The sequence below is a fragment of the Hetaerina americana genome, unplaced genomic scaffold (genome assembly GCF_022747635.1).
Source record: "Hetaerina americana unplaced genomic scaffold, ioHetAmer1.1.p SCAF_7, whole genome shotgun sequence".
NCBI classification, from domain to species: Eukaryota; Metazoa; Arthropoda; class Insecta; order Odonata; family Calopterygidae; genus Hetaerina; species Hetaerina americana.
Window position 1 is genome coordinate 23,653,540 of NW_027287316.1, and position 101,796 is coordinate 23,755,335.

Below are 101,796 nucleotides of genomic sequence, written 5' to 3' on the forward strand. Positions count from 1 at the left end.
CCACAGATTAGCCAACAACCAATAAGAAATTAACTCATATTTAACAAACACTTAGTTGACTCCAGTAGTTTACAAGGAAGTGCATTACCCTATTTCAAATATTTGGAAAGGAGTTTATTCCAAATTACATAATTATCTGACATTTCGAGTGAGCCATGGAATTTGAAAAACTAACAATTCTTTGATTTTGTAGTGTTACTCTGCTTTATTATTAATTATAGATTAATGAACATAAGGGGCAACAGTAATACTCAAAAATGTTAGACTATTTGTCTCAAAAAATTTTTTTAAACTTACAAAATGAACACCTACCTTATTATAAATTCATTCATTACAACTGCATGAGATACATTTTTTTCAATTAATATTTTATCAAAGTTTAAAAAGTGAGAAGTTATTGAAGAACAGAATATTAAGAATATTATAAATTTATAATAAAAAATAAGTGGCTATGCTAATGCTAAAAGAATTAAATATGCAATAAGAATTTTAGCATGAAAATATTTAGGAGATATATAGATACGTTTCAGGTAAAAATTGAGTTTCCATGTTTCCATATTTTCTGCATTTGCCATTCGAACATGAAAGCTCTGAATGCATTTCCTTTGGAATTAGTTTAGAATGAAAAAATACGCAGGTATACCAATGAGTACTGGACAGTTTAAATTTAAGTGGGGATCTGATGTTAAAGGGGTGCCCTTAGTTGAAAGCTAGGCATAAATATGTTTCAACTGACTTCAAACCTATCAAAAATATACATAGCCAATTTAAAAATTTGAGCAAACAAATTCACATGAGCCAAGGTTTAAGATTACTCCATAAATACGGGACGGTCAACTTCAAAGCAATCAAAATGTATATGCCTTTGTACTGGATTTTGTTGAAAATGGACTTATATACGCATTTGCATTTTAAGTGTAAATGTTGATAGTAGTTTGTCACACCTTATAAACCAAAAACTACAACAAAGCGTACATGCCAACACGCCCTTAATAAAAATTTCCAAACAAGGAACGTTTCATGCAGGGGAAAACAAAGGCACTATTTCAAAACAATAGCAATGTAATAATAAATAAATAACATATTTATAAGGGAACACTGTAGAACCATAATAGGTCGTGAGTGCATCATGCAACTGATTACAGTATATTTTAATACGCTGAATAGCCTATACAATATTTGAAAAATTGGTACTAACACGTGGAAAATTAGAAAAATGGATTCGGATTGTTTTTTTATTCTAAGGGGAGAGAGCGCCCATTCACAAATTTGTAATTTACAATTTTCATCATTATTATTTACCTTTAGTAATTACATTTACGTGAAATTGTAAGGATGTTAAAAGATTTATCACATAAGCATACATCAATAGACTGCAAAAAAGAAGGTGCAGCTACTTTTTAAATGTATTAAGGGGCAAAAACCGACCTTAGGGTTGATAACTGTGTTTCTGAACCCATTGTAAACTACAAAATCATGTGACGATATATCACTACAACAAAGGATCATGCTAAACTTCCTAAGAAGACATATGACTGAATTATGAAGATATATATGCCATTCTAAACTGAATGCAATGCGACTTTGAAGAAAAAAACAAATATCCTGGCATTCAATGCAACGGAAAATTACCGCTTTAAGATATACAATTATAAACACACTAAAAATACCACACCATATTGAAAGCACAAAAAAGAAAACAATCCTTAAAATGTTATAATACATTGATACGCAGTATAACTCAATATTTTGTGCAGATGGTGTTTGCTAAACAAAATTTCCCAATCAAAGATCTAAGAATGAACATTCATGGTTAGGGCTACAAGAAATAAAGTGATACACTTTAATAACATACCTCGATGGGTTATTGACCACTGGGTATTCAAAAACTGTGTGTATGCCGAGGGGACAACACCACTTATGGATCCAAGTCTATTCTTAAATTTGTAATTTCAAACTTCAGAAGATAGCACAAAAGTTGTTTATTCACGTGAATAGTTAAACTCAAGAAATTCAGCAGTAACTCAAAATGTAAACACTGGATTAATTAAACTGGCTGTCATAGCTGCGTCAAAAATAATCCAAATACGTTAGTTTGAGCGTACAATTTTCAAATAAATAATTAACCATGTCTTTGAAGTTTCACCAGAATTAGACACATCGTAAGTTCTTGCTCATTTGATTCAATATATTGTTAAACGTTTCTTCAACGCACCGCTTAAGGATGCTTCCACACATTTGTAGTGAACTACCACTTCACAAGAAAACCATTACCTAAATCATCACATATATGATTCTAGCACATAAAAATACTCTGACGAGAAAACATCAATACTTTAAGACTTCTAATATTTACTAATGCCCGCTGTTGGGAACATTGCTTCAACATACTCCCTTAACACGATACTGCACCAAGTGAGAAGTGCGCTCTTCGGCGATTAGAATTATCATAACATTATCGAAAATGCAAAACGGTCCTTTGCATTGAAACGCGTAGTCCCAAGTATTAAATAGAACTGGCACATTTAAATTCAATTATAAAAAAAGGAATACAATCACTGTATCGATATTTGAGATTAGTTCAACAAGAGTACTGTCACTGACATCTACAAACACAAATAGTAATATGCCGTTGACGGTCGGTGACAAGTGACTGTTGAATTTATTTTGTACACAAAGTATTATTGGTCGCAATATAATTATATTTGGCCTTTATTTATGAATAATAACTGATTATAAACTAACATATTTAACTGTAGTAAATTTACAGCATACAGTCATTTTCAATCACGTTATGACTCAGTTTCCTAATTAACCAAATCATACAAGAAAATTTGCGATTGATTCTAACAAGTGACTGCGGATGTATCGAAATTGCTATTTCTAAGCATTTAGGATGTTCCGTTAAGTGAGACTAAAATGATATGATCTGAACTAATGTATCATTTATTTCAACAGTACCTTCTTGTTTTTTTATTTGTGGATTTCATGCTATTTTAATTAAGGTACCTGTACCATTGTATGAAGATTTGAATGCTGGATGTTCATCAATTAACAATTGTACTTCAAATGAATTTACTTGAAGTGTAAGCTGTGGTTTGAACTGTTAGATATTTTGTTTAAAATGCTACGCACTATTAACGAATGTGATAACTAAATTGTTCCATGGTGCTACCTTTCATCCACGTTAAAGTTGTAAGTCAGATTTTATTCAACGACCTTAAGTTTTATCTTAATCGCAGTTAATCTATCCTGTAATAGGTAGTTTTTAAGTTTCCTTCTAACCATTATTGGTTGTGTAGGGCTCATGTTTGGCGAAAATCAATCCGGTTTTCACACTATCAACCTTCCTCACTGCAGGTCAAATAAGTCTAATTTTCATTCGAACAACTCGGTCACGTTCCACCCCAATTTACAAACTCACAATATCTCAATAGCGTATCCCCTTTTACTCTATCTTCCTTCGAAATGCACCCAGTTTTCCATCGTCACGGGTGATCCATAGTTTCAATTTGCTGTCGTCTTTTTTACCAGCTTTCACTGTTCACCATCCGATTCCTCGTCTGAGATTATCATTTTCTTCTTCATCTCTGTCCATCCCTTTACCTACCTGGATATCTCGGTTCGTGCCCGATAAATTTTCTTAATGGGGCCTGTTTGTTATACGGCAGTTGTTTTTCTTCGTTTGCTCTTCTGAAAACCACCCGGTTACTGAACGGACTAATTTATACTTACTACTCTTCTCCAAATCCACCCAAACCACTAAAGCATTTATATTCTTTTCTCTGGCGTTCATTTTGGCAAAAAACTCCTAGCGAACATAATCTGTCTTTGACTTAATGCGAACCTCGTATTATTAGAAAATATCCTGTTAAGATTTCTGAAAACCACATTTGTGAAGTCAGCATTGTTTTTATCTCATTTTCACACTAGAAGTCCTTTAAAGATCACACAATGGGAAAAGCTACAACACGCCGGCTGAAGAATAAAGTATTTATGGTAGAAAAGAGTCCAGTAAATAAATAGTTGCATTTCTGAAATGATTCCGTTATTATTTTATACAGAGGTCTTTATCTCTCCTTCCTGAAGAGCTCTCATCAACTTTCTTTTGTCTGACTTATAATCAAATTTCTTATTCCAGATGGTTACGTATTTTTTTAAAGATTTTCCGTACCTTATGCAAACTAGAACAACATCCAACAAGTCATCTGCTAACCTATTTCAACATTAGCTCACTCCCGTTTTTTTTAGCATTCCACCACTATTTACTTAAGATTTATTGTAAAATACGGTAGATATTTGAGACATCCTTGCATTTTTCTCCACCTTCCATATACATAGAATAGTATCCAACTAATGTGTTGAAATACCATAATGCAAAATAATGACATTGTAATTTACCCTAGCTATTTACTTCACACAATGCATTTCAACGTATATTCCTCACCCGCAAGGATAATACACATTTGTAAGTCCAAAGTGGGATATAAATGCTTCAGAAATGGGGTGATCACCGTAGTGTGACTCAATTATCCAATGAACTATCACATTAAGTAGACAGTCCCTAGCTGTGGTTTAGGCATGGGGAGTCAGTTGCTCCCCCAACCTTCCAAGTCTGACCCTATTCATAGCACCAAGAACAGCCGGCTGGCTTTCAACATTAATTTGGGGTTGGAGAGCAAGTCTTCACCTGATCTTTTTTCCACGGGTGACTACAATCTATCTGTAACCTCACCATTTTTTCAGAGATATTAAAGCTTTTGGTGAGAACATTAAGAAACTGGAAGCCATCATAGTGACATCTTCACGACCAAAAACTGTAATTCTTCCCCCCTCTCAGTAGCCATCTGATCCTCTTCGCAGGCCTCAAAAGCTACTTGATACATTCTTCCCATGACCATCCAATCACTCAAATGTTTGCTAATTTAAAATTATGTGACACAGTTTAATCATCATGCTTAACTAATGTCTTCATGAAGGGGCTGAGCATAAAATTTAGACATCGACTGTAAAGAACTAGCCTACATTTTTTGAGGTGCTATATACTACTATGCTATATGTCCCTTCCCTTGGACTATAGCCCTGACATAGTGGAAGGATTGGGCATTCCAATGGCCCCTAGAGCTGTGCCGGTGGAAGCAATGGTAATTGCTCCAGGCAGGGTCATCCATACCAGATGGGTTGAAGGGTAGGAGTCAGACAAAAGGTAGTCCATGCCACGTCTGTTCCTCAGTGAGGCAGCTGCAATGGCATCTGAGCCCAGTGGGGCAACCATTGAGTGATGAGTTCGCGTTAAAAACACTATTGAGGAAGGCAACAGGTCAACCTCAATTATTATTCCAAAGTCTTTTATGATGGACAGTATATAGAATATGAGTCCTGGCAAAAATGGGACTCAGCCCAATTGGCTGTGTCATGCCCGGTAACAGGAGAGGCAAGGCTCTATCTCACGAAAGCCTTGCAAAGCAAAACTGACAGCATCAGCACAGGATGAGACAGAATTAGTCAGAATTGGAACTGGGTATATTAGGACAAAGTTGAGGACAGTTAAATGAGAAAATATAAGGAGGGATGGGATGAGGAAATATAGATATTTTAGGTCTACTCAAGGTGAGATGGAAGGATAGTGGGGAATACTGGAGTTACAGCTCTTAGAGTAATACAAGGCGGAGGAGAAGAGAGCCAGCGTGGGGTTGAATTACTTTTTAATAAAAAGGTAGGTGGAAGAATACAAGCAACATGTATTCAACATTTACCAACCACAGATGGAATATTACTTGAAGCGGTAAAAGCAGAACCAACGAACATGGTCTTTGTCCAGGTATACATGCCACCACGCAATCATGAGGAGGAAGAAGTCGATAGGGTACACAATCAGTTAAGAGGACAGAATCGCATGTGTTCCTACAAGGAAACATTTGATATAGATGGATTAGAATGCGATGGTAGGCGAAAGAAGTATTGGTGGGAAGGTGGGGGACTACAGTTTAGGTATGATGAATGGCCAGGGGGAGAAAGCAATGAAGTTCTGCAGGAGACAGGCGTTATTCATCACCAACACTTGATTTAGACACCATAAAAGGCATAATAAATGGAAAATGCCATGTGGAAGGTCTTAGGTTATAATAAGGTTAAGCTTATCATGATCAATTTGCAAATTTTCCCAGGAGGACATGGACTCGGTCAATATCTAGCGTCCAATTCAAAAAGATAAAACAAGGGACACATAATGAAATGAGATGTATGAGTAGAAGCACTGATTGGATCGCAATAGGAGTAACAGAAGGTCGCAGAGAAAATCATGAGCGAGGGAAAAGAGCTGAGTGGAAAAATGGGAACATTTTAAAAAAAAAAGGGATATCCAAAGCTGCAAAATAAATTATAGGAACTCTAAAAAGAATTATAGGTCATTTCTTGCTTTATTGGCAGTTTATTCGGCGGTTAGGCAGTTTTCTCTTCGTTTCTTGCTTTATTGTGTCCACATCTTCCCAGTGATGTCCCCTCATCACTTTTTGCATTTTGGGAATAGGAAAAAGCCGCAGGGGGGTGGGATCTAGCGAATAAGGAGGATGATCAAGGTTGGTAATTGAATTTTTTGCCAGAAACTAGCGAACAATCAATGCTGAATGAGCAGGTGCATTGTCATGGTGAAGGATCCATCCATCATGTTCGGTTGAAATAGTGAGCACTGTTAATTTTTGTAGATTCAGTTCATCAGCTATCATTCGGACAGTTTTCCGACGATCGGTAAGGAGGAGGGACAGCACATGATCAATGTTGTCGTCAACACAGATGGTTGAAGGTCGTCCCGGCCTTGCACCATCCATGGCATCTTGTCAGGCATCTTTATAATGCTTAATCCACTGGAAAATGGATGTTTTCTTCAGAGCATTATCACCGTTAACAGCTGTCAACATTTCAGTTATTTCTTGGAAACTTTTACCGCAGTCACCAAAAACTTGATGCTGTTTCGTTGCACTGTTATTTCGTCAATTTCGACAAACAGAAAAAGCAAGGACAACAGAAACTAACATAACTGGCACCGCTTTACGATCCATCAAGCATAATACGCACAGCTTTACGATCCATCAAGCATAGATGGCTCAGTGGGTCTCAGGCAACTAGCGCCGCTGGTGGGCTATTGTCCACTTCATGGCCGGCAAATTGCACCAGTTTGTGCATTTATTGCACAGACCACGCATATGTACATATGTATATGTATGCATGAGTGTACATATAGATGTATATTTACATTCCTCTACAACCAGATGAATATTACCCCGAGATTACACCTATGGTACACGTGATGGTATCAAGCTGGACTACATGGAAATTCATCTTGAATGAAAGAAGAATATTAGGTATTTTCCTCCCTGAGTGGATAAGGAAATGAAGTACCTGAGGATGACACCTATGCATTGAAAGTAGTTGTACCCAATAAAAAGTGAGTGGGAAAGACTAGTATTCTTTTTCCATTCTCTATCCAATTGTATTGCTAGATTTTTAATAAACTGGTTGATTTGGAAATAACATTTGGATGCAAATTGTTTGCTTTCATCAGTTGGAGCATGAAAACCTTTCCTTGGTCACAGTTAGTAACATTTTTTTAGTAGGTAACATTATTAGATGTATCCTAACCAAGTTCATACAGTAAGTTGAGAATGGTTTTGACTGTCCATTCCGCTGTAATCATATATTATTCTTAAAATGAAGGGTCAAATTTATTCTCCTCTTTCACAGCTTTCGATTGATTTTTACAATACATTCTGATTCTTACCACCTCCATTATGAAAAAAACAATCCTAAATTGTTTCGGGCAGCTGCAATTTGATATTAGGCACTTAAAACTTGACAATTTTTGGTCATTGATAGTTCACAGGCACACAATGATGACTTACAGTTACATGATGGAGATATTTTCTTAAAATGTCTGTAATGTTTTGAGTGATTATTCATGAGTATTTGACGAAGCAGCTGTTGCTGTAGATTTCTCTGATGCAATACTGCCATTCATGAAATGTCAGTGTTTAGTTTCCTCTACTCCAAAATACCCTTTATAAATTTTAACATATACATATGTATTTTTTTCAGTAACTTCCTTCTTTTATTAATTTTGATGATATTTTTTATGACTTTTTGGAATTCTGACAACAATTCATGAACCACACTTTCAACAAGTCCTCAAAACAGGAGGCTCTCCTTATTGGAGCCTATTTTTATTCAGTTGCTTTACAAAAATGTTTATTTTGCATGCAGAGGCTTGAAGTGGCAGCAATGGTATATTAACAGATTTTTTAATATGCGATGCAATAAAATTATATGCTGATATTAGATGGCACCAACTTCATGACAATGACAAACATTTGTTCACAAAATAATACAGCACACTTAAAAGTCCATCAAAATGCCTCAGCTTTATTTACCAGCACTAAGAAGACTCTCAAGCTTCTTTTACTTTATGTATGTAGCTATGAAAAACTGATTAAATGACCTATTTGTTGAGCAAAAAGGCTGGTCAAAGTACAACTTAGGAGTTTAAGTCACCAGCACAATGGCTCACCGAGATGAAAAACAAAAGCCCTGCAAATGAACTGGCCATGAGGGAATGATGATGGGTAAAGCACGTTTCAACCTCACTCTTAAGTACAGGGGCTCAACTCATTTCAAAGTCCACTTGATGGCAAGTAATTGTGGTCCCATAGTACTCAATAATGGATGACTCATGATATTTCAATGCGTCCAAAACTTTTGCATAGTTCCTGCTTAAAGTGGTGTGTCTGCCGTCTCCATCACAGCTCCGCTGTAAGCCAAATCCCAGTAATGTTCCACTGAGTGCTTCTTAAAATGCTCTCTAGCCACTTTTTCTGTGGGACAAACTTTGAACTTGAGTTCTCCAAAGTTTCGCTGTTTGGTGGTTCCCTGTGAGAGAGCCATAAATTAATTATAAAAGGCAAAATTGCATGCATTGTCAATATTCTAACCAAACTTGTTACTGCCCACAATTTATCTTTTAAACAATTTGGTTAACAAGGACCATTATGTAAACAGTATGGTAATTATAAACAAATGAATACTTATAAGAGAGGTTACAACTTCATATGAATAAGTTTTTTGACTTTACCGGCCAATTATCCTGTCAAGTGGGACTAAAAAGGAAATTAAATGTGTCCTTATGTCTTGCACAAAACTTATCGAGGATCAGGATAAAAAATAAGCTACAAATGATGCATTAGATGGTTTTTGGCTCACCTTGATGAAACTTCATGATGAAAACTAACAACTTCGTAAGTTCCACTGATTTTTAATTAAAAAAATGACCAGGTTTGTCGAATAGTCAAAATCATCAGGTACAATATACAGGACTATTTGACATTTACACATGCATGGATTGGGTGGGAGGGGGGTTGGGTGGATGGGAAATGTAGTGAGGATGTGGGAGAAGGGGAGGGGGGTGGACAAAGACCAACTAAGGAAGGGGGGGGAGGGTATAGGTGAAGTAAAGAAAATAAAATTTGAACCATTCAATGCATTTCTAACTTCAAAGGAAACATGTAAGAGTTATCATGAACATATAAATTGTGAATAGTGTGCCTGATGCAGGCCAGTTAACGTCAAGCGACACAGCAGAAAAGAGGTGAGTAAGGGAATGCACCCTAAACGCTGGACTGATCAGGTTTGTGCATGAATTACAGTGAACCTGTGCAAAGGCGGACATGAGTCAAGAGTGCTAGTGAAAGACACCAACAATAGAAGACAACATAGCTGATCACATCCTCTGTTAGTATCACAATTCAAAACATAGTTATGGTACACTAAATCACTACCAGCCCTGAACAAAGCCCAGTGAATAGAGAGTAGAATGTCCAGCCATTGGCATCTTAAGATACTAGATACTACATATTCTCAGTGGAACATTTGAAAATTCTACCTGTAACTTCCAATAAATCAGGATAAATATGTTGTCATGACTTTTGAAGTAACCCACATTCATTATTTTAAAACTAGATACTCCTGTGAACAGCATTAATCAATATACCAATCGATAACAACGAAATTACTTACCTCCCATACTAAATGACACTTATTAGGTGCTTCTTTCCCTTCTAAGTCTTTGGTAATGTCTTCTTCCCACTTGATGCGATTCAACATTAGCCTGAAAATGGCATTAAAAAATTTTTAAAAAAGCCAAATGGCATGGAACAAAAATAATGCAATGATTTTATTAAGGAGTCCATTCTCGTAGCATTCAAGAATGGAACATCAAGGAAAAAACTATTACCTTTTATAATGTTTCTGTTGCTTTACACCACCTTCTACAGCTATAACATTGCAATCCCTAAACAGAACAACACATCCAGTCATAGTTAACTGCTTTGCATTGGCCTCCACCTTGAATTTCTTGGCTGGGTTAGTGAGGTCTTTTACCCTGAAAGTCAAAGAATTGATTGGTAAAAAAGAGAAGTAATGATTAAAAAATACAAAAGTAACACATGCATGCTCCCACACACAGTTGTTTCAGTGGATTCAATTTCAGCTTATAGTAGAGAGGTGGATGGGAATGGAAAAGAATAGAGTGGAAGGAATTCCATTCGCTAGAAACAATGGATAGTCAAACCCACATCACGGAAAAATACCTTATTGTATTGTGTACTGTTCTATTGAAGGAAAAGAGTTGAGCATTGCAAAATCTACATGATGACATAATTTAAATGAGTGTTTTTAATCCTTTTATTCAAGATTAAACACAACCTTAGGAAAGGATTTTTTTCTCACAAATACCTAAAAGTACATATTTTCGTTAAAGACCTAAATTTCACATGACTTAAAATCTAAAAAGGTTTTTTTGACTAAAATCTATATAACAATTCTTTACTAATCGGAAATAATGCCTATGTGAAGAGAACTTGGGATTACATTCAATACACACTATTAATAAGGAGGTCATAAAGACCTGCAGCACAGATTGATAGAATACCGATCACCATGGACGTAAAATAGAGAAAATTAAACAGGGAATAAATTATTAAATGATCAATCACAAATAATATCAATTTCAATAAATATATTCATCTATCAGGATTTTCAAAATCTTGATATAGAGAAGAACACTGATTATCCTCAGTAAATTAGGGGAAGGCACCAGCAGATAATTTAAACTGAAGGATAAAATGATACATATATACAAGTTTTGGGATTTTATGGCCACATTTTCAGGGACAGAGTTCATAATTAATGTCTCACATGTATCCTTCACAAAGTGAGTAGAAGGTTTTTTTCATTTTCATGATCTAATCTTTCATTCTATTCCTTGTTTGAAAATTGTTTTACACTTAAAATTACAACCAGTTGATGACTACCAGGTCCCGCACCAATAATTGTTACACAGAAAAGTAGTTTAAAGGCACATAATATGGTCAGTTGCAAAATTCATTCAAATTACAATTAAGTAGCATATGTTTTGAATCAACATATTGCACTCAAAGCAAACATTTTATAGATATATCAATCAGAGAAAAATACCCAGGGATTCAGACATATCCAAGGCTATACACCGTTATTGGTTTGGCACGTAACACTGTCCTTTGACAAAGCTGCTCACAGCACAGTTCATGCTCACGGTACCAGCTGAATTCTCCCAAAAGTATATAAAATAAGCAATCCAGTTTGGATGATTGGGGTCTTCAGACTTTCATGAACAGTTCAATTGAGATGACCTTCCAGAGTTCCCAGCAGCCAAATAATCCTCCCTCCCTCTCCACTCCCACAGACCTGACAAATTAATGTTGCTAACCTCCCTTACCCCTAACCATTTGGTGCATTTAGCTACTATAACTTTCATGCACTTAACTGTTCCTACACAATGAATTTCAAGCCTAAATTAGGCACTGGCTCCTGCTTTATTTTTTAGATCTTGCGGAAGGGAGAAAATAAGATCAACAGTTAAAGATGCATCCAGCTATGCCTTGGTATACCGAGCTAATGCAAAGCGATGTTTTAGAATATTGTCATAGTGTCATTTCACAATAATAAGTTATATTACTTATTGCTTGAGTGCAGAGGGAAATATTATTTCTCGATTGAATGACATTAGCTGCTAACATTGAGGCAAGTGGAAAAGGAACAAGAATGGGTACGAGGGTAGTGAATGCCTTTCTCTTGCTTGGAACAACAGATAATCGACCCAGAGGATTCCTGGATGTTGGATAATTGGCACTCAACAGTACACATTTTTTTAGAGTAAAATATTTTTCAAATATTAGGTACAATGAATACAATAAACTTACTACTTAATTAACCATCAAAGTTTCATTTACAAATCAGGACTCCAGATATTGTGCAAAAATGACCTATGCTGTTTTTCCCAGAATTTCTTCATAGGAAGGAATGTGCCTACTTCAAAAACTTTTCCAACTGCAAAACATTTAAGTAAGGAGATATGTGGTTCTACACAAACTGATGGTCTCACAAGGTACCTGTAAATGGCTACATTCACACCAAGAGATATATCTTCCTGTATCTTGCGTGCCCTTTTTTCTTTCTTCTGCTGAGCAGTGAGTGCTCTTGCTGCGTTTGCCTCTCTATGTGCCGCCAGACGTTTTGCCATTTGCTCCCGGACCTGACCCTCTATTTTTGTTGGATCAGCCACTGCTTCTGTACCAAGGACCCTCATCAAATTAGACATTCTGAGCTGAATGAATGAATGAAAGACTGAATTAGCAATTGGAGAAATGCATTACAATCAAAATTCTTAGGTTAGATGCTTAATGCAACAATATAACTGATTGTAAAGGAGAGAAGATACTAGATAATTTAAGGAATACATATCATTTACTTGGAATCACCTTAATTAAGCACATCATGATTTTTGCTTTTGAGAATTTGTAAATTTAATAATTTTTAAATAGAAAAATGCAAAAATTAAAATAGCTGAAATCTGAAATATTATCCAAACTAGTATTTTACACTCTAGGAGCAAAAAAAACTTACAACTAGTTGGGTTGTGACCTCAGATCATGTACATCTTAAATTAAATCACTGATGGTAAACTTAGTTTTCTTACTTGAGGTCTCCTTTTATCTGAAACATAACATCTAGCTTTTGCTTCCTTTCACAATATTTATGTTAGACATTTACAATATGCTGCCTCTTGTTCACAAATACCATATATTGTCCTCCTAGAGTTGATGACTAATTGAACAACATATAAAACACAAAGTAAAGCTTCTCAATTCATGAAAAGAACTCAAATGATTTAAAATGCTGGAACCAAAAACCAGTAAAAGTACAATATACAGGGTTCGTCCGGAAAATAAGTGTACTGACTACTGATTTTTTCCCGCCGCTCCAGGTGCGCCCAGCACCGCTCTGACGGGCTGCGATTGGAGGGGGGTATGTTGGCAAGCGACGCTGAAAAAGGCAGTCGGCTCTGAGCTGTGGTGTAGTGAGGAGCTCTGTTAACGCGAACCTCCACGCTCGACCCACGTCACGGAACGCGATGCCGAAGTTTTTGGAGCAGCGTTATTCCATCAAATTTGCGGTAAAGCTTGGGAAATCGTCTACCGAAACTGTCAGTATGATTAACCAGGCTTACGGGGAGTCAGCCATGTCCAGAAACATGATCTTTCGGTGGCACAAGATGTTCGTGGAGGGCAGAGAAGAGGTCGACGACGAGTCTTCGAGAGGTTCCCGATGATGCCTTCGCGGGAGCGTTCCAGGAATGGGAACGCCGCTGGAACAAGTGTATCGACTCACAAGGGTCCTATTTTGAGGAATATTAGCTTAAGATATGTAAAAGTGTAATAAATTTTTTTTCCTGAGCTCAGTACACTTATTTTCCGGACGAACCCTGTATACATGAAGAGTCACACACATATGAAAACATATGAAATGAATTATTCATCTTTGGTAACCTCAAAAGATTAACACATGTTGAAACTACAAAAGGCGCAGTATTTAGATTTAGAGCACTCATCCACAATTTAAAATTCACAACTGTAAAAACAATGGATAAGTATAATCATGTAATCATTTTTAACCATATTCCAAGAAACATGCAAGAAATATTTTCCAGCAAGTTCAGCTTCTATCTGCTATCTCACGACCCCTTAATGAGCAACCCACACTAGATCAGATGCTCTCCAATTTATGCAGCAGTCCAGATTAACAAGAGTATACACCATATTTAAATCTCCCCAATAGAAAGTTTTCATGTTTGGCGAACTAAAACTCTTAACCCACCCCTTCTACACATGGCCTAGCAGCGTGCATGCTGAAAACAAGTGCATCAAACCAACCTTAGGCTCCGGAGGTGGCTCAAGACCCAAACGTATTTTCTCCTGTTCTTCCTTCCAGGCTTCCCTACGATTTTGCCGTCTCAATTTTTTCCTCTCTTTCTTCGTTAAGAACACTGGCATATACACAGGTTTAAGTGGGTCAGCTGTTACAAAGAAACATAGCATGATTAAAGCAAAGGTGAATATAAAGACATACACTCCTCATGTGAGTTTTAGTAAGATTTTGAAACAACATAAAGAACCAATTATGACTTTTTAAAAATTTAACCTCACTATTGTGAAAATGAAGCTCATAATCACCAAGAGACACATTTATTTAGTTAGCATAGTGCCAGGGGATTTCCTAAAGTATATGCACACATTTTTAGCTGATGATTAGAATATACCTAAGGTTATACCTTCATTTTCATAAACTTGGCATTGGGCAGAGAAAATTCTTTTAAATCCTCACCAAAATTTGAAGATACTTCAAAATGCTACATTTTCTGCATAATTTTTTGAACATTAAAAGTTTACAGATTATAATTCAGTTGATTTTTAGATTGAAGGGTAACTTGGAAATATAAATTGTGGGTATATCCCTTTTATACTCAATTGGAGTTTGCAATATATTTTTTAAACCATTTTTATGATTGAAACACAAAATAAAAATAAAAAAATTTGAGAATTTAATTGGAAATCACTATATGGGCCAACTTATTAATTCATAGAATTCATCCATGCATAAAAAGGATTTTATACAAACTTTGACAGAGAAAAGGAATGTGATGCAAGTGGATTCAAAATTACAACAATCACTCATTACACCAGGGTTGCCAATTACCTTTGCATGCCCAGTGCAAGTTTATTTTCTACGATTACAATTATAACGAGAAGAGTAATTTTGCATATCTACTATAACAAAGAAATTGTTTTCACTCCATGAGATGGGCACTTTCTCCCATCGGCAATTTTTAATTATTGCCTCAGTACTAACGGCACTTCAAATACGAAAAATCAAAGACAAGCTGGTTGTTGTTATCTCCCTCAGTAATATTGTAAGAAAAATTCTGCAAATTCAGTATGCATTCCTAGGTTGACTTTTGTTACAAATTTATACAAACAATTCTATTTGCTGTACATCAAAAGAAAAAAATTGCTGTTGCAAAAGTGAATTCTCTAACTTAATGCACGAATGACTAGATTATTCTAAATTTAGATGGGCAGTAAAAAATAAAAACTCAATGCAGTAACTTCAACTTAATGTTTTTGAACTAATAATTTACCAAAAAGTATGCTGTGCTAAATTATTATTATTATTATAAGGTAATCTACCGGTTAAGGTAGGTTTTTGGATGGACACAATTACCAAATAAATATTTTGAGACTCCTAACAAAACACAATCCAGCATCCTACTCTACCTCAGGTCCCTCTTCATCTCAGAGTACTTCCTTCTTCTCTTCATCCCGTCCAACATGTTCCTGCCCTTTCCTCATTTGCCTAATATCCTCCCCTTTACTACAGTCTTCAACATCCCACTGCGGATCAATATGCCTTTCATCCAGTTTTCCTGCCTCCTTAGGATCTCTCCATATCCTCACCCACCATGCCCAGCACTTCCTCATTTGTTTTCCTTTCAGTCCATGTCACCTTCTGCATTCTTCTCCACACCTAAATTTCAAGCCTCCAATCTACTTCTTTCATCCTGCTACAGAGAACATGTTTCCGCACCATATATAACTACGCTCTACATGCATCAAAGTTTTGACGAGTCTTTTCTTAATATCCTTAATCAACATCCCTGTCATCAACTCCCTCCTCCTTGTGAAAGTCTCTTTGCCTAGTGCAATTCTTCTCCTTACGTCCTTACCACTTTGACCGTGTTGGTCCAAAACACTTCCGAGATACGTAAACTGTTCTACCTACTCTAGTTTTTGCCCTCCTATTTTAATGTTTAGCTTAGCCTTTTTCTTTCTAGAAAATCGCATAACCTTTATTAATATTGATTCTCAGCAGTGCAAAATATTTCATAAAATTTGAATGGCAAAATTCTCACCTCCCTTCAACTATGACAAGCTCAATACTTCATCAACAGGGAGACCACAGAGTCTTGCAAAAAACATCCCTGACTTTCCCAGTTATTCTCAAGATGAAAAAAACATTGCATAAAGGATCTGGTTAAGAAAATAAAGAAAATATTATCATGTTCTTTTTAGGTTCCCTCAGCCTGGCTCTTTTTATAACCTACTTGGATAGTTTAATGTCTGCAGTGACTAATCTTTACTTCTCTCATAACCTGCACTTTTCCTATGATTTACACAGTTTTCCAAAGGTCCCTCCCCAAAAGAGTGAACATGACATAAATAAAACTCCTGTATTAATCAATTTTTTCTCAAGGGTATCATCTGGAATAGGGCTCTGGGGATCAACTGCATACATGCTAAACAGTTTTCTTAGTTCAAAAAGTTATTAATGTGTACTTCATTGGTGCCTCTAATAGGACACCATGTACATACATATTAAAAAAATTAAATGTTCTTACCATTCCATACAAGTATAGGGTGCGGCGCTTAAATCAAGACAAGCACACGTTTCCTTGATTGAGATATCCTCCCCAAAGAGTTGATCTGGAGTACACGAAGAATCAAAGTATTTTGAACTATACGCCCAGTGTAAACACTTTCAATAAGAGCAGCTCTTAGATTGTACTCCGCACTTGCATGTGACATTTTGAGGTTATGACTGTTTACTAGATGCCTATAGCTTTCAAGAACGCCAATCGCGACTTCCTACGATATGACGGGAAATTGAAATTTGCTCAGATTTAAGCACCGCACCCTGTATATATTTACCATACCTGTCTTCATTAAAAATAATATCCATCTCTTTCATGCAAATAGCAATATTCACTCATATTCACCTAGAAATCATCACAACATCCACAAAGAGACCATATATGAGCGATTTCCTATAAAATTTCAATAGCAATGGGTGTAAGAATTTTTAACACATTACCACACCAATTAATACGAGTGATAAATTATGTAATTTCAAATTGAAACTAAGGAAACACCTTGTAATGAAATTATTCAGTGAATGAATTTTTAAATGACAAGCAGTTACAATGAATTGTGTTTTCATTACACACTTTAAAATATATGTTCTTTTTTAAGCATGTTGACAGTTTTGAAATGTACATGTATTTTGTACTTTTCTTTGTGTTTGATGACCCCTATACCTACATGATATGCATGAACAGGGGACAATAAAAATATTATTGTTATTAACAAAGGCATTTTACTTCATAAGGAAGCTTTTAAATATTCACAGGTATGTGACAGTGTAAATGAAAAACTAGCAAATTAATTCTTAACTCATGGCCTTCAATAGTTTGGAAACTATAATGCATTGCCAGTGGGGTATTAATGTATCCAGTTGAAATCCAAGTCTAAATAATTAATTTTTCCAGTGAAATTTCTTCCAATTATGAATTATGATTAGTACTAAATGGGACTATAGTATTTACATTTATTATACCTTCTTGATTGCACAAATTGTTGTTGTTTTATATTCATAATTTTATTAAATATAAGTACTACCTTGATCAAAAAGTTCCCGGAATAACCACCGTGTGGCGCTCCCATCGTTCCGATTTGAGTTCTGTTTTTTTTGTTAAATTGGTACATCTGTTGTTGATATTCCCTTTAAATCTTAGTGTCATAACTTGACATTTGCAAAAGTTACGTAGCCAAGAGTACATCTATCTCTGTGTGTGTTGGCGATTTTTTACAATTTCAGAAATGGATTTAAATTTGCAACAACGAACTTGTATTAAATTTTGCGTAAAAAACGGATTTAGTGGCGCACGGACGTTGGAAATGTTGGAAAAGTGTTTCGGCAACGATTCTCTAAAAAAAACGGTCGTTTACCAGTGGCACGAGCGGTTCAGAAGTGGTCGTGAGTCAATCGAAGATGATGAACGCAGTGGCAGACCATCGACATCGAAAGTCGGTGAAAAAATTGATAAAGTAAAAGAAATGTTGGTCAATAACCGAAAATTAACCATCAGAGAAATAGCGGAGGACTTGAACATTGCCTATGGATCCGCCCAAGACATTGTGGTTAATGATTTGGGTTTCCGTCGAGAAGCAGCAAAGTTGGTGCCAAAAGACCTCAATTTCATGCAAAAAAGAGACCGTGTTGACGTCGCAAAAGACATGATTTGCGAGGCTGAATCCGATCCCACATTCATCAAAAGGATCATTACTGGAGACGAGACGTGGGTTTATGAGTACGACACGCAATCCAGACATCAGGCAAGTGAATGGCGTTCACCAAATGAGCCGAGACCAAAAAAACCACGTCGTTTTCAGTCAAAAAAGAAGGCAATGCTGACGGTTTTCATGGATTACAACGGTGTAGTGCATCATGAATTTTTGCCAGAAGGCCAGACAGTAAACAAAGAGTATTATTTGGGCGTTATGAGACGTTTGCGTGAAGCAATTCGCCGAAAGAGACCAGAAATGTGGGCAGAAAACTCGTGGATTTTGCACCATGATAACGCACCGTCGCACAGTGCTATCATTATTCGTAATTTTTTGACGAAAAATGCAACAAATACCATCCAACAGCCACCGAATTCACCTGATTTGGCTCCCTGTGACTTCTTTCTGTTCAATCGAGTTAAAAAACCATTACGGGGAACGCGTTTTAGCAGCCGAGAGGAAGTAATGGAAAAATCGCAGGAAGCACTGATGGACATACCGAAAACCGAATATAAAAAATGTTTCGAGGATTGGATCAAGCGCTGGCATAAGTGTGTTGCAGTCGATGGGGATTACTTTGAAGGGGACAATATAGATTTAGATGAATAAACTTGTATTTTTAATTTTCTGAATAAATTCCGGGAAATTTTTGATCAAGGTAGTATATATAAATTTATATATTATACATTAATTAATATGATGGCAAAATAATTAATTACAAATTATTACTGATTGTCAGTTAAGCATCAGAAATCACTTTTAAAATAATATTCCCTCTTAATTTTATAAAACCGAAACATATATTAAAGGCTTGACTGTACTTCAAATATTAAGTACGCTATAACTTACTGGGAGGTCTCATTTGAGTTGGATGTTCCACAAGATTTGTTACACCCTCTGGCCTTATTCCTATTTTCCCATTAATCTCCTCATACCTGTAAATAAACATAAAAAAATAATTAGAGCCATCAAAGGTAAAATGTGAAACTCCACCTTACATATTTCACCCGAGATGAAGTTGTGATCTAAGCTCAAATTAATAAACCATAAACATGGGTATTCTCTATGGGAGGTACTATATAAACTTCTGTATCATGTGGTGATTAAGACTCAAGAAGCGCGGTAACTAATGCACTGGCTTACCACCACGAGGGTTCAAATTCTGGAGTAGGCAGATTTTTTAAAGTGGTATCCTGATCCTGACTTGAGGTTCTATATGGAGAGCACTTTAAGCGAATATACCGTCTATTGGGGATGCTGCACTGTAGACCACTTCGTGCCTTTCTTTTAAAGTAGGCTATTGCCACCACCATTTCTCTCCACCCTTCTTCCATTCCCATCCATCTCTAATGGTGCAAATGACCTCAGCTATCGGTTACCTCACCTAGGAACTACTAATATAACTCTGCATCATTTACATCTTTTAACCCAGATATCCCGACTATAAGAAAGAGGGTGAGCATCTTACAAGAGATGAGTCCCTCCCTCACCTATCTCTCCTTCTCAGAAGTCCCTTATGTGGATAAGTCAACCCTATCTGCCTCCCAGACCTTAAAGAACAGCATGAGGTCAGAGAGAAAAGTGCTTGGTTTGCTTGCTCGCCATCTAGCACTATTTCACCAACTCATTCAGTGAACTTCATATGAACATAATTTTTAAGTAGTGCCCATGACAAGTATCAAATCAATATGTGATCCTTTGTCTATAGTTCCTAAAAGGAATGGATGTAGACTACTTCGGCGGAAAGAATAAAACTAAAATAACTAAAGAGGCTGAAGATAATGAAATATATGCCCGTTATATGAATAGATTACAATGTAGTTATGCAGCAGATATTAGTGGCAATAATTTAGCATTTGTCATAGCTGTTTTTGTAGCTGCTTAAGATATTTATGTGAATTTTCCCAGAAAATTCTAAATTTGTTATGATACATTGTTAAATTTAATACTCTAACTGCTGTACAAAGTCATAATTTCTGTCAGTCATCAAATATTAAGAGTTTTTTCCTTAACTTCAAGGCTTAAAAGAGGGGCATATATCTTACATGGGTATTCATGGTACATCAGTTTAGGTAAATTCCAAAGAAACTGCGGGAGATGCCGCAACAGTAACTTTTAACGGAGTCATCCGCTAATGTGCATTTCAATGCAACAATTTCAGAGCGTAAAAATCATTCGCCTTGACTGGGATACGAACCCAGATCCCTCAATATCCGGTCGAGTGCTTTAACCACTTAAGCTACCGAGGCGTCCTCTTAAACTCTGAAATTATGGGGCTTTTAAAGGAACTTGATGTTATGACGAAATACCGTACATACAATGTCACATGCATTCTTAGTCGTGCGCGAGGCGCCACTGTCCACGAGGTTAAAGCCAACTTTAAACACGTATGGTGTTTTCCCTTTGACAAATTCCAAAGAAACTGCGGGAGATGCCGCAACAGTAACTTTTAACGGAGTCATCTGCTAATGTGCATTTCAATGCAACAATTTCAGAGCGTAAAAATCATTCGCCTAGTCAAGGCATCCCAGTCAAGGCGAATGATTTTTACGCTCTGAAATTGTTGCATCAGTTTAGGTGGTATTTATACTGAGAGAGAAATAGAATCAAAGCAATGAGTATAAATCAAAAAAACACCTTCAGAACATTCCTCCAGTTAACAAATAAAACTCGCCATTTTCAAACTTTTATGACACATGGTTTCTGGACTAGATACTTCCAACAGCTCCCAATTTCATTTTTATCTGTGACAAAATGCTGGGGACTTAAATTTTAAATTAGACATGCATTGTTCCAATGAAATAGCTTGACTTTGATCCTGTATATAATGCTTGATCTTTCAAGAGATACAAATCTGGAGGAAGAGAGGAAAATTGTTATAAATTAAATTACAGTACAAAAGAAACCTAATGTCACAAATATAATGTTTGTTAGGAAGACAGATTCTAGATTTTTTTAATTGATGAATTCAGAGCTTTATTCTAAGTGTGATATTTTAGTCTAAGAGTAACTAGTTTATGTGGAATAAATTTATTACAAATACACACAAGTTAGAGGAATAAAATAATTTATATTATAAGATACAACATAATGTATATGAGAGATGAACAAATTCATTCCTCCATTAAATGGGCTTTAACAATTTTACTACTGAGTTGATAACGATTTTAACTTACTTATCACAATCAGGTCGCAGGATTACTGAATCCCACCATTCAGAATCTGGTATCTCATCTTCAGTAGCTTCCGCCTTGGGAGCAATTAAGGCTAGTTTGGTTGCGGAGGTGATTCCAGTTTTTCGAGCTATTTGGGATATCTCATTTTGTAATTTTTCCAGTTGGGCCTGTTTCAAAGACAGAAGACTGCATCAATAATATTAATGACAAGTGAATTACAAAATTAATTTCAGAGAACTCTCTGGAATACTCATTGGATGACTAACAATGATGTCACTGTTGGCCAGTCCTTGAAAATTCTTCAATCGACATAACTAGTTGCACATTGACTCGCACGTTGCTCATAATTGTGAAAGTGGCTAAGTTTGTTTAATTTGGATAAAATGTCATTCTTTTTAAATACAAAAAATGCAATGTGAAACTAAAAACCCCTTATACAGTTAAAATACTGAAAATAATGTTGTTAATAATGCAGTAATCCTTAATCTAATGAAAGGACATCATTTTTCATTACTTCCATTAACAAATGTTTCTAATCATTTTTCAAGAACTTGCCTCTTATTCTGGTAAGATGTCCACCTTTTAAAATATGAGTTTTCTGCACTTAAAAACTGTTTTTCCCTTTTCAAAATACACTCAATTACCATTTATAACTGTTTACTTAATATTTGTTTTCAGGGTTTACAAACCTGGGTCACTCAGCTCCATTTCCTTGGACAATTACACTGTATCCATTCCAAACTCTCACAAATTTCTACTTTCAATAAACTTCACATTATATGAAAATTATATTTTTTTCCAGAAACCAATGATAAAATTTGATAGACACATGTCTAATTAATTTAAATTACAGGTTTTCGATTAAAGGTATTTTATAGTCCTTGGAAATATTAAAAGCCATTTGCAATATTCCATTTATATCTATTAGTGCATGACACATATCACACCAAGGGAAATAAAAATTACATTTTAATCACAGAGTTAAGCATGATTAAACAAGTATCCCAAGATAGTACACCATACCTTGACTCGCATCCGGTCTGCCATTTGTGTGAATTTTCCTGGTTCATGAAAACGAAGAGCCCTTTTCCCTCGAATGGGAGGCTTGCTGCCTAACCTTCCATCAAAGAATTTCGTCTCTGAAAGGTCTTCTGCTGCTCGTTCTTGCAGCTGCTGGCGAAATTCCTCTCTCTTTTTTGCTCTGATATTGGCCTACAAAAGAGAGTTTCAAAACAATTAACACCAAGTTCTGTTATAAATCAGTCTACTGGTCTCCTGGCATTCAGATTATCATCAGTCATGTTTTTGTGAAATTGACAAAATATACTTATGTGACAGAGCATGATGAGTAGAACAAACCAAATTATTTCAGAATTCATGCAACCAAAAAATTACACAATGAAATATCAGGGCTCCAAAAAAAAATTCAGAGATTCTGTATTTGTGCACTAAAATTTTGATACCATTTTGTGCATTAAAATACTATAAAAATTTATGTAGAAATTTTTCAATTGCATTTTTTACACAATCTTGATATGGGAATCACTTTATGCTAGACTATTTATTAATGAATAAGAATATTAATATCTAACTTTGAGCTTGAATTTGTAAACAGCTGATTTTCACCCACTTACTTAATAACATAACTATCAGCACAACAATAATTTTGGAGCACATAATGGTGGCATATGCCCCAAGACTGGAAATTCTAAAACTATACGAAGTCTTTTTCATCTCCAACTCTTGCTTGCAATAAAATGGGCCAAGTGGATCGTTCTCCACTCTCAGAAGGAGACCCTACTTTGAGATGCTAGTGCTTCAAGTTTCCTTAGAGCATTCTTCTATAAACTGTGTTCACCCTTAATCTCTATCCAAATTAATAGTAGTGCGTCCTCTTTGAATAGTAAAATACAGCTTCTTATAGCCCTTTCTTTTTTCCATCAATAAAGGCTGCAGTGAATTGTGAAATTATTCAAATGACTTTTAACTTAAAAAATAATAAGATTCTCAGCATGAAAAACATTATAATTATGCTTATTATCACAAATAATTTTTTAAAAATAATCAGTTAACAATAATATTCAAATAATAAGTCTTAAAAAAAGCAAATAATTATTATTGTCAGTTATGATTATATATAATTGATGAACTATATGATTTAATTCTTCAAACACAATTTCAATGTTTACACATATAAAAAATTGGTTATTATCATACCAAAGAATTTTTCAACTAGGATGGGAGTAAGATGTGATTAGGGCAAAAGTTAATTAGTGTAAAATGCAATGAAAAGAGTGAGCTAGGTTTATTCCATTCTCAATATTTATCATTATTCTGACCAAATGAATCAATCATTATTATTACGATAAGAATACAAGATATCATATGATTCTAATCAACCCTTTCCCTCAGCCTGCCATACACTGTTGCCTTGAATATGACCAGGAAAATTACATTTTTATGCTGAAATCTGGATAGAAAGAATTAAACAATGTGGGGAAAATTAAAGTAAAAAGTATGATTGATTAGAAAGCTATTTTTAATTACTGTAAAAAATTTCCACAAAGTGTTACCAGAGTCCTTTTATTTTCTTATAATTATGTAATTAGGTTGCTAAATGTATTTTTATTTAAGATTTTATTACAATCCCTTTTGATTTAGATTTGATCAAAGGGTTTGGTGCAGCTCTGTTACTTTATGTAAAGCTGATAAGCCTAACATTGACACTAACTCAACCCCATTTTCAGACAAATAAAAAATAAAAATTCCACACATGATTAAAGTTCATTTCAGAATCTGGACAATAATGTAAAAATTTATTCAAATAAAGGATTCAGTGAAACCAAAACCTAAATTAAATGTCGTAAAATCACACAAAGTCAATGTTAAAAAAAAATGCCCCTTACCTTCAGAGTGGGCATGCGATGAGTGAGCTGCACCTCCTTGCCAGTCACGTCAACTGTTCTACCTTCTGAATCAAGAATAAGTGGAGCCGGTTTTGGTTGCGGGACATGCTTTGGCTGTTGCTGCTGTTGCTGGATGGCAGTGGGACGGTGAGCCATCCCAGTGACGACCGCCATTAGGGGAGGAGGGGGCAGTCGGTGCACTCCCTGCTGTGCTGCCATTGCTGCCATCTGCTGGCCCAGGACAAGGGCTTGCTGCTGTTGGCGCTGAACTCCAGCAGCTGCAGCCATAGACAGTAGGCCAGAGGACAGCTTAGATTGGATTTGTGCCTGTACCATGAAAAAAGGAAAGAATAGAATAGAACTTTACTGGCCCCGTAGGTCTAGGTAGACAATAGGTAAATCAAAAAGCAATTTAACTAAAACCATAAAATATTACACATAGCATGAAATAGCACAATGAACATAATGTTTACAAAATTGTATAGCCAGATATTATAATGAAACGTCAGCTTAAGTATTCAGCAATCGAATAACATGGAATTTTTGTTGGTATATTCTTACTTAAAATTTGGCAGGGACTTGATACGGCAAGATCTTCTAAAAACATTTCCTCTACAATGAAAAGTTTCTTTTTGACATGTACCGTTCCGGTATTCCTAGTGTTTCATATGGAATGAATGAAGATTTGTTTATACGAATATTACAGCTTTACAATTAATATGCAAAGGAGAGTGTATTTCAAGAAGTGTGGTTAAAGGATGTTTGCAGATTAATTTCTGCAATTACTCAGATAGCTCTTTTTTTGTAGCAAGAAAATATGGGTGCAGTGGCTGGATGTACCCCAGATGGTTTTTCCACACCTGATCTTGAAAAAATAGCCATAGATTTACAGTTTATCACAATAGGAACTCAAGGACACAATGAACTAGACAGTGTAGATAGCAACGGATTCTTAAACTAGTGATGTTAACTTACATTCCCTTTTTTGTTTACTTTTATGATAACCTATTTTTCAATTTCATAAAAAACTAATGTCAGGAAATAGGACCATAATCTTTTCTGTAATTGGGTAATTGTACCTTACAAAAACAGCTAATTTAACTACTTTCAATCATGCTTACTTAGCACACTTATCATTAATGAGTGATTAAAGTCGAACAGATGCATATACCCATTATTTTTTCTCTACAACTCTTTTTGTACCACATATATCTTGATCAATATATCTTAAAGTGTAATGGATATTTTTTAAGAAATTCACCATGAGACATTGGATAAATGAGTGGTAAACATCTAGTCATATTTTTCCCCCTTGAATAAATGATATCACACATTTAATCACATTTTTTCTTATTTTTCTATCTTTCCAATTTCCTTAATCAGGACCTCCAGTATTCTATGAGACCATATGGTGAATGAATCAACCACTCATATTTTATAATTCTTTATATTTAGTTAGCTTTGATTGAATCATTTACATTTTATGGCATTCCTTAAACCAGGAAAAATAAAAAAAATCAAGAAAAAAGAAATTTTTCTTCTATAAGGATTGACACCCTGTCATGGTATCCATCCATAGAGATACTGGAGGTGGAGTATTTTCTGACAGATATTTCTCTCCTTCATTTACCCACAAATCTGCCATCTCAAAGCAAAATTATTTTTAAATAATTCTCAAATGAAACCTTGCCTTAAAGATAAGTGATTGCTAACTTCAAAATCCTAATAATCTTGAGCTCATTGAGATCTCAAGAGCTTGAGGCTGTAATTTTTGACCTAATTTAATTGCAATGAAACAAAATAACTAAAAGACAAATTTATTATTGATACATGAGTGCAATTGAGGCTCACAATACCTCTACACATACAACTCACCTACCCCTGCAGTCATCCAGTATCTTCTTCAATTCAAGATTAGGTGTTACTTTGTCATGAAAATGTAAGAATTTATAAACTAAGCCATGCGTGGGGAATCATGCACCAAATGACAATATGCTATAGCTAAACAAATACCTCATGTTCCACGAAAAAGGTGTGTGGCAGGGGGTCCAAGCACTAGGTGGAAAGGGTAAGGGATAGGGGAGAGGGAGGATACTTACGGGGTGAGGGAATGGGAACAAAAACAAGACAACAACACCATGGAAAAATGTTACCAGTAGAGTGGAATAAAGACCATTACAAAAGAGTTAGGTACAAGCATCCTATGTTGGTACCCAAAATACATAGCAGTGAATTCATATCAATGTTTTCATCTAGCTCAAGGATTTGTGACTTGCCAGAATGACATGGAAAAGCCTACCATGACTACCCTTATCTTCCACAGATTGAATTCTCTTCACCCCTGTGTCCATGCCTAGGAAACAGGGAGCTTCCCATGGCAACACTTATATGCAACACGAAGAATATCAATGGTTTAATGGTTACATGAAGAAATACAAATAAAATTAATGCAAATTATAATCAATGTGCCAAAACAATACATTGCTCCATTTATAATGGTCAGTAAAAGTAAGTGGCCAGTGAGAGACAACAAATGATATCACTGGGTTTGTTGATCCAGTGCCAAGGCTATATATATATTTACCCCACATGCTACCGCAAGGGTGTTCGGGCACCTCCCATTTATACATGCATATAAACTGAAAGATGAGTGCATGTTTATGCAGTGAGTGTGGCAACCAGGAAGCCAGCAGAGCTCACCCTCCTAATTGCCAAGAATGAGTAGAACAGAGGAAATTCCCAGGCTTATATCTGAATTCCAAACGTTTTCTAGATGGGTACACATCTTGCATGACCACCAAAATTTGAGGCTAAGGCTGCCCTGTTTAGTGGGGTAGGCAGTTTGCTAATAGGCCAGGATTCAGGAGATTAAACATAATCAGTCATTAAAAGATCACATAAGTTTTTGCTTATTCACTATTGAATTATGTGGGAGGAAATATATCAATTACTACCCAAGTTATTTTTCTCTTAAACTGTGATCCATGCATTATATAACTCAATTTATTAACCAGCAGGTATAGAACCAAAGAGATTGTTGTTCAGAAGGACATCACTGTATTATTTGATTCACTTTACCATTTGCCCTGCGGAACAGATTAAAAAATATAGCATTTTTAATTAAAATGCTAGCACACCCGTCGAATAATCTTTGATAATTTTATTAATTAGAGATTACAACCATATTTCTTAATTAGTTTCTTTACACTAGAAGGCAATAGCTCAAGTGGCTAATTTACTGGTAAATACCTGTAACTCTGCAATTTTTCTGGCCTTATCCGTGTCCACAGCAGGTTGAGGTGCTCGAGCAGTTGATGAGGACCGGCTAGAAGATATACTGGAGCTGTAGAGATAAGGTAAAACTTTTCAGAACCTTCTCACCATATTTGATACAAGGAACAACAATTGGTGCATTTCAATGTACACATAACTCAGGCATTTAGTATTAAAATGGAAATACACAACACATAAATTATAAGCACTAAATACTTATTCAGTAAGGCCATACCACATACAGAGAAAAGATTTATACACTGAACATTTGTGAACTGATGCTGTACGAACCATTTTCAAACAATGAAACATTATGTACGAGGGTCATCCGGAAAGTAGTACCCGTTCGTGAAATAAAGACACAAAAGTAAATATTAACAAACATAAAAAATTTTATTTGAAAGAGGATACTTTAAACTACTTCTCAACATAATCTCCAAGCAAATTAAGGCATTTGTCATAACGTATGACAAGTTTCTGTATTCCTGCTGCATAGTCCTTCGCCGCCAGCTCATTGAGATACGCGAGGGACCCATCTTGCACAAATTTTTGCATAATGCAGATGGTGTTTAACAATTTCATGAACAATTGTTCGAGAAACATTGGGAAAATGCTCACAGATGTCATCAATTGTGACGCGCCGATCGTTCCTCACGAATTCGTCAACTGAGCTCACCAGTTGGTCTGTAATGACAGACGGTCTCCCCGAACGCTCATCGTCGTGTGTGTTCCCCCTCCCCATGTTGAAGTTGCGACACCACCGCCGAACAGACGACTCGTCCATTACATTGTCTCCATACACCTCCTTTAATTGGCGATGAATATCACATGGGCGAACGTTTCTTGCATTGAGGAATTTAATCACTGCCCTCACTTCACAACTGGCGGCGTTCTCAATTTTTTTAAACATTGTAAACAATCACAGAAACAACACAGGCAATGCTAGCGTCACGCAACTTGGCTCAGAGAAGGCAGACAAGCCACTGAAGCTATCTGACCTCGTCCAGCGGCTACTCGCGTCGTCAGCACTTCATGCGGCACGAACGGGTACTACTTTCCGGATGACCCTCGTAGATGAAGAAGGAATGAAAACATTCTCCTGACTGAAATGCTCTCTACATTAAAATCACTTCAACCTAAAACAAAGTCATACCATGATACATGTTCATTTCCCTCCAAATCTGAATTACTGACTGATACCAAAAAAACTTGACGTAAGATCAAAAATAGAAAGGCAAATGAGGCATTAATTATTTAACTGTTTACGCATTTTCCAGATATACCATGGGTAGCCTTAGATACATATATTGATACGAATTTTTTAATTCATTGTTTTTACACTCTAATTACACCTAAAGAAAGTCAAGAAATGAGTGGAAAAGTAATTTTTGTAGACTTGGTGAGTAAATATAATTCCCTAGGCATTTCAAACTTCTCAACAGCCATACACTTCAAGGTTAGTAGGAAAGATGAAACGAGAGAGAGTTATGCAAGAGAATAGTATGTTTGACTCAATCACTGTCTCTCTGATTCTGATGACTGATTGAAGTGCTCATCCTTCCCTTCCTAAAGAATTCTCTTACAAACTGAAAGTATTTCTTCAAAAGGTAAAAGTCACACAGAACAGAGGGAGCTTTTCCCTGCATACGGGGTGCAGTTGAAGCCCCCCCACCCCCTACGTTTATGGGTTTTATGGGTTAAATGGAAGAAGGGACCATTTGGTCTCAATTTCGCCCAAATAAAGACCACTATCCATCTATCTACGTTTAGAGTTCCAGGTGGTTTCAATGATATTACTTTAATAAGCTATATATTGCTCACAACTCCTACAACAAACTCCTAGATATGAAGAAATTTTTTTTGCTTTTACAATTCTCATGAGGTAGAACCATGGCTTAACTTCACCGTTTGGAGCTATCATAACTCTTCTCACTGTGAGTCGCAGCACAAGCATAACTTTCAGGATGGCAGGATTTGTGTGAATGCAAGTTTTGATTTTCAAAGTGAATTTGATAGTCCGAAGAGAGAAGAGTCACAATTACTGGCAGTTGAAAGTAAGCAGAGACAGAAGGAAGAATTAGATGTGGTTATATAAGCCCAATTAACACAATAATCGGTGTTTTAATTTCCAGTAACACATTTCTACTTTTGTTTCGAAATACCATGCACAAACAGCCATCAAATGGTCTGTTATCAGACCAAAGTTAGCGGCAATTTACATAAGGGCAGTAACCAAGTATCGCTCCAGCTAGTTTCTCCATTTGGTGATTGATGCTAGGATATCTCTAGGATGTTTACAAAAGAATATTTGTGATTAAGCTATTCTAGCAAAAGCATAGGAAGAGTATAAGTTGAAAAAGGCAATATGCTAGTCAATATTCGTCCCTGAAACATAACATGTGTTATTTTTTAGTCAGCAGATGGTAAGAATAATGAATGGCAGAACCAGCCAGTGTGATAACTCAATATTTTACATACAAGAGATACATAGATACAAAAATGCATGGGCAAATGGCAGGTTTCCACCACTAGGTGTGCCCATTAAGAAAACAAAGCGTGAAATCGTGCAAATGGGAAGGTTCAAAACATTTACAAGTGCATATTAAACATGATGAGAACATTTTCACACTTCCCTAAAAAACAGAGTCTGATATGTGCATTAGTACAGGCAATATTCACAAATCTAGTAGTGCAAATAGCAATTTTAAAGGATATTTTGGAATCACATAAAACTATACAGCATAATATTGGTCATTTTAATCTTAAATTTCACAGATTTCAGATATACTAAGGGTTTATATTGCACCAATATATGCAGTAATGGGAAATTGAACAATAATATTTCATTGCTAATAAGTTAACATCTACACAGTAACCTAAGAATACATTAAAACATATATTCATACAGAAGTTTTATCCCCAGACAGATAAACCAAGAAGAATAAATTAAAGTGAACTATTAATGTTCAGAACTTCACTATTGAATTTATACTGCTGCAATTAATGATAATTGAAACCATTTTAATTATCAGATGCTTTCTTTTTGTATAGCAGTTACGCTTTTATGAATTTTTATTAAGTATTTGTGCCCAGCTTACTTGGTAAAGACATAAGATAAACATATCTACACGATCTACACGAAACAGTTGAGTATTTAATAATTTTGTTTTCTTTAAATAAAAATTTGATTCATGTTGTTTTCAAACAGTTCAATTCATTTGTCATGATATTAGGATAGTATAATAATTGCAGTAAATAGTGTAAGTATTACTTGTGAATCCTAATGTTATTTGGTTTCACATGCAGAGCATTAATCTGACAAAATCTACACAGTACATCAAACTCATCATAAAATTTGTTTAGCAAATGTCTTCCCTTCAGATTTGTATGGTAAAGATCACTTAACTCACTCAACTCAACTTCGGTGCATCAGATTGACTTTATGAAGGCTGAGAGACACCTACAAAAAAGAAGCTATTAATGTGTACTAACAAAAAGCTAGTAAAATCTTTCCTGATGGAACTCTAGTTAAATGAAGTCCACATGGTAATCCAGTCGCATGCAATAGAACATTTTGACTTTGAAGCTAGAAAAAGGCTCCTGTATTGAAGACAACCTTCGTTATGTTCCCCAAACCATACATTAGTATGTGTCCATGATCACAACAAAATTGTTCCTTATCATAATCCCGTAAAGTTAACAATGTCAGCCACCTAGGTACCTAATTACCTGTCATGTGAATAACCATTACACTTGACAGTTGACTACATCATCTTTACTCATTGAAAGCCATAATGAAAAAAATTAAATGCTGAACATGATAAGTGCAATGGCTACCTTATATTAAACGTTAGTAGTCATTATTTAAATATCCAATGTTCATGAGCAGAACTTAAAGTCCTCTTTTCTTTTGTTGAGATGGGAAAATGCATATTTCATATCATAAGTTGAGGTCATGATTATGTCTTTGATGCCAAAAGGGAGACTATATACCTCTTGGCATTTCAATTGAAAATGGATTGGCATTCTGATGTAGACAAAGACAAAAGGCATTCTTATCTAGACATAAGATCTAGATTATGGACAAAAATGATAATAAATCCTAAGAGTCTAAAAAGTATAGTAATAATTCCCATTATCAAATCCCCATAAATATTATAACTCTTCATCACCCTATTACTAGGATATACTTTATTAAGGTATTGGACAGTAAAAGATACTCACAAACTTCATATTATCCCCTTAAGCATCCAGTGTATTCACAACTAACTGATTAAAATTAATATGTGAATCAAGAAAAATTATAATGTTCAAATTATTAGCATTTAATCCTAGGCATTTGCCATCATATGAATTACCAAAGTAACAAAGTACTGATGGTGGCTTTTATTTTGCAGTAAGACTAAATTCATTCGCTTCTAATGCTTCCATCAATAAAAATTAAGGTACCTCTCTTGCCAAAGTATCGAATGAGTTACATAATTTTGTTACCCTGTGTAAGTTTTTGAGAGCATGACATTATATATTTCCAAGCAGTGACTTCAATTTTCAAAAGAACCCACCTTATGCACAACTGTAAGTTTTCAACCCACAACTCAATTGCCTAATTCCTACATGAAAAGTATTTATCATACTTTTTCTCTTTGCTAATTATTAATTGAAATGCATCTCTCACATTTACTTTTAGCATCACCATTCATAATTTTAGAGTGTAGGCGGATGTTTCTGTAGCTTAAACGACTAAAGACCTCAGTTACACATTGACAGATCCGGATTCGAATCTTGGTCAACGTGAATGATTTTTAAACTTTGAAATTGTTACATTATTAGCATCATTGAATTATACAGATATAAAAAATGTAATCCATACATTATTTCATACTGTTCAAAAAGAAATTAATCATGAATTCAAATTCTGTTCAAAAGAAATGACAAACAAATGAAAATCTTCCAGCATCACAATAGTGCATGAAAAATGTCAAAAATTTGAGCCTGAAATCACTTCGCCCTGTGTAAAATCTCCATGTTTCATAAATCTAATGTGTTGCACCATTTCTTTATAGTACTGAGTCAAAAATATTAACATGAAAAAGTGCGAAACCATATATATTTGACAATGGAAACCTAAATTCTGTGGGCTAGTGTTGTCTTGAAAATCTATGTTTCAGTTAAAAAGTAAATGAATTTGAGCCACTTTATTTATGCTCCTCCACATTCAATTACTATGAAACCACTTGCAGCTTATCCAAACAAGGTAAAAGTGAATTTATTATGCACAACTTAATATATTATGGGGAACAGAAGCAATACCAAGTATTTATATTTATAGAGTTTAACTATCATGAAGAGTAAAGTGAAAAAACATCAATTTCAAAGTGATAAAAAAATTTACCAGGAAAAATAACAGTATTGCATAAGAAAGCTAGCATAATCTTTAGGAATATATTCTATTGTTTCAGGCTTCACTTCGTGGAAGTAATTAATATCCATTACTAAAAAAGAAAGAAAGACTCGTACTTTTCCACAGATTTCCACAAATCTGTGGAAAAGTACGAGTCTTTCTTTCTTTTTTAGTAATGGATAATCTTTAGGGACTTGGGGCCTTCTGGAGACTATTGAAAGAAAGACAGCAAGCAATACTACTGTGGGAGACATTCCTTGTCTACAGTGCCTTCTGTCTATATTTAGATTACAGAAAAGTTACTTTATTTTAATAATCGCAATTTAAAACTACAGAGTAAGCTCACTACGAAAGAAAACTTGATTCACTAAGTTCACGTTCATTGGAATGTGACAAGAGCAGAGATGGCAAACTGCCTATAGATCCATCAGCCTTGAGCTGTACCATATCTTCCCCCCTAAATAAACCAATACTTGGGTCATAATTTGTGATGAAAAACCATCAATGAACAGCTTAAATTCAAGCTACATTTGTTTTCACATCTCAGTGCTGGGTAATATATCATAAAAGCACACTATACACATAATTTAATAATGTAATTAAATTAATTGAGATATGTCTGCTCAAATGAGTGATGGCCTGAAGTGTAACTCATCTGCCGAGCAGCATAAAATGGCTTGTGGTTGATTAAACGAGAGGCGATTGAAAAGTGAAAGAACTCCTATTGAAAGAGCAGTGTCACCATGAATTTGTTTTACTCCACATATGTAGTAAAGACCCAGTCCCTAACTTAAAATACTATGTTCCACTCAACACTCATAAATGTAGCTCAAGCACGCATGCTTAAAATACTTCAGTATTAAACATACGAAATTAGTGGTCTGACAATGAAGTGAAGAAATTTCACCTGCAAATTAATGAATCTTGTGGGACAAAGAAATTAAAAAAAAAATGAAACACTTTCTATTTTTACTTTGTACAAAAATCAGTTTACTTGACAGGAATCTTACCTTTCAAATAATAATTACTTTTATACTAATTCCAAAGAAACTGTGGAAGATGCCACAACAGTAACTTTTAACTGAGTCATCCGCTAATGTGCATTTCAATGCAACAATGTAAACAGCCTAAATGTTGAAAAGTTGGCTTTAACCTCATGGACTGTGGCACGTCCCGCATGACTACCAATGCCTGTGACATTGTATGTACATTATTTCACCACAACATCTTGTTCCTTTAAACCCCCCAAAATTTCAGAGTTTAAGAGGACGCCTGGATAGCTTAACTGGCTAAAGCACTTGACTGGACATTGAGGGATCCAGGTTCGAATCCCGGTCAAGGCGAATGATTTTTACACTCTGAAATTGTTGCATTTTATACTAATGTCTATATACTACCTTGATCAAAAATTTCCCGGAATTTATTCAGAAAATTAAAAATACAAGTTTATTCATCTAAATCTATATTGTCCCCTTCAAAGTAATCCCCATCGACTGCAACACACTTATGCCAGCGCTTGATCCAATCCTCGAAACATTTTTTATATTCGGTTTTCGGTATGTCCATCAGTGTTTCCTGCGATTTTTCCATTACTTCCTCTCGGCTGCTAAAACGCGTTCCCCGTAATGGTTTTTTAACTCGATTGAACAGAAAGAAGTCACAGGGAGCCAAATCAGGTGAATTCGGTGGCTGTTGGATGGTATTTGTTGCATTTTTCGTCAAAAAATTACGAATAATGATAGCACTGTGCGACGGTGCGTTATCATGGTGCAAAATCCACGAGTTTTCTGCCCACATTTCTGGTCTCTTTCGGCGAATTGCTTCACGCAAACTTCTCATAACGCCCAAATAATACTCTTTGTTTACTGTCTGGCCTTCTGGCAAAAATTCATGATGCACTACACCGTTGTAATCCATGAAAACCGTCAGCATTGCCTTCTTTTTTGACTGAAAACGACGTGGTTTTTTTGGTCTCGGCTCATTTGGTGAACGCCATTCACTTGCCTGATGTCTGGATTGCGTGTCGTACTCATAAACCCACGTCTCGTCTCCAGTAATGATCCTTTTGATGAATGTGGGATCGGATTCAGCCTCGCAAATCATGTCTTTTGCGACGTCAACACGGTCTCTTTTTTGCATGAAATTGAGGTCTTTTGGCACCAACTTTGCTGCTTCTCGACGGAAACCCAAATCATTAACCACAATGTCTTGGGCGGATCCATAGGCAATGTTCAAGTCCTCCGCTATTTCTCTGATGGTTAATTTTCGGTTATTGACCAACATTTCTTTTACTTTATCAATTTTTTCACCGACTTTCGATGTCGATGGTCTGCCACTGCGTTCATCATCTTCGATTGACTCACGACCACTTCTGAACCGCTTGTGCCACTGGTAAACGACCGTTTTTTTTAGAGAATCGTTGCCGAAACACTTTTCCAACATTTCCAACGTCCGTGCGCCACTAAATCCGTTTTTTACGCAAAATTTAATACAAGTTCGTTGTTGCAAATTTAAATCCATTTCTGAAATTGTAAAAAATCGCCAACACACACAGAGATAGATGTACTCTTGGCTACGTAACTTTTGCAAATGTCAAGTTATGACACTAAGATTTAAAGGGAATATCAACAACAGATGTACCAATTTAACAAAAAAAACAGAACTCAAATCGGAACGATGGGAGCGCCACACGGTGGTTATTCCGGGAACTTTTTGATCAAGGTAGTACATACAGACACCTAACTGTCATAAATACATCTAACAGTCAATCAATTGTGATTTTATATGAATCAACAGTCATTTGCTCTTGAAATTCTAAACTCTCCCCAATTTAAGGGATAACTCAACTTAAGGATTTAAAAACTATATATTCATGCATAAATAAATGGAGGTTCCGCTGTGTTTACATGTATGTGGCTGGATGTCATAAAATTTTAACTCTTTCTTCAGTCTACATTCTTTCATGTGGTTTCTATGAAAAACATTATCCTCAGCTTTTACTCGCTAATGCTAATATTTATAACTATCACACCCTAGGTAAAAATGACATCCACTGCAAACAGTTTTCATATATACTATGCCTTAAAGGGTAACATCACTCAGCACCTTTTATACTTAAAAATAATCTTCTACATATCTAGTCCATTTCACCTATATTAATATTTACAAGAAAATTATAACTAATTCTGGAGAGCAAAGCTATTATCATTAATTTGAAATTTTATAAGATAATTTATAATATATTTATTTCTGTTTTGTAATGTCTATATGTATGTTCAATAATACCTATTGTTATGTGAACCTATGGAATGGATATAAAATATTATTCTTATTAGTAGTAAGTTTTAACGCCCTCACTCTTAGAAAGTATTTCATTTCATGGTATCTTATACATAATCATACATTACACTCTCTCCTTACACGACATATAATTCCTAATGAACTATTTAACCATGTAAATGAAAATACAATTTTAATGAACTCAGAATTATCTACAGGACCAACTGAGTTGAATGAGCAAATAAATACTAATCAGGTGTAACCTCGGGACTAGTACAGATGAAATGCACTCAGAATATACACACTGAATCCACAATACATCTTATCAAGTTGATAAAAAAAAATAAGAAAAACAGGCATGAAATATCCGAAGAAGGCATTTCAATACTCAGTTACATTTCAACAAATTTCAGCTGTAATAAAAAGATACGCTTATTCATTATGAGGCATACACTAAAGTGTTTACTTACATGTGATAAATTTTTAATGAGTTGCTTTCGAGCACTTTATTTCCACAATTAAAATGTTAATCTTGTATATTTCTTTATTTTCATGTTCCATCCATTGCTGAAAAAGTATAATTCAGCAAAGAAAGTGAAAATGATCCCAACAGAAAAACTTTTCAAAAATTCCAGATCCAGAATTGGTCAACCAACCTTTCTTAGCAAGAACAATTTCCATACCATTTTCTTAAGATGCAAACTCCACTGAGGTTGTGAAAACAGGTTAATGCAGAGTACTTTTCAACCATTTTCGGTTTATGGACCACTTGAAGGAAAGATAAAGAGTTCTTTCTTTTACTGTCAAGCATGCATGTGGAAGCATTCATCCATGCTTCCTTCATAAAAATTTTACTATACAGATCAAGCCCAATGAAAGCATAACTCGCTTAAGCTGATGACAGCTTAAATATCTGGCACACCAAAATTCACCAAGTCATCCTTTATAGAGTAACCACCATAGATGCAATATGCCAAACAACAGTTCTCATAGCATATTAATTTTAAGAGTACATATTTCCAGTGAAAAGAGCTTGAAAAGAGAGACTCGAGTGCATAACTAATGGTCCATTAACCACGGCTGAGAACCTCTGATTTCTCAACATATTAAATACATCTTTCCTTTAAATGAAGATATTGATGGCCTGAAAACATTTTAGCATTCTATCCAAGAAGGAAAGAACAGAAAATCTTACCCATTGCTTCGAGAACCAGCATCACTTTCTGTTTGTCTGTTCGAAGCAGGGGTAGAGGCATTTGTTCGTACTTGGATATCTGAAAATAGGTCAGCTGGTGGTGCCGCTGGTATTCCTCCCCCACCCTCTCCTGTCTCACCTACACGTAGCATTGTAAGGGCCTTTTTCCTCTCTTCAATCATCCTTTGAGCATTTGCCATCATTTCCTTGATCTGTTTTGATTAGGAGAGAAAAATAACAATTAGACTTACATCCATTCATTTACCACACAGGCAAACATTTGTCCCACTATTCGTGCCAGACAAAATCTAGCAATGGCAATATTGAATACATCAGGAAAGAAAGGCACATTAATGATTAAACAAATAAATTTATGAAATTCAAAGGTTTTTACCAAGGTGTTATGTAATCATGCTACAAAATTTAAATTTAAAACCAAAGCATGTGCGGATGAGATGCTTGATACAAATAGCATTGGTTCTTAAGGCTTAGTTTTCAATGCTCATTTTTCATAGATACACTTTGATCAACAAAAAACCTTTTTTACAAGGAATTTAAGGGATGATGCTGTGCAGCAGCGAAACCATGGCTATGCGTTAATAAACAGGGAATTGCGGAATTGCAGAGTTTTTCACCATTCCTTGCAATAAGGAGAAATTATACATTGTTAAGCCTGAGCCAGTGCCCTACACAGAGACTTTTTTATTTGCCAAATTATTTTCTAATTTTGAGTAACATACTTGCAGACTAAAATTGAACTCTGGTGAACTTGACAGTATGAATAAGTAGTTCAATAAAATGTGAGAAATGTGTATTCCTCTAAATATCTGAGAACTGAAACAAGGCATGTGAAAAGCAAAAGCATTGCCAAAGCAAGCTTTAGCAATGGCATTAAAAAAGTGTGGCAATCGGATAAAATATATAACTTGAAGTAATGCAGTCAAGGTAACCATTCTCAAGATACTGGATGCAGAGGTTTTCCTATTAATGAATTTGGAAGAGCTAAAGAAACTTTGAAGGGTGTATGCTACTGTTTCACCTATGCTCAACGTGGTATCTTAACATCAAAGTTGAAATGGCAATCTTGGTGTAACCTTCGACCAAAATAACCTACATGATGAAACCTGGCACCATGCCGTCTCTATAGTCTACACAAAGTGGAACCCTTCATACAAATCAAACAAACTGTTTCTGCATATTACAGTGACAGACTCTAATGTGGAGTATACTATTGTTCAAAATAAAAAAAAATTATTTTGAACATGTCTGATCTGAAAAACAAATGGGATACGGTCAAAATGTGTACCTTTTAATTTTGATATAGATGCCCAGGAAAAATATGAAAGGCAAGTACAGAAAACACTAAGATTTACGCAAGATAAAAGATCATAAGAAGCCATTTTCAGGTCATAAGTTCACTAGTGATGAAGTGGTATAAGGATTTATGGAAGCAGAAACTTGCCCAATGCATCAAATAAACTTCACGGCAAAGAGTAGTACATTAAGACATCACATACAGCCAATCAGGTTGACAGAGATTAAAGGTCCTTAAGAATATTGGGGATAATACTACATGGAGCCAAATTTGTCAATTTGGCCCAAACAGACCGTATTTTCCTGAATTCAGACTGCCCCTTACCCCATTTAGCCAGAAATAAAGAAGGCTTACTTCATTACTAACACATCAAGTACCAGTATATTTGCAATCATAAGTTTTTTAGGTATTCTCATAGCAAGATCAGTCAAGTGGACATAATAAAATTCTGTAAAATTCATTGCATTGTAACATAATATGTAGGTACAACTTGGACCGACAGATTATCCAAAATATATATGTATGTATATACATATTACAGATGCCCAACTTCACTTTAATTAATCTCACATCCCCATGCAATGACAATATGCCTAAGGGTGTAAAAATGAGACGACAAATTATGAACTACCCCTTTTAGACCACCACAATAATAAACCTTAAGGTTGGTTTAATTGGTGAGTGTTAGAGTTCACTACAATAACACCAAGCACAATGGCATGTGGAATTCACACATCAGGGTAGGGGGGTCAGTTCCTTTCCTTGTACCCCCTGTGGTTTCCCAGGAAGACCTGGTGTCCAAAAAACCACGAATCTTGGATGAAGCTTAGGGAGCCCAAAGATGTCACCTGGAATCTAACCCAGGTCCTCCAGTCAGTGACCCAGCATTCTATTTACTGGATTACCATGCCCATACCCTACACTTAGTAGCATGTCGCAAAATCAAACAAACCTGAAGAGCTGTCAACTGTCCAGGGCTGGGTTGACCAACGGGAGGAAGTGTAGCAGATGCATCATCATCAGATGTTTTTGCACGCTTCTCTTCCTTGGGCACTGAGTTGGGGGTACCACCGGAGTCTTCCATCTGTAAGTGTATACAGTTTAAATGGGTCGGAGGTAAAAATTAAGTAAAAATATCACAAAACTAGAATCTTATAATATTCTTCTATTAATTTAATAGATACATAATTCATTAATCTTACCTATGAAACGAGACACTATTTTGGCCTTTCCATACAGAATGAAATGAATAAAATTGATACTGATGTTGTGCTCTATATTGTTGCAATTTAAGCTTATCAATCACTTCCAATAGCTTCACAACAAAAACATGAAATATTAATTGCTATTTTAGTCATTGTATAAATCACTAAAAGTTATTGATAGAATGTGTAGATGGAAGAAACATTAAATAAGAGGAATTGGAAACAAAGGGATATTAAAGGACAATGCAGGTTGGTGTAACATGGAATAAGGAATAAAATAGTATAATATTCCATGTATTAAATTTATGGCTAGGGAACAAAGTTAGGATTCCAGCTATTGTTAAAAACTGCATTTTCACGAAAAAGCATTGCAAACTTAAATGTAAATTCACTTATATAAGTTAGTGGGTTTAGAAACTTGTTGCGGCACGCACCACCAATGCTTATCCTCTTAGATAAACATTTCCTGTTTAAGCTGCAAGAAGGAAGTATCACAATGATATAAAATCTACTTTTCCATCAACGCCCTTTCCCTTGATGATTAGAGATTTATACTCAATTAACTCTTCTAAGGATTTTTCACAGAGGTCACCAATTTAAAAACTGAACTCACTTCTTTAAATTAGGGCTTTCATCCACTAAGCACCATCATTGTTGATTTAAACCAGCAAATGTGGTATCTCTTTTCAGTGAAGGAAGAATAGAGAGTATAGGCCGTAATCACAGTTACAGCAGAAAGAGAAATAGCAGAAGTATGGGGTTGTAGCAGGTAGGGTGGGAACTATTTCAAATGAGTATCGTTTAACACTTTACCATGCCTTCTTTCAATGTCATTTGAATTATGGTGTTGAGTTATGGGGTCATTCCCCTCATGTTAAACAAATTTTGCTACTGCAAAAGAGAGCTATTCGCTCTCTTGCTAATATACCACCACGTGATTCCTGCAAACCTTTTTTTATTAGGTATAGAATCATGACTGTATTTTGTTTGTATATCTTTAAGGCTCTGATTCATGTGAAAGTTAATCTAGAAACTTACCAATTAAGATCCAACCTCCATAAATATTCCACAAGAGGTAAATCGAATCTAAATACTACTTATTGTAGATGTCATTAACTTACAACACATTTCACAATATGAACATACGACTGTATAACTATCTGCCTACTCAGTTGAAATCAGATGGTATCCAGAGTTTCAAGAATAGGGTGTATACCTGGTTACTTGCTCACCCACTATACTCATTGGATGAATTCTTTTGTGACAATTTTCATCACATTTAAGAAAGTATGTTTATATGTTAAATAATACTTATATTAACGACATTTAATATGGTTGTACCATTTTTAAAATGAATAAAGTATTATTATTATTATAGTTCTAGAACCCATTTGCAAGTGACCTGGAGCAGTACCAAACTTGGCAGTAAGGTAAAGATTAAATTCTCATGGGCTCTCCGCTTGAAATAATAATAAGGCATTTATTTGTCCGGAGATTTGTCGCACATTCATACATACACAAATATAGGACACATCAGTGTCTATCTGTCACTATACACTAAATATAATAAATTATCATAAAATACATCCACTGAAGGAATTTATACCATAGGAATTATGCTTAACTTCGGCCCTCATTGAAATATTAATGTGGTCTAACTGGGGATGGCTATAGTTCAAGTGATAATGAAGGGTCAGAGGAATTTCGATTTATACTGTAACTACCAACACTTGATCAAAGCAAAATACGTCACCTCACTTCCTTCCCGAGTCCTTTTCTTTGAGGAACGACTTTGTGAAGATGAAGATGAGTTTTGCTGTGGTTGAGTTGGCACAGTTATGCCTCTCGTTTCTTCAATCATGTCAAAAATCTTGTCCGTCAATTTTGATGCTTTTTGATTATCCAGCAAGGAGGCCAACTTATCTGAAAATCAAATATTATTACACGAGGATTACTATTAAGGAACATCAAAAGTTTAAGTGGCTAAGAGACATTCTTATCCACTGGAATCAGTCAACAACTAGGAAAATCATCATGATTTCAGGCACACATCTTCTATGAAAAAGAAAATTTTTGGGACACAAAAGAATGTATAATGAAAGAGGATAAAGATATTTTTTTAAATTTAAACTGCACAAGTTACTCTTTTGTTCTGGTAGCTTAAACTGAACCAGAGAAACTCCCAAGGCATTGAAACTGCTTTCCAGCTGATACTTAGGGCTTAAAATTAATACAAGAAACATTATAAGGGGGTCATCTATTACTACTGTAATAAACAGAAAAATATCCCTAGCTACATATCTACTAATACCAATTACACAATCAATTCTGAACTAGTTGTAATAAACACATTATTATGTAAATAACGTAGTATTTTGGGAGTTACAGATAATTATTAAGTATAAAACACATTGGCACCGATGCTAAATGAATGGTTCTTGGCGAACAAAGCCTCTAAAAATCTAAATTAGGGGATTTACATATTGAAACTGTTTATGGCACAAGCTAACATACCGGTGGTCTTTATCCTGTCGTAGCCAGAAACAAGGCAGTTAATTGCAGCAGTTACAAGCGATGGCTCATTGAATCCTAAAAATTTCTGCACAGTTTTGTCTAGAGATGGTTTCATCTCCTCAATGTCCTTCCTGGACAAATACGTGGTCATCTTGAATCCTTGATCTTCAGCCTAGAAGTGAGATATTATCTTTTGAAATACAAAACAGCGGCCATGCCGACATTCTCACCGCAACATAAAACCAATAAATAATATCTCTCAAACTGCTTTCACGTATTGTACATAAAACGGCAGAGCCAACCTTACTGCCTCGATCCACAGATTTCACCTCAACCAGGGTTTAAAAAGGGTAAATGCCGTTTGCTTAAATTACCATCAGACCAGAAAATACACTTAAAATACAAACCAAAAGAAACTATGATCGAAACGGTACATACGAAAATATAACTCATCAACGAAGTTAGTGCGGATCACGATGCTTTCCCTGATGTGTTATGATCGATTCACCTCGATACGATCTATCGAATACAACGAAAGTTTAGCGGCAATTTTTCAATATATATTAATTTCGGTAGTATGGTGGTGTGAATCACAGTACTTTATGAGTTTAATTTAGTATTTTGGTCATGGCAATAATTCAAGAAACTAGCGAGTAAAGAATAAAATATCATATGCAAAAATATTGTCAATGATAAAAAGGAATAGGATGGAAAAGAGAAATAGGAAAAAATAAGATGATCATTTCTGGTTGGTAAGCCATAGTATTTAGCGGAATCAATAGACCATTTTACAGAGACATCATGAGACTCAACGTGTGATTTTTGGGTACTTTATCAGAAAGGAACCAAACTGGCCTTCCTGCAATAATTTGTAGAGTTGGCATTATGTGAACCCAATCTGTTATATCAACCATTCGGTTGATTTCCTTGCCTTACCTTTGTTTTCCCTATATAGTATACTTGTTCATTTACTCATACTATCGTCTGCTGCCATTAAAATATCAACCATCTCCCTCCCTCTTAGTTAATTCTCTTTAGTATGATTCTCCCTTATCTCTTAGTCCTCGCCTATCTTCTACTGTGTCATACATTTGCATTACATTTTTCTATCATTTTCATTTTTCACCCGTCTGTCCATCACTTTTCTTTCTATCACAATTTATTTTTTATCTTTTTCTTGATCTTATAAAAGCTTCCAACCCATGATCACCTTCTTCCCTCAAAAGCAAAATTTCATACCTATATAATGCTGTAATGTCTAAAGGGGTTGCAAATCTTTTCATTGAGTGTTTAGTTATATTCTTCCATAATTTCCCTTCTACATATTTATAAATGCCTTTTTTACTCTTTCGATGCTGCTCCTTACATCATAATTACCAAGGTCACAATCCATATATGCAGAGGCACCTGCATTTGGCATAGTAGAAAGGAAATGATGTTTTAGGAGGGAAGTATGTATGGTAGATGTAGTAGAAGCGGAAAATTTTTCAATAAGGTACATAATAAGTTCAAATGATAGCATAATAATACATGGGAAGGGAAGATAAAAATTGCTACCGAATAGCATTGCACATTTAGTCAATATATAATGGGAGGAGAGTAATGCCATAGTTAATATATATGTTTACTTCCAAAATAACTCATTTGCTAAAGAGAGCTTTCTTGAGTCAATAAGAGTTTGAAGACTGCTTGATTTCTTAAAAAATGATTGTGGTATGTAAGATACATGATAGAAAACGGTATGAAAGTGATGGTATACAATTTTATGTAGCTAAAGGTGATTTCATTCCTGAATTTTATTGCATTGTATTTGTGTTTCAGTGTTATAAAAGGTATTACTGACATTTTCTAAATTACTTTTTGACATAACAACTGAAATCAGAAATGTTTAGATCAGATGTTATATTTCCTACAAGCTTTTTTTGTTAAACTTTCCTTTAATTTTAACCATTTTGCAACATAGTGAATTGAGACCATGAGTTCAGAATCACGCAGTAATTTTACTCATGTAAAATCTTTGATGTCTTCAGTATCTGCAATTTCTCTTGTCCAAAGTTATTTGTCTAATTCATTATATGTTCGTGAATAAACAAAAATGAAAAAGATATGGTGCTTTCTCCACATAGCTACTTAACATGATCTCTTCCTAAGACCTCCACCATGTTAAATCCTGCATAATTAACAAAGTCTGACAATATTTCACTATATAACCAGTGAAGATCCACAGAAGAGTTCACTGCATCATTATGAAGCTAAATTTATTTTTCTTAATCATATTCCCATTAATATGTCTTATCAATTAATTTTTATTATTATTCTTAAAACTTAAAGCATTCAAAACTTCTAGATAAAAAATAAATGGACCTAAGAAGATTTATTTATAGATTTATTGACATCAGATTTGTAAGTGAGGAGTAATATAGCATCAGAATAGGAATGCCGAAAGGGAACTTATTTTAAAATGAAAAATAATACGAGCAACATTAGACATGGATTTAAGGAAGAGAATAAGGACTGTATTTCTGTATCTGGCAGATACATGCACTTAAAGGGATATAGAAAAAGAGGATCAAAGCAATTGAAATCATGTGTTTGTGGAAACATTTTAAGATAATTTGGAAAGATATGCTTAAAAAAGTTCATGGAAAAGAGAATTCTTTCATAGGCCAAAAGAAGAGAAAAACCAACTGAATTGATCTTGTGTTAAGGAGAGATGTCTAGTTAAAATACGTTATTGAGGGTTTGGTCTAAGAAGAATAAAAGTACTGAATGACTTAGAATAGGAATAGACTATGTATATGCAGATAATGTCAGTATGAAGGTGGTAGTGGAGAAGAGATTGGCAAATGATTACTGATTCTGCATAAGAAGCAGGTGACCTATGATGAAAAAAATATATGTACCCTTAATGATGCTAAATTTACTTTTTAGATTTAATGAACTTTCTCTAAAATAATTATTGACCCCGTTGGCTAACACTGTTCCTACCAAAACGGCACACACGGAAAAGTCTGCCAATGTAATTCAGTGACGCCGCCCATTGTCTAATTTCAAATTAAAATGAGCGCCATGCTTCTCGTTACTCTTTTTTCATAAAACTGTCGTAGCGCGCTTTTATGTAGAAATCAATATTGCCGACATTAAAACGTTAGCTTTGGGGTCGTTCGAAAATTTGCGAGAAGTTACATATTATAAGACTTGAGGAGCTTGCGTGATGTCAGTAATATCCAGCTCCTCCTGAAACGAATAAATTCTGTTCAATGCTTCGTATTTGTTTGTATACGTGTCTACCGTGAAAACATGGCGGCCGCAGTAGCAGCCGGGAAGATGAAGACATCTCTTTCAAATCCTTCGGGATGGAAAACATTAATTACCGTCACTGTATTATTATTAGCATGGATATCAGGATTTGCTTCGCGACTCTTTGCTGTCATAAGATTTGAAAGTATTATTCATGAATTTGATCCATGGTGAGTAGCTGTTGAGGACATTTGGTCATTTCCTAGCTTTGCCGTAGGTTATTTCTCTTATCATACCTCCCATCTCCATAAAATTGTTTTCAGATTTCTAATAAGACAATTTAGAATAAAATTTTCACACTTATTTGGTTAGTTGTGTGTTCTAATAATTTTATTTCATTTTGCCTTAATTTTAAGTAACTCCTTTTTTTATTTCCTAACTCACGAAAAATAAAAATCCTATGTAAGTGAAGAAGATCTGTCATTGTAAAAATTTTAACCACCTACTTAACCAAGGTTTGGTTAAGTTTGCAGGGGCGTCTCAATGCGCATTTTAAGAGTTTCAATGTTGGCTTTACACCATAAAAAATGCTTCTTAAGGTCAATGAATGATGGAGTTTTTATTCAATTTAAATTATATTTATTTGTTTACATTTTTAAATACGACTAATATAGTTTAAGGTTTCCATTTTTTTTGCAAGAATATACCAAGAGAAGTGGTGCACTCATTTATGTACAGGATTGAAATAACATTTAATGTACTGATAATGTTATCAAACCCATCATTAATATGCGAAGCGCCTGTGAAAGTAACCGGTTACTTAATTATTATCTCCATCATGTATCAACATTTACCATGTATAATTTGTCGGTTTTGTATAATTTCATAGATTTAATTTCATTTCGTGTGTTTTGCTAATGAGATAGTCAATATGTTTCTCACGATTTTTTTCATTGTATCATCAGGTGTGAAAATATATCTCCATCATGTATCAGCATTTACCATGTATAATTTGTCGGTTTTGTATAATTTCATAGATTTATTTTCATTTCGTTTGTTTTGCTAATGAGATAGTCAACATGTTTCTCACGGTTTTTTTCATTTATCATCAGGTGTGAAAATATATGTCCATCATGTATCAACATTTACCATGTATAATTTGTCGGTTTTGTATAATTTCATAGATTTAATTTCATTTCGTTTGTTTTGCTAATGAGATAGTCAACATGTTTCTCACGATTTTTTTCATTGTATCATCAGGTGTGAAAATATATGTCCATCATGTATCAACATTTACCATGTATAATTTGTCGGTTTTGTATAATTTCATAGATTTAATTTCATTTCGTTTGTTTTGCTAATGAGATAGTCAACATGTTTCTCACGATTTTTTTCATTGTATCATCAGGTGTGAAAATAATTGCTGGATATTTATTGTCTCTGTTTATTCCTCAGGTTTAATTATCGAGCTACTGCTTACATGGTCAAACATGGCTTTTACAATTTCCTAAATTGGTTTGATGAAAGAGCATGGTATCCACTCGGAAGAATAGTTGGAGGGACCGTTTACCCTGGCTTAATGGTCACCTCTGGTTCTATTCATTATATTTTGCATGCTCTCAACATACCAGTTCATATAAGAGACATTTGTGTCTTCCTAGCACCCACTTTCAGGTATTGAATTTTGGGTTGAATGTCATAATGAAAGTAATGCTGTTAAAATAATTGTGTGTAAATAGTTTTACGATTGTGTAAGAGTTTGCATTAAAATCAACGGAATAGTTTATTATTGTTTTTACATGCTAGTCATGAATCAGAACAATAATGTTGGTAGTTATATAGGAAAATTTCAAAAAACATTTTCAATTGAATTTTCATGTTTGATATTTTCGAATGTATCAATATATATCATCTAAGGAATTTTAAACAAATTATATTGTATTGTATGAACTATGTATTAAGAAGATGCATACAATTTTGCCCTTTTGCCACAGTGGGCTGACTGCAATCTCTACATACCTCCTTGGACGAGAGTTATGGTCTCCAGGAGCAGGTTTATTTGCAGCATGCTTTATGGCAATTGTTCCTGGTTACATAAGCCGATCAGTGGCAGGGTCTTATGACAATGAAGGCATTGCAATTTTCGCTCTGCAGTTCACGTACTATCTGTGGGTGAGTGTGCTAACATAATATGTATGCATAAATAATAAATGTATGTATAAATATTTTGTGAGATTAGTTTTTAAAGCATATAGAAATAATTTTTTGTTTACTGTTTGTGTGATTAGTTGGCAAATAGTGATATAATGTAAAATTTGATAAATTTTCGTGTTAATTTATTTTCAAGGTAAAATCAGTGAAAACTGGATCGGTGTTTTGGGCCAGCATGACTGCATTATCTTATTTTTATATGGTGAGTATGCACTTTCATGAACTAATCCATTCACCATTCTCTTGCCTTTCTAGGAACAAATGAAATTCAGATATATGTTCTGTCTTATATATAAAAGGTATAAAAAACAAACAGTTATCAACCCAAAGGTCTGTTTGATAGGTTATAATAGGGTTCATTCATGCATGCATTGCATGATGACATGTGAAATTCACACTTCATGGGAAGCCAGCCTTCTGGTACCCGAAATACTCTCATCTCAGTTGAAGCTGAGGGTGCCATAAGTAATCCAAGGTATAGATAGTAAATTCACGCACCAACAAAACGGTGGGTTCCCTGAGATTATTCTAAATTCGAGATAGTGACAGATTAGCTGTAGGAAACTGGTATGTCATGTGACATCCTTTAGTTGTTTGGGTGAATAAAATTTTTTGGTGAGCAGGAAAAATAGATTAAATTAATTTTAGTGCATTATTTTTAAAGTTGAAATCAAAACCAAGTACATACTATGTGGTAGAGCAAAAGGTAACATGAGTAAAAAATCGTAAGTTAATATCTCAGATGAAGCTAAACCCTTTTTGTAAAGGTTGGGTAATGGAGTTTAAGTATAACAGTAAAGGAGAGATAATTTAATCAGCATTATTTTGAGGCATGATATTTAAACTGAAGACTATTATGGAAGGTAAATCAGACATTTGTACAGTAACACCATGCACACCTCACTATTAAGGTGACTTCTGGTGCGTGACCTTGCCGGATCAACTTACCAAATTAAAACATTAGCTTGAGAAGTCTCTGATTTTCCATTCAATTTTATTCTCATTCTGGGGAAAATTCTTCCAAGTAATTCTCTGGGAAGGTCTGTGTATATGTACCTAAAAATTAAGCAACAGTGTCATATGAAATAGAATCTTGAGGGAGTTTATTGGTATAATAAAATATTGTACTAGTAAAAGTCCTAAAAAGTACTTCATTATCATTATGATCAAAAAATGATCATTGTTGACTAGTTTCATGCTAAGAGAACAGCAATAAGTCTGACTTTTTCTGCAAAAGAACTTAAATGTGTTACATCTGTGTGTATTTCTCTAGATTTAGCCATCAACTGATTTGGCGACCAAATTTCCTATCTGATAATGCAGTTTCACGCAAAACTAAAGTTTTCATCTAAGATTTTCAACGTTTGACCTTGGAAGCCTGAAATAGTTGGGCTTTGGTAGTCATTAATATGGGGAGTGACCAACTGTCATGCCATTTGCATAATTACTCATCTGGGCAAGTATTCTGCAATCTGCCAAAAAGGGGTGTGGCAGGGAGTGCTAGCACCAGGTGAACAGGTTTACATCTAGATTGGTAATGGGTGGGTAATCAAGGAATAGTTGATATGTTGGCATAACAAGGAATAGTAAAGGGAATTCTGGCTTCAACATCTGCCTACCCCCATCAAATATCTCCTGTACCAATTGAGAATGGACTTAACTTTGCCTCCACTCAATACATTATTATTAAGTAATCTACCGGTTAAGGTAGGTTTTGCATGGACACAACTACTAAATAAATATTATGGCTCTCCTAGCAAAACGCAATCCAGCAACCTACTCTACATCAAGTCCCTCTTCATCTCTCTGTACTTCCTTCCTCCCTTCATCCCCTCCAATATCCCTATCCTGTCCCTGCCCTTTCCTCGTTTGCCTAACATTCTCCCCTCTATTTCAGTCTTCAAGATCCCACTGCCGACCACTATGCCTTCATCCATTTTTGCTGCCTCCTCAAGATATCTCCCGGCAAACCCCTCTCCTCGCCCACCATACCTATTACTGACTCATTTGTTTTCCTTTTAGTCCATTTCACCTTCTCCATCCTTCTACATATCAATATTTCTAAAGCCTCCAATCTGCATCCATCATCCTGTTTCGATGATGACGTTTCAGCGCAGTGCATAACTACGCTCCATATCAAAGTTATTATGAGTCTTTTCTTAACATCCCTTTTAAACGTCCCTGTCATCAACTATCTCCTTGTAAAAGCCTCTTAGCGTAGTGCAATGCTACTCCTTACATCCCTACTACTATGACTATGTTGGTCCAAAACACTTCCGAGATGCGTAAACTGTTCTTCCTGCTCTAGTTTTTGCCTAGTCTTCCAGCCAGCTTCCTTCATCATAGATACTATGAATCAGTCCATATAGACTCTTCCGCTCACATTTTCCTAAACCTTTTAGTAGTTCTGCAGGAATATTGTCTACCCTCCCGGCCTAATATGATTTCATCTCCCTTAATGCCCTTTCTTTCTCATCGTCAATTATGCTTGGACCTAAGCCATATTTCTCTACATCATGTTCCTTTTCTATGTCTAACCTTGTTGGCCTAAATTCTTTACCATACAGTTCTTTTATATATCCATTCTATCTCTATTGAATCTTTCCTGAGTCAACTATTATCTTACCCGCCTTATCTCTATCTGCTATCGTTGATCTCCCTTTCTTACTTCCCGATAAAGATTTAACTTTGCTGTATAGCGCACCGATTTCACCCTCCCTCTGCAGACTTTCTTTATTCTCATTCTGTGTTTTCCACCATGCTTTATTTGTTACCTGTCTCAATTTATTATTGAACTCTTTGTACTTCAATTTGCCTAACTCTGTTTACATTCTTCCATTTTCTTCTCTCATCTATCTTTGTAATCATGTAATCCATGATCCACGGTTTCCTTGCCCTATTCTCATTAACTGTTCCTATAGTTTCTTTTGAGGCTTTCGAAATCCCTTTTATGATACATTCCCATTTTTCTTCGATAGTACTCAGCCCTTTATTGTCATCCATGATATTGCCTTTTGTGGTATTTATACCAAGTGTGGGTGATGACTAACTCCTGTCTCCTACAGAACTCAATTGCTTTCTCCCCGCGGTCATTTCTCGTGCCTAAACCATCCCCCACCTCATCACCATCTCTTCCTTTGCCTACCGTCACATTCCAATCTCCCATCACTATCAAATGTTTCCCTGCAGGAACTTACGCGATTATGTCCTCTAACTGATAGTTTATCCTATCGACTTCTTCCTTCTCTATGATTGCTTGTATACTTGAACAATGACCAAGTTCATCGGTTCTGCTTTTATCTCTGCTAGTAATATTCTATCTCTAATATCTACGAGTAATATCCTATTCTATCTTGTGTTATGTTTACTAGGCTTCTTCCTACCTCTTTATTCAATATTATGGCAAACCCACATAGGATTTCGTCCCTGCTGCTGTATATTATCCTATAACTGTCACTCCAGTAGTCGCCACTATCCTTCCGTCTTGCCTTGCATGTACCTAAGATATTCGTGTTTCCTCTTTCCATCTCTCACTTAATATTCTCTAATTTTCCTGTCCTCAACAATGTCTTAACATTTCAAGTTCCTATTTTAACTAAGTTGGTCTTCTTCTTTTGCGACTTCTGTCCTGCTGCTGTTGGTTTTCTTTTGCAAGGGTTTTGTGAGATGATGACCATGCTAGCCTTGCCTCTCCCGCTGCTGGCCCCAACACACGGTCGATTGTACCGAGTCCCTTACTTACCAGGACTCATATTCTCTATATTGTCCATCATTATATTCTTAGGAATGATAATTGAGGTGGTTTTCCATTGCCTTCCTCAATAGTGTTTTTAACGTAATGCCATCACTCAATTGCCACCCCACTGGGGTCAGATACCTTTGCAGCTGCCTCACTGAGGAATAGATGATGTGTGAACTACTTTTTGTCTGGTCTCTAAAATTCGACCTATCTGGTATGGGTGACCCTACCAGGAGCAATTATCATTGCTCCTGCCAGTATAGCTCTAGGGGTCATCGGAACACACAAGCCCTTCCACCATGTCAAGGTTGTAGTCCATGGTAGGGGCACTCAGCACATAGTACAGTCATTTAGTCATAAATTTTTCAGTCTGAAAATCAATTGAAAAATTGATTGAATAGTGCTACTATCAGTTATTCATTGTGTTCCATTTTCACCACATCATGCCTGAAACTACTCAATTTGACCTTTACCCTATTCCATTTGTAGTCTTAAATGCCATGTATACCACTGTCTCAGATTTTTGATACTTTCATTAATGTGATTGATATAATATTTATTTTTGGCCTTCCTTAGTTGACCAAGTTCCTATATTTCTGGTAGTGTATTCTATATATCATATTAGAAGGTTACAATGCAGCAATTTCGAAGTGTAAAAATCATTCACCTTGGCCGGCTGTCTGTACTTTTTAGTAGATGACTCTTAAAATGTCGCATCATCTCCTGCAGTTTCTTAGTATTTGTCAAAAGTAAAACACCATAGTGTTTAAAGTTGGCTTTAACCTCGTGGACTGTGGCACGTCGTGCACGACTATAAATGCCTGTGGCTTTGGGTACAGTATTTCATCATAGCATCTTGTTCCTTTAAAGCACTCTCCAGAGGGATGTGGGTTCGAATCCTGGTCAATGCAAATAGTTTTTTCCCCTTGAAATTGTTGCATTGTAATGAACATTAAGCAGATGAATCCAGTGAAAGTTATTGTTGTGGCATCTCCCGCTGTGTTTTTGAATATTAGAAGGTTAATTTTTTAATGTTTTAAGCCCATCTCTATACATATTATTATTATTAGCATAGTATTTGACATTAACTCCTGTATAGTCATGATTTCCATTTTGATTATTATTTTAGATTTAGAATATATATCCTGGATTAAATCTTCAGTAGTCTCATATGGTGAGTCTGGTCTTGATTCTTTGTCAATTTGCCCTAATTATGCTGAGTGAGTAAAATATTAACTGATTTTCAACATATTAAATCCTTGACTTCATCATCACAATTAACCTTGCAATTATTTCTTCTAACTGCTTCAAAACCAATTGCTACCATGTAGTGATCCGATTTTACAATTTTAAAAATTATGCCCTTTACTAAGTAAATACCTCTATAGTAAATATGATCCAGAATGCTTTTATAAGTATAGTCTTCCACCACTCATTCCCTAGTATACCGAGTTATGATCTCATAGAACCCTTTTGCAGCCTTCATATCTCTATAACTATACATATCATTATTACTTTTGTTTTTAATATTGATATTAATAATTTCTTATAATAATAAATTACTTCAGACCTTCATTATGAACATAAGAGTTTACAAATTCTACAAATTCAGTTGCATATAAATGTGTTGGCCTATAAATACTAGTACATATTAAAAAAACACATTCAATGTTATATCCATAGCCAGATCACCATAGAATAGCTTTCATGCATGTGAGGGCGATTTCTTTTTTTAGAAATATTTTATTATTTTATAAATAACATAATAACACCACCTCTAGTTTTGGATCACAGTTTTCAATGTTTTTTATGTCCTGTCAGTTGGTAAAATTTAAATTCTATAATTACTTCACCAATTTTTTCTCAAGGTTCTTGTATTTTGGTGCATAATTATGAATTTAAATTTGTGTGACAAAGATCGAAAAAGTAATGTTTTCTTAAAATAATCTATCAGAACTGTTCAAGATCCTCCTTTGACCTTATCCTAGTAATCTCAGAATTTTCATTCTTCGCTAATATTTTTCCTTATTTTACCCATTTGTAATTGTATCACCTTTCATTTCCCTTTTCATCTGCTTTATATTACAAAGTTTTCCGATATCAAGTTAGTTGCGTCATTAATAAATATTTACCCAAAATATTTTACATCAATGATGTCTTTATTATCTATTATTTTCCTTTTGCTGTCCATTTATCTCTTTATTTTTGAAAGAAACCAATAGTTTTGTATTCATATCTATTAAGAATTGGTTATAACAAATAAGGTATCGACTACATTCTGACTTTTTTTAAATCAATTTTTTAGTAATCTTTTCAACATAGAAATTGGAGAAATACCAATGTTATTCACATTGAGACCAACAATTTCCACCTTGATAAACATTACAGTTTCAGGTTTAACTTTGTGGAATTCTTTCATGATGAGGGTAAACAAGAATTTTGATACTTCCACAATGAAGATTTAATTATTCACGACCATGGTTTCGCCTCTCCTCATGGCTGGTTTCGACCCTCCCCCTTCCCTAGCCCACTAATAGGTTGCTACACCCGCACTCAACTTACCTCCTCGCCATTACTTGCCCTACCTTACCCCCTCTCCTCTCCGTTACTACCCCTACCTTACTCCCCACTTGGAGCCAGACTATTGAAGTTGAAAAATTTTGATGTATTTTACCTGATGATGATGCGCAGCATCAAAACCATGGTCAAGAAATATTAAATCTTTATTATGGAAGTGTCAAGTTTCTTGTTTACCCTCATCAATTTCCACCTTGTTCATCATAAAGTTTAGCTAGAGTTAATTTACCCTGTTTTGTTAATCATTGGTTTTTTTAATCTTATATGTTCCTTCTTAAAATTGTTAATTGTATTTAAGTTCTTTTACCACTTTCATATTTTCATGCTTCAGTACGCCCATAAATACCTCCACTGTTAATGCCATCTTCTTGTTCTATATAAGACCTAGGTTCATTTGTTGTCTACCACTAGCCATGTATGATGTCTGAGTAGAATTTTCATGCACTTCATCATCACACCTGGATGAAATTGTCACAAGAAGAGAATCCTATAGCCAATAAAAATAATTAAGAACAACTCCATCACACCTTGATGTTGATCACATTTCCACTCCTGTCTCTTTGTAGATGTTTTCCTCCAAGTACTTTTTTGTGAATCCAGAGCTGGAGGATTGTAGGATTTTATCACACCCAGGGCAAGCAGTGTCAAAAACTTGCTTAGGAGGTGTTTTACTGGATTTATCTCAGAACATAGTGCTTACTTGTTTAAAAAAAAAATAGACAAAATATTTTTGGTGATCATAATTACATTGCTACCACTTGTGGTAACAATGAAAAACTCACTTTGGCCTTGCTATCCAGCTGATTATTTGCACAAATAAATTCTTAAAAAAGCGTGGAATACATGAAGGAAGGAATTTCATGGGTGAAACATTTTTGTCCTCCTTAAATCCCAACTTTGCACTCCCCGTTTTTAAGCTTACTTTCCCTTTCCCAGTGGATTTACTTATTTTTAATTATAGTTTATTTGCTATCAACCATTTTGCAGCAGTAAATAAATCTGCATTTAATTTATCATAACACGCTCATTTGCCTTTGAGCTGATGAGTAAGTTTTGTGCTTAGTGCACCCCTAATCTGGAAATCCTCATCTAATTTGCTACGAGCAAAGGTTTTTTACATTCATGGTGTTTGTATTTATTGGATACTAGTTGTTCAATACCCTGCTGGGAAATACATAGTTTGTGTAAAACATTTAGGAAAAATAGCTTTATTTCAGATATTGCCTACAATTCCTTAACATTCTTCGAAGTACATTCCTTGAGCATTGACATACTTTTGCCAGTGTCTTTTCTATGACTCTAAGGTTCCCTGGTGGGTGGATTCCAGAAGGTCCTTCAGGGTACATGTGCAAGCTTCTTTGACGTAGTTTAGGGTCCTATAGTGGTGCCTTTTGAGGGAGGAATTTGTTTTGTGGAATAGGAAATATTCTGCTGGTGCCAAGTCAGGACTGTGAGGGGGTTGAGGAATCATCATAATGCCATTGCAGGTCTTCAAAACACTCGACTCGACTCTGACTTTGGTCATCTGTCAAGACATTTAAGATAGCTTTAGCGAAGATCTTTCGCATCTTCAAAATTTTCAGTGATAATGGTGTGCACTCTCATCTTATTGCTACCAATATGATCTACAATCATGCCTACTCTTAACGGACAGTCTGAATTCCACCCTTCACGCACATATCAGAAATAATTGCTGCCGATACTTCTTATACAAACCTTGTAATATTAAAATGCCCTTTATGGGTGTGGGGTTTTAACATTTATGAGATACATAATCTTAGTTATAAGAATTTTGTGTAAATAATGCTAAAGTGTTAAGTTATTCAGAGTCAAAATCATCCTAAAAAGTTACAGTAGAGTGATATGCCTTAATGCAAAATCAGAAAACTATGGAAAGTTTGATTTTGTAGTAATATTCTTAATTATCAGAGAGATCAGCTGAAGTTCAATTGTTTTTTTCAGTCTTCTTTTGATTTGATTTTTGTTATAATGTTGCAAATATCTAGTGGGTATATGTAGGTCTTTTATTTTTTCCATATTGAAGATCTTAAATATACTCTGCAAGATTTGCATGCATTTTATTATAGGAAATGTAATATTCAACCAAACTCGGGAATCTTAATTTATCCAATCCTCCTAATCTCCAGCTGATCTTGTTTTGAGCAACCCATCCAATCTACATGCATGAATGAAAGTGCACTTGTTCTTTATTACAGACAGTGTAGACAAACATCTAAATTTATAGTTGGTAAACCTGATCTCCATACAAATAATCCACCCTTAAATATTAATAGTTTAGAATTAATGAAAAGAAGCCCGATATCTTCAAATTTTATTCTTACCAATTAAATCCTTCCTCAGATAGGCAGATAATTTTTTCCAGCATTATTTTATCAAAAATGAAGTAATCATTGTATTTACTGCTCATTGTTGGAATGACACTTTTTGGTACATTTTTTTGGTAGAGTTAGTGCATGAGGATTAGATTAATCAGTTGGAGATTAGATAGGAAGGACTTGATTTGAATGAGGGATTGTGGTTGATTAATTAAAATCAATTGAAGAAGATTGATCACTAAATGAATGTAATCAAATTATCCAATCTTTATTTTAAAGTCCAAATTTGTGAATCAAATACTCCCACGTAGTGTATCTTGTGTAACAGTAATAAAATCACATATATCTTAAGTATATAGTCATATCTCATTGCTCAAAGTATGATCGTATAGTAAACAATAATTCATGGGAAAATGTGTATATATCAATATATGGATATGAATATATCATATGGCGTCAGGTAAGAGCTCAGTTGTTACTTTAATGACTTAATATAGATTGGAATACTGCTGAAAAATTGTTAACTGCCAGGATTCAAACCTAAGTTAATATTGTCATGGGAAGAAACTATATGCGTGTGCTAGCCAAAACATCTATCTATTAGTCTTCATTTACTGTCACTCTCATGGATATTGTATTTACCCATCAATTCATTATTACTCTAATATCCTATAATTCAATTTCTTATATTGCATGTGTTTTTGGATTAAGGTCACCAACAGTTTGTTAATGAATGGGATTTATATAGCAGGAGGAGTATTATTCCCCAAATTCTGCTTGCAGAGTGTGATTAGCCATCCTCTTGTTCAAATTGTATTGCTAAGGGATCAATTTCATAAGTGTGCACTAAAAACTAATTTATGATATGTTTACTTTCTGTAACTGAACGATTGGAGGTAGAGTGTGTAATAATCCAGTGTATATGACGTATGCATGTTGTCCTTGTATGTGATTGATTTAATATGCTTTTTAACTCATTTAGGCCACCCTATTGGTTTAAAGCTTCATGATCATTCGGGATGTTGGAAAACTTTTAAAATAAATTTTGTGAAAATAGTGAATTTCATTTCATCCTATATAATATCCGCAAAAACGTGTGTTCTCCCAGAGAAGTTTGCCCTTCTACTAATGCCATCATACTGAAATGAAAGCCTTGTAAGATGGTTGCTGGCTGCATGAGTTGAGAGACAAACGATGGGGTTCCCAACATATCTTGTTCCATGTACTTTCAGCTGGATATTTGTCTTGTGCATTTAGTTTTGCAGCCAAGTGGCTCAATTTATTCAACTCTTTCCTTATTGGCACTATTGTAGGTGATCCTGAGTTCAACGTTGGTTTTCGAGATAATACCGGAGCCTATTTTATGGAAAACGGAATCTGCGCTTTTTTGCCCCAAACTTCAGTAGTGACTAGTATGATTAAATGTTATCCGAACGATGAAGGAAAAAAGCAAGCAATTTTGCAGGCCCGAATAGCGGCAACAAAGTTTAGGGAATTGTAGTAGAATATTGTTTCGATCGCCGTCAGCTTGAAACATAATTGTGTCCCAAACATTTTAATTCTTATTTCATGCTTTCAAAGTTTTATGTTTATATCTTATGACGATATTTTACATTTTTCGGAACAAGATTTTTTTCTGTAATAAAAGCCTGAAATTCACGCATGTGATACCGCCAGTTATGCCGTGAACCCATTATCATGATTCCTTTACTTCGGAAACATTGGAGTAAAGACACCTGTTAGAGGGATTATTATTTATTTAAAATTTGAGCCAGATTTGAACATGTGATTTGTCTGAGCAGTTGGCCGGAAAGTGCACTTTCACTTCCACTGATCGCGAGTTACACTCTGTTGGTGATTTGTGAGGAAAACGATGCAATTTTTCTATGCCTGTACATTAAACGGCAGCTTCAGCTTATTCTGTTCAATTAAGTATGTTGTAACTACATGAGGGAAGGCAAGTGAGATATCAAACGTTTCGGGAAAATCTTCTCCCTGCCCCTGCCCACTACTCCAATCCGTGGAAGTGTGCTCCACTATCCTTAATTTGAAACAAGACTCACGCTCATCCTTTAATAAATTTTGAAATAAATAAATGTCACTTCATAATTTGGCTCTGCTCGTAATTATTTTGCAAGGTCGCAAACGTGGACTCACGGCGAAGTCAAAGAAAGTTCGAACGTGTTTCTGACCTGTTTTTTATCGGAGATATGATTGTTTCGCTAAGTAGATAACGTCGTTGTATCAAATAAAGACAAACCTGTCAAGAGTTTGAAGTAACGCATAAAAGGTTTGGGGCAAGGTATTTGACGATAATTGAATCAAAAATCTTTATAAATGTAGTAATAGCCTACATTATGGCGTTGTTTCTCCCCCTATTGCAATATAGCGTGAAATATTCCAACAAGTCATGTATTCTCTGCTGCAGGTTCTCCCTAAATAAGTGGATAATTGTCTCTGACCTGTTGAATCTTTGATCTAGTGCCCTCATCCCCAAGGCACTGTCTGTCACTTATTCACCCCTCTCTAATGCAGTGCCTCCCAAAATTTGTAGATGTGTATTTTTCAAAACTACTTAATGTTTGGCTACAAGTTTTTTTCATCAAATGAAAAGGCCTCACTACAGGGTTTCCCAGCCCCAGCTGGTAGTTGACCTTTTTACAGCTTTCTTCAATGTGAAAGTATTGCACTGTTAAGTCTAGGAGGTGAAAAATATTTTCATGTCTACCTTTTACATATCAACAACTTCTAAAATATACCTTAATGATAAAGATCATCTGTTTTTGCTTCATTTGCTAAGTAAGTTTATTCGAAGCCATCTTTTGTGGATGGGGACAAGAAAGTAATAGGACAAGTTTTTGACAGAACTCTATATCCTTAGCTCAAACATCCAAATCACCTATGAAAAAGGCACCAACAGGTTGTCAGTGCCTTTTTCTTGTAGTTAATGTGTGTTAACTGTTATTTGTTTAGTGCTTTTTATTATTACTATTTGATTTTTCCTCTCCCAGTAAATCCACTTATATGATAACTATAATTCACTCATCCCTCTGGTTTCAGGCAAAAACTTGGCTCATCATGTACATTTAAAGAAACTAATCCATACTTATTTCTCAATGTTATCAAGGAGTTTGATACAGACAAAATTGAACTTGCTGAACATGAAAATGGATAGTATGAAAGATTAGTTAATGCCAAATATAGGCACAGGTCTTTTAGCGCCAAGAGTTTTGAATTTATATTTATTAATGTTACACAAACTGTTTTACGTGAAACAACAGTTATCATTTAAAGTTCTTTTGCTTCTCAGAAAATGAATCCCTGGAAATTTCTTTGAATAGCATGAGAAATTATATTGGCTGGGTTTCCCAATCCACTTGCTGCTTCTCAACCAATTCTCTCGGGGGTACCACAAAACCCTCTTTGAGGTTTCCATTAACAAATCAGTTAGAATAATCTCACAGCTCCATTTGTTCTGACCTCTCTCCTTCCCCTGAGTAAGTTTATTGAAATTGTAGTCATTCTCCACTGTGCATCTCTAACCTTTAACTTCATCCATCCCTCCATCCCCTTTGACAGACAGGGTAAACCTTAGAAAGACTTTCTTTTGCTGTAATATACTGGGAACTTGTATTTTTTCATGAAAAAATAAATGGTAGGTGAAGTTTGTAATCATTTGTTGTTGGATTTACCCAAATTACTGTAGTACCTTGGCGTAAGTTCTTGAAATTTTCATTTTCATTCTTCTTCTGTTCTACATAATCAATTGATTCTGTTGTGGGTTGTGTGAATTGAAAACTCCGAGTGGGTTGTCTGAATTGCAAAAAATAAATGGTCTTAGCAATGTCTTAATTTTCTGGGTAAGTTGTGCACTTGGAAATTAATTAGAACTTAGCAACCTATTCACCATCCACCAAAAGTGGATGGTGAATAGCACAATCAAAATTCAATTTCATTATAGGTTACAACCTAGCTTATGCGATTGGCAGTTGATTCTAGTGGTGGGTCAAAAATTAGCATCAGCACAGAGTTGGGATACCAAATTCAACAATGTCAACAGCCATAACAAAAGTGTGAAAAATTAACAATTTTGTTCAACCAAATGGGTATGGTAGTCCAGTGGGCAGAGCACTGGACTACTGAATGGAGGGCCCAGGTTCGATTCTTGGTTATTCCTCTGGGCACCCTCAGATTCACCCAGGCTGTACAATTTTTTGGTACCAGATCTTACTATGAAACCACAGGCAGCACAATGAAAGGAATGGCCCTCTTACCCTTATGTGCAAATTTAACACGTCATTGGGTTTACTGCTAGATGAGCTCTCTCCTCACCTATCAAAGCAACCTTTTGCGTTGTTTACTGTGGTTAGTTGGTTTGAGAAAAGCAAGTTTAAACCAGAACGGAAGTGCCCATGCTTTGAAAATATGGGGGTTTTGATTTGGAGCCAGATTTGATCATCTGTTTTAAACAGGCAAGAGTCCTGAATGGTCTATTTTCTGGTCCGTAGCCAATGGCAATGCCTGATACTTTAGATTCGGCATTTGGAATTGATTTCAAATGTAATCCTGGATGGTCAGAGGAGTTCAAGGTGAAGAATGGAATAGTATTTGTGTTTCTAGGAATCATGGGAAGAATCCTATGATGTGACATTATAGTGGACTTCAACCTGCCCAAATTACTTGAAGTCTTTTCAACTGAACACATCTTGGATGCTAACCATTTTTTAGCTCAAAATTCAGTTGACACAAAATGTTTGAATTGTTACCCCAAATTCCATGTTTCCTTGTTTCAGCTGTACATCCTCTAATGGTCATGAATTCTATAATTATTTACATATAATTTAACTAAGAAATACAGGCAAAATACTTTACAAAATACTATTTGTTATTATTTACAAACTCTATTGCATGAAAATCTTTTTTTCACATGGTGTTTGAAAATCTTGAAGTTTCTTTTGAGAAATTCTTGTAGGTTTTTTAATGAAAAGAAAAACCTGGGAAGCATAATAAATAATTGTTAAGCTTAAGGGATGTTTGGGGAAAATCTGGACTAATTAACTGAAGTGCATCTCAGTCTATAAATACATATCCAGCGGTTACATCTCTATCTATGAATTTAGTTTGCAACCAGAATACTTTTAAAATTAGTTCAATGCACCACCTTCCATTTTTTTCCTTTCTGTAGTAGAAGAATTCTATTTAACCAACGGTATAATTTGCTGAAGACACTGGGGTAATTTATACTCATTTTCAACTGAAATGAAAAGCTTCATGACTGGATGAATTTTAGCAGTATGGCATTACAGGATACCATGTGTTAATTGTAAAACTATCTCTTTTGTTCACCAGGTCTCAGCATGGGGTGGTTATGTCTTCATCATCAACTTGGTTCCTCTTCATGCTTTCTCCCTTCTAATGTTGGGGCGTTTCTCAGCTCGCTTACATGCAGCCTACTCTGCATTTTATGTCCTTGGTCTTCTCCTTTCCATGCAGATACCTTTTGTTGGTTTCCAACCAGTAAGGACTTCTGAACACATTGCTTCTGCTGGTAAGTCCTATTATTTATTCTTCATGTTCTACTAATTTGGTGTTATGAACATGATTCCATTTCAGTGGTCATGCTATCCTCCATTTACATCAAAATTATAGTTGTTCTTGTGATTCATTTTTAATATTATTAACATCATGAATCTATTGGATCGAAAAATAGATAACTTTCCCGTATTATTTTAACATTTTGGATATAATGAAGCAGTAGTTCTAGTTTTTTTCTATATTTCAAATGCTTTGTTAAACATAATTTTTTACACCACCTTTGGAAACTTTGTTGTTCCATTATTTATTCCTATGCACTTGTTTTAATGTTCCCTGATACATCCTGTAATGATGAAATTACAGTTCAAGTGTTATTTTGTCTTGTACAGTTTGTTTGGTAGGTTATGCTAACCACTTTGATCCACTTGTGTTCACTATGTAATTTCTTTGCTTATGTAATTGTGTTATCGTGCATTACATTTAAAATAGTAATATGCCTTGGCCTCACGCTATAGTTTTACACTGCTAAAATTGCCAATGCCCATCCTTAGTACTACAGATCTTGCAGGTCCTCCAATCCTATTCAGATCATTTCCTCATCAGAGGTACGAGTGGTCTACCAGTTGAGAGGTAGGTTTTAGACAGTCAAATTACTGGTACACGTCATCATAAACTTCTAAACCCTTCCTTCCAGCTGATATTTTGCTAACCTAACATTATATCCTTCTACTTTTTACCTTCTCTCATCCTTCATGCCTTTCAAAAGGTCTGTTTTCTTCCTTCCTCATCTCTGCTTGCGTAATATTCTCCCTTTTATTGTGACCTTCAAAAAATCACTATTTCTCAGTATCATTTCCCTTCAATTTTTTGCCTTCCTAGAATTCCACTTAGCTTCCCCTCTTCCCCATCTATACAAAGAACTTTACAATTCCTCTATGTTCAATTTAGCACAAAGCACACAATTTACACATTAGAAATGCACCATTTAAACTGAATAGCTAAGCATCAATCTCTCACTGTAATAACTAATTATTTTATGGTTGTTAATGGTTGATGTCACAATTATGTACTGATGAAATTTTTACTGAAGGGCAAAATCCTCTCACTTTGTGACCACATTAAAGCTTATCAATTGTGATAGTAGGGGTTGAACAAATTATGACAGTATGGTAAAAATAAGTATACAGGACAGAATTCTTTACCTTTCTCTTCACTCTATTGGTGTAGATACCTGGAGTACTATTGTAAAAGAAATACCGAAACTTAGTCTCAGAATAAGACTTGCTATTTGATGCCAGTGGGAATGAAAAACTCTTTGAGAGTAGTTTGAGAATTTGTTGCTATAAATATCATTTGTTGTATCGGGTGGTGATAAGTTCCACTTTCCTCCCATCCAAAGGCAACAATCCTTCTTGGAATCTTGCTTGGCTCAGCTGAAAGAGTTCCAAATTAAAATGTCCAAAGAGGCAAAAATAGATACTACCTTAAAAATAGTGGTGGAAAGGAATAACCTTTGGAAATGTGAATCATTGTGCAATAAAGTGAATGCATTTAACTCCAAGTTCGTTTTTAATATGAAGTGTGTTGAGGACATATATCTGTGATTTGAAAGGCTTTAAATAATCAAGAACATTTCACAGTAAAAATGACTGCCAATATATGCTAGAAATCTTCTCTTTTTGCAGGTGTGTTCGCCCTTTTGAATGCTGTAGCTCTGCTTAAATATATACAGAGGCACCTAACAGGAACAGATTTAAGACATTTCCTTGCCATAACTTCACTCATTGCAACTGCTATTGTCTTTCTTGTCGTTGTCCTCCTTACATACCTTGGTATTATTGCTCCATGGAGTGGAAGGTAAGTCTTAAAGAGGTAATTTAAATGTAATTACTTGAGTAATATTGAACATGCATTCATGTTTTATTTTTAGAATGCAGATAGAATGTTAGTAAATTTTCTTTGGCTAGCCAAAACAAGCAAGGGTGAGGGAAAGAGCAAAAAGGCAGGTGTGGGTAGAAATTTGGAAAAGTGCTAGAAAAAAATTATCCACTTATATATGAATGGTGATCTTAATTAGAGAGGTTTTTTTGAAATGAGGAAAAGATGTGTAGTTAAAAAAGATTTAAAGTTTTCTGGGTTATGAGGTTAGGTAAAATTTCTGTTATATTGAAATTAGTTGTGATATTTAATGTTATTGTATGTAACTCAGGGAAAGCTGGTCAATATGAATATGAACTCAAAGGCAGTAGGTGGTACAGTCCATGTTGCATGTTTCAGTAAGCTTTAAATATGTAGAGGAAATGTTGAGATGAGCAAAGATATTGAAAAGAGGGTATGGAAATTCATAATGGATACTGTTCACAGTGATTTAAATGAAAAGATTTGGATGTTGCCGCCTAGATTATAATGAAGCTAGTAATACTTAATATTTCACCATTGATCATGCTCAGTATCATGACAATTTTTTTGCCAGTGAGGTCATCAGGGAATTATCAATATGGATTGAAAATCACTTATTGTGGTACTTTTAAATATTGATTCTTCATCATTCTCATTCGTCGTTCAATCCTAAGCTTGCTTGACTGCAGCCCTCCATCCTACCCTATCTGATGCTAATTGGCTTACTTCCTGGTATTATTTGCAACGTAGTTTCTTCTTTATTTGTCCCATGTAATTATCCCTTGACCTTCCTCTTGGGACTTTTCCCTCTATTTTTCCTTCCTTTATATTCTTCACGAATCCATTGTGCCTCAGAATGTGGCCAATCCATCTGGTTCATCTTTTCTCTATGGTGCTCCATGAGGTCCGTTCTTTGACTATTCTTCTGTATACTTCTTTATTTCTCATTTTATCTGTCCATTTGATCTAAAGCATTCTCCTCCAGCACCAGGTTTCGAAGGCTTCTAGTCTTTTCTGGTCTACTTTCCCGATGGTCCATGCTTCTGATCCATAGAGTGCCAGGCTCCATACGAATATTTTCACATATCGTTTCCTCATCTGTAGTTCTATCTTCTTTGAATACAGCAGTTGTCTTTTCATTGTGAATGCTCTCTTAGCTTGAGCTATTCTTCGCTTGATGTCTGTAGTACTTCTTCCCTCCCATGTGATGTGACTTTCGAGATAGGTGAATTGATTCTTAGTTCATTAAATTATGTTCTATGTTTTGTAAAAAAATTAGCATAGTTTTTCCTCATGATTTATTTACTTTTCACTCACTATAATGTCATCAATAAACAATAATTTTCATGATTTTGGATTTGATATTAAAGTTTGCCTTTAATCTGAATGTGTTTTGGGCATTCTTTCTTATATTTGAAATGGAGATTTATCTCTTCTAACCATAATTTTGTGGAAAATAGTAAGTGATTTATGTATGGTTTCTGGAGCTCGTCCATGTTGGTAGTTTGTAAACAATTTCATCCTCGTTCCATATAAAATCTTCAGCTCAGAGTGTTTCCTTGGCAATTGGGTTGTAATATATAGGTGTGCCGGATGAGTCAGTAGCATTATGATTGGCCATTCAGTCTGGCTAAAACTCCATTGTACCCAAATCTTGTACAACGGACCTGTGAAGGACCTTAGAAGCTCAAACCTTAGAGCATATCAGAGCCCACTGGACTTGACTGCCAATCATAGCACATCTGACCTCCCCTGCACCCTTATTATACATGGCGGAATCTAAAGGGAAACCTGAAGTTGTTCTCCGGAATGAGGATGAAACTGTTCTTACCACCAATGTAGTGGAGCACCAGAAGCCCATCATTGATAAATCATGAAACGCTGGAAAGGCTGTCAGAAAATACTAAATGATTGGGGTGAATTCTTCTCGGGTCTTCCACCGGGTCAATGGCTCCATAGCTGCCATGGAGCCATTGACCCGGTGGAAGACCCGTGAAGAATTCACCCAACTAATACGCCGAGGAAGCACCAGATCTTTCATTACTAAGTGATTTGTTTGCTTCTGTGACAAGCATGAGACAATTGTTAAGCATAGTGTTGAAATGTACTCACGAGTAGGCATGTGGAAAAATTTCTAATCTGCCCACTTATTTTGTACATTTTGAAGACGTTTCTTGACTTAACACATTTTTTCCTACCTTTTTGTTATTGTTTCCATGATGTGTTTCTTCAGCCGTTAAATCTGACCAAATTAATGCCAGTTCCTAGATTCTTCCCTGGAGCCTTAGGCTGATATCTTCGCTTCTTGTAATTTATAATCGTCTTCACTTATATTTTTGTTGCTCTCATTTATCTGTCACAGCGAAGAAATCTAACTTATACTAATCAGTGGTTGTTTCTTTGGATAGAAAGTCTCCTTCAATTTACTATGCTGCTTAAATATCAAAATATTTCATGTGTTAACTTGTGCTCTTCCTTCAGTTGATTTGAAAAATATCTCTCCTACTTACATTGTGGTATGGGCCTATGATTAGTGCATAACTTATATTCACATAGATGTAATTGTGTACCTATTTGGTTTTTCCTGCTTGGGGATCAGAGATTTGGGTTGTTTTAATTCCAAAAATATCAACTTGCCTTAAATCAATGCCAATTATCTAAGTCATATCCAGCAAAATAAATGTTTATGTGATTTACAACAATGTGTTTCTTATTAAAATAAAATCTTGTTGTGAAATTTCAGATTTTACTCATTATGGGATACAGGATATGCCAAAATACATATCCCTATAATAGCTTCAGTATCAGAACATCAGCCTACAACCTGGTTCTCCTTCCTTTTTGACCTTCATGTCCTTGTGCCAACTTTCCCAGCTGGCCTCTGGCATTGCATACGTGACATCAATGATGAACGTGTTTTTGGTGAGTAACGTTTGCCTTTTGGTACTCCATGCGAAATCTACTTTTCCATAAAACCAGTGGATGAATTTAAGTTATTCTTTTCCATGAATGTGGATTGTTGAAAGCATCCGTACAAATTGAGTCCCACGATTCAATCTGTGCTGTAATTATGCGTCAAGTCTTGTAGGAATTTATTCCTTGTATGAGATGGGAAATTATCAGATTTGCTGATTTTCATGCTTTTATCCCTCCACAGTGGTGTTATATGCACTAAGTGCAGTTTACTTTGCGGGAGTAATGGTGCGACTGATGCTAACACTGACTCCTGTTGTGTGTATCCTCTCGGGAGTGGCATTCTCCCGGCTCTTTGAGCTCTACCTTCGGGAAGAGGAGGGCTCATCGCTGGACTCCAAAAAGGGTGCCAACAGCAACACAGGTGCTTGGCTCAGTGGTAGCGGATCCGCTGCAGCCTCTCTCAATGCTCGTGGCTCCTCACTTGATGACTCGGATGGTGAAGATGGAAATGGGAAGAATGGAAGGAGTTTGTATGATAAGGTGTGCTTCATTTATTTTTCCCGTACGTGTAATCTTCAGTTTGGCAACCCAATGGGTAAAGTGTCTACAGTCTACCGTCTGGAGGGTCCCAGGGTCAAATTTGGTTGTTACTCTGGATACCCCTGGCTAAATCCAAAACTATGATCTGCCAGGGACCAGATCTTCATAAGCATCATGGAAAATCACAAGCCGTTTAGGAATAAAAAAGCTACCACCAATATTAGATGTATGACTTTCAGATTTTTAATGAATTTGTATTTGGATAGTACCCTCACCAATGAAACCAATCTTGAGGTTTGAGTTTTTGTATATTTTAATGAAACTTTGCTTCTAAAATTTGGAAACCAGTCACGAGAGAAACTCAGTGCTGTGAAGTTTGATAGTAGAACAATTTTATGGTATATTTTGAGTGGGCGTTACGATTGAAGTAGAGGATAGGTGAAAAAGAAAGTCTTCTGCTTAAGCTCCATCACATTAATAATCAGATCATTGTTCTCATTCAGTGTCTGTTACCTCCACTGATTTCATCCAAGGCAGAGAAATTTTAAGTTGCTTAAAATTCTTCTAGCCAAGGTTTCTTATTGGGGTAAAAAAACAATTTCTTCCACAAGTAAAATTTATTTCCATTAAGTTATTTGTAAGTATAGAAATCAAAACATGCCGCTAGTTGAAACTTTCACTTCTTCATTGCATGTTTCATAGTTGCCTGTAGCTGCACTGTTTTCACACCACCAATATGCTGCTGCTAACACTTGTACCTATAGCCAGAAACCCTAATTTGAAAGCCTCAAGTTAACCCATAGCCATAATGCAAAAATGTTTACTAATAAATGTCATGCTTTACAGGCTGGGAAGCCAAGAAGAGGTCGGCATGACCCCCAAACAGGGACTCCACCTGGTACACCATCATCCCGACGCAGTGGTAATAATGACAGCTCAGGATCTACATTGGCAACCTTCCATGACACAAGTAGTAGTGGTGGGTTGGGGCTGAACATTAGGTCGATAGTGATTGTTGCTCTTTTGATGCTGTTAATGATGTTTGCTGTACATTGCACATGGGTCACATCCAATGCATACTCAAGTCCTTCAATTGTTTTAGCCTCCTATGCTCAGGATGGGTAAGTTCTTTTATTTATTTCTCTGCTTTTTAGATATGTAAATTTGATTGAAGTTGACTTTGCTTTTTATTGTTAAAATTGCAGTCTGTGTGTTTCCCAGGCTATGCAGCATAAGTTGATAAGATGCTGCATTCATACTGTTGTTATTGTGTTATTCACCTTGACTGGGATTTGTTAGAATGGCTTTTGCACTGTGAAATTTTTGTATTTCGGTGCACATTAGTGAATGACTCCATTAAGGTGGCTGTCGAAGATCTCCTGCAGTTCTTTGAATTAATTAATGCTGCATATTTTAATGCAACAATTTCAGAGCGTAAAAATCATTCGCCTTGACTGGGACTCGAACCCAGATCCCTCAATATCCGGTCGAGTGCTTTAGCCACTTAAGCTACCGAGGCATCCTCTTAAACTCTGAAATTTTGGGGCTTTTAAAGGAACTAGATGTTATGACGAAATACCGTACATACAATGTCACATGCATGAAATTGTTGCATTAAAATGCACATTAGCGGATGACTCCGTTAAAAGTTACTGTTGCGGCATCTCCCGCAGTTTCTTTGGAATTTGCTGCATATTTTGATTGGAGGTCAGGTACATGTGTCTATATTCTATGTTTGGTGTGATGAAATTGCCACAAGCATTAAATAAAGTAATCTTATGCTGCACTTTTTTCTTGTTATAAAATAAGGATGTTATACAGGCTACCGTAAAGTGTAGCTCATAGTAAATCCATGAAATTGCCAAATTTGTGAACAAGTGCAACCCTTCCACCTGCAAACTAGTCATGGTGGTGAACGAAACATGCCTGTTTCATGGTTTTTGGAAAGTTCTCCAAGAAATTTTTGCACATTGTAAAAGTGTTTGAAGGCAGTTGATTTGCCAAAAAGTTAGATATTTGGGTGCTGACTGGGGGGTCTGAGGTTAAAATCATAGTGATGATGCTAGACAACTAAGCTTAATCTAATTCATGTGATTATTTGGGGGAAAATAAAATCATACAGGTGACGGCATTAAAGTCTCTGCCCTGAATATGTGAATTCACGCACCACAGACTTGTAAAGCGATCTCTACTTTACCTACCCTACCAGCATTCAATTTAATGATAGTACATGTATTTACATGAGCACAGTGAAATATATGTATCATAAATGTGTGTCTTTGGTGTTATACTTGTGTGGTTAAGGACTATTGAGTACACATATTGAAAACTCAAGGTGTGCCAGTGGAAGTGCATGAAAATGTTAAGAATATTTCAGGTTTGAGTAGTGAAATATTAATTCTGCCTCTAGATTTTTTCTCCTACTAACAGCAAAATTCTTTTTTTATAGATCCCGACAAATACTGGATGACTTTCGTGAGGCTTATCACTGGCTATCCCAAAACACAGACGTAGATGCTCACGTTATGTCTTGGTGGGACTACGGCTATCAGATAGCTGGAATGGCCAATAGAACAACACTTGTAGACAATAATACTTGGAATAATAGTCACATTGCTTTAGTAAGTCTGTCTTTTAAGTTTTTGATTGCATGAATATTTGCCAGGTTTAAAATTGAGGGAGAGTACCCAAAGTGATCGTAGTAGTCCCAGAAGTTTGCAAGATATTTTTTTGTTGGTAACCTAAATAATTTTCCATTTTCAAGGTCGGGAAGGCCATGTCCTCAAATGAGAGTGCTGCATATACCATAATGACAGCCTTGGATGTTGATTACGTCCTAGTAATATTTGGTGGAGTCATTGGTTATTCTGGTGATGACATCAACAAGTTCCTTTGGATGGTGCGGATAGCAGAAGGGGAGCATCCAAAGGATATTCGTGTGAGTGTCATTGCTTTTGTTGTTAATATATTAGCACATAATGGTCAAATTGGCTTCCTTCTCAAATAAAAATTTTATAATTCAGAATGACCAGAAGGCATTGTGAATCTTATTTTGGAATATTTTCTTCAAAATTTAAATTAAAAAAAAATATAATTTTACAGGAAAGCGACTACTTCACAGATCGAGGAGAGTTTCGAGTAGATTCAGAAGGAACACCCACCCTCCTCAACAGCCTTATGTATAAACTTAGTTATTACAGATTTGGGGAACTAAAGGTTAGTGTAAAAACTTATAAATGATAATGCACCCTTCAATTCCACTGATACACTTTACTCATAGAGTTAAGAGTGGTATTTAATGTTTATTATGGTTGTTGATTTTAGTCTTATTATATAGTGAATGTGTTTTTTCAGAGTGAAATGGCCCAGATTATTCAAATATAAGTGTAAGAGTAAAAGCAATTAATGTTATCTCCACATAAACTCGTGACTTTCTAAAATAAAGTCATGTGTAAAAATCATTTATATTTTATAGTAAAATTCAAAATATGTCATCTGTTTATAGAGTTGTTCTTACTTTTCACATTTTCATATTAGGCCAAATACTGACACTTCCACAAACATGCAAAAAACTTACGGTATCCAGTATAGATCATGTGTACACATACCAACTAATCAGTAAGATACATATCTCATGTTAGCAAAAAATAAAGACCAAAAATATCACTTCCCAATGAAATCATGTGAATCCTATGAAACGTTTCATATTTAAGTTAGTGAATGAAAACAAAATGATAGGTGTTATATAGCTGTAGAGGTTACTCATTTATGATCTTGTGCATTGCCATAATTTCTTATCTCATTTGTAAGGTTTAAGCGCAAGTATAAGTAGATGAAGAAGTATGTTATTCGATGGTAGACTATGAGAATTACTTTATGACATGTTAATAAATTATATCATGAATTTGTACAAAATAGATTGAAACACTTTTCTATGTGCATTGGGTTGTCATATGTTTGAAATTTTCTCTTATTATGATAAAAGATGGCTGATTTTTTATAGGAATTGATGTTTTTACAACATGTTGAACTAGTTAAAATGATCTCTTTATTGTCAGCTAGAATTTCTTTTTGAGTTGCAACCAATTATTTGGCAATTTCCCAATTATGAATGCTGTTGTTGAATCATAGAATGCATAGTAAGAATAGTTTCAGTTGCTTGTCTCATCTCTTTTGCATACTCTAAAGCAAAAAAAAATTAGCCTAGTTTGTAGATTCCCATCTCATTGCTTATAATCATGACCTTTTAGCATGCCATGTTTCATTGTCATTTAATTTGAGAACAATAATTTCTTAATAAAATGGCTTATGGTAAAAAATATCTCCTAAACAAAAACAAGGGTTTCCATTGAATTTAATATGAGGGGCAGTCAAATGAAACCCGAACACCTGCTACAAAAACCAGTCCGTGCACCAACCAGGACATAACCCAACAACTGCGTGCACCTGTGAGTTGTCTCTATGCCATCATGCTACCACAGCAATGGCAGTATTGAAACATAAAATGCTATTTTTTAGTAGATTGTGTGTTATGGCAGGTGTTTGATTTTCATTTGACTGCCCCTATGCATGTGTCATTTATATTGATAATGAAGTGGTTAATGATTTTTCCTTACTCTCTTCATTGTTTTTCATTTCATATGCTATTTATATTATACAATTGTTGTTAAAATATATTCTAAACCTCCTAGTAGCTTTGAATATTCATCTTAGGCACTGGTAGGAACTCACTTTTTTTAATTGTGAGCCAATTTAATTAGTATTTAAATCTTCACACACCACCAAGAAAATTTAACAGATAACCCAAATTGAAGTGCACAAGCCAAAAATTTCTCGCTGTTTATGTAGAGGGTGACGTATAATTGTAAAATATTGTTTGGTATATTCACTTTCGACAGTAAAGCTGAGTACAACTCTTCTTCAAAGTTTTGTGAGATGTGGTGTGAACTAATAATTCTGGTCAAATCTGAAACACTTCTACTTTAGAGGTACTCAAAAGTTTGAATGAATTTAAATTATATTCCTTCCTTTACATTCACCTCACAGCTGGACTATAGGACCCCTGCAGGCTTTGATCGAACCAGAAATGCAATAATAGGGAATAAAAATTTTGACCTAACCTATTTGGATGAAGCGTACACAACAGAACACTGGCTTGTTAGGATATACAGGTAAGATTCATCAGTGCATCATTCATTTAAAACTGAATACCTGCAATGAGTATATTCTAGTGACATTTGTATATTGAATTTTTCATGACATCATTTACCGAAGCTACTGTTTTAGTTGTTGATGTGCTAGTGTGGCTATTTAAGGTTAACATATGTAGTGGTGTTGTTTCATGCCTAAACTGGTGTAGTTGTTAGGTTTTTGCAGTGTTCATCTTAAAATTGGTTATTTTAAGTTAGATTGAAAAAAATAATATATCGGTATAGTTGTGTGATAATAAAAGATGGCAGGATTTGATAGGATTTTGTAACTCAAAAGTTATAGGTGTCACTGTAAACATTCTACAGGTACTTTGATGAATCACTCACAATCACTAAGAAGTTGTGTGAACCTTCATCTTTTGACTCTGAATTTGAATTTTGTACCTCATTCTAATGAAATGGTGAAATCATTTATTTTTCCTTTTATAAATTCCATTTAGAATTCCAGTATCCTCCACCATCACCATTTTTATTACGATAGCCATTCTCTTGTAATGCTCATATGATAATATTGCATTAAGTAGCCATGAGCATTTCCTCATAGAAAAATCATCTGATGACCATTGAATGTCTATCCATCCTTCCAAACTGACTAAATAAATTATTTTTGCATATTATATAATAATATTATTTAAGTAATGGTATGTATGAAAATAAATGTAATTTATCGATAACAAATACAAGTATGTACTCATATTAAATGCAGAAAGCCATTTCTTCCCCTCCAGACTTGTAATGCCATTACCCTAAGCAATAGAATAATGGAACTGAGAAATGGGCCTTAATATTATTCTTCTGCGATTAAGCCATCAACAGTATCAACAACAGTTTTGTATATTAATCGATGATGCCATATTCCAACTGTATATAACCTTACGGAAAGCCTTCTATTGCACTTATATTATTGTACAGTAATGGTAAATTTATTTTCATAAATAATAATCCTGACAAATCCTCAGTATAAATTAACTTTGGATTGTAAATACTTTCCTTTGTTTTACCAAATGGTAAGTAACATTTTTTTTTAAGTTTGAAATTTTAATTAAGACAGAAAATGAGCCCTGATTAAGCAGCAATCAAGGTTAACTTACTAATTAGGCATTTTAGTTGTTTAAAGTGGGGTTCACGCATAAATTAAATGTGGAGAACCATCCAGCCAATCACAGGTCTGCAGGAAGTGGGCAGAGATTCTGCAAATGGAATTTACAGATACAATTTTTTAAATATTTTCCATCTTTCACGCGCAGACTGACTTCTGGTACTTCAGACTTAGTGGAACAGTGCTGTGTATCATATTTTTCAAGTCAGCTACTTGATGTGTCTACAAACCTGATAAATGGGAGCTAAGCCAACTTTCGCTGCATACTTTTTTAAAGCAAATAAAAATCAATGCAGTATTTACTGAATTACGACTCATGTATGCTTCAATACATGACGTCCTTAGGATATTAACTGAATGATATCATGCAGTAGCTCAAATTATCTCATTTTATTTAATAAATTCATGATTATTTATTGATACATATGAATAGTATACGAGGGTAGGCTGAAAAATAATGCACACATGCTTGTAGACCACAAACAAAAACAAATAGCAAGATCGGGCAAAAAGTTCATTAAAGTACAATTCTTTAGTTTCAAAATCATATGTTTATTTTTCAACATAGTCACCGTTAAGACTAACACATAGAAGTATGTTTATTATATATTTTCCTGAACCATGTGCCACCTTCTCTCCATGTCATTTAGTGTTGGACTTGTAGGTAGGGGAATTTGTAATTTTTCATTTTGATACAATTATAAAATATTATTTTAGGATTGTCCGTGTGGCGAATGTCAAAGTGTTTGAAAAGTAAGGATATTGAAGATTTGCTCATCGCTAATGATGACAATAGTGATTTGCCATCTGAGACCTTTGATGAAGAGATTTCATCTTCTAGCAGTGAAGAATCTTTTGTTTACCCCTGAAGGCCAGGGACAAGAGGCATCCGAGATCTCTTCTTCCTCTGAGGGAGATGATTCATGTGCGTCCAACCAAGAGAGGATGGAAAGGCTGATCCAGGCGAATGCGAGTGGGTGGAAGTGAGAGAGGATTGTGATAACCCTCCAACGATACTCATTGAGTTTCTAGGCACACCAGGCCTGAAGCATGGTTCTTCAAGTAGTACACAACCAATCCAATACTTTCATTCATTTTTTGGAGAAGAGCAGTACTACCGCAGTGGCCATATTCTTGCTACTGCTGTACAGAAAAAAAATCCAGGCAACTTCCTGTTATTTTTTTTTCAACAAAATGCAAAGCAGAAAAGAGTAGATGTTCATCTACACATTAATGTCAGGTAAAAGACTTGGAGAAACCTTCCATTATTAAATCCTATAACGAATATATAGAAGGAATTGATACTTCAGACATGTTGCTCTATACCTATCTGGACAGGAGATGTACAGTAAAATATTGGAAAAAGATGCATTTCAATATTTTTTTGCTTATGGAACTGAATTCCTATATAATATATGAGAAAAATTTGAACATCTGGAAAAAAGCCTTTGCCCAGGCAACATTATACCATCAGCATAATTGAGGAACTTAGCAGGGAAAAGCTTCAACAAAAGTGAAACAAGAGTCAGGCAACCTGAGTCATCAGTGATGTGTGGTGTCAAAAAACTCATGAAACTGCCAAATAAGAAAAAGATACCAAACTGTGTGTACTAAATGTAATGAAGGCCTTCTCGGTGAATGCTTCCATAAGCATGTGTGTATCAGTTGAAGAGAGCCTGAGTGTACAGTCATATAAAATATTTATATCTCTTGCAAAACTTGATTGGTCATGATTAAAAAGCAACACTAGAGAGAGAACTAAATTTTATCAACAAAGAATACCATTTCACATCATGGAAATAATATTTTTCCAATAATATAAAATAAAAGTTTGATTTTTTCTTAACGAGTATGTTATAATTAATTTGTTATTTTTTCCTTTTCAAAAATTAAAGTCAACCCCTGTAATTCTTCCATGATTCTAAGCACCAATATATCCTTGGCCTTGGGTAAAAAACTAGGTGCATTAAGTAAAATTAAGTACTAGAAATAAGTCAAAATCTAGAGTCTTACAAGCTCCCTGAAAATAACCTTTACAGTCTTCGCACATCCCACCCGAAATGGGTCAGCAGAAAAAGGGTTAATTGAGACTAAACTGTTCGTTCATTTTTACATTATTGTGAATATCCAAAAATAATGATGGGGGAATTTTGTTGATGGAATCAGAATAAATGCATGCACATAATTTATCCTCTGAATTTTCTTAAAAATTTTATCTTCCATCACAAAGGGTGAAAAAACCTCATGAATTCAACCGACCAAGGATACCAGTATCTCAAAGGAAAATAAAGAGGAATAAGCCATACATTTCAAAGAAGGTAATGGATTTCATTTTATATTTCAATTGGAACATGTTTCTGGCATGGGTATAACTTTTTCCTGTTGTTTATATTCTTAGGTTGGTTTTCAATGTGAAATAACTTAATTAGTCGAGTTAAATTGAGTTAATTATGCATGTAATTTATAGTGTTTTTGACCTATTATTTAAAATTCTTAAAATATTCATGCCCTACAGATGCTGGTGTGATTAAAGTGATATGCCTCCAGCCATTGACTCAAAGCTGTTGTCAAAAAATAACTTTCTTGCCTATGTACTTTCAATATTCAAATCCATAATCATGTATATTACATCATACCAAATAGTATACAAACAAAAAGTAGTCATCATATGCTTTTTGTTAAAGACCTTTTAATGGTGTATGCATCAAACCACAAAATATTGGCCTCCATGGTCAATCCAGCATATTGCTAGAACTATTGTATGCCAAAGGAGTAATTTGACTTTTTCATTGATATGACTCTTTATTTGTAGATTTTTCTATACATCTTTGCAAATAATATATACTTTATATATTTCAATTGAAGCATATAGACAGGAAGAAAAATGTTATGAGGAGTGAGTTGAATAATTTTGAATCCTTGAATTGGCTCATTCCAACTTTCAATGAAAATTTGAAAATCACCTCATATGATTTATGAACTAATATTGTACTTATCCATGTTAACCGTGTTGTTAACAAAAATACACTCAATAGTATGAATGGTAACCCTGCTCTTTTATTTTTTAATTAGTAACTATTCACCAAAATATTTAATGCTAATATTGAGCTAGTAATGTTGGGCATTTTCAAATGAATCCTTGAGAAATGCTGAAGATGAAAATTTTCTCCAAGCGGACTGAAACCCTACTCTGTTTTTTACAGTCCTCAAGGCGTCGCAAGGGTATACTGAAGAACAGGCCTGTGGTGGTGAAAGGCCGTAGAGGGCCAGCTTCCAGCACATCCTAGTGGTGGCGGCAGTAGGATTAGTCCCTGGGTGCAGCCCCCATTTTTTGGCCCTTGTGCGCCCTTTCACACACCCTCTTAAACCTCTTGGGCCTCACCCTACCTGCAATCCTTCTACAAGACCTGCTGACACGAAGCTCAATATCTCCCTGGCCATCTCAACCATAAGAGTTCACTCCTCTGAAGACCATTCTTTTCCAACAAAGAGGATCACCGAGCACTTTTCCATCTGGAGCATTGCTCCCATCTATCAGTCCATTGAGGGCCTCGTGAAAGGATGACTGGGAGACTTCAATAGGAGACTCAGGAGGCTAAAAAGTCTGTTAATTGATGTGAAGACGAATGCAGTGTTGTCATTTCCACTCTTTAAGTTGTGCTGGATGCTGTCTGGAATCCTCCAGTCCATTCCCTCGATAGGAGGCTCAAAAAAATCATACACGTATGCTTGGCGCATTAAAAAGGTTAAGGTCGCATAAAATGCTGCCTGATGGAGGCACTGCAGTTATTTCCCCTTGAAAACTTTGGAGCCACCCAACTGTCTTCAGGCTAAGGTGTGCCCACAATGTAGAAGAAATGTGCCTTTTTTGTCCCAGTTTGCAACCTTTTCGAGAGAAGGGAGGGAGGGAATGGGGAGGAAGAAAGAGTAGATGGGTAGGGGCTAAGGGTTTTATGCAGGTCAAGGTCTTGAGGAAGCCCCGATTTTATCAGTTTTTTCTGCCTTCATCCTTTCCATCTAATCTGCTTGCCTTGCTGTGTCCACTTGAATATGTTGGCATTCAAAAGCAGGCACACAAGGAATCAATCTAGCCTTAATTTATGGCTTAAGAAATCTTTTGTTTATCACTGGACTAAATTTCACTTCTTGTGCTGTGCACACGAAATGATATTTTTAACCCTGGCATATGTTATGTGCATGTTGAGATTCCAGTTTATTACATTTTTTTCCAATTACTGTTAAGTCCTTGTGTCTCCGGCCAATGAGAAATATGAAACTGCCATGATAAGTCTAACTCCAAGATTAAATTGTAGTCACATGATCAATTTGAGTTGATTATACTCTATATGGTAAACTATTCAGTTAAAGTGATGTCAAATTAGGCTAAATTTATTAAGAGAATAATTGGGAAACAATTTGTATAAGTTAAATTACAAGTAAACTGACTTATAATTTATTTTGTAATACAGGAAATAATTTTTAAAGTAATTGAAAATTAGGCACAAGGATTTAAACTCGATTGAATCACTGCTTTGGGGCCAAAATTCTCAGCTTCTATCGTGCAGATGATCCTTTGAATACATCATATTTGTATATTATGCTCTTGCGGTAATTTCAGTGCTTTTATGCTTAAATTTGATAGGGCATGTGCAATCAAAATATTTTTTACATTTCTCTGGTTTTATTGAACTCAATCATTCCTATATCATGGAATTAATTATGATCCCATAAAAATTGGCTAATAACAGAAACATTCATCTTAGATGTCAGTTATGTTTATTTGGAATAATCTATTCGTACATGATGAATGGCTTTGTCATTTTAATCATTTTGTGGTCATCCAGCAACCATGAATTTTGGCAATGCTTTTATTTTACCTCAGTAGACAAGGTGGACAAGGATGAATTGTTAACACTGAAGTTGTATCACATAAGCCCAGAATCAGTTCAGGTTTTTGTACTGAAATGGGAAGGGTGGTTTAGTAACATGCAATAACTGAATGGTGAAAAGGAATGCTTTAGGTGGTCCCATGATCACTTTTCAGGGAGAGCATTCTTCCTGTTTTTCTAAAGTTGTTTTATTTTGATGTTTTTGTGTTGTTGTTCAGAAGATGTTATTGTGTTAATGATGTTCAAATGAGTAGCATTATTTTTTTCCAAAAAGCTTCCACAGTTTTTCCAGCATATCAGATCAAAAATGGAGGTTTTCAGAGTAGTGATTCATTTCACCGTGTTTAAGCCATCTCAAAAGTGCTCACTCCACAAATTTAGATAGATGTTGGGCATAATTCAGAGAGAGAGAGATGGAGGTACCTCTGCTGAGTAGAATGCCAAGTTTTCAAATTAGTATCCTCTGTTTCCAATTCCCAACATTGAGAGGGCAACTTTTTGAGTTGTCCTTGGCAAATGAGTGACCGACATGAGAGGGATTGACACCATGGGTGGAAGGAAGATCAATCATACCAGTTTTGTGCTCCAGACATCAGAGCGTGTAAGAGGAAAAGGGAAGATTGATGCAATCACCTTTGTGGCTGTCACCACTAATTTTGCATTTAATTCCTGGGAAATGAAAAAAAGTGTGATTTAGACCTCCAGTACGTTGTGTGCATGGGAAGGTGTGGCTGACAGTTTGGCGAGTGTCTTAACAACTACACTAAAAAAAAGTTATTACGTATTGGAGCCCTTAAATGGCTCCCCGTACATACCAAGCCTTTGGGTGTTGTTGATTGTGTGGCATAAACTCTTAGACTTAAATAGACAATTGTTTTGTGATATGTTGACTTTAAAAAAATGTCTTTTTTTGCACCTGAAAACTAAAATATTTATAAAGCTACCTTTTGGAGTTTTCCTATTTATGCAGTTCTCACTAGTTATAGAGAAAAATATATATGATAGGTTTCCATTCCCAAACTTCCCCTCCTACAAAGATTTATTTCTGTTTTTGAAAACATTAGACTCGAGGGTATTATAGGATTAACTTCTTCTCCTCAATATTTCATTGTTTGGGAAAATTAATCCATTTATTTGTCCCTTGATATTGGTCGAACAGATATTAATTGAACATATATTATGTTAGAGACCCTGAGTTTTTCCATCATAAAATAAGTGATTTTGAATTGGCTGTTGTACTTCTGTATTGGAGTTATTGATCAATGATAGTAATCCACCTCATGATGGTTGATCCGCTCCATACAAACTTTTAATTATTACATTCTTCTAAAGCAGAATAATGGTTTTGGTAGGACCTCTGATAAAGATGCATAAAATATGTTAAATTGAAAAATAGTTTATGATAATATCCTGTAAAAATGTTAAATATTTGCGTGTGGAAGAAAAAGAAACTTCAATTTAATAGTATAAAAAAGATAATAGAGTATATATCAATAGCATTGAGGAGTAAAGAAGATTGAGGATTAGGTTTAATGCTGGTGGTCCAGTGGCTGTCTGTAGAACTATATGTTATTCACCAAAAAATAGGGAAAATTTAAAATTTTCTCTTGAGGAGGATGATAACTCGAACATCAAAATGGTCAATTTTTATCCGAGTGGAATAATGAAAGAAATAATGTTAGATGATTGAAAAATTTTTATTTTTGTATTCGTTTCCCTTCCCTTCACAAATTGACATGGAAGGGATTGTGTTGTCTGATAACCCCTAGATCGTTTTTTTTTGGAGCAATGATAATTGCTCCTGGAAAGGTTATCCATATCAGATAGGTTGAAGGGTAAGAGCCAGACAAAAGATAGTCCATTCACACAGCGTTTTTTCCTCAGTGAGTCGGCTTCAAAGGTGTCTGACTTCAGTGGTGAGGCCATTTGATTGTTGGTGTCACATTAAAAACACTATTGGTGATGGCCATGGGAAACCACCTCAATTATTCCATGCAGCAATGATGAACATAGATCTGAGTATGAAACATTGCAACCATGGGGCTGTGTGTAGTGCCCGGAAGTGGGAGGGGCAAGGCTTCTATGGCTGTCATCTCATCGTTTCAAAGCAATGGCAGCGTCCCAGAAGAGGACCTAACCAATTAGAACAGGGACTTGGAATGTTAGGACATGGAAATTGGAAAATATAAAGTGGTAGACGGAGAGAGGAACTATAGATAATTTAGGGATGTGCGAGGTGAGATGGAAGAGTAGCAGAAGTTACTGGAGCAATAGAGAGTAATATTAATAATAAGTTAAGGGGAAGAGACCTAGTGAGGAGTGGCAATAATATTATACCAAATGGTGGAGGCATAGTAAGAACAAATTGGGTAGCTTCAGGCGTGATGTGGTGGAAGTTGAACATAATAACTGATCGATATCAAGTGGAAAAATGCTATGATAAGTTATTCATTAGGCATAATAAGCTCAGAAAGCAGCTGATAGGTAGGATATCATTTGCAGAAGTAAAAGCTGAACCAACGAACTTGGTCATTGTTCAGGTCTACTTGCCATCAAACTGTCATTGGGAGGAAGAAGTAAATTATGTGATCAGTTAGCAGAAAGTATTGTGGCTGTACCTGAGTATAGGTGTTTCATAGAGATAGCGGATCAGAATGTGGCAATAGTGAGGTAAGAGGCTATGGTTTAGGAACTAGCTTTAATTAGCCAATCAGCCAAGAGGTTGTATGCATTGCTCGGTGCTTTGCAAAGTTAATTCGGTAGGTATGGAATGAGAAGAAATGTAAACAAAGCAAAGGTTGAGAAAGAGGAAAGCCAAGTTAAATATTAAAATAGGAGGGCAGAAATTAGAGCAGGTGGGACAGTATACCCATCTCGGAAGTATTTTCAACCAGAATGGTCAAAGTAGTAGGGATAAGAAATATGATTACGAAAGGAGCATTTAATCAGTGTGTTCAAAGCTTTTTTCAAGCCAAAGAATTGGCCAAGTTTTTCCATGGTAAAGAAGCTTGGCACACAAGTTCATCTCAACTGTTTTGAATTCAGTATCATTTAGGAATAAGTAGAGTGATGATTGTAAGTTAATACATTATGACTAAGGAGAAGGCTGAAGTAATAATGGCGGTCATGAAGTTGTTCGACATGGTGTGGGAGAGAGGAAGTTGCTGGGGGCAATTCAAAGAAGACGAAGGGAGTGGATGGAAGATTTTGTGAGTAACGTGAGGTTGTAGGCTATGTTAGAATGAAGAATGTGTTAGATAAGTGAGATAGAATACCAAATAAACATATAAAGCTACATAAAGATATATGTGAATGTAAAGAATGATTTTATCCAATGAAAAAGGTTGGTTTTTCACTATTTTTTTCGTGCATTAAATGTTATTTCAAAGGAAATGTAGTTGCACAAGAATGCTCAGTTTGAAAATGATCCTTCCATTCCTTGTTATTCTTATAAGAATTTCAAGCCCTAGACTGATACAGTTCTCTATTCTTCCCCTTCTACTGTTAACTCCTCACACTGAACTGCTATGTCTGTTTATATAAGGTTTCTGCAAAGGCATCTGGCCCCCATGGGGTGGCCATTTAAGTGATGGTGTCACATGAAAAACTCAATTGAGGTAAGTTGTGATTGCCATGATAATATGGACTGTAACAAAAAGAAAATGTATGGTTATGGTGAACCAGAATTTTATTCTTTGCTTCAAGAAATAAATATAATTTATGCCTTCCTGTTAGTCTGTGCAGCATGGATTGATAGCTTATCATTGTTTAATAATTCTCCTTCATTATTTGAAAGGAAATTGCAAAATATTTGTTACCAGGGAAATCAGTAAATTGAATAATACTTATGTAACTACCTAAATTCTTTGCATTCAAGATTTGGTTGGAATATCAGCAGGTTCCATTATCTGAAGATAATGAAAGAATTAAGATATGAGTAATTTTATAAAACTTGAGTCGGTAACAGTAGGGAATATTTTTGGTGTGTAATAATAGGAATGCACTTGTGATATATGGTACTAATAGAAGATAATTAGCTGATATATTTATATTATACTTTTACCAGTAATTAAACATCAGGGTTATAAGACAAGTACATCATGCTACCGTTTAGCCAGAGATATTTTTTGCTATGCTGTATTGCCACCTGGATTTGACTGGTTGCTTCCAGCTGTAAGTGGTAGGCTTCAGTCTTGGATTCCAGGCTGATTGTGCAAACTGGAATCCAGCTGGATAAGGAAAAGGGCGTTTATGAGATCATTTAGAAAGCGATTCTGGAAGTCTACTGCATTGAAATGGAAATATCAAGCCAGATTCCAGTTTTCAAACTGGAAAATGCAATGTGGATCCCATTATGTAGGTATCCGGCTTGCGTTTTTGCATGTAATTGTCATATGCTGGACAGAAGTTTGCGAAATTCAATGATCAAGAAACTTCTTATAAATGGCGGAATTGTATTATATTGTGAAATGGAGGGTTATATTCCAACGAATAATTGGCCGCATATTAATGATCATAATCCTCGGGTGCAGTCTTCTAATGCCTTATCTCACCAACCGCATTTTTTCGTTTCTTTTTCAGCGATCCATTGAATCGGAAGGCTTGATGATACGCAATGGGATCGTTAATAATGATTCATCACAGGAAACGTACGAGCCTGGATTCCAAAGATAATTTTCGATAATATGGTTTCCATATGGAATTGCCATACACAGTAAACATATTGCACCCAAATACCACCATACTTTGCTAGGTTCCTATTCTGTTACGACGAGGGTACAGGAGAAGATTAGATAAATATATGGGGTGTGTCCGGGTAACGCAAGAGTATACAATGTACTCAAGGCTACCTTCCGGATTTAGACGACAAATATTAAATATAAATGTATGAACGCCTGATGCATTGCCATAACGGTAGAACAATGGACATAATGAGAAACGGTATTATTCAAGAGCGGTCCTAGAGGTATTTTTTTATGAAACGGGGAAATATATTTATTTTGATAATGAGAACAAATTCATTGCAGTGATTTTTTTTGTGGCCATGGCAATAAAATCATTAAGTGATTTTTTAAATTGATTATCTGTCTTGCACCGTGATAATTTCAAATGTTATCACCGTTATAACTGTTTCGGCGCATTTTCGTGGCCATGAAAGTGACATGGCAGGAATTGCGATAAACACCTGAGGTGAGGGTCATTCCGAAATGTGGTGAAGAAATCATTTGGCTCGTCAGCTGCTTTTTCAGCGTTAGTTCACGAGTACACGTCGGAGTGCATGAGGACATGTTTGGCAAGTTTATTCGTCCTTTAAATGGTTGTAGGTAATGGGAAGGTAACGTGCTAGATTTGAAATGCACATTTGTGCCGTCAAGAGACTTTTCGTTTGATTTACCGGCGCATTTATTGGTTATTAATTCGCAGTGTTGTTTCTGACGCAAATAATATAGAAGAAAATGTGTAAAATGCAAGAAAATCATGTAAGTTGTTTTCTGTGAAACACTAGCCAAATATGGTGTGAAATACTTCAGGCACTCCACTCAAAATACTTGACATCCTTCTGAATTCATTTAGTGTTACGGTTGATGGTTTAATACATAATTTGTATAATGTTTGTTTTCAGGCGGAGTGGTCTGATGAGTACTGGTGGCTGAAACCGATTCGTTCATTTTTGTTATACTTGGTGATTGGATTTCATGCCATCATCGACCTGATAATTGACATGTGTTTTGCATGGTACTTTAAAGGATCAAAACGTGTGGCCCCTCCCGTAAAAAACAAGCTGTTGTTTTATAGTGCCATTGAATTAGGAAATGAAATAAAAAATCGAAGCGTAAGATTTATTTTATTTACATTATAGAGTAATGAAGAAAACGAAACCAGTTTCAATAAATGAATAAAAAGTAAAATTGGTGGCTATTTTAAAGCTGCTTGAAGGTTTATTGTTGCTTACTGTGCTTTCCAAAGTTTTGACAAATATGTTGATTCAAACTTTCCCCTTAGTGCTGCGTTTGAATGCGTATAATACTAATGTTTTCCTTTATAGCTGACATCAGTGGAAGTTGTTCAAGCTTACATCGACAGAATTAAAGAAATAAACCCGGTGCTTAATTGTGTAGTCGATGATCGATTCCATGCTGCTTTGGAGGAAGCCAAAAAAATTGATGAATCAATAGCTAATGGGGAATATTCTCAAGAGGAATTGAATGAAAAACCTTTCCTTGGCGTACCATTTTCGTCCAAAGTGAGCACAATGGTTAAAGGTAACGTCAACTGTTTTATATTTCAAAATGATTTTGTCCGAGAGGTATTTGGACATTTAATTTACAGTGTATGGCTGTAATAAGCTCGAGAATTTTGATAGAAGACCAATTGAAGGTGATTAATATATTCAGAACATAGATGTAGCGATACGTCGCACCAATACACCCTCGAACTACATCTCAAACGTTGCAGGCGATAAACTTTGCAAAGGTACCGCGGCGTAGTTCTCATGTAAGCCATAGGTTTGTTTTACTACCTCCTTATGGCATCAAACTCGCTGAATACCGCTAAATTGCTGGTAATTTTCAATTGCACAGTCACTGACAAGTAGCCAATGTAATATATGATTTACCATCGATGGAAATTTAAAGAGACTTACAAGGCAACAATGATAGGGGAGAATTCTAAAATTAAGCCTGCTCAGACCTCTCAATCTGCTAAATATTCAAATTGATACCATTCCTCACAGTAAATTATCATACAAGGGAATCATATGTGACAGTATACTAAATTATGAAGCCATAAAAAATAGTGCAATATCTATGAACCCTGCATGGGTTTAAAGAGTGAGAGAGACAATATTTCCCATACTTTTGGACCATTCTCATGAAAAGTGCTAGTCATTCTGCATAGTACTAATACACTCTGGTAATTTTAAAACCATAATATTGAAAACAGCTTACTGCAATTATTCTAATACCGCTTCCAAGTTTAATTGCCAAATTAAAAAATGTTACCATAGTTAGCTCCTCTTTCGGATCTCTAAAATTAAAATTGGTATATTTGGCATCATTAATTGCATATTCTAATTCTTGGCATTGTTTTGAAATTTAGTTTCTGCACCCACCCTATCTTCACTAAAGATCAATATTGAAAAATAAGATTCATAGTATCATTAGACATGCCATTTGTCATCATTATTAATCATTTGTCAATATTCTATGAGAAAAAAATGGTATGATGTCATTGTTGAATGGATAATTCAGTCACTGAGACCCTTGGCAGGATAATTTTTGTTAGGTAAAATGTTTACATTTTTAGTTTTTGCTGTACACCAAACTGCAATGTTTGATGTGAGGAGAGTTAAAATCAGCTGACAATTGATGCAGAGGAAATTCGTCACCAGAAAATAAGTGTCGTGTGGTTGGTGGCCGCGACATCATTGGTGGGAGTGTAGCAACAGAATGAGAGAGTCGTATTCAGTTTATGCATCTTTTACTCAACCCTTAAAGCAATCGGGCTCAGGCACCGGGGAGTAGGGACGAGGGAGCAGGGCAAGGCAGGGCATCTCTGGTATGGTCGTAGGAGCCTACGACCGACGGACTCAGAGACAGGGTGGCAGGTTAGGATTCGGGGGTAAGGAATGGGGTCAGGAATTGGGAAGGGAATGGGGTTCTGCTTCAGGAGCGTCTTGCTTTATATAGGATCGCGCCTTCGGGGGGAGGGACTTCTGAGTCGCAACATTGTAGCCACAAGGGGATTCGGTAGCGGACATTGTCTTGCTTTGGTTTCCGAGAAACCCGCGCTCTATACAGTGTCTTCTGGTATGCTTGGGAGAGTTAACCAATAGTTTAGGTTTCCAAGAACCCCACACTACATAAGAATGAATGCCAGAGTGCAATGTAGTAATAGATATCTTTTATTAAGGTTTTTTACGTTGAGAATAGAGTGTAATAGAGTGTATGTGGGGTTAAAGGATAGGTCATTGTAGTTTAGCACATCCAGTTTTCTCTTGTTAGATAAGACTAAGAAATGTGGGCGTGTACAGACTGTGTCCATTCAAAACTTACCTTAAATGGTAGACTACCAAGTTATTATGAAAAAATCTGTGTTAAGCCAAAACAGGAAAAGTCCAAAAAATTATCGTGGAGTTCCAAAAAATTCTTTTTTTTTTAATTTAAAAATATCTAATTTTGTATTTAATATGACCCTCCTTGAGCCTGTTGTGAAGAAGAAATGCCATTAATCCCTATGCCACTCGGCTACAGCCTACCAATTTGAGTTACACTTTAATGGACCCTAGCACTAGGCAGCACTGTACTCTTAAGCCATTATTATCGTATCAAAATATCCTAATGTTACAATAACTCATTATTTAGCTCTGCGGATGAACTACGTCCCATAAATCCATCCAAAATGTCTCTTCTTGTTCTCCCTATACCTCATTTTCCCAATATTCTCACCTCTGCTACAGTATTCAGCATCTCATTACCTTTCAGTATCTCCTGCATCCACTTGTCCTGCCTTCTTTGAATTTTTTCCCACAGCCATATGGATGTCCCCTCCCTTGCATAGAAATTCATTTTTTTTCTGCTCACATTATTTACTGTTTACCCACGTCTCATATGGGTTAAATGGAAGAAGGGACCTTATGGTATCAACATCACCTGATTAAAGATGTTTATCTATCTATCCATGTCAAAGGCCTCCAATCTATGCTTATCCTCCAGTCTCAGTGTTCAAGTTTGTGAACCATATAAAACTGCACTCCATTTATTAAGGAATTTAGTAGTCTTTTCTTTAAATCTTAATTTAAAGTACCTGTCATGAGTTCCCAATCAATTTATATGCATTCATTTGGTATGATTAGACTGTTGTGGTTGGTCATCTGATTGTTTTTTTCTATTATCAAAACTTAAAAAAAAACACTCGGGAAGTGTTTATTTTTAGGTTTTGATTTGTTCTTGAATGTATTACCTAAGAGCTAAGTGATAATCTAGTGAGTAGGGCATCAGCCTAGGTTCGATTCCCTGTTATGCCTACTGGTATTCTCAGCTTCATGGTTTTCCGGGTATCAGTTCTTCCTAGAAAATCATAGGTGGCAAAAGGGAAGGAACTGGCTCCCCTACACTGACGTGTGAATTTGGTATGCTGTCGGGTTAAGTAATAGGTGAGCTCTACCCTCACCTATCAAACCAATCTTTGCATTGATAACATTTTTTTTGTTGGTATTACCTAAAATTTCCCCTAAACTAAATTGGTCAATTATTGCATTAAAAAAAATTGTATCTTGGTAGTGATTGTCTTGTTTTTATTGTAAAAATAAGTTTGTGCCTTTTCACTTCTGACTTCCTTTTTTGTTGTATTTTCTGTACGTGTTTAGTATTTGGTCATTGTTGCTAGGTAATAAACATTGTAATTTAAGGAGAGTTGTGGTCAGAGGGTAGTCCTTCTGAAAGTAATTCAAGTCTCTCCTCTTTATACTTTTGTTAGTAAGATGGCCATTTCTTCTTTCTGTTTGATTTGTTCTGGTTTTTAGGTATTATTGAATGAAGAATTGTCATAATAGCTGAGTATGTTCATTGTTCCTTTCTGTTTCTCAGGGCTGTTCTTGTAATACTTATTCTGTGTCTTTTGATCTATGCAATTATGGGTTTGTGTATCGAGTCCCTCACATTCTGGTATTAAGTATATTGAATCCTAATCTTAAGGCTTCTGCGACATTTATTTGATGAAGTTTCCATGCTGTATCCTGGAATTACCATTATGTAGGTTGGCTTCTTTGATAACAGTTTTGCTCCAAGTCCTGGAGGCATCTTCAGGTCAAAGTGATCTTCATTACAATATCAGAGTGCTCCGGGCCAGCCAGGGTGTCCTATAAATAGCGGACAAATTGCAATGAAGATCACTTCAACCTAAAGATGCCTCCAGGACTGGGGGCGAAACGGTTATTTAACCAGCCAACCTACCTAATGGTAACTCCTGGAAGCAGCATGGAGTCTTCATATTGAATCCTGTAAAGTAAACCAATTTTGAAAGATGAATTCTCTTATGTCGCATTATTTGTAATTTTGAATATAAGCGTTCAACGTAGGTGTAATTATGCAATGGGTGGAGAGCTTCTTATATGTATGTATACCACACCTTAATGGATATTATTTGTCATGCAAAAGTGACTAAAAGTTGATTCCTTAGTTCTACATCTCCCATTTATTTATACTATAAGTTAAAGTCATTGAAATCCCATAATGAGGTACATTTCAAGCACAAATTGTTTAATTTTCATTATTTTATGTAATTTTGTGTGTATGTATAGTTTGAAAAAAGGCGCGGCCCCAGAAAATAAATATTTTTATGATTATTGTAATAAGCAAATCTGCGTATTTACAACTCACGGAACCTTGTCGTAATCCTTCCAATGAACTGGGCGCTAACTACCCCATGTTGCTTCTTTAATAAAGCTTGTATGCAACCTGTTGGGGTTTTATATTTGCATTTCCCACTGCATTTCATATTCTCTGTACCTATATTCAAAATTATCAAAAATTTATTTACCAGTATAGACATCTATTGGTGTCTAATAATATTTTATCTATCTTCAAACATAGCATCAATTTTATTGAAAGAAGAATCATTTCTGCATTTTTTCAGGACTTATGTCCCTAAGTTACAATGGTCAATAAGTTACCCAAGATATCACATAAATCAAATGCTTGACGTGATATCAAAATTTTCCATGGCTTTTTTTAATTTGCTCAGTGAATAATTGCCAATTGGAAGGATTTTCTGGAAAGAAACTACAATAATATACCATTATGTTTTAAAATTAAATTCTTAGACAATCCTGAAAGAGGTTCATATTGAATGTGCAAAATGATATTTTTTGGAAACAGTAATAATTAAGTGTTGATTGTGGTGCCATCGTTGAATCAAAATCTGTAATTAATTACCCTTGGGTTTTAATTCACGTTGTGATTACTTAAAAACTCTTGTCCTTCCATTACAATAAATTCTTTAATTAATTAGCCTCCACTTGGCTTATTTTTTAATATGAAGGACTGCGCCACACAATTGGCTTGGTCTCAAGACGCAACATAATTGCTGATGAAAATGCAGATGTGGTGAAAGCTATGAGGGCAGCAGGTGGCATTCCTTTGGCTGTCACCAACGTACCAGAAGTAGGAATGTGGTATGAGACTTGGTGCACTGTTCATGGGCAGACGTATAATCCATATGACACCACCAGAACAACTGGTGGATCAAGTGGCGGAGAGGTATTACTTTTCTAGCTTTCATTTCATACTTTGGTTACTTATAAATGCTGCTACATTGTGGCAAAAAAATATGATCATTGCATTCAACTATAACATTTTTTGGTTAATAACAACTTCTTGCATGCTGACTTTTGAAGTGTCTTGAATTTATTTTAAACTGAACTGAATATCATTCTCATAATTTTGCATATTTGCCCTGAACACCTCTTACAAAGGTTGAAGCTAGGATGAATAGCCTGTTTAAAAATTGTTTAATGATTTTTCCAATCATTTTTATTTTCTTGGTTCAATTAGATTTCTAAGATATCATTGTTAGTGCATTAATTAAAGTCATGTACCTTCTGCTTCAATGTGGTTTCTTTTCTCTGTTAATCATATTGTTTGCTTTCAGGCTGCACTTGTGGCTGCATGTGGTTCACCCATTGGAATTGGTACAGATATTGGAGGGTCTTTGCGGATGCCAGCATTTTTCTGTGGCATATTTACTCACAAGCCAACAACAGGTAACACACAGTGTATACCGCCCAATATTTGTAGTCAAATAAGACATGCCTCTGTTGTTATCTGTGGTGAAATGGAGCAAAAATATATGTATTTATTTGCATGTGCACTAATGTTGAAGATGAGATTTGGGCAAGTTCTCCCAGTTTTGTAGAACATGATACAAGGCTAACAGCCAAGTTACCATGATAAACTTTGGCTTAAAGGCCACTCAGTTCACCAATTAATGTGGCAATTTTTTTCAGCCACCCTGTTGTAAGGGCAAATGTGTGGAGTTTATAAATGTTTTGTTTGCTTTGATAAAATTAATTCATGAGATTCAAACTTAGGAACTTCCATTTGGACGTGAAATTCTGCAATTTGAAAATTCAACCTCCTTGGTAGCAATACAAGAAGTCAATTAAATGCCCAGTGTAGGCCTATTTTATACGATATCAGTTTGGAATCCATATTTTGCTGGGGAGATTATACAATTGGACAAAGTTTAGCCACTAGCCGCAATATATGTAATGGGAAATTGCTAAAATGGGCTGGAATTGCTCGAATCAAGGAGATAGAAAGCATGCCTGAGGTGCATATACCAATCTTACATTGGATATGCTGCATGGAAAGATGTTTCAGAAAGGTTGGAAAAGCCCTATTATCTGGGGAGAAAAGGCCCTAGTTTTAACATAGTACCACTAAGGAATTTTTCTATTACAGGAAAACATTACTTTTTTAATTGTGTGATACAAGATTGGAATTTTTTACCTAAAAGTATCCTAGAGCCCTTCCCAGGTAGCTTTGGGATATTTATGACGAGGCTGGGAAAAAATTGATGTATTTTTTTGTGAGAATGTGTTATATATGTCTGGGTATATAAGTTTTATTTCCTCTATGAGTAATATTTTTATCACTTCTTTCTTGCCACCTCATGTTACTACCGGACTGAATGATCAACTTATAACTATTGTATTACTAATCACATGCTTTCAGATGGCTAGGATGCATTTCTTTTATCCATTAAATGGATTTGACAAGGCTCTACCATGTTTCAGACTCAGTTTCTTTTTAGCTTAATGATTTTTTTCATTGTTAGACATCTCATCACTGTATCAATTCTGCTTCTGATGTCCATTGTTCTTTTTTCACCCTGATGCATCATATTTCATAGTAGTTGAATGGCACTTCTTCTCTGGTGCTTGCTGGGGTGTCGTTTTTCTTCCTGTTTACCTATTTACATATTGTATACTTGTAAATGTACATAATATTACTCCCTGTCCATCTAGTTCAAGGGTTTCCAAAGATCTTTTCATCTCTCTTGAGATTACTGAAATGCAAATGATGAAAGGGTGCCTAGCAATTTGTTTCTGTTCACCTGGATTCCTTTGAGTTATAATTAACCGTAAGGTGTAAAAACTGCTCAGCTGCATGCTACTCTTTAAATCTCTATTTTCAGGTCTGGTTTCACTCAAAGGACTAAATAAAAGAACTGGCAATGAGATTAATTCTATGACTACGGCAGGCCCAATGAGTACTCACAGTAAAGATTTAATTCCAATTCTTCGTGTCCTGGTTGGAGACAAGGTGAAGTTACTGAACCTGGATGCTGAGGTACCTATCAATCATCATCTCAATAAAGATAATGCTCATATCTTATCAAGGCATTGGCTGAATTGGTCTACTTGGTAATCAAATCATAAAGTCAATTTGCACAACAACTGTTTCACCATGCATCTTACTTATGGAAGTGATAAAGGTTACTTAGGTGGCACTTAATTGAAAAAGGATGGAATTTACAAAAAGTTTTTCAATGCCATTGGTGCTTTGCTGTATTTTAAATTTCATGTGCAAATATGTCTAGAAGTTTCCTTTGTTATAATACCAATGATGGACAACTATTTACTTGTAATCAGGTCAAAATGTAAGGTGATTTGTCTGAGGTTAATAATAATCATAATTCAATGGTACATAATTGAACTTATGGCTAATGAAAAACACCAACTGAATCCTCTTTATTGGTTAACAGGTGTATCTTCTACAAACTAGGTACAGTAGGGTCTTGATTATTGGGGATGAAGGGCAAATAATTGTCCCAATGACTGAAAATCCACTTTCAACTTGAAAACATGCATTGCATCATGACATATTTTTACAATCAGTAGAATTAATTTTTTTTTATAATTCAAGGCCAATTACTTAGGCCAAGATTTGGCAATCCAATGCAGTTATATACCCAGCTTGTGAGCATTTTACCTGGGGTACTAATGGAGATAGTATCAATTATTGCATGTTCAATAAATTGCAAATGACAATATAATTAATAACACAAGGCATAATATATTATTACCTTATTCCAAGAATCTGCGGGAGATGCTGTAATAGTAACTTCTAATGGAGTCATCCACTAAGTGTGCATTACGACGCAACAATTTGCAGTGTAAATATCATTTAATGTAAATTGCATTTTATTTTATACAGATCTGCTACTTGTACAGTTATTTCATCTCATAGATCCATGAGAAAAAGAAGAAACATATAATTTCTTTACTTCATTTATTCTAATTCATAGTACTTCTTTATTCTAATACTTGGTACTTTACGTGTACGTAGATTACGTCGTATTATTTACATGTACGTATAAATATATGATAGGATAGGTAGATCACTCGAATCCAAGAAATTCGTCACCTGAATCACAATTAAATGAATTAAGTTCATTTATTATCTCTTCTGGCACATCACCAAGTTCACTCTCCGAAGTTAACTCTTCCTCATCTTCTTGCACTGGCGTTTAAATATTGCCTAAAGATTTTTCAAATCCATTTTTAAAAAAGTCACTCTGACACCCTGCCAAGTTTCCTGGATCCACCAGCTTATTTCTTCATAAGACACTATTTTAATCCTTCCCGATACTGTGTAGTCTTTCATACCAGCCATCATTCCCTTTTCCCGACTAGAACGTAACTTTGATTTAGAAGATTTATTAATGGATAAATCCTGGCAACCTCATGATTTCCTTTTTCTTTCGCCGAATTGGTGACTTCTAGCTTAAATATTGCTGTATTCAATTTTCTTCTCCTTGGGTAATGTTCTTGAAAAAATTCTAAATTACAAAAGCTTAACCGAGTTCAGTTTTGAAACAATCACCATGTAGGCGGCACTTTCATAGAACTTGGAGGGAACAGCTGAACTTGTCTAGAACAGCTGAACGCCGATGCTAACAAAGCAAAGTAAAGCAAACAAAACAAGAAAATTCTATTTCATTCATTCTCTTCTTTTTTTGATGTTTGATTTGCTGAAATTTAATTTATATAGCAAATAAAAGGGCCTACACACCTATGTCTCGTTTCGACTTACCAATCATAGCAAAAAAGCAATAAGGCAGCATATTATGTTGGCTAGTAAATATTGTTTATTTTTTGATCCTTCTGTTATTTGGAATTAATTTCAATCACCTGGCTCTAATCTTCTATATATTTACGGTACATATAGCCACGGGCAATTATGATTTTATGTATTCATTGTTTGTTACCATCTATTAGTGTGTGGATAGAGATGTATATTTACACACAATATATATAATTTTTACGTGCATATATATACACATACAGTTGCGTGGCATCTATACACGTTCAAGTTAACTATGAAGCCCTGGGCACCCAGTATCTATACAAATTCATGAGAACTACGAAGTTCTGGGTGCGCGTTATCGACGGGAAATTATGGTATTTACTAACAGTCTCTGCGAGTTTTTATGTGGCAATCACATTCAGTTTGCTAGGGTATCATCACACATAGTTTTGAAAGTATGTTTGTACATTTGGCTATTTGCGAATTATTTTCCTGGGGGCTACTCAGTTAACTCGTTCCCAGGTAATCGAGAGCCTTCTGTATGTTAAATGGTTTTTTGAAACAGATGTAATTTTTTCTAATTTTACATTTTAAACTATTGGTAATTTAACCAATACTTGGGTGATCATTTATCCTTTTCTACCCGTTATGATTAAATCTATGAGTGCATAATTTGGTGTGCACATTTCAAATTTTTTCAAAGTGATCACATTTGGTTGGTGTGTAATGTAAATTGTGGTGACCTGACAGTAGATGCTGAAGTCACAGGCTTTGGTAATATCATGGAATTTAATTAAAAATAAAGTGCACGTCCATGCTGCCATAAAAGCTACCAGTGTACTGTGTGATCGTAGCCCATTTATGCAGCCATGACTTGCTGAGTAACTTCCGTGATTTTCTTGTGTGGAATTAATTGACGTAATACCTCTCCATGGTCAGGTGGATCCCATGAAGTTAAGGTACCACTACATGCTGGATGACAGTGGCACAGCAGATGGCCTTGGTGGAGACTTTAAATTGAGTGTTGTTGATGGGCAATTGAGAGCAAGCATGATGAAGGTTGTGTCATACTTTAAAGAAAGGAATGCTCCAGTTTCAGAGGTATTCATCATTATTTATCTGAATGATTAATTAAATTTAATTGCGCATGACCCGAGCTGTAGGTACCAGGGGAAAAGAATCGGGTGGCAGATGCTTCCCCTTGTCCTCCAACCACCAATGTTTGACTAAATGTCTATTGTCAAGAATCGCTAACTTTCAACATTAATTTCCAGGGAGATAAATGTCTTGGGTTACCATTTTTTTTTACTCCCTTCATTTTACCCAGATCGTGAAGGCTTCAGGTGAGAAGCCTTCACGCCATCCCTCCAAGCCGCCAAACCATCCCTCCAAGAAACTTCTCGTCCATCTCCAGAATGTATGCTAAAACATGAGTTAATTTGATGCAAATTGTCGACTCAACTCAATTGTCAAACTGGTGCGTTTTCCAAGGGCTTTGTCAGCAACTCGTGTTATCCACAAAAATACGATCTAATATCACCCTATATGATTTGATATTGTTGCTCATTTGTGTGGAAAAGAACCTGCATGATAAGCCCCCCTTTGTTGGGGGGAGGAGGTTCTCCCACTCTTGCCCTCTTTTTCTCTCTTGAGTGCACTTCTCCCCGCTTGGATAAAACTGACTTCATTGACAGCTACGTGCTCTTTGATTTCTGTGCTCTGTTGTCTCTCCAAACTTGACCTTTGCATTTGTTTCAGACGTTCTTATGGTTTTCATAATTGAATCGGTTTTACTTACTTAAGGCGTGTATTTGTTTTTGGTATCTTTTTTGTGATAATTAACTGTTTTTATTCTTCAGTGTTTTGATTTTTGTTTTATAATTGATTTATTTGCTTGTTTGACTTTGAAAATAATTTCTGACAATTCTGATTTTGATTTGGTTTTTGTTGATTGGTTCGTCAAACTATGGTATTTGACTGTACTTTCATTCTGTAAATTATTTTAAAAGTGTTTTGCAATGGCCAGCACAACAAAACCTTTGAATTTCTGCTTCAAATTATAAACAATGTGTTTGTAGGTATTAATCAGTCTCTTATTAGGTAAACCAGTGATTAAATAATTAATTTGAAGGAATAGACCATCTCTAGGTTTTATTTACCCGTTGGCTTCACTTGTATAAAATGTCACGGCTCCTGTTGATTGTACTATGTAGGCCTCAGATGTTTAAGAAGATAACACTTCCTATTCCTTCACCCTTATTAAGTGCAAATCAGCTGTTGTATTGCTTTTCAATCTAATCTTTTATGTTGTCATTGCTTAAGGTTTGGCTCACCGAAATGAAGCATGGCTTGCGAATTTGGAGATATTGGATGACTCAGGAGCCCGAGAAGTTTCCAGTTGAATTGGCTAATGGAGAGGTAAGGGATTAAAATGGTTATGATTAGGATGATGTCAGTTTAGGCTTACAATGCTGGTGAATTTTTTCTGATCCTTTTTTATTTTCTTTCATACCATTCAAAATGCCCTATATTTTCCTCTCTGAAACTTGCTTAACTAACAGTTTCTCCCTTCAAACATTATAGTAGATCCTACCTTCTCTGTTCACTCTTTCTGACACGTTCAAATTTTCCCCTTGGATATACATTCTCCTCCAAGCATGTCTAAGACTTCATCATTTGTGTGTCTTTCTATCAAATTTATTTTCTCCTGCCACTTCTCAAACACCTCATCTTGGCTTATCCTCTGTCCTCAAAATCCTGGTTTTAGAACCTAATAACTTTTATATTGAAGCCTTTAATGATAAGAAATGATAAATCTAGCCTGGGATAAAGGGGAGGTAATGTGAGGGATGTTTTTTGCAAAATATATCATTGTATTTTAGCCTGGCTAGCAGGTCATTCTGGTGATAATGATGTTGCAAGTTAAGAAATTAATGGATTTTGAGCATGAATGTAATGATGCCAAGTAATGGAGTTTTTTTAGAGACAGTGATAGGATGGTCAAAATGCCAGCCAGAAAAAGTTGGTAGATTGTTGACAATTTGAAGGGCATCAGCCAATAGGTGCTGATCATGACTAATTTTTATTCATTTAATTAATAAAGAACAAAAAAAGATTAATAATGAAAATTGAAGAAGAATCTCTCTTTTTTGTCCAGGGTCAGGTAAATCTTTGGACTGAATTGCCCAAGAAATTGATGGGCATGAGTGACTTCACCCTCCCTGCCATGTATGGATTAGTTAATTACAAAATTCCTCCTCCAAATGAAAAATGGGCCAGAGAAACTACGAATGCATTGCTGGATAAAATAGTTGTAAGTAGCAATCTTTTTTTTTAGACTTAGCCTAGTTACAATGATAATGGAATGGGACTAAGCCATTTTTAATTATAGTAGAAATGGTACTGGTATTTGAATAAGGTTGTTTAGAAATTTTATTGATGTAATGATACAATTTTTTTAAATATTATATATTCTGGGAATTGTGTTATATAAAACAATTCTGGTAAAGCCATTGTCTTGTCATGTCAAGGCATCTTAACTTAATGTGATAAAACACAAAATATTTTTATGAGATAGTAAGTGTAAGTATTAAATACTGGACCTTTTGAAATAGTATAAAATATTCTCATTTTTTCCATTTAATTATTCATAGTAAGGAATATTATTTTATTGTTGTATAAATAGATTTCTCCAGAATTTTATATGGTGGATTCCTGAAAATGAATATCTGTTTATCCTATGTTATCACATAGGATATCTTGATACATTTCTGTCTGTTGTTGATGTTTCTTGTTTTGAATCAAACAGGTTCTTGGAAGTCTGCACTGACTGATTTTCTTTTTCATTACGTGCTCTCTACTTTATCAATTATTGAATGGCATAACATGTTTTATATACTTTGACTCTGCTAGGTTCTTTTGTAGGTATAATATATACTTATTTTCTTCTCGAGACATTTTGAGATGGAAGGTAATCTAGATAGTACAGATGAAAAACTGTTGATGACTTCAAAAACCACTTCCTTCCGTGACAACCAACATCAATCTTGGGAAATGTTTCTCTTTTGATTCAGTAAGAAAATGACAGAGTACTTGATAGATAACTTTTTGTGTAATGACTGTTTTGTCAAAAAATCCCAGACTTAATTAATCCCCTTTGATGGATTCAAATCTACAACTTTTTGTTTGCTAGATCATGTACTGCTGTGCTCTGATTAATCCAATACAAAAATATATTCCTAAAAAATGTGTTAATTCTATTTATCTGGAAGCCATTTATATAAGCAGTGGATTTTCAGTTAACATTAAATATTTTCAAATCTATTCTGTGTTTTTTATCTGCTAAAATGACAAATTCCAAAGAAACTGCGGGAGATGCTGCAACAGTAACTTTTAATGGAGTCATCCGCTAATGTGCATTTCAATGCAACAATTTCAGATCAATTCAATTTCAATTTTTACACTCTGCTAAAATGAATAATTAGTGCGGATAGGTAATTAAAAAAGCTTTCAGAAATTGGCAGGGGTATCTCTATTTTTGATTAATAAGTTCCCTCACCCTCTTTGGAGATCAATCTGAGTAGCTAAGGTTTTATGACAATATTGCATGAACATGGTGAGTAACTATGTTAATAATATGCCAAGATGTAAATTAAAGATACAAAATGATGCTTGGCAAAATATGAATAAAATTTTTGACAATTGGTCTGATGCAATCATTAACTGTCTTATAATTTAGTTTCATACATGAGGAATTTGAAGAGTCCCTATTAATTTTGATTTGGTCAGTATTTCCATATCCACTGAGAATAGTTCTTTCCATTTCATAGGGGTTCATAGAGATGGTACTTCTGGATGCTTTGATGTGTGTTGTGTTATTTTTCTACCAAAATTATTATTTTAATTTTATCTTGTCTTGAGGAGATAATATGGGTATCACTTTGTGTCAGCCCACTGATTCAATGCCTGGGCAAATTAATTAAGTTTCAAGTTCTTGTAAAATATGTTCTAATTACATGTCTGCCTGAGGGTAATTTTTGTTAGGGTTGAATTGTATTTAAGAAGTGCAAATTTCTCCTTCTCTAGACAATTTACATCTCTTGAATTATAGATTCCTGGAAAATACGGCTCATTTAAAAAACATTTCAGGCATTGCTCTATAAACATATATTATGATATCACTGCAATGATTCTTTGTTTTTAAATTAATTCAGAAAAAATGTATTAACTTTCATGAAAATATATTTAAAACACATTTTAGTGTCATGATGTGGCCCATTCTAGGAATTTAGACTTTGGTTTTTGTTTTTATTTTACTATTTAGCATGCAGAATTATTTATTTTAGACAGATTTTAAATATTTGGGTAAGGTAGGATCATAGTTTCTCTACACAAAATGCCATAATTTTTTGTCCTTTTGTCCATAGAATTTACTTGGTGAAGATGGAGTTCTGCTTTACCCTAGCCATCCATTTGCTGCCTTTTATAGATGCTCATCCTTGTTTCGTCCGTACAACTTTTCTTACACAGCTGTCTTTAATGCACTGAAGTTGCCAGTGTGTCAAGTGCCTTTGGGTCTTAACAGGGAGGGGCTGCCTGTTGGCATACAGGTGGTAGCAGCTCCTTATAAAGACCATCTCTGTTTGGCTGTAGCAAAGGAACTGGAAAAGGCATTTGGAGGGTGGGTACCTCCATTCCAGTCCACCTGATCTCCAAGCTAATGTCATCTATATTAACCGAGGGTGATGGTGCATGAGGGTTTGGCTTGTTCTTTAATGAAAGAGGGGAGGGACAATTATTGGCCCAAGAAAATGAATGGGAGCAATAAATGTTAATGAAAGTTAAGGTCCTGGTAATATAGCCAATTGACTGGAGTAATGTATAAGAAGACTCCTTTGTGCTCTCTGGTAGTTCATTGAAATGTGATGGTGACTTATTTTATTTATTTGTTAATTAATTTTATTTACATCAAATTTGGTTCCTCATAATATGTTACTAAAGGGTGGAATAAAAGTGACATAAAGTCAACTTTTTATGCTAAAAAGGCAAGTATTCGCAATGGGAAAGGTAAGTTGGAAAACAATTGTTTTCAAGCTACTAGGCTGAGATAGTCGCTGGCTCTTCAAGTGGAATGGGAGCAATGTGGTTTTTGTTGTACTGTTTTATTTCTGTTGAACAAATGAACTGATTAAAATATTATTTTAAAAAACTGATATTGCATATTAATATGAATGTTTATAACTAACCTCTCTCCCAAGATCATTTGTTTTAAAATGTCAAAAGATTTTAAAACTTCACTTTGTTCAATGTTTTCCTGTATTGCATTAATATACCCTGTTTCTTGGAATGTTGGCATCCACTAGAGGAGTGCAATGCGTGACCTGGAAGCAAACCATTTCCAATTTATTCATAAATCAGAAGGTTGAAGGCTGCTATAGTCCCAACAGTAATATCAGATTTTATACTTACCCATCTGATGCTGAACCTAGCTAAGATAGAATTTCCAGTTCAGAACTGGTTATTTGCAACTGGAGTTCAATCCTTGTCGAAGAATGGGAGTAAATTTTGATAGTTTATGCCTTTATTTTTTTGGTGGTTGCTAATATTTGTTGACATACATCCATGCCCTCGGAAGGTGCTCAGTTCTTTTTCAAACTATAGCAATATTCATGCTGATTATATAGAATTCATTAATGGGCCAGATTCATCCAAAAACATGCATGGGCTTGAACCATGTAATAGCTTGTCGGGGATAACATTTTTTTCTCTATTATACTGCATGACTCTTTTTAGTGTCTGATAATCTGCCAGTGTTATTTTTTGTACAATTGGTGTTCTTTTAATGAGGTAAGAAAACCTTGCAAAGGTTAAAATAGCAATTATGAAATATTGCTACAAACTGAATACTGTTTCTTTAATGGGAAAGCTAGTTTAAGTCAGTTTGGCGAGTAATGGAGTTTCGATTTTGGAAGAGTTTTATATGAATACTGTAGTGGTGTGAACATACTGCGTATTAAAAATCATCCTTTCTCTAAAGACCCTATATACCTATAATACATATGCCATTCATTATTGCCTATCATTTGCATTCCATAACAGAATCATACATAAATGTGTTCTTATGTATATGATCTCAAAATCATTTATTTTCATCACATGCATGCATTAAGGATAGGCGTGATTAAAGTAACTGAGGTTAAAAATGATGAATTTTGATGACCATAAAAGTATGATGATCAAGTATTGGTAAGAAAATATTGCCATAATGTATTTATAGCCATGGTAAGGTGATGCCCAAACTTAAAGGCATGAATTAAGGTAAATGTAATTGTATAACTTATCAAATATGAAGTAGGTATGTAATTACTAATTATAATGAATACCCTAGGATGTACATGTATTTCATAGTGAAGAAAATACATTTGAATACCATGTAGGTTTGGATTAAGAATTTTTCTAGCAATATAAATAATTTTCCAGTAATAAAACTAATAAAAAGTAAGAAGCTCGTTACACCCTATTAATGAATTTTCAAATGTTTTCTTATAATGTACATATAATGCTAAGCTTTCTCTTCAAAAGTAAAATTGAAGTTGTATAATAAATACATCTAATCGTACAAATTAATGAACCAATCAAATATTGATTTTAGATCCTTGCATGAAGTCTGAAGTTTTAAATTTCTCTAGCCTTCTCATAAATTCTGAATTG

General features: G+C 35.2%; 3 protein-coding genes across 7 annotated transcripts; 2 read left to right on the plus strand and 1 right to left on the minus strand.

Moving 5' to 3' along the window:
- Positions 1-7,739: 7,739 nt before the first annotated feature.
- On the minus strand, positions 7,740-43,284 carry Prp3 (pre-mRNA processing factor 3). Of its 2 annotated transcripts, none has more exons than XM_071595525.1 (15): positions 43,242-43,284; positions 42,804-42,975; positions 42,043-42,212; positions 40,037-40,168; positions 37,770-37,981; positions 27,871-27,964; positions 24,622-24,948; positions 22,739-22,927; positions 21,716-21,882; positions 19,389-19,474; positions 14,295-14,437; positions 12,474-12,688; positions 10,280-10,426; positions 10,063-10,153; positions 7,740-8,919 (listed from the first exon to the last, which is right to left on the minus strand). In XM_071595525.1, the coding sequence occupies exons 1-15, from the start codon at positions 43,254-43,256 to the stop codon at positions 8,764-8,766; spliced, it is 2,316 nt and encodes a 771-aa protein (XP_071451626.1). In that variant the 5' UTR covers positions 43,257-43,284; the 3' UTR covers positions 7,740-8,763. The 2 variants fall into 2 exon arrangements, with proteins under 2 accessions (XP_071451626.1, XP_071451627.1); XM_071595526.1 differs by lacking the exon at positions 43,242-43,284 and adding an exon at positions 43,106-43,235.
- A 2,649-nt stretch (positions 43,285-45,933) lies between these two features.
- Positions 45,934-79,932, plus strand: Stt3B (catalytic subunit 3B of the oligosaccharyltransferase complex). Of its 2 annotated transcripts, XM_071594872.1 has the most exons (15): positions 45,934-46,273; positions 47,499-47,717; positions 48,038-48,215; positions 48,391-48,456; positions 62,256-62,454; positions 64,127-64,298; positions 67,084-67,262; positions 67,498-67,796; positions 68,643-68,917; positions 70,246-70,417; positions 70,561-70,734; positions 70,899-71,012; positions 72,843-72,967; positions 76,336-76,423; positions 77,309-79,932. In XM_071594872.1, exons 1-15 carry the CDS (start codon positions 46,104-46,106, stop codon positions 77,390-77,392), a joined length of 2,514 nt encoding a protein of 837 aa, XP_071450973.1. In that variant the 5' UTR covers positions 45,934-46,103; the 3' UTR covers positions 77,393-79,932. The 2 variants fall into 2 exon arrangements, 1 of the variants encoding a protein (XP_071450973.1); XR_011702594.1 differs by lacking the exon at positions 72,843-72,967.
- Positions 79,933-84,121: 4,189 nt separating this feature from the next.
- LOC139696462 (fatty-acid amide hydrolase 2) lies at positions 84,122-100,951 on the plus strand. Of its 3 annotated transcripts, none has more exons than XM_071595240.1 (11): positions 84,122-84,329; positions 84,419-84,474; positions 84,618-84,827; positions 85,041-85,257; positions 90,035-90,252; positions 90,644-90,755; positions 92,192-92,346; positions 95,026-95,187; positions 96,409-96,504; positions 97,244-97,399; positions 99,513-100,951. In XM_071595240.1, exons 2-11 carry the CDS (start codon positions 84,451-84,453, stop codon positions 99,792-99,794), a joined length of 1,632 nt encoding a protein of 543 aa, XP_071451341.1. In that variant the 5' UTR covers positions 84,122-84,329; positions 84,419-84,450; the 3' UTR covers positions 99,795-100,951. The 3 variants fall into 3 exon arrangements, with proteins under 3 accessions (XP_071451341.1, XP_071451342.1, XP_071451340.1); XM_071595241.1 differs by having other exon boundaries at positions 84,122-84,318; XM_071595239.1 differs by having other exon boundaries at positions 84,122-84,474.
- The last annotated feature ends 845 nt before the right edge of the window (positions 100,952-101,796 follow it).

Coding starts and splice junctions, on each gene's coding strand:
- Prp3 (XM_071595525.1), bottom strand. Junction 21,883..22,738: donor CAGACCGGATGCGAGTCAAG/GTATGGTGTACT, acceptor TCTTTGAAACAG/GCCCAACTGGAAAAATTACA. Junction 19,475..21,715: donor CTGCGACCTGATTGTGATAA/GTAAGTTAAAAT, acceptor GTTTATTTACAG/GTATGAGGAGATTAATGGGA.
- Stt3B (XM_071594872.1), top strand. CDS start 46,104: ATGGCGGCCGCAGTAGCAGCCGGGAAGATGAAGACATCTCTTTCAAAT. Junction 48,457..62,255: donor CATTATCTTATTTTTATATG/GTGAGTATGCAC, acceptor TTTGTTCACCAG/GTCTCAGCATGGGGTGGTTA. Junction 64,299..67,083: donor ATTGCTCCATGGAGTGGAAG/GTAAGTCTTAAA, acceptor GTGAAATTTCAG/ATTTTACTCATTATGGGATA.
- LOC139696462 (XM_071595239.1), top strand. CDS start 84,451: ATGTGTAAAATGCAAGAAAATCAT. Junction 92,347..95,025: donor TACTGAACCTGGATGCTGAG/GTACCTATCAAT, acceptor CTCCATGGTCAG/GTGGATCCCATGAAGTTAAG. Junction 95,188..96,408: donor GGAATGCTCCAGTTTCAGAG/GTATTCATCATT, acceptor TCATTGCTTAAG/GTTTGGCTCACCGAAATGAA.